The sequence below is a fragment of the Nycticebus coucang genome, chromosome 6 (assembly GCF_027406575.1).
Source record: "Nycticebus coucang isolate mNycCou1 chromosome 6, mNycCou1.pri, whole genome shotgun sequence".
NCBI classification, from domain to species: domain Eukaryota; kingdom Metazoa; phylum Chordata; class Mammalia; order Primates; family Lorisidae; genus Nycticebus; species Nycticebus coucang.
In genome coordinates this window covers 29566435-29706078 of record NC_069785.1, presented here as the reverse complement: position 1 = coordinate 29706078, position 139644 = coordinate 29566435, and the positions used below count along the sequence as shown (strand labels likewise).

General features: G+C 45.6%; 6 protein-coding genes and 5 pseudogenes across 19 annotated transcripts in view; 6 read left to right on the top strand and 5 right to left on the bottom strand.

The window, feature by feature from the left end:
- NFATC4 (nuclear factor of activated T cells 4) overlaps positions 1-4198 on the top strand; it is a 9796-nt gene extending 5598 nt beyond the window's left edge. The window contains exons 5-10 of one of the 2 annotated variants that reach the window (XM_053594374.1): positions 181-353; positions 801-941; positions 1872-1927; positions 2186-2312; positions 2500-3081; positions 3797-4198. In XM_053594374.1, coding sequence (XP_053450349.1) covers positions 181-353; positions 801-941; positions 1872-1927; positions 2186-2312; positions 2500-3081; positions 3797-3864 — 1147 coding nt within the window. In that variant the 3' untranslated portion in view covers positions 3865-4198. The remainder of the gene's footprint in view (positions 1-180; positions 354-800; positions 942-1871; positions 1928-2185; positions 2313-2499; positions 3082-3796) is intronic. The other variant, XM_053594375.1, reaches the window with a different exon arrangement.
- Positions 4199-23570: 19372 nt separating this feature from the next.
- On the top strand, positions 23571-47634 carry NYNRIN (NYN domain and retroviral integrase containing). Its single transcript, XM_053593555.1, has 10 exons — positions 23571-23580; positions 24452-24734; positions 24914-25128; positions 37221-37879; positions 38005-39528; positions 40334-40464; positions 40609-40705; positions 42231-42332; positions 42551-42652; positions 44141-47634. The coding sequence occupies exons 3-10, from the start codon at positions 24931-24933 to the stop codon at positions 46989-46991; spliced, it is 5664 nt and encodes a 1887-aa protein (XP_053449530.1). The 5' UTR covers positions 23571-23580; positions 24452-24734; positions 24914-24930; the 3' UTR covers positions 46992-47634.
- LOC128589414 (uncharacterized) lies at positions 30465-30595 on the top strand (annotated as a pseudogene).
- Positions 31469-32788, top strand: LOC128587446 (GRB2-associated and regulator of MAPK protein 1-like; annotated as a pseudogene).
- Positions 47635-56863: 9229 nt separating the features above from the next.
- Positions 56864-59070, bottom strand: CBLN3 (cerebellin 3 precursor). The gene is made up of 3 exons (XM_053593568.1): positions 58118-59070; positions 57687-57806; positions 56864-57393 (listed from the first exon to the last, which is right to left on the bottom strand). The coding sequence occupies exons 1-3, from the start codon at positions 58415-58417 to the stop codon at positions 57196-57198; spliced, it is 618 nt and encodes a 205-aa protein (XP_053449543.1). The 5' UTR covers positions 58418-59070; the 3' UTR covers positions 56864-57195.
- Positions 59071-59185: 115 nt separating this feature from the next.
- KHNYN (KH and NYN domain containing) lies at positions 59186-66136 on the top strand. 6 transcript variants are annotated; one of them, XM_053593557.1, is made up of 8 exons: positions 59186-59303; positions 60063-60280; positions 60801-61918; positions 62043-62173; positions 62255-62351; positions 64906-65013; positions 65221-65322; positions 65884-66136. In XM_053593557.1, exons 2-8 carry the CDS (start codon positions 60080-60082, stop codon positions 66131-66133), a joined length of 2007 nt encoding a protein of 668 aa, XP_053449532.1. In that variant the 5' UTR covers positions 59186-59303; positions 60063-60079; the 3' UTR covers positions 66134-66136. The 6 variants fall into 6 exon arrangements, 5 of the variants coding, with proteins under 5 accessions (XP_053449532.1, XP_053449533.1, XP_053449535.1 ...); XM_053593558.1 differs by having other exon boundaries at positions 59260-59393; XM_053593560.1 differs by having other exon boundaries at positions 59262-59303; positions 59923-60280.
- A 13-nt stretch (positions 66137-66149) lies between these two features.
- SDR39U1 (short chain dehydrogenase/reductase family 39U member 1) lies at positions 66150-71770 on the bottom strand. Of its 6 annotated transcripts, none has more exons than XM_053593561.1 (6): positions 71719-71764; positions 71311-71417; positions 71153-71235; positions 70679-70800; positions 69805-69948; positions 66156-69525 (listed from the first exon to the last, which is right to left on the bottom strand). In XM_053593561.1, the coding sequence occupies exons 1-6, from the start codon at positions 71732-71734 to the stop codon at positions 69113-69115; spliced, it is 885 nt and encodes a 294-aa protein (XP_053449536.1). In that variant the 5' UTR covers positions 71735-71764; the 3' UTR covers positions 66156-69112. The 6 variants fall into 6 exon arrangements, with proteins under 6 accessions (XP_053449537.1, XP_053449542.1, XP_053449541.1 ...); XM_053593564.1 differs by having other exon boundaries at positions 68502-68755; positions 71719-71770; XM_053593562.1 differs by lacking the exon at positions 69805-69948 and having other exon boundaries at positions 66150-69525; positions 71719-71767.
- A 1833-nt stretch (positions 71771-73603) lies between these two features.
- On the bottom strand, positions 73604-89737 carry LOC128588610 (dnaJ homolog subfamily C member 8-like; annotated as a pseudogene).
- Positions 89738-90565: 828 nt separating this feature from the next.
- On the bottom strand, positions 90566-93894 carry CMA1 (chymase 1). 3 transcript variants are annotated; one of them, XM_053594578.1, is made up of 5 exons: positions 93800-93894; positions 92996-93146; positions 91720-91855; positions 91287-91541; positions 90566-90874 (listed from the first exon to the last, which is right to left on the bottom strand). In XM_053594578.1, the coding sequence occupies exons 1-5, from the start codon at positions 93855-93857 to the stop codon at positions 90731-90733; spliced, it is 744 nt and encodes a 247-aa protein (XP_053450553.1). In that variant the 5' UTR covers positions 93858-93894; the 3' UTR covers positions 90566-90730. The 3 variants fall into 3 exon arrangements, with proteins under 3 accessions (XP_053450553.1, XP_053450554.1, XP_053450555.1); XM_053594579.1 differs by lacking the exon at positions 93800-93894 and adding an exon at positions 93648-93703; XM_053594580.1 differs by lacking the exon at positions 92996-93146 and having other exon boundaries at positions 93800-93864.
- A 1555-nt stretch (positions 93895-95449) lies between these two features.
- Positions 95450-97457, bottom strand: LOC128588609 (60S acidic ribosomal protein P1-like; annotated as a pseudogene).
- A 17021-nt stretch (positions 97458-114478) lies between these two features.
- Positions 114479-114971, top strand: LOC128588905 (60S ribosomal protein L12-like; annotated as a pseudogene).
- The last annotated feature ends 24673 nt before the right edge of the window (positions 114972-139644 follow it).

Genomic DNA, 139644 nt, shown 5'->3' with positions numbered 1-139644 from the left:
TGAAGAGGGTTTTGGGGGCTGGGAGCACCTTGGACAGGCCTCTGGATTAGAAAATAGCCCCCGAGACGTCCTTAGAAGGTCATTCAGGCCTTTGAGTAGAGGATGGGAGTTTCCCTCTTTAGGATGTGTCACCATTCTGGCTTCAGCTAGGAGGGCTTGCCATCCATCCTTTGCCTTCAGCATTGACTGTGCTGGGATCCTGAAGCTTCGGAATTCAGACATTGAGCTTCGGAAGGGTGAGACAGACATCGGGCGAAAAAATACTCGTGTGCGGCTGGTGTTCCGGGTACACGTGCCCCAGGGAGGCGGGAAAGTCGTCTCAGTGCAGACAGCATCAGTGCCCATCGAGTGCTGTGAGCAAAGAGGCCCTGGGCCATCTCTCTGTCTCTTGTGACTCTTTTGTCTGTGTGTGTGCCTGTCTGCCCATTTCCTCTGCATAGTGTCCTGTGTCCTGTATGTCTCGGGTAGCCCTAAGGAGGACCCAGGTCTTATTTCTACCATAGCAAATTACTACCATAATTTGCTCCTGCCAAAGTCTCTGTCCCTGGGTTGGACCAGAGTGACCCAGTACCCTCCCTGCCCCTTGGATGGCTCTGTGCACTTGTTTGGGTAACTCCCTGGCCTATCCTGCTCCAGGAGTGGCTGCTTACAAGGTCCGTGTGACCCTGTGGATACTATTGGTTTACTTGTGTGTCTGCCACTGAAGAGGGCTCCCCAGGACCCTATAAGAGGGTGGGACAGAGGAGGCTGCCCACTCCATGCCTAGTCCAGCCGGGTCTCTTCCTTGCACTGCTCTGCAGCCCAGCGCTCAGCCCAGGAGCTGCCCCAGGTGGAGGCCTATAGCCCTAGTGCCTGCTCTGTGAGAGGAGGGGAGGAACTGGTATTGACTGGCTCCAATTTCCTGCCGGACTCCAAGGTGGTGTTCATTGAGCGGGGCCCTGGTGAGTACCTACTGGGGAGGAGAGGGAAGGCAGGAAAAACTTGGAACTGGCAGGTGAAAGATCTCTGGCACTATCACTCAACTGGCCAATTGAGCTTCAGTTTTCTGTAAAATGAGACAGACTATTTTTCCTATTGTTCTGTCTGCTTCCTGTGGGGAGTTGGGCATAACAGCAATCTAAAATGAGGAGGATGCTAAACAAATGTAAGGTACACACATTCTGTTTATCAAGAGGAGTTTGCTTTGAGATAATTACCCCCATGTAGATATGGCACATGAGGTGACTTACACCCTCATTGCTCCCTCTAGAGCTCCTTCTGCTTATGGGCCTGGAGGCAGAACTGTGATTCAGACAGCCTGTGAGGTGCCCCAAGATGAAGCTGCAGGGGTGGAGGAAGGGAAGACTGAGGGTTCCAGGTGCAGCCATCAATCTGAGACCTTTGCCCTCCCCAAACCCTGTTCACCAAGAACACCAGCCCCTATATTTGAATTTAGTGCCCTGTGACCATGTGAGAGCATCATCAGAGATTCTGGGCCATGAGACATGGGGGTCTCATTGCTGTCCATCCAACTAGGACCCTTTTCCTACCTTTCATCTTTTCTCCCAGCATTATCATGGGAGGTGATATTGGGAGTTAGATGGGGGAGTTCAAGAGTTGCTTCTGTCACTAACTCCCTCTGGTTCCTGGGCTGCTCCTACCATTTCCCTTGGTCTCAGTTTGCTTCCCTGTACCCTGGAAACAGTTTAAAACCCTTCTTCCTCCATTCTATCAAGTAAACATGCAGTGGGCCCCTTTGTGTGCAGACCTTCTAGGGGCCTTCTGAATTTGGCTTTGGCTCTCCAGGAGGGGAAATGACAGGGGGCTTGGGCAGGATCCCTGGAGCTGGGCTGGAGCTGCCTGTCCTCATTTATCCCCCAACCCCCATGCAGATGGAAAGCTGCAGTGGGAGGAGGAGGCCACCGTGAACCGACTGCAGAGCAACGAGGTACCAGTGTCACCTGGGTGGCAGGGGTAGAGAAGTTAGGGGATTCTCAATGGGGTCCCCTTGCCCAGGGGAGTGGACTCCAGAGCCACTATTTTCTGGAGGAGGAAGTCTGGCCACTCTGGAAGCAGTTTCATCTCTGGGGAATGAACTTTGCTCCTAAAATGGAAGAAGTTAGGAGGTTGAGTTTGGGCCTTTGGAAAGGGTGAGCTGAGCCTAGATTCCCAAGATGGGCCTGCCTCATTTTCTGCTCTTTCTCAGGTGACACTGACCCTGACTGTCCCTGAGTACAGCAACAAGCGGGTGTCCCGGCCAGTCCAGGTCTACTTTTATGTCTCCAATGGGCGGAGGAAGCGCAGTCCTACCCAGAGTTTCAAGTTCCTGCCTGGTGCGCTCTAGGATGGTGGGGGTGTAGGGATATGGGGAGCTGAGGTAGGGGCAGAAGCGGGCACTGCCGCCCTTCTCAGAGGCTGAAGCACGGGTGGAACTTAGGAGGAGCTGGTGGTTGGAGGGTTGTACAATGTGGAGACTGCCAGACCTCTCACCAGCGCGCTCTCCTGCTTCCATTTTCCCAGTGATCTGCAAGGAGGAGCCCCTACCGGACTCATCTCTCCGGGGCTTCCCTTCAGCATCAGGGCCCCCCTTTGGCACTGACATGGACTTCTCACCACCCAGGCCCCCCTACCCTTCCTTTCCCCATGAAGACCCTGCTTACGAAGCTCCTTACCTGTCAGAAGGCTTCAGCTATGGCACGCCCCCTTTGTACCCCCAGACGGGGCCCCCACCATCCTACAGACCGGGTCTGCGAATGTTCCCTGAGACTGGGGGTACCACAGGTTGTGCCCGCCCACCTCCAGTCTCCTTTCTTCCCCGCCCCTTCCCCAGTGACCCATATGGAGGACGGGGCTCCTCTTTTCCGCTGGGGCTGTCATTCCCTCCTCCAGCCCCCTTTCGGCCTCCTCTTCCTGCATCCCCACCACTTGAAGGCCCCTTCCCTTCCCAGAGTGCTGCACATTCCCTACCTGCTGAGGGCTACAATGAGGTAGGGCCAGGCTATGGCCCCGGGGAGGGGGCCCCGGAGCAGGACAAATCCAGGGGTGGCTACAGCAGCGGCTTCCGAGACAGTGTCCCTATCCAGGGTATCACGCTGGAGGAAGGTGGGTGTGGGACTGGGGGAGGTGAGTGTGACTGTGTGCAAGAGACTGCTGTGCATGTTTGTTGAGGGTGGAATGTGACTTCCCAGAGATTGGGCATCCTTGGTCTCTCAGGGCCAGTTGTAGGGTTCTGGGAGGCAAGTTCTTGGCCATGTGACCATCTGAATTCAGTTAACTTAATTCTGAAGGGTGCATGGACTCCCTGGCTCAGCCCTTCTCCTGCCTCTGCCCTCTGCTCTAAATCACAAAATCTCAGAGCTAGAACTGCTTCCAAGATCACTCTATCTAGCTCCTTCAATTTGCAAAGCCAGGCACTGAGCTGCAGAGAAAGGCAGTGGCTTGCTGAGGTCCCAGTCAAGCACTCTTCCCCATGCCTCAGCTTTCCCTTAAGCATGGTGCCTGTGGTCAGGACTGATGACGAGGAGCCTTCCCATTTGCCTCTCCTTTCTTCCACTGGCTATACCCACCTCAGCCCTGCTGATACCAGTTGCCCAAACCAAAAGGAAAGGGCTGGGCTGGGGGCCTGGGAGCCCATGTGGATGGAGCTGGGCAAGATTAGGAGCAAGTATCAAGACCTGTTGGGGAAACTGAGGCCCAGTGGAAGCAAAGCCAGTGGAAGAGGAGCCTAAAGACCTCCTAGACTAAGCCCTGTCTGGAATGGATTGGGAGTCCGGGTACCTACCTCTAGCCCAATCTCTCAACTGCCCCTCCTTTGCAGTGAGTGAGATCATTGGCCGAGACCTGAGTGGCTTCCCTGCACCTCCTGGAGAAGACCCTCCTGCCTGAACCGTCGCCTGGCAACCTCAGCCCCAGCGGTCCACTTTCCCTCCTTCCTGGGGTGGTGGCTCCAGAAGCTTGGGGCTAACTCCAGTTCCTCTTTCCCTAGCTTCTGCCTGCCTCCGGGTCTTCCTCCCTGCCCCCACTGAGGTGTGGCCCTAGAGCCTGGTGCTGCCTTGGAGGGCTCGGGGAGGGAGAGTGTGGAGGACAGGGATGCGGGTGGAAGCTGAGGCTGGGTGCCAGAACTGGCTGGAGTGAAGATGTGTCTAGATTGTGTACAGTCTGCAGCAGTGCTGGGAAGCTGCGGCAGGTTGATGGATAATAAACTGCTCACTCACCAGTGCTTCAGGCTCCAGAGCTCTTTGGTGTGGTGGTGGTGGTTGGGGGAACAGCTTACTCCAGCTCTAGCCCACAGAGGCAGAAGGTTGGAAAGAGATGGGGTGTAGCTGGGAAGGTCATGTCTCATGTCTCAAGGAGCATCTCAGGGCAAGGGGCTGGGGAATCTGTTTTTTCAAGTTCCTTTGTCTTGCTACCACCTGGATGATTCTGAGTCATTGCCAAGGTGAGAAAACACTGTTCTAGTTGCTCTCCCTCATTTACAGAGGAAGAATCTGAGATTCAGAGAGGGGAAAGAACTTGCCCAAGGTTACACAACTAATCAACAGCAGGCTGAATGCTGGACTTCTGGGCTCGTATCCTGAGGCTGCACCAGACTCCCTGACCCAAGAGGCCAGGCCCCTAAAGCTCATCTCACTGGAGTGAGGGTAGAGAGGGAGGGGAAGTGGTGTGGGTCCACTATACTCTGGATTCTCCCACCTTTGGGGACTGTGAGGACATTCTGGAAAGATCTGTGCTGCAGAGGTAGACTGCAGATGGCCAAGCAGCCTTCTTGTAGGCTCTGAATGCCACCTGCCCTGGGGCTCAGGGCATGTATGAGTTCCTGGCCTGGCCTGCAAATACACACACTGATGCTGCCTTCTGAGAAGCTGGTATGCCCATCACCACTGGCAGCCCCTGGCTGGAAACCTGGTTTGTCCCTGACCCGATGGTCTGTGAGGCCAGTGGGCTGGCAAAGTCAGACTTTGTTCACCTGGAGCCTGGCACACAGTGGGCACTGAGTATGCAGCTTGAGTTGGCTGGGTCTTGCTGCAGGGCTGCACCTAAAAGACAATTTGGCAACTTGTCTTGCCCAAAGCTGGTGGGGCCTCTATGACCAGTGAGTTCAGACAGTCCTGGCAAGCACCCAGGAGTGCAGGAGTGGGTGTAAGCGAAGCTGACTCCGGATTAGAGAACAAGAGAACCAGGGTGATCCCTGGCCTGTTGCTACTTTGCAATGAAGTTCTTTTATCTTCCTGAATACAAACTGCTTTAAACTAAACTGACATTCAGTGATGGCCCACTGGGCCTTGGCTGCTTTTCAAAGACACCCCCCACCAAGGTCTCTGACAAGGTGAGTTAGCCTCTGTATGAATGAAAGCTGTTGTGATAGGGACTCACTGCCTCTCAGGGAGGACCATTCCATTTTCTGGCAGGGCACTGCTGTTCATTCACTCTTAGACATCTATTGAGCAGCTAGTAAGTGCCAGCCAGTGGGTCTGGGGGAATACTTAGCCTCATGGGCAAAAGCAAGCAATCAGTTCATTACAATTCAACTCACTAAATATTTCTTCTTGTACAGAGGGTACATCAGACCTTGCAGGGGGCGGGTTGGCAGCTACTGAGCAATTTTGATATAGGATGTGGGGAGAATAGAAAGCAGCTCCAGCCAGCTGTAGGGTTGGAGAGAACTTCAGGGGGTGACTTTGAAACTGAGACCCAAAGAATGGCTGGGAATTGACCAGGCTAATAGGGAAGTGCAAGCCAGGCATAGTGACCAGGCAAAGTCCTGGAGGGAGGGGCAAATGAGGAAGGATAACAGATCTCCAGGACCTGGCACACTTGGGGAACTAAGAGAGGTTCTGCTTGAGGGGTGGGGTTAGGAGCTAGAATTGAGGGGTAGGTCTGGAGGGGGAATAGAGGCTGAATTCTGGAGGAGCTTGTAGCCCCACGAGGGCATTTAGAGCTATGCCCGGGTGATGGGCACTTTCCCAGTAGACCATGGGTCTTAAGCAGGGAATGATATAGCAGATTCAGCACAAGGTTCTTCTTCACTTTGAGCTCGTGTCTGCTTCCTTGGGACTGCCCTGAATGGGGTTTCTTCTGCCCATTTGGCCCACACAGTACATTCTTCTCATTAGAATGCCAATCCTTGGGCCTTTGCATGTGGTCATGTGGGGACCCCAGGGTCATTTTCTCTTCCTAGGATTTCTGCAGACATGTAGTTCTCTGAGGTTATAGTTGAGTGAGAGAGAAGAAAGAGGTGAGGTCTCCAGGTGGTGTCAGAAAAGACCTTGGCCAGAGTCTGAAGATTACTTGTGTTTGAATTACTAAGGAAGTTTGGGGTTTCTTTTCTGTTGTTTTGTTGTTGTTTTTTGGTTTCTGTTTTTAATTCAGATTCCCAGGCAACCCCTAATTTACTAAGTTATATTCTGGGGGAAGGCCCAGGAATCTGCATTTTATTTAATTTGTTTTTTTTAGAGACATAGTCTCATTTTATTGCCCTCGGTAGAGTGCCATGGCATCACAGCTCACAGCAACCTCCAACTCCAGGGCTTAAGCGATTGTCTTGCCTCAGCCTCCAGAGTAGCTGGGACTATAGGCACTCACTGGCCTGAATGCCTGGCTATCTTTTTTTGTTGTTGTTGTAGTTTGGCCAGGGCTGGGTTCAAACCTGCCACCCTTGGTATATGGGGCTGGTGTCCTACCCACTGAGCCACAGGCGCCGCCCAGGAAAGTTTAAGACCTAGAGTCATCTGCTAATTATCAGTGTCATTCCTTGCCTTCTTGGACTCTAAAATAGCTTCCAGTCCTCTTCTCTAAATCTTGCCTGGGTTGCCCTGAGTAGAGGGATCACCTGGAAAAATGTATGTGGGGAAGGGAAAGGGCACACACCCTTGTCACATCATAACTCATCTTCCTCCTTACAGGGCCCTGTCCTGCTATTTAGATAATTTGAGGATGATCTCAGTCATAGCCTGGAGCCCCAGTGCAGGACCAGCTGTCCTTGAAACTTACTGAGTTTCCTTCTTCTAGCTGGAACTCTGGGCCTCCAAGACGTTTGAGCAGTGACACATTGTGTGGCTTTCCAATTAGATTTGGGCACCTCTTCGAGTGGGTTCTGTGATACCTTGGAGCCCCCTCCTGGACTCTTCAAAGTTGTCAATGAGACTTCCTGGAAATGCCAGAGGCAAAAGGTGCACAAGGGTTTGGCTGCCTTTGGGGGGAGCTTGTTTTAGTGGCCTCGGTGTTTGATTGTTCCCTTAACCAATTCCCAAAAATGTCCTATAGGGCCCCTGCCCTGTACTAGGCACTGGGAACACAAGCATCACACTGGGACCTTGATCTGGAGAAGCAGACAATCCTATCACTAATAGGAGAGATCTTCTTGCCTGGAGATTGGAGTGAGATGTTTGATCAGCACTGCCAGAGAGAAAGAGAGAAAGAAGGGAGGGAAAGGGAAGAGAAGAAAGGGAGAGAAATGGAGGGGAGATGAGGCAAGAGATGAGGCTAGATTCAGTGATTGGCATGGAAAGGGTCAGTGATGGTGTCCGTATTTCCAGTTTGGGCAGCTGATGCATAGAAGGAGGAAAGCAGTGTCAGCCACAGAGATAGGGAGTGTGAAAGGAGAGAGAGGAATGGAGAGAAGAAGTGAGAGAAGTTGGGGTTGGTTATAGGATGGAGAATTCATTTTTGTTCATACTGAATATGAGTTGCCTTGGGAGTGGCCATGAACTTGTTACAGGTTAGTGATTCTGCAACTACTTTATTTGTTATACTTGTGTTGAACAAATAAGTAAATGAATTGTGGCTAATAGGAGGCACATTTCTCTAAGGGGTGGTGGTGGTTGGTTGGGATAGTATTGGTGGGAAGGCTAGAATGAGCCCTCTGGTTCTGGGTTTGTATAAACTCATTTTCAATTTATATATGTATAAGGGCATCGCTTCTTGGCCTTTTGGCTAAGATCAAGTGTATATGTATAAGGGCTGTCCAGAAAGTACCCAGCCATGTATGTCTCTATTTTTCATGCTGTGTAGCTGGATACTTTTTGGACATTCCTCATGGTGTGCACATCACATCATAGAACATATGTAATAGATCTATATAGATAAATATCTTTACATCTGCATAGAGATCTAGAGATCTCTACAGAGATTTATAATCTATAGTCATCTATATGATAGGTACATGTGGGTGTGTATGCACATATACATACAGAAATAAATATAGATCTGGTATGCATATATGGTTTAGTAGACACTCATGTATTTCCTAGCTTTGTCTGCAAAGAGGACTAAAATAAGTGACACCTCATTATCAACAAGCATATTTAGTGTCCAGGTCTTGGTTTCTAACTGATTTCCAATACCTTGGAAAATGGCTTAATTCTTGAGCTGGGGCAGGAAACATACAAGATGATCTTGGAGCAACTTGCAGTGCCAGAGGGTAAGGAAATGCTGAAAAAGAGGAGGTGGTGTGAGGCAAATCAAAAGGCCACAGGAGCCAACTTGACAGGAGCTCCCAATGGCCAAATCTGAAACAATTTCAATAGTGTATTTAATAATAAATGAGGATATTATTGGATCATAACTCCAAGAATAAAGTAAATCTTTATGAATCCATACCCATATAAATAAATGATTGAGGGAGGCGCCTGTGGCTCAGTGAGTAGGGCGCCGGCCCCATATGCCAAGGGTGGCGGGTTCAAACCCAGCCCCGGCCAAACTGTAACAAAAAAATAGCCGGGCATTGTGGCGGGCGCCTGTAGTCCCAGCTGCTCGGGAGGCTGAGGCAAGAGAATCGCGTAAGCCCAGGAGTTAGAGGTTGCTGTGAGCCGTGTGACGCCATGGCACTCTACCCGAGGGCGGTACAGTGAGACTCTGTCTCTACAAAAAAAAAATAAATAAAATAAATAAATAAATAAATGATTGAATACATAGCTAAATGGGGGGGGGGGCGGCAAATCTTTCTTGCATAAAAATTCTAATTATTAAATGTAGAAGGAATGAAGGAAATAGAAAACCACCATCATATCATCACAATAATTGCTACAAGCAAGATCCACTGATGAATGCTAAAAGCAGCAGATAAAACTTTAAGGAAAAACAGCATATTTGCAAAGTGTTCGGGTAACTGCCCCACATGAATTACAGAATCTTGTTTGTTTGTTTGTTTTTCAGTTTTTGGCCAGGACCAGGTTTGAACCAGCCACCTCTGGTATATGGGGCCGGCACCCTACTCCTTTGAGCCACAGGCACCACCCAATTACAGTGGTAGTTTTTTTTGTGTGTGTGTGTTTTGGCCGGGGCACCCTACTCCTTTGAGCCACAGGCACCACCCAATTACAGTGGTCGTTTTTTTTGTGTGTGTGTGTTTTGGCCGGGGCTGGGTTTGAACCTGCCACCTCCGGCATTTGGGAGCGGCGCCCTACTCCTTGAGCCACAGGTGCCGCCCCATACAGTGGTAGTTTTAACACACTATCACAGTTTCTCTGATACCCCTTCCTCCAGGAGGTGAAGCTTAATTCCTCTTGCCTTTAGTGCCCCGTGGACTTAGTGACTTGCTTTTAACAAATTGAATATGGAAGGGGAGAACAGCAACTTTATAGTAGAGAAGGCTCACAAGCATCACCTTAACCAAGAGGTCAAGGTGAATATCACCAGCAGTAAGGCATGTGGAGATGCTGCAGTGGGGAGGGCACAGCACTTCTGTGTTATTTCCCCCTAAACCCATAACCTCAGTCTATTCATGAGAAAGCACCAAACCCAAATTGAAGAATATTCTACAAAATAGTTACCTATTAATCTTAAAAGAGTGTTGAGATTTTAATTTTTGTTATGTGGAAAAACATGAACATACTTATTATATATTTATGGGAAGTAGGCCGCAGGGGGGAGAGCTGAAGCCCTGGTGAGGCAGGCAACCCGTTCTAAAGCTTTGTGATCTGTGGCTTTTGGAGATAGTTCCTGTGTCTGTGGCACACAGAACTAGGCTAGGGCTCTGTGTCCCTACGGCCATCATAGGCATTCCACTTTGCACTCGGAGTTTTCACTGCACAATAATTCTCCTTGGTTTCTTCCCTTCTCTTCATCCAGGCAGTTGCTTGTCCAGGCTGGAGAATCTGGAGAAGACAGATCTACTTCCTCTCCAGTAGGACCCAGCTCACCCTCAGGTCTTCCTGACTGTGCCTTGGGGTAGATGGTTGCCTCTACCCCAGACTACCCAAGGGGTTATAGCCCTAGAGCCCTAGGAAGGCTACTGCCCCCAGGAGGCAGCAGTAACAAGGTAGAGGGTGGGCTGGGCTGGTGGGAGGATGCTCTGAGACAGTGAGAAGAGCCTCTTAGGAAGGTTAGGAAAAGAAATGTCCCAGTCCCTGTGTGCATTTCACATCTCATGTCCTCTTCTGCACTTTCTCAGACCACTCCTCACAGACCAACTCCTCCTTCTTAGGATCATCAGTCATTTGGCCCTGAGTAATCATGGATGTGCCTTAATTATAATTTTAGGGATCTGTCTTTGTCTTCCCTACTATTAGATTGCAAGGTACAGAAGAGCAGAGGCAGTGTTTATAACTCTCTGTACCTCCTTGTGCTGCCACTGTTGTTATGTGTATTAAGGGGATACTTTATGTATTTTTACTCTAAATTTGCTGCAACCCCAAAGTGGGGGGACTATTAGCAGCAGCAGGAGCAGGGGAGAACACTTGAGTGTTGTCTGCTCAAGGCACCTGACAAGCACTTTACATATTGCCATCTCATTTAATTTTCTCCCAACAATCCTGAGAAGTAGGTACTTTTGTTATTCCCATCTCACAGATCAGGGAACTGAGGCGAAGACAGCTTAGTAATGTCTGGAGTTACATAGCTCACCAGGGACAGAGCTGGGGTTTGTTGTTCAATCTCCTAACTCCAGGTCCAGTGATCTTTTCCAAAATACTGCAGCCAATGTCTCATCACATAGGTGAAATCAGATTAAAAGCAAACATCCAGGGCAGCCTTCAAATGAGATAGCCAGACAGTCCAGAGATTGAACTTCAGACTTGAGATTAAACTTCAAGGTTCTGGGGTTCATGCTGTCAGTTGGATAATGTTTGCTTCTTAAGTAGTAAAATGAATGAGGTTAGACTGGTCCAAACACTGCCTACCATCCCTTCCAGTTCTAACACTCCAGGAGTCAAGGTTACAAAAGGACAGCATGCAGTGGAATCTGTACTATCCTCCTGGGGCGGGGGAGCAAATATAATATAGATTGCACCCCAACCCTGCCTCAAAAAATGAAGAGGAGGAGGGTGGGGTGGCTAACACTTGTAATCCTAGCACTCTGGGAGATTGAGGCAGGTGGATTGCTTGAGTTCAGGAGTTTGAGACTAGCCTGAGCAATAGCAGTTTCTACTAAAAATAGAAAAAATGAGGCCGGTCCATCGCTTGAGCCCAAGAACTTGAAGTTGCTGTGAGCTATAATGCTACAACACTCTAGTCAAGGTGCCAGAGTAAGGCAATGTCTCAAAAAAAGAAGAAGAAGAAGATGAAGAGGGAGCCGGGGATATGAGCTGGTTGTACATAGAACAAGCAGAATTTGTTTTTAGCTTCCACTGGTCCCCTTTCCCTACTCTATTCTTTAGGTTCTTTAAAGATGTTGCCTCACCTCAGAGAGAAGTCTTCTTTGTACCTTTTCCCCATGGTGGCAGAGAGCACAGGAAGAGAGAGGGCCAAGGTTTGTTCTGTCCTGGTACCTGGCCACCCCTGGCTCCTGGCTGTGGAGATGAAACCATAGTACCTACATTCAACTGGGTGTATTGACATGAGTGATGAAACAGATCATGAAAGATATTTTCAGGAAGAGGAGATAATTTTCATTTTTTTTTTTTTTTTTTTTGCTTTTTTAGAGATGGGGTCTCACTCTGGCTCAGGCTGGTCTCAAACTCCTGAGCTCCAACAATCCATCTACTTTAGCCTCCCAAAGTGCTAGGATTACAGGTGTGAGCCACCACTCCCAGCCAGGAGATAATTTTTAACTTCATTTTGTGCTTTTTTTGTTTTTTTTTTTTTCTCCATCCTAAAGAACTGAACACTTCCTAACCTAGTACTCCACTGGACGCTGCCCATAGTCTTGCCTAGTTTGGGAGTTTCCCAATTTGGAGCACATCTGACTACACTTTATTGTCCATCAAGGCTCCTCATTGTTTCTTTGAAGTTGTATTTGGTCGGGATGATCTTCTGTTGTTCTCCCAAGATGTAGCACATTGTCACCATATTCTTGTTGGCTCCATTGTTCATTAGCCACCCCAAATTCCATTTTGTTATTTAATTTGCACTGCTATTTCACTGTTGAGCAAACTTGTTTTTTCATGAGGATTTGTGATGACTATATGTCAATTTGATAGGGCTAAGAGATGCCCAAGATAGCTGGTAAAATATTATTTCTGGGTGTGTCTATAAGGGTGTTTCTAAGAGAGATTAGCATTTGAATTGGTGGACTAAGTGAAGATCTTCCCTCACCAATGTGGGCTGGCCTCATCAAACATGCCAAGGGCCTGAATAGAATTAAAATTTGAAAGAAGGGAAAATTCTCTCTCTCTCTGAACCTAGACATCTATCTTCTCTAGTTCCTCGGACAGCACAGCTTCTGGTTCTCGAGTCTTCGAACTTGGACTAAATTATACCATTGGATTTCTTGGTTCTCCAGCGTGCAGACGGCAGATCGTTTCTCTCTTTCTATTTCTCTCTCCCTGTCTCTCTGCCTTTATCTCTATCTCACTCTATCTCTTTCTTCTACTGTTTCTGTTTCTCTGAAAAACCTGAGTAAAATAAGATTATAGAAACTACAGGGAAAAAGTGGTGTCTGTTGAGATTTAAAAGACATGTAAGGCTCAGCACCTGTAGCTCAGCAGCTAGGGTGCCAGCCACATACACTGAAGCTGGTGGGTTCAAACCCAAGCCAGGCCTGCCAACTAACAATGACAATTATAACTGAAAAAATAGGTGTTGTGGCAGGTGCCTGTAGTCCCAGCTGCTTGGGAGGCTGAGGCAACGGAATCACTTAAGCCCAAGAGTTGGAGGTTGCTGTGAGCTGTGCCACTACTGCACTCTACCCAGGGCGACATAGTGAGACTATCTCACAGAAAAAAAAAAAAAAAAAAAAAAGGAAGGGCAGCGCCTGTGGCTCAATGTTATACCAAGGGTGGCAGGTTCGAACCTGGTCCTGGCCAAACTGCAACAAAAAATAGCTGGGCATTGTGGTGGGCACCTGTAGTCCCAGCTACTCAGGAGGCTAAAGCAAGAGAATCACCTAAGCCCAGGAGTTGGAGGTTGCTGTGAGCTGTGACGCCACAGCACTCTACCCAGGGTGACATAGTGAGATTCTGTCTAAAAAAAATAAAAATTAAATCCAATTTGACCAAAGTACATTACTTAAACATTAATTTTTAATTCAACTTGTTAATATGTTGTTTAGGATATTGCATCTTCATTTATAAGTGAAATATGTTTGTAATTTCCTCTTTATAATAATATATTTTCTCCAATTTTAATATCAAGTGTTTAAAAAAAAAATGGCATGTAAGACAAAGCCAAACCCCTATCCTCAAGAATGCAGCAGCTGTGATAGGCGTCTGTCATAAAGCTACATTTATTTGTTCACAGAAGATTTATTAAGTGCTAGGCAACAGTAGGTACTGGGGATACCAAGATTGATAAGATATGTTTCCTCTCCTCCAGGAGTTCCCACTTAAGAGATTACTAACTGGTGATTTGAGGTGTTCATTTGCTTGGCCTAATTGTTTAATAATTTTGGTCTGTTGTCTATTGCTCTGTAACAAAGCACTCCACTTAGTTGCCTAAAACACAGATGATTTACTTTTCCTCATGATTCCGTGGTTTACCGTGGTGGTTTTTCTGCTGGTCTCACCAGGGCCCACTCACTTGGTTGCTTTCAGTGGGCGGTTTGGCTGGCTGGTTGGTCTTAGACAGTCCCACTCCCATGTCTGAGGCCTCTTCCAGATCAGCTGGAATGGCTGAGATGACTTTGTTTCTCTCCCACCATATGGCCTCTTTCGACATGGGATCTCATCTTCTTTCAATGTATCCTGGGCTCCTTTACATGAAGGGCAGAGCATTCCAAGAGCTTCAAAGTCCCAAGACCCTTGAGGTCTTGGCTCAATGTTGCCAGTGCACCTCCCATTTCATCTTATTGGTCAACACAAGTAATGAGGCTCGGCCACAATGGAGAGGGAGAGAAACGGAATCCATCTCCTTTAGGTGACATTGCAAAGGGTGACATTGCCGAGGGGGATGGGAGGAATTGGTGGCCGTATTTTTCAGTCTACCATAGTTGCTAAACATAAACTTATAATAGATTTCATAAAAATATTAGATTTAGTATTTTTTTCCCTTAAAAATGGGGAGATTGGGCAATAAGCTGCTGGAGCTAAGTAATTGCTGTTCATGCGCTTAGAGCAGATATTCCATCTCTAGCTCATCGTAGTCCCTACCGCTTTTTCAAGATGGGGGAATTGGAATTCTGAGAGCTAGGACTGTAGACATCAGAGCCTATGCCTTCAATCACTACATTTAACTGCTATCACCAAATGAGCTCCATGAATAATTATACTGGAAAACCACTGCTGGAGAGTTGCTGAGAATGCGTGAGCAAGCTCATGTCACAAAGTGCTGCTTTTCTTAACTGAGGGGTCTGGATTCAGAGTTGCATGGGGTGGGGGAGGTGGATGGTTTGGTGGCTGGCAAACCAGGCTGAAGGTCGGGCTGGTAGCCTAGGGAAGGGTAGTGACTGTAGCATTTTAACCAAATAAACCATGGAAGATAAGGACACATTCATGGGTCAAACAAGTAGAAGTGGGGAGTGAACCAATTGTGCGAAGCACTCATCTGAGTGTGTCACCCCACCTCCTTCTTATGAACTTTGTAGGCTCCCTGCTGCTTATACCTGTGAACCTCAGAGTTAATACAGTATATTGTTTCATTAAAAAAAAAATGGGGCTCAAGTGTAAACTATGGACTTCAGTTGTTAACAATCTGTCAGTGTTGGTTCATCCATGTAACCAAAGCATCATACTGGTGCAGGGTGTTGGTAGTGGGGGAGGCTGTGCACATGTGGACACAGGAGGCATAGGGGAAGTCTCAACTTGGCTGTAAACCTAAAACTACTCTAAAATAAATTCTTTATATGCCAAAAAAAGAGTTTCTGAGGTAAGTTTAGAAAACACAGGTAAATAAAGGCAAATTCTTTTTTTTTAGACTATACGAATTACAGGATTATATTTCTTTTATATCATTTAATATAATTGCAATGAAATAATTATGCAATTATTATTCATTCAGCCCCAAACAGATTCCACAAGAGCAGGAACCGTGATCACTGATGTGTCCCCAGCTCCTAGAACAGCTTGGCACGTGGTGGGCACTCAGTACATATTGGCTGAAGGAAGGAAAAAAATCAAATTGCAGGACTTGGGGATGGATTGGATGAGAGAGGTGGTGGGGGGCCTTCGCTTCAGAATGGCTTTGGTTAATCGCACCCTTGCTGGAGACCCCTACTTAGCTCCTCTTTGCCTGTCCTGCTCAGCATGACCTGTGATGGCCTCTGACCTCTGGAGCTCCTCCATTTGACCAGCTTTTCTCCTCAGCCAGCACACTTTAGATCTCCAGCCTCCTGGAAGCTACTTACCCTAAAAGACCCTCCAAGGCAGCCTCAGATGCCCAGCCCCACCACCCACAGAACTTGGAAACTTTGTTGCTCTTGGGTTTTATCATCAATCAACCAAAGGGCAGCAGGGTTTCATGGTGGGTAAACAGGGTAAAGATGGGAGTCACAGGGTCTCTTGTGTCCCTGGGCAGCCAGGGGGTGGATCCTCATGAACTTGACCCCATGCTTGTTCTAGGAAGGGCTGGAAATATGCCAGGGTGGGGATAAGGCAGAAATCAGGGGCAGACTTTCTTTACCAGCTCAAGCCAAGATAAACAGTCATTCTAAAGTCCTATGGATAGTGTTTGTTTCAGAAATGCTCTCAGGAAGACGTGGGAACAACACACTTATGTCAGTTAGAACATTCTTTTTTTTTTTTTTTTTTTTTTGCAGTTTTTGGCCGGGGCTGGGTTTGAACCCACTCCTTTGAGCCACAGGCGCCGCCCAGTTAGAACATTCTTAATAACAGGAGGAAGAATCTTCTCCCTAGGTTTCAGCACATTTGGATATCAACAGGTGTACCTTCTTCCTATTAATATTAAAAAATTATGACAGTACCTGCTTCCTTTAAAATATCTAAAAACAAAAGGCCAGGCGTGGTCCTCATGCCTGTAATCCTAGCACTCTGGGAGGCTGAGGTGGGTGCAGGAGTTTGAGACTAGCCTGAGCAAAGCGAGACTCTGTCCCTACCAAAAATAGAAAAACTAACAGGGTGTTTGTTGTAGCAGGTGCCTGTAGTCTCAGCTGTTGGGGAGGCTGAGACAAAAGTATCGCTTGAGCCCAAGAGTTTGAGGTTGCTGTGAGCTATAATACCACACCACTCTACCCAGGGAGAGAGTGAGACTTAGCACCTGTGGCTCAAAGGAGTAGGCCGCTGACCCATATACTGGAGGTGGCGGGTTCAAAACCAGCCCCGGCCAAAAACAAACAAACAAACAAACAAACACGAAACAAAACAAAACTAAAATAAAATAAAATGTAAAGGACTCTAAAGCAGGAAGTGGGAGTCTTCTCATTTTAGAAACATGCCACCTGTCTGGTCTTGTAGCCTATACCCCTGTGCGCCCCACTCCTCACCCCCTCTTTAGGAATTGCACTATCATCTATTTCATTATTTTACTGGTGGGTGCACCATAATTCTGGAGAAAAATCTAAGCATGCTTAGCATTTAATGTAACAATTCCTGTTCTAGAAATCCGCCCTACAGGGCAGCGCCTGTGGCTCAGTGAGTAGGGCACCGGCCCCATATACCAAGGGTGGTGGGTTTGAACCCGGCCCCGGCCAAACTGCAACAAAAAATAGCCGAGCGTTGTGGCAGGCGCCTATAGTCCCAGCTACTTGGGAGGCTGAGGCAAGAGAATTGCCTAAGCCCAAGAGCTGGAAGTTGCTGTGAGCTGTGACGCCATTGCACTCTACTGAGGGTGACAAAGTGAAACTCTGTCTCTAAAAAAAAAAGGAAATCTGCCCCACAGAAACACCCACACTAGTGTCAAAGACTGTATGTACAGGAATGTCCGTTATGGGATTGTTCGCCAATAGTGAAACCCTGGAGACAATCTGTTAATTTGTTATATAATTACAGACAGACAAGGAGCTAACCACTTAGATGTGAGAAAGTCTGACCTTGCAGACTCTGTAGGGGAAACAAAAGGCCATTATTAAATAGTGGACAGTGTTTTCCACTAATAAAACTTTCCCTTATGAGGGGAAAAACAGGGAGGTATCAGACACCTGTCCTGTCATCTGGACTCCTGAGCTCTGAAGCAAAAGGAAGGGCTTGGAAGTAGCTCTTCTTTCTTTCTTTTTAATTAAAGACAGAAGTTAGCATGATATTCTGCATTTTCCTCCCAACTTTTGGTACAACAAAATAGAAAAACAAAACTAAACTATGTATTTTAAAAACTGATTAAGTACCACAAACACCCTAAAACCCAGAAAAATAACATGGTATTAAAAAGGAAATAACTGCCTGACATGCGGTTTTGTGACTTCTGCTTTGTGTGACATCCCAAGTGAGGTGGCGCGGTGGGAAGTAGGACTTTTTCTGGAAGCCATTTAAGCACAGGCCAGCAAGCACTAACTTAACTCTGCGTGGAAGTTGCTGCAAACCACACGAATACATCCCACTAACCCCACAATGAACATGTCTCCAATTAACCTTCCCTTAGCTAGATGCCCCAAATCCCCAGGGCTGCTCCAACCTTATCTGATTGAGATATGAGGGGACGTGTACCAGAGGGTAAGCTAAAAGAGAAAGTCACAGTGGTCTTAAACAACTGTGGTTGAAATATATTTTGCAAATTTTATAAAAACACAGGACTGTGTGAACATACTGCTGGGGCCCCTCCCCGGCTCCTGGCAGCAGCTTACACAAGAGAGGGGCCCTGAAACTTTGGCTGCCTTAGTGACACTCTGATGATACCTTGTGGTGTGGGTGCTGGACGGTGAATGGGGCAGCTGGCAGCAGGATAGTTCCCTCCAGCTCTCCTTCCTTGTACTTGGCTCCATCAAGTGCACCTTTATATGTCATAGAGATAGCTCCATATTAGGACAAACAGGTGCCTAATTCTACCACTCCCTTTTTAAAATGATAGCATTCCATTGTCTGAACATCCACATTTAGATTATTTCCAATCTATCACAACAAATGGTGCTGTAAAGAATACCTATGCTCAGGGTGGTGCCTGTGGCTCAGTCGGTAAGGCGCCGGCCCCATATACCGAGGGCGATGGGTTCAAACCCGGCCCCGGCTGAACTGCAACCAAAAAATAGCTGGGCGTTGTGGCGGGTGCCTGTAGTCCCAGTTACTCGGGAGGCTGAGGCAAGAGAATCGCTTAAGCCCAGGAGTTGGAGGTTGCTGTGAGCTGTGTGATGCCATGGCACTCTACCGAGGGCCATAAAGTGAGACTCTGTCTCTATAAAAAAAAAAAAAAAAAAAAAAGAATACCTATGCTCAGATGCATTTTTAGAATTTCTGGGAATGTATCTGTAAAATAAATTCTTAGAATAGCCATTGCTGGGTCACAGAGTATTGTTAGTTAAAATTTTGATAGGTATCATCAATTTCCTGTCTTGGAGGTTGTGAGAACCTGAAAGCAGAGTATGAGTAAGAAGAGTGAGCCAGGGGGGCGGTGCCTGTGGCTCAGTCGTTAAGGCGCTGGCCCCATATACCAAGGGTGGTGGGTTCAAACCCGGCCCCGGCCAAACTGCAACCAAAAAATAGCCGGGCGTTGTGGCAGGCGCCTGTAGTCCCAGCTACTTGGGAGGCTGAGGCAAGAGAATCACTTAAGCCCAGGAGTTGGAGGTTGCTGTGAGCTGTGTGAGGCCACGGCACTCTACCGAGGACCATAAAGTGAGACTCTGTCTCTACAAAAGAAAAAAAAAGAGTGAGCCAGACTGTGTGTTAGCAAACATTGCTGATTTTTCCACTCTGTTGGTTAAAAATAGTATCATGCTGTAGTTTGAATTTGCATTTCTCTTATTAAGAGCGAAATGGAGCATGCTTTTATATTTTAAGAACATGTACAGTTCCTTTTTTGTGGACTTTTTACATCCTTTGTCCCTTTTTCTATTTGATTAGTCTTTTTCTTATTGATTTGTAAGAGCTGTTTAAATATTAAGGAAATTAGCCCTTGGTTTGCAGTATAATTGGCAGCTTTTCATTTGTCTATTGACTTACAATGTTTGTGTCCCCATGAGAAAAAGAAAACCCTCTATAGTTATATAGATAAATGTATTAAATAGTTTTACCTTTTTTAAATTTTTTGTTTTTTTTGAGACAGAGTCTCACTTTGTCACCCCCAATAGAGTGCTATAGTGTAGCTCACAGCAACCTCCAACTCTCGGACACAAGCAATTCTCTTGTCTCAGCCTCTTGAATAGCTGGGACTACGGGCACCTGCCACAACACCTGGCTATTTTTAGCCATGTACAGCTTCATCTCTTGCCCCCTGATGGTAACAGCTTCCCACTGATACTAGCCCCAGAGTACCTCATGAGTCTCTTATTGGTTTTTCTTTTCTTTTCTTTTTTTTTTTCCGCAGTTTTTTCCCGGGGCTGGGTTTGAACCCGCCACCTCCAGCATATATGGCCGGCGCCCTACTCCTTTGAGCCACAGGCGCCATCCCTCTTATTGGTTTTTCTTAATTCTGCCCACGTCCACATAAAAGATTCATTCTTTAAACCTCCTTCAGTTTAGCTTCACTTTAGTTTGGGCTGGTCTTGGACCTGTGAGCTCAGGGCAATCCACCCACCTCAGCCTCCCAGAGTGCTAGGATTATAGGTGCCAGCCACTGTGCCCGGCCCTAAATAGTTTTTTTTTTTTTTGAGACAGAGTCTCACTACGTCCCCCTTGGTAGAGTGCTTGGTAGAGTGCTGTAGCGTCATAGCTCACAGCAACCTCCAATTCTTGGGCTTAAGCGATTCTCTTGCATCAGCCTCCCAAGCAGCTAGGACTACAGGCGCCCGCCACAACGCCCGGCTTTTTTTTGTTATAGTTGTCATTGTTGTGTTGTTACAGTTTTTTTTTTTTGTTATAGTTGTCATTGTTATAGTTGTCATTGTTGCCATTTAGCTGGCAACCTCACCCTGGTGTATGTGGCTGGCACTGTTACCACTGTGCTATGGGCACCGAGCCCCCCTAAATAGTTTTTAAATGACTTCTGACATGATGTAGAAAGGCCTGAGTCTCCCACATATAATAATACAAAAATGCTCTCATGGTTTGTTTTAGTAGATTTATGATTTAATTTTTAGTATTCATGTATTTGATCCTTCAAGAATTTGTTTCAGTGTGTGGTGTTAGGTGTATATATATTTTATTTTATCTCAGAAGGCCACCCTATAGTCCCAAGATCATTTACTGAAAAATACATCTTGCTAGGTGCGGTGGCTCACACCTGTAATCCTAGCTCTCTGGGAGGCCAAGGTGGATGGATTGCCTGAGCTCAGGAGTTCAAGACCAGCCTGAGCAAGAGTGAGACCCCGTCTCTAAAAATAGCCAGGTGTTGTGGCAGACACCTATCGTCCCAGCTACTCTGGAGGCTAAGGCAAGAAGATCACTTGAGCCCATGAGTCTGAGGTTGCTATGAGCTATGATGCCATGGCACTCCATCCAGGGTGGCAGAGTGAGACCATGCCTCAAAAAAAAGGAAAGAAAAGAAAAATATATCTTAACTCCTCTGATTGAAAGGTTATCTTTGTCATATACTAAATTTCAGTGTACAGTGGTCTTATTCTAGATTTTATCTGTCCTGTTGAACACTTTATCTCTTCATGTGCAAGTTATTCACAGTAGCTTTAAAATGTTTTGATTTTTGGACCTGTAGCCTTCAGAACTGTGAAAGAATACATTTCTGTTACTTTTTTTTTTTTTTTTGTAGTTTTTGGCCAGGGGTGGGTTTGAACCCGCCACCTCCGGTATATGGGGCTGGCGCCTACTCCTCTGAGCCACAGGCGCCACCCCACATTTCTGTTACTTTAAGCAGCCTAGGAATTGATACAGTGATGGTGCTGGGATTTGAACCCAAATCTTTAAACCTTGTGTTCTGAATGGGATATTTACCTCTGTTCCTAAGACAGTGTCTGTGAGGGAAAGAGGAGAGGAAATTGGTATAATTCCATTTCATTGGGCCTCCCCAGGCTGTGGAAGCTAAGCAGTGAAGGAGCATGCTGAATGTTCTCTCTGCACGCTTCACCCTTCTCCACCCTGCCCTATGCTCAGGAGGCTGACCTCAGAGGCCTGCCTCAACCCAGCAGCTGTGCTCTCTGGCTTCTGGCTGGGGGTAGCCAATGCTAGGTATTAGCAGGAACTGGGACTGCTGGGCTGCGGGCTGTACCGGCCGTGCTCTTCTCCTGGGCCCACTGCTCCATCTTGGGGCCTTTCCTATAGCTCCAGCTCTTGCCCCCTGATGGTAACGGCTTCCCCCTGATACTAGCCCCAGAGTACCTCAGGGGTCTCTTACTGGTTTTTCTTAACCCTGCCCATGTCCCCATAAAAGAGTCATTCTTTCAACTTCCTTTAGTCATCACCTCTGAGAGTACCATGTACCTTCTACTGAGATCCTCACCATGCTGGGGGCCCCCGACATGGAGTGACACTCAGAGGGGTATCTCTGGTTTTCTTGGCTCTTACCTCCACTTGCTCATGTGGAACCACCTAAGTCTTGACCGTTCCATGTGCCTCTGGGAAGGCACTTACGCTCTGATAGGAGCCCTCCGGGAATGAAAGCTGTGCAGGGACTGTAGCAAAGTCAGGAAAGTCTCTTCTGTGTTACTCCAGTACAAAGGTCCCAAAGCAGGGCTGCCTGGGTCCCACTGCTCCTTACCCCATCCTCAAGAACTTGAGTAGGGGGCAGCGCCTATGGCTCAAAGAGTAAGGCACCAGCCCCATATACCAGAGGTGGCAGGTTCAAACCCAGCTCCGGCCAAAAAAAAAAAAAAAGAGCTTGAGTAGGTGTGGATCTGGATCTGGATCTGGATCTGGATTTGAGTGACAGAACTGCCTCTCCCTTGGGAGGCTGGGAGGGATAAGGATCTATTACTCTGTCAAGCTCACAGGGCAGACCCTTTCTTTCATCAAGATGAACTCTCTTCTTGGAGACTTCTTATTCCTCATGCAAACAGGCTCCTGGCAGTGTGTGCACCCCTGTTGCCAGACATGCTTAGACATATCTGATTCTCTGTACACCTGAGTTGGGATTCTTTAATACAAGGTTGAGAAGGTAGATTTGGTCCAGGTTGCAGAATACCTCACACACAAACAAGTTTTAACCTAGTACTAAATTGATGAATGTATTTGAGTTGGAGACTTGGACTGAGAATTATTAAGAGCTTAGATTGTTGCCATCTCAGTGCCCATGTTCCTGCCCTCCCTTTGGTTGAAATATCACCTCGCCAGAGAGGGCCCATCAAGGCACTCTCGATCACCCCGCCTTGTCATATTTACAGTAGAGTATTGATCATTCCCTGAAACCACACTCCTATTCATTTTCTTTCTTTACATTCCATGAGTACAGGGCTGTTTTAGCCAATGCTTTACTCCCAGGGCCTGGCTCATAGTAGATACTCAATAAATACATGTTGAATTTGCTGAATGAGCAAATGAATTTGATCCAAGGAATGAATTTAGATTTGGATGCCCAGAAAGGTCAAGAGACTTAGCAACCTGTTTAAGAGTATACAACTCATTACTGGCAAAACTTAGGAGAAAAACAGGCTATCTAACTGAACCTACTGCATCCAGGAGAGGCAGGAGGCAGGGCAGAGGTCAGCAGGAAGGAAGAGGAGAGAAGGATAGGATCTCTGGGAAGATACGGTGACACACTGGCCAGAACTGAGGTGTAGAAGAAGAGACAAGATGGGGAGGAGGAATCAACATCTAATCTGTGCCAGATGCTTTACCTGTGTGGTCTGATTTACCACCTGTGCTATAGGTATTCCTATCCCCATTTTTGTGAGCTAAGGAAATAGGGGCATAAGAGTTTAAATAAATTGAAAAACCTGATTCCTAAGCTTGACCTTTCATACTCCCCCACATGGCCTCTTCAAAGACAGCATTAAACACAGGAGTCTCCTTTGAAGATGGCCATGTGCTTGGGGTCCAGTCAGTTGGAAGAGGGCAAGAAGAGTTAAATGTTCCTTCATGGGAAGCCAGAGGGAACAGGGGTGTGTGGGGTCACCTTGCCTTGGAGGAGAAAGTGAAGCATAATAAGGCAGAAGCCTCTTTTGATAAAGTGAGAGTAGTTAGTGGTGGAAAGTGTGGAGAAGTGAATGAATATTCAGCCTGAGTCTTCTGCACCCAGTCACTGTAGAGGGCAGGGCTAGGTCAGGCAGGGTGCAACAGAAGGCTTTGGAGCCAGAGGTAAGGCAGGTCCAGGTTTCCTTTTCTGGATTCCAGTCCAGGGAGAATGGTGGCGGTGTGTGATCGGGTGAGTACAGTCCAGACTAAGAGTAGTGTGAGCCCCCACCAAGCTGGGCTTCTTTCCTGCAGTGGGGTGCTCCTGGCCTCTTGCCTACACACAAACTCTACAATGGCCCAGATGTTCCAGGGCAGGCCTCATTTAACATCCACTGCCTTTTGTCCCCACAGGTACACTTATGCCTGTCAGACTGTGGCTGTCAGTTATAGTTTGGAAATCAGGTTATGGAGGTGCAGGACACAGACCTGACCTCCACAGAGCTAGGCTCTGTTCAGTCTGCAGGGCTGTATAAGGTGTTCTTTGTGTTGAGGTTGTCTGCAAGGCCTGGGTGTGGGAGGTGGCGTCCCAGCCCAGGGCTAGTCCCAGGCCACTGGTGCCAATCAGCTGGCTGAGGGTCAAGGGTTGAAGGAGACCTCAGAGGTCATGTTACCCCCCAGACCCTTACTCTTATCCTTCCCCTTACATCTTAACTCAAACTTTCTAAAAAGAGCTTTCCTAAACAACCTAAGCCTGAAAACTCTGGCCGCTGTCCCAGCCCCTCCTGCCCTGGGGGGCTTCAGGAGGGTCTGGGCTGCCAGCCAGCCCCAGGCCGCCCCCATACTTCTGTGGGTGTGTGGGGGTGGGGTGGGGGGTGGGGAGTCAGTGCTGCTACCCTTTCCTTCCGCTTGGTCTCCAGCCCAGAGTTTCCTCAGGCCCCAGCCTCCCCGGGCTCCCCACCCTGCTCTACCTTAACCCTTTCCTTCCAGGGAAGGAGTGGCTGAGGTCTCCGTTCGCTGGGGACGTCTGCGAGGCAGTGAGGCGCTGAGGGAAGAAAGTCCTGTACCAAAACTCAAGAGAGGGCCTCTGAAACTAGTCCTCTGCTCCTTCTTCCTCCCACCAGGGAAAGGGGAACGTGGAAGGAAATTAACTTTGACCCCTGGATGCTGGCTCTGGGCCCAGAACTTGGGTGGAAGGCAAAGGTTTCCAAGACCCTTCCCACCCCCTCTTCCCCCCTCCCTCCGCCTCCCGCGCCCCTTTAAGCTACGCAGCAGACGGAGAAAGAGTTTGTCCTGGAGGGGCTGGGAAGTCTGGGGGCGGAGGGAAGGGCGGCGGGAGCTCGACCGTCCCACCCCTAGCTACAACCCCTGGCTGGAAGAGCTTGTACCGGGAGTCGCCGCCGAAAGGTACCGAGCTCGGAGGAGCAGGGGCCTGATTGGCAGCGGGTGGGTCTGGAGCCTGGAGGAAGGGGATCTTGACGGGGGAGCGCCGCAGGGAAGAGGGGGCGTGGCTTGGGCTCCGCGGCTGGGGGCTGGGGCGCCTCCTGCGCTGGGACCCGGTGACTCTGTCGTCTCCTTCCTTCCAGGGGCGGGCGGGGCAGCCATGCTCCTCTCTGGGGGCGACCCCCCGGCTCAGGAATGGTTCATGGTGCAGACAAAATCGAAGCCTCGGGTGCAGCGACAGCGGCTACAAGTGCAGCGCATCTTCAGGGTCAAGCTGAATGCCTTCCAGAGCCGCCCGGACACCCCCTACTTCTGGCTGCAGCTCGAGGGGCCCCGGGAGAACACGGGCAAAGCCAAGGTAAACAGCCTCTCCCCACCCCCACCCAACCCTACTAGTCAGATTTATCGCTCCCCTGCGCGGGGGTGGGGGGGAGGAGAAGGCAGTCACTAGAGGACCCCCGCTGTCCCCTCCACCCCCTATCCGGCGGTGGCAGGTACTGGGCTTTCCTCCTGCCTCTCTGGAGTTGCTGGCTGGGCTTCTTCCCTTCCCTACCTCCTCTTTCCCTTTGGTTTCTTCTTTCTTTTCTGCCCTACCCCTCTCTTGCTTGTCACCTCTGTCCCTCAAGTTCTCTGAGAGAGCCTCCTCAGTGTGGGTTCCCTCATCAGCCTACTATGGCCAGGGCCACAGCACCCAGCTTTACTTTTCTGTCTGGGGATCAACTTAAGGCCTTGCACTTCTGTGGCCTGCAACACACCTCTTTGTTTTCCACCAAGACTCTGGAAGGCCCAGGTCCTCGGTCTCCTTAAATCCTGGCTGCCCCTTGGAGCCTCTGAGAGTTAGGACAGGAAGGGCCCTTAGGAATGCTTCTAGAGCAATTTTGACATTTTATGGATGAGGCACTGGGGACCAGAGAGGGTAAGGGGGCCACCTGTGTGCTCAGGCTGAGGTAAGGGAGTGAGTGGGGGGATGTAGGACCACCTGCTCCCTGCTGCACACTCTTGATGCCTCAGGCAGCCTCTTGCAGGGAGGGGTGCAGCTGCTCTGGAAGGCACCAGCCCTGGGAGATGGGTGGGGATCTGGGAGGAGGACTGTGGGGTTTCAGATGAAAGGGCCTGCTCTGTGGGGCTGGACAATGGACAGGCCAGGTCATGGCAGGCCTCTCTTATGATGTTCTTCCTGGCTTCTCCCACAAGCTTCTCCACTTGGGCCTCCCATGGTTCCCCTGCCCCTCAAGGCCTACCTCTTCTCTAAGATTCCTTTATCTTATCACTTCCTGGTAGGAAGGCCACAGCTTCCTTCTGCCTCAGACCACCTTGCCCTGAACGCACACACCTTCCACATCTGGGTCTATGCCAATATCATAATCGATCAAGGCCACAGGTGGGAGAGACTTGGTACTCAGGCCCCTGCAGGCAGACTTGAAGTTCCTCACTCAGCCCCTCTGTTGAGCTGTTTCGTCAGTAGTTTTTCCAATTCTGACAGAGGTACTGGGGGAGGGAAGAGGTATCTGCCCAGAGAAAAGATGTGTGTAGGAGCCCCAAGAGTAAGATTCAGAAGCTAGGATGAGGGAGGTTAACAAGAGGAGCCTCGGTGGCTCATGCCTGTTATCCTAGCACTTGGGAGGCCGAGATGGGTGGATTACCCGAGCTCACAGGCTTGAGACCAGCCTGAGCCAGAGCAAGACCCTGTTTCTAAAAAATAGCTGGGCATTGTGGCAGGTGCCTGTAGTCCCAGCTACTTGGGAGGCCAAGGCAGGAGGACCACTTGAACCCAAGAGTTTGAGGTTGCTGTGAGTGAGCTAAGATGCCATGGCACTCTTGGGTAATCAAGTGAGACTCTGTCTCAAACAAACAAACAAACAAACAAAAACAACAAAAAAACAAGAGTAGCCTCTTGGGTTCTCAACCTTGTTACTGTGAAACACAGAAGCTCACCCTTTTATGGGACTGGCACTTTCTGAGATGCTCTGTTCTCCTGCTCCTTGCTTAAATCCTGGATTGCTGCTTCATAGTGCTTCAGGCCACACATCCTCACATCCTAGGCTTTCACTCCAGGCCCTGTTAATGAAACCAGTGGCTCCCCAGTTCCTACTCCTGTCCTCCCATTCCCTTCTGTCTTCCCTTGGGAAAAGCACTATTGAAAGTAGGAACCTAGTGTGAGGGTATTCTGGGTACCTTCCTCCATTATTTCTCAGAATGGGCAGAGAGAAGATTGTTGGTGATTTAGAGTAGGAAAACTGGGAAGGTGGGAAGTACAGGTTTGTCCCTGTGTTTAGGGGCTCTGGGTTTGATGTACTCTCATCAATTTATGGCTGGGCTAGAGTTTGAGATTGAGGTTTGCTACCTTCTAACTGGGTGACCTGGGGCAAATAATTTACCCTCTCTTGAGGCTCTTTCCTCATCTACAAAATAGAATATAGTAATACCTACTTCACGAAGGGGTTGTGAGAGTCAGCTGAAATAATGCATGCTAAACTACTTTTGCAAAATGTGGACAGCTACTAAGCTTAATAATTTAGTTAAATCTATACTTGTTAATAACTACAAGTATAGCTTTGAGCAAGTCCTTTTCTCTTTCTGAGTCTCGGTCACCCTGTTTGTAATATAAAAGGCTTGGATCCAGTGCTCTCTAAAGTCCAGCAGCCTGAAATATAAACATTTGCCAAGTGTAGGGATGTCTTGCGGTTTCCATATGGAGGTGGTGTGGCTGACCCTGGTTCCGGTTGCAGGGACACAGAATTGTGTACTCTGATAATGGCTTACTGTACATAGGCTAGCTGGCAGAGAGGACTCTGGGAGACTTGGAGGTTGCAGGATGAGGCAGGGCTGTGAGTGGGGGTGGCTTGTTTAAGCCTGAGGGGAGGAGAGGTCAAGAAAGATACTGAATCCTCAGGAGAAGGGCCTGGGTGTGTTTGCTACACAGCCTGGTTAATTTTCCAGAACATCTCTGTAAAACTCGAGCACTTTTAAATCGCCTTTTTGTGTGCATGTGGGGGGAATTTAACAAAATACTGAAGACATGTTGTAAATCACATTCCCAGACAACAAAATAAAACCTTTTTGAGGTGAAACCAGCAAGTGGAGAAAAGGGTTTTAATAATGACCAGAAGAGCCCAAGGGCAAGCCCTGCTTAGCCCTTCTGATCTCCTTGGCAATGATGTGAGGATGGGGTGGGTGGCAGAGAGGAGAGCTGACCTGTTGACTTCTCTCTTTTGGGGGGAATGCTGCAAGGAGGTGATGAGGACTGCAAAAGCAGTGGCAGTGTGAGAGGGTGACTTCTGGAGCCTGGTTTCTGGAGCTCCAGGACAGGGTATGGCTTGCTGCCTTCTGGCTTGGCTGTCAGATGGAAGTCTTATCTGTCCTTGGCCTTGCTGTGCTCTAACTGCGAGCAGTACTGTGGGAGTTGGCTATGGTCAGGGGAGTGCTGGAACTGGCTCCCATTGACCTACTGTTAAAATTTCAGGAATTTTGTCAGCCAATGGAGGAGTATTTACAGCCACTGTAGAGGGATTTACACCATAGAAATTGGCAAATGCTACAAAACAGGGCTATCCCTACCATGGCCTAAGAGGAAAACATTCACTAGTATACCTAATTGTGTTATGGGCACCTAATTCTTCTTTCTTCTTAAACTTAAATTTTCTTTTATCAAAGTAATACACTTTTTTTTCTTTTTTTTGTAGAGACAGAGTTTCACTTTATGGCCCTCGGTAGAGTGCTGTGGCATCACACAGCTCACAGCAGCCTCCAGCTCCTGGGCTTAAGCGATTCTCTTGCCTCAGCCTCCCGAGTAGCTGGGACTACAGGTGCCTGCCACAACGCCCAGCTATTTTTTTTTTAATTGCAGTTCAGCCGAGGCCGGGCTTGAACCCGCCACCCTCGGTATATGGGGCCAGCGCCTTTCCGACTGAGCCACAGGTGCCGCCCCTTTTTTTTTTTTTTTTTTGAGACAGAGTCTCACTTGGTTGCCCCTATTAGAGTACTGTGGTGTCATAGCTCACAGCAACCTCAAACTCTCGGGCTCAATCTATTCTCTTGTCTCAGCCTCCCGAGTAGCCCAGACTACAGGTGCTTGCCATAACACCCGGCTATTTTTAGAGACGGGGTCTTGCTCTGGCTCAAGCTAGTCTAGAACCTGTGAGCTCAGGCAATCTACCTGCCTTGGCCTCCCAGAGTTCAAGGATTACAGGCATGAGCCCCCACGCCCGGCCCACTTTATTTATTTATTTTTTGAGACAGAGTCTTACTCTGATGCCTTGGGTAGAGTGCCTTGGCGTCAGAGCTCACAGCAACTTCAAACTCCTGGGCTCAAGGGATTCTCTTACCTCAGCCTCTCAAGTAACTGGGACTACAGGTGCCTGCCACCATGGCTGACTAGTTTTTCTATTTTTGGTAGAGATGGGGGTCTCATTTTTGCTCAGGCTGATCCCGAATTCCTGAGCTCAAGCAATACACCAGCTTCAGCCTTTCAGCATGCTAGGATTACAGACGTGAGCCACCCCACCTGGCCGTAATACACATTTTAAAAGTCCAATAAATCTTAAAAATGTTTGTGGTTCTACCCTTTGTCACAAACAATATTTGCTCTGATATTTACCCAGCTCCAGATTTCTAAAAAAAATGTAGATACTGTTATCTTTTGATTACTTAATTCTAGGTCAGTGGTTCTCAACCTTCCTAATGCCACAAGCCTTTAATACATTTCCTGTGGGTTTCGACCCACAGGTTGAGAATCGCTGTTCTAGATGTTATCTTTTTTACTTTCCGTTTAGTTCCCTTACACTGTCATTTCCTCCTTTTTCCCAAGTTAGTTATATTTCAATTTTCTCTTAAATCTATATTTGGTTCTGCTTCATTATGCCTGTGTATTTAATCATATCTAAGCATTGAAGTGTACTGTGATTTTATTTTCTTTCTTATTTTTTGGTTTCACTGAGATTAAGAACTTGTTTTTCAATTTGCCTATTTTTCTTTTTACCTATTGCTAATTCTTACAACTGCCAATAGTTTCTCGGTAGTTTTCTACAAGGCCAATCTATCAGATTTAGGTGTTCTTTGGGTTCCAAATTTGTTCTTGGAGACATCCCTTTTTCTGTCTGGTCAGTTGCTTTCCAGGCTGGCACAGCTGTCATCCAGAGACTTCAGTTTGCTGTCATTCTTGGCATCCATTGCCTTTTTCCTGTGCTAAATACCTTGCTTCCTGGTCCACATGTTTTTCCCTTCCTTGGGCTGATGGAGCACATCCATCAGTGGTTTTGTCAAGTTAAAAAGATGGTGCAGGGCAGTGCCTATGGCTCAGCGGGTAGGGCGCCGGCCCCATATGCCGAGGGTGGCGGGTTCAAACCCAGCCCCGGCCAAACTGCAACAACAAAAAAATATAGCCGGGCGTTGTGGCGGGTGCCTGTAGTCCCAGCTACTTGGGAGGCTGAATCAAGAGAATCGCCTAAGCCCCAGGATTTGGAGGTTGCTGTGAGCCGTGTGACGCCACGGCACTCTACCGAGGGCGATAAGGTGAGACTCTGTCTCTACAAAAAAAAAAAAAAAAAAAAAAGATGGTGCAAAAGGTTACACTAATGACGACTTTCAATGTGCTCATGTCTTGGGTCATACTCTACATCTGAACTAGTTGCCCTCTGTGATAACAACAGTTGTCCTAAAACACTTCCTGGCTCATAGTCAATAATGATTTGTTGAGTGCTTGCTTTAGCAGTGCATATACTAAAATTGGAATGATACGGAGAAGATTAGCACTTTCATAAGGACTTGTGTCCTTATGGCCCCAGAGCAAGGATGACACGCAAATTCATGAAGCATTCCATATTTTTAGTTTATAACATTACCCTGTGTACTGGGGAATGAACTCCCTCTAATAGGGGTAGATAGAAATCCTTTATGCAAAGACTTTCAAGGAAAAGTCACAACTAAACACAATCTTCAGAAAGATTGGGAAGCTCAATCCATGAGCAAGCTGGGAAAAGGCAAAATGCCATGCCTCATCTGTATGAATCACCAGACCAATGAAAGCATCAGCCTTCCATCCCAGTGCAAGGGCAGATTCAGCACACGAAGTCCCCCGGAGCTTCAGATGCAGGAGGGTGAACACACCATCCTCAGCACTGTGGAGAAAACTAGGCTTCCTGTGAATGTGACTGTTCCGAGTCACCCAGGAACCCGTACAACCTCCACTTTATCCTCGAGGGGCACCACTACAAATTTGTGAACATCCAGACCAAGATGGTGGAGGTTTGCTGCATGCTCCAGAACAACAAGATCCTCCCCATGAACTTTCCTTTGCACTTGACTGTACCCAAGTTCAGCCTCTGAGAACATCTGGTGAAGGGGGAGAGATGGCCTGCAACCCTGGTCCATCACTGGCTGTGTATCTGCTAAGAACAGTTCGATATCGGTGAGTATTCACGGGCTGTCCAGGACATGAAAACTGACTGGAATGAGGACTGCAAGAGTCCCAAGAAGGGCAGTGCTCTGGTCACAACCACATGCCCCACTCCCTCAGCTACGCTCACCAGTCCTTTCACCGGCTGTGTCTGTGTGTATAGCAACAATCTCCCCGGCAACAGTGAGGTTAACCTGGCTTCAAGGACCTGAGAGGAGAGTGGCTTCTTTTCTTTCTGACATCCTGCCCTATCAGAACTTGATAGTGGGAGTGACTCCCTATAGTGGGAGTGACTACTTTTTCCCCAAAGCTAGTGAAGAATCAGCAGGTATCCCAGGGAAGTCAGAACTTTCTTTGTTTTTGAGACAGAGCCTCAAGCTGTCACCCTGGTAGAGTGCTGTGGCATCTCAGCTCACAGCAACCTCCAGTTCCTGGGCTCAAGCGATTCTCCTGCCTCTGCCTCCCAAGTAACTGGGACTATAGGCGCCCGCCACAACGCCTGGCTATTTTTTGGTTGCAGCCATCATTGTTTGGTGGGCCCAGGCTGGATTCGAACCCCCCAGCTCAGGTGTATGTGGCTGGAGCCTTAGCCGCTTGAGCCACAGGCGTTGAGCCAGAAGGCAGAACTTTCTTTTTTGCAGTTTTTGGTTGGGGCTTGAACCCACCATCTCCAGCATACGAGGCCGGCACCCTACTCTGTTGAGCCACAGGTGCCGCCCAAGAAGTCAGAACTTTCTTAAGAAGAGCTGTGGCTGGAGGAAGGCAAGCCCAGCCACCAGCCTCTCACTCGCTCCCTGAGTGAGATGTATAGACGTGATCGGTTTAGAGGTTCTGTCCGGTCCAAATGTGCAACTTCTCTTCTTTCTGTCCCTGGGATTCTTGGAGCAGCAGTGACGTCTTCAGTTACTGTCCTACCTCCATCTCCAGTGCCTCCCAAATCTGAAGCCATCAGGGAAGAATGCCGGCTCCTGAATGCCCCACCTGTTCCACCCCAAAGCGCAAAGCCTTTGTCTACCAGTCACTCCATCCCTCCTTGCATAGATAGTCAAGCCAGCCCTGGCAACAGACTCTCTCCCAGCCCTACCTTGTCCTACTGTTCTTCAGGGCTGCACAACATGGTTGCTAAAAGTCACACAAGTCCTTATGAAAGTGTTCCTGTTTCCTGCTATCCACGTAACCAAATTAAAACTGATTCTGTGGACCTGAAATCCCCATTTGGAAGTCCTTCTGCTGAAGCGCTGGCAGGGCTGAAAGTCCTCCCGGCTCTCCTGGCCTAACCTCGGGAGCATCAGAGGGCAGGACCAGGACTGACTTCCTGCTGGATCCAAGCAGGAGTTACAGTTATCCCAGACAAAAGACACCAGGTGTACCAAAGAGCAATTGCCCAGCACCTTTTTTTTTTTTTTTTTGATGGCTCTGAGCTCTTGGTGAGCACTCCAGCTCAGTCACTGTAGAATTCAGTAGCAACATCTCTGGTTGTTCCAAGTCAGCCAGCTACTCTCTAGAGAGCCTTCCTCCAGAAATGTGAAGGCGTTATTCCATTGGCACCTTGCTTTTGAGAAGTCTGAAGCTCTTCTGGTCTCTGGTTCTTTGTAATGTTTTTTCTCCCTGGAAGTTTGTAGCTTTGCCCAATGCTCTGAGGTTTCCCCTGGAAGTTTGTAGCTTTGCCCAATGCTCTGAGGTTTCCCCGAGAGCCCCTTTGCATGGGTCTGGATCTGCTGTCGTCCACTGCCAGGTGCTCTCGGTCTCAGTGGGCCTTTCTACCTGGCCCTTTATGTTCTTCTGATCCAGGAAATTGGGGGGAGCTATTTTATCCTGTGCTTTTTCTCCTGGAACTCTTATTCAGATGGTGAATTTTCTGAAAAGTCTCTACTTTTCTTATTTTTTTCTTCCTATTTTCCAGCTATGACTTTTTGCTCTGCGTTCTGAAGATATTTTCAACTCTATCTTCCAAACTTTTCTTGTGTCTTTCATTTCTGCCATCATATGTTTAATGTCTAAAGGTCACTTATAAAACTTTTTTTTTTTTGCAGTTTTTGGCCGGGGCTGGGTTTGAACCTGCCACCTCTGGCATATGGGGCTGGCACCCTACTCCTTTGAGCCACAGGTGCCACCCCGACAGTAAACTTTTTGAAGTTTTCTTCTCCCTGCGTGGTTTTCTTCTTTCAGGTTGCCTTTTTGGTCTCTATGCTTTACATTACAAGTTCTTTTCATATGCCTTGCATGATTAAGAAAGAAAGACAAAGGCTGGGCAAGATGGCTCATGCCTGTAATCCTAGCACTCTGGGAGGCCAATGCGGGTGGATTGCCAGAGCTCACTAGTTCAAGACCAGCCTGAGCCACAGTGAGACTTCATCTCTAAAAATAGCTGGGTGTTGTAGCAGGTGCCTGTAGTCTCAGCTACTTGAGAGGCTGAGGCAAGAGAATCGCTTAAGCCCAAGAGTTTAAGGTTGCTGTGAGCTGTGATGCTACAGCACTCTACTGAGGGCAACAAAGTGAGACTCTGTCTCAAAAAAAAAAAAAAAAAAGTGAGAGGTTGCAGCAATAGCCCCTGGCCACAAGGGCCCAAAGGCTGGCCAGGGGTCCAGGCCTTCCAGGGCCTACCGGCTAAAGCACCCTGGCCTACCCGGTGCCTGGTCTCCTGGGCTGGTTAATCATTCCCATTTTTCTCCTCTTGGGAAAAAAGATGATTGGGAGCTGAGGCTGTGGACAAAACTTGTTGATTTTTCAATTGTCCAGAGATTTAGGGGGTCCTGTCTGTTAAGGAGTACATGTCATCACCTTTAGGTCTTTGCTCCTGGGCTGGCCAGATTTTCTAGATTGTATTCCTCCGTTCCACACCCTAAAGGGTCTGGCTGTTAGAGCGGGAAGAATGAGTTTCTCTCCATTCAGCTTTCATAACTTGGCCCTCCACTCTTCCTCCATGTTTTTTGTATGATACTTACACTCACAAGTATCAACTTCTAATCCTAAGACCCGTTTTTCACTCCCTAGAGAATAAACCTTCAGAAGGCAGGAAGGTACTTAGCCAGCCTGTGAGGGGTGTGTGTGTGTGTGTGTGTGTGTGTGTGTTGAAGGTGGTTGGGCCCTTGGGTGTTACTCAAAGAACTTGGCCTTTTTTTCCTGTTCTCCTTCGCTCCCAATTCCAGACTTTCTTGTTGTCATTTTCTGAGCCTTTTGAATATTCTGTAGTGTAAATGGGGTAGCTCTGGAAAGTAAACAGTGAGTGATAACTGATGTAGGAGAAAGGAGCCTCCTGAGTCAGGTGTTAAGTAATAAGGTACCTTGACAAGTACAGAACAGTATAAGAATACTTGGTGTTAATGTGCTTATTTAATTTAAAAGTTGACAAAGGACCTGTGGGACATTGGTAATATATTTTTACCAATACACTCCTCTTTCTTTGTGCCTTTTACTGTTCATCTGTGTCATTTATCTATCTAGTTGTTCCTGCCTCTTCTTTACTTTTTCTCCTCTTGGGAAAAAATGTTTGGGTGGCCCTCAGACAGAAAAGTTTTTCCAGGTATTTTCAGGACTGTAAATGCCTGTTGTTTCCTTATTCTCTGCCACTCTATGGTATAGACAGCATCATAGTTAAAACCTAGGACTCTGCAGTCAGAATGTCTGAGTATCCAGCCTACTTTCTGTGTGATCTTGGACATGTGGCCTTGCTCATCTAACATGGCGATAATATGTGATTTCCTTATAGGGGTGAAGGAGAAATGACAAAGTGTGTCCCTGGCACATAACCTCTCAATAAATATTAATTTTGATTTATTCTTTTAAATATTCTCTCAGTTCCTACATATCTTTTAATTAAAAATTTTAAAGTTAATCAAGCAACTGTTTTAATCATTTGATGAACTGAAAATAAATATTCTAAGCTCTTTACAGAAACAAAAAGAAAACCACTGATAATCTTCTTCCCTGGCACATCTCTTCTTTCTTTTTTGAGATGAGGTCTCCCTCTGTCATCCAAGCTGGAGTGCCTTGACTGCAGCCTAGAACTCCAGTGCACCTGGGCTCAAGTCATCCTAGCTTCCCAAGTAGCTGGGACTATAGGCGTGGGCCACTATGCATGGCTAATTTTAAAAGTTTTTGTAGAGACATGGAGGGTCTCGCTTTGTTGTCCAGGCTCATTTTTATATATTGTTTTCATGTCATTGGAATGTGATGTGGGGTGCGTGTGGTGGGGAGTACTTGTTAACGTCTGTGAGAGTTAACCTGGTCAGAGTCACCCTGGCTGGGGATTGGGGAGACCAGCTCAAGTTTGGGTAGGAGGGATTGGGTGGGGATGTCCATTGGGTTTGCGCTGGTTTGGGACTGAATAAAAGGAGTTAGAGCTGGGTATATTGCAGGGCCAGTTAGGAAGGGTTGTAGGTCTGTGGCCTAGGCCAGGTGGCAAGAGGTAAGCACAGGCCCATGCAGGGAAGGGTGGCTGTTAGGGATCCAAAGGAGAGTTTTTGTTCTATAATGGAACTGTCAGGGGAAAGCAAGAAGAGGGATGACTATTAAGACATGGGATGGGGCGGTGCCTGTGGCTCAAAGGGGTAGGACGCCGGCACCATATGCCGGAGGTGGCGGGTTCAAACCCAGCCCCGGCCAAAAACTGCAAAAAAAAAAAAAAAAAAAAAAAAGGGCTGTGGGCTCAGTGCCTATAGCTCAGCGGCTAGGGCGCCAGCCACATACACCAGAGCTGGCGGGTTTGAATCCAGCCCGGGCCTGCCAAACAACAGTGACAACTACAACAAAAAAAGAGCCGGGTGTTGTGGTGGGCACCTGTAGTCCCAGCTACTTGGGAGGCTGAGGCAAGATAATTGCTTAAGCCCAAGAGTTTGAGGTTGCTGTGAGCTGTGATGCCATGGCACTCTACCAAGGGCAACATAGTGAGACTCTGTGTCCACACTTGATCTTAGCCAAAAGGCTGAGAAGCAATCAGACTCTGTCTCAAAAAAAAAAAGACATGGGATGTGGAGGGACATGGGGGCATATGCAGTCCACATGGCTTGGCTGATTAAGAGGGAGCACTCACAGGGCCATGCTGGTGAAACTTGGGCATAGAGTACAGGAACCCAAATCTCTCCCATCCCTGCCACTGCCAAAGAATGTGAGTGTGAGGCCTGTGAACTTGAGGTCTTGTTCTGCCCAGACAGGCAGAGGCCTTCCCTCTGGTTTGCCATTGTGTGTATCTGTGGGGTTCCCCTGGACACTGGCCCAGTGGCTTATCTCCTCTGTCCCCTCTGGGCAACAGGTACAGGTTGTGCTAGAGACCTTCTGGAGGGGCATTAAGCCAGAATCCCACAGGATTACTGTTCAGTCAGCCAGAAGAGGTGCAAAAAGCTCTGGTTTCAGGCTCAGACAGACGTGAGCTGTGAGCTGTTGTCCTGGCCCAGTCATCCTCTAGCTCTGTGCCCCTGGGCAAGTGGCATAGCTCCTACTGAGCCGCAGAATGGGAACAGGCAGTGCCAGGAGTCATCCTAAGTGCTTCCTGTGTGTCGACCCACTGAAGCTTCACATGACCTAATGAGGCACAAACTGTTATCATTCCCATTTTGCAGATGAAGAGATGCAAGCATGGGGTGGGGTGTGATAACTGGGCCCAAGTGACATGAACTCCTGGGTACTCAGTAGTGTGCTGCCACTTCCCACTGGCTGTTGCACCACTCACAGTGCAGGAGCAGGTCTGCACCGCAGAAGTAGCAGTAGTTTAACCTGAGTTTTTAGGTGATGAGACTGAGAAGGTGATACAGTGCCCACAATTAACCTAATTGTCTGTGGTCAAGCTGGAGCTAGAACCAGGTCTCTGGACTCCAAGCCTGAGTCATTTCCCTCCTTTCTCCCAGGCCCTTCTCATTCTGTCAGTGTTCCTTGGAAAGAAATGGGTGTGTAAGGGGTAGGACCAGGGAGAGAGCAGCTGGGCAGGGGGGTGGGGGTGGCACACTGGGCTCACGGGAGGGCACAAACTTAGTGAGGGGCTGGCCTTCTGGGTGGGTGGGCAGAGCCAGAGGCAGGCCCCTAAAGGGCTGGCTTCTCTGCGTTCTCTCTGCTGTGCCCAGGAGTACCTGAAGGGCCTGTGTAGCCCAGAGACATGGAAGGAGGTTCGCTACCCACCGATCCTGCACTGTGCCTTCCTTGGGGCCCAGGGCCTCTTCCTGGACTGCCTCTGCTGGAGCACCCTGGCCTACCTGGTGCCTGGCCCCCCTGGCTCCCTGATGGTGGGTGGGCTGACTGAGTCTTTCATCATGACCCAGAACTGGCTGGAGGAGCTGGTGGGGCGTCTGCGCTGGGGCCCTGCCCCTCTGCTCACCCCCCGGGGAATCTGGGAGGCCGAGGTGACCCGGGCCTTTGGGGCCCTGGTCTGGATCCGTGGTGACCAGTATGCAGGAGACCTGCTGCAGCTGCCCCCAGCAGTCCAGGAGCTACTGCTGAGCCTGGTGCGAGATGCTGCAGGCAAGGAGGACATCATTGAGTGGCTCAGTCACTTTGGCATCTCTGACACCCACTCCGACCCGGAGGTCCTGATCTGTCCTCCCCAGCAGCAGAAGGAAGGCCCAGCCATGGTGTCCATGGGAGAGAGTCCTGGGCCCTTCCTAGAGATGGGGACCCTCCAGAACGGGGGCCCAGAAAAGTCAAAGAAATTAACCAGCTTGGGAGCCAGCACATCCCTGATCCCAGCCCAGAGTACACAGCAGGAGGCAGCAAGCCAGCTGGTATGGTAAGTTCTGGACAATGAGTCTAGCTTCTCTGACCCTACCCTTGCTCCCCAACCCAGGGGCAAGAGTTGTAGTTTGGGACCAAACTGGTCTTCCCATCTTTTCAACAAACTTGGGCTTCCTCCAGGGTCAGTTCCAACAACCAGAATGATATGGACAGCACTCAAGAGGAAGGGCCAGCGCAAGCCACCAGCAACCAGGACTCTGGGAACCACACACAAGCCTTGTTGCAGCAAAGGCAGATCCAGAGAGTAGAAGATAAGCTCCCCTTCCAGACTCCAGTGTCAGCCCTGGGTGTGTGCCCCCCCTGGAAGGCCTGGACCCCTGGGCCAGCCTTTGGGCCCTTATGGCCAGGGGCTATTGCTGCAACCTTCTGGAGGATCAACGAGCTGCATTCTCTGCACCTGGCCTGGCTTCTGTCCCAGGCGTGCTTCAGTTTCCCCTTCTGGCAGAGACCTCTGGGCCCCATTCAGCTGAAGCTGCCAGGGCAGAATCCTTTGCCCTTAAATCTGGAGTGGAAGCAGAAGGAGCTGGCTCCTCTGCCCAGTGCGGGAAGCCCAGCTTGTGGACCTGATCGGGTGCTGGGAGGAGAGGCAGCCCTGCAGAATTGCCCGACTAGGTCAGAGTCCCCCTCAAAAGTCATGAGTTTATTGGTGGTCCCAGGGGGCTCAGATGTAAAGGACAAAGTTAGCCCAGGACTTCCTCAGATAGGGCCACCCTTGACCTCTACACCACAGCTACAAGCTGGAGGTGAGCCTGGGGATCAAGGAAGTATGCAGACAGATTGTAAGGAACTGAAAGAGAGACCCTGTCCAGAGCCTCCCGTGGGGCAAGGGAGACCCATGACAGCTCACTCAGTACCTGAAGCCCAAGCAGTGCCTGAAACTCTCAAAGTGCCTGTTGCTGCAACAGTGTCCAAAGCTGAAAACCCACACACAACTCAGGAGCTGCCTGCAGCTCGCAAAGTGCCTACAGCCCTGATGATGCTGGCAGTGCATACAGAGCCCTTGGCTCCCAAAGTGCCTTCGGCTCCAACGAAGCCAGCAGCTCAAGTGGTGCCCACAGCACAAAAAGTAGCTGTGGGTCAACTGGCATCAGGAGATCAAGGGGTGCCGAGGACACCAAAAACTCCCACAGCTCAGAAGATGCCTGCAGCCAAAACACCCAAAGCTCAAACTGGACCTCCAGCTAAAACAGGGTCTACAGCTCCCAAAGCACCTGCAGCTCCCAAAGCGTCTGCAACCCCTAAAGCCTCCAGAGCTCCCAAAACACCTGCAGCTCAGAAGAGGTCCACAGAGGCAGGGGCAACCTTGGATGCAGCCAAACTGCTAAGTGAGGTCCAGCCCTCATCAAGGGGTAGTGCCTCCTTCCCAAAGGGCCCCGGGGAGGCTGGAGGAAGGCAGGGTCCCCAGGCCAGCAACACCTTGGCCCTCAGCAGTAAACACCAGTTCCAGATGGAAGGGCTTCTGGGGGCTCCTTGGGAGGGGGCCCCGAGGCAATTGCCTCGCCACCCACAGGTGAACAGCACAGTGACCAGCTTTCAGAGGTACCATGAGGCCTTGAATACACCCTTCGAGCTGAACCTGTCTGGAGAACCTGGAGACCTGGGATTGCGGCGAGTGGTCATTGATGGCAGCAGTGTGGCCATGGTGTGAGTAGCCATGGGCACAGGGTGGGGTGGGGGTGCTGGGGAGCTGGGGCAGGGTGTCCCTGGGTGATGGGATGTGGGTATCCTTTCTTGACCTCATGTGGGTCACATGGGGAATACATAGGAGGGAAGTGGCCATGTTGAGTGCCAGGGCAGCTTTCTGTTTTCCCGTTTGACAGATGTAGAAACAGACCTAGAGGTGAGGAATCTTACCCAGGTTCCTGAACGAGAAGGGGGCCCAGCTGGCCTTTGGATTCAGATCTGTCTATTGCCAGGGCCTGTGATCTTCCCCAGCCAGCTTGTAAGCTTTTAGCCCGTACATCAAAGCCCAGCACAGACCCCCTAAGGGAAATGGAGCTTCTGTATGAAGCTTTCTCTGTCTACGCTGGCGCTTAGAGACTGCCCTGGCTGCCATGTGAATGTGGGTGTTAGCATGACTACACGCAAACTGCTTACTCTGCCATGTGATGGTTATCTGTGCTGAGCACACTCCCAGCACACAGTAAGTGGTCAGTGAATTTTTGTCTGCTTTAATCTCAAAACTGAGCTCTTTGAGTGTGGGGTCTGCCTTCCTCCTCTTGTCCTCAGTGCCCCTACACATGTGTGTACACGCACACACACAGATGCAATGTCTGGCAGTGCCGTATACCCAGAAGGTGCTCTCAGAATGTCTGAGGACGGAGGGAAGGGAGAAGGGGATTGCTGGTGTCTTGGTGCTGAAGCTGGTTCTGGCATTGCCTGTTTGCTGTCCCAGGCTGGCTGGGGATGAGGTGGGGAGTTGGGCCATTCCTTTCTCACATTTCCACAGGCACGGCCTCCAGCACTTCTTCTCCTGCCGAGGCATTGCCATGGCTGTGCAGTTTTTCTGGAACCGGGGACACCGAGAAGTCACTGTGTTTGTACCCACCTGGCAGCTGAAGAAGAACCGGAGGGTGAGAGGTGAGGTGCCTGCTGCCTGCCCTGCCCCTGCAGGGTCACTAGGTGTTCTCCCAGCCTTGCTGACCTGACCCTCTGCCAACCCACCGTGGCCTTTTCCACTTAGCCCTTCCTCTGACCATCTCTGTCATCTACCTTTCACCACAGAGAGCCACTTCCTGACAAAGCTACACTCACTTAAGATGCTTTCAATCACCCCCTCCCAGCTGGAGAATGGCAAGAAGATCACCACCTATGATTACAGGTGTGCAGGGTGTAGCCTCCTTTCGCAGGGCAGGAAGGTGTGCTGGGCCTGTGTGTCAAGTGCAGTCCTGCCCCATCTCCTCTGGAGAAATGGAGGCCAACATGTTGCGGGGGCAGGGTCTTGTCAGCAAGGGTGGGACGGGACATGGGACCTCCTTGGGGAGTGGGAAGGATACGAGTAAGGAGAGAACTCAAGTTTGGCTTTACTGAAGGCCCAGGGTTGTTGCTGATTTTGGGACTCTGGAGCTCCATTTCCCTTAGTTAACAGATTGTCTTTCCCCGTGGCCTGTTGGCTGACACCACTGCTTTGAATTCGAGCAGCACAGGTGACTTCTGATGCTTCGAGTGAGTGTATCCTAGGGTTCTGGGTACCAGTTGGGGCTGAAGCTCATGTCTCCAGGAACTGCTTAAGTCTTTTCTGTCTGCGAAGCCCCAGCACTGGGGGGAGCTATGTGTGTGGCTGTGTGTAGACACAGTCCTTCACAGGGCTCCAAAAATGGAGAGGCCTGCTCCACCGAGACCCCAAATGTCTGCCTGTCAGTCTTAAGCACCCACTCCCACGAGCGGCTGCAGGACTGGTGTGCACACAGAAGCCTATGACTGCCTTCAGGCAGGGAAGGCCCTATCATAGTCACTGGTCCTGGGCTGGAGCTGATGCCTGGCAGACAGAAGTCTTAAATAACTTGTTTAGGCAACTCAATGCTGGGAAGAGAGAAGTTCTGTTTTTCTCACTTTCCCCAAGACCTGACACTCACCCAGCCTTCAGGCCTGGGAAGGGCTGGACAAGGAAGCTCAGGCATCCCTCCTTGTAGATTAATTAAAGTGCCTCTAAATTCAGGCCTGGGTTTGTGGGGAAATGGCTTTTCTGCAGAGCTCCCTCTGCTGGTCACTTGTGAAATAGCATGCTTGGGGTAGCCCAAATGGGAATCTTGAAGGAATACTGAAAAGTAGGTAGCCTTTGCTTTCTCTTCTGGTCACAGCCCTCTTTAGAGAAGAGGTCATCCTTGGAAAAATGGATTTGTTTATTCAGGTATGTGTTTTGTATATGTTAGCACATATTTATATGTATGTATGTCTTGGCATGTATATGAATGCTGTGCATTGGTGAAGAATGGGGTACTTGTGTGTATGCTGTGTGGCAGGCACTGAACTAGACAGTTACATGCATTACCTCATTCAGTTTAATCTGCATAGCAATACAGGGTAGGTATTTCATCTCTGCTTTGCAAGATGGAAAAACTGAGGCAGTAGATATGCAAGTGTGAATGTGGATGAGTGTGTGGGTTTGTGTGTGTGTGTACCCATGTATATAATAGGGGTGTGTGCATCTGAGTTCGCCTTCTCAGGGGGCCATCAGTGATGACTGCACAGAGGAAGGGATGGGCTCTGGGATCCTGGATCTCTGACTAGGAAGGGCAGTGTTTTTGTCTGGGACACTTCAGGGGAAGCTGCAAGTTCATTTTCCCAGGGGATTCAGGAAGTAAGGGACTGATTACTGGTCTTAGTGACTGCCCCTCTTTCCACAGGTTCATGGTAAAGCTGGCAGAGGAGACAGATGGAATCATTGTGACCAATGAGCAGATTCACATCCTGATGAATAATTCCAAGAAACTGCTGGTCAAAGATCGGTAAGGCAGCTTCCCAGAGGCTTGAGCCATTCCTGCCCCTTGGATGTTGGGCAGCCCTGGCAGGGGGACGGTTGGGGCAGGGAGAGGGGCCTTGGAGCAGTGCTTACCAGCACCTGCCAGGAGATGTGGGGCTCAGACCCTGCAGAGACATTAGGTGGCCATGGGCATGGGAGGGTGCAGAGCTCTCTCTGACTGTGCCACTTCTCTCCTGGGTCCAGCCTGCTGCCCTTCACCTTTGCGGGAAATCTCTTCATGGTGCCAGATGACCCCTTGGGCCGTGATGGCCCCACCTTAGATGAGTTTCTGAAGAAGCCAAACAGGTAATAGGTCAGGCCTCTCAGGCCCTTCTGGTACTGACTAGAAACTCCCCCTTAGTGTTGGCCAACACTTGTCTAGTGCTTAATAATGAATAGGGAGTGATTTGGCTTTTTGATGTCTTTTTTTTCTTTGAGACAGGATCTTACTGTGTTGCCCCAGGCTAGAGTGCTGTGGCATCAGCCTAGCTCACAGCAAACTCCTGGGTTCAGGTGCTTCTCCTGCCTTAGCTTCCCAAGTAGCAAGGATTATAGGCGGCTACTATGATGCCTGGCTAATTTTTCTGTTTTTAGTAGAGACAGGGTCTTGCTTTTGCTCAGTATAGTCTGGAACTCCTGAGCTCAAGGGATCCTCCTGCCTTGGCCTCCTTAAGTACTAGGATTATAAGGTGCCAGCCACCACACCTGGCCCACTTTTTGATGTCTATACTTCTACCATGTTTATGCATCCTTGAAGCACTTACAGTAGGGTTTTGCAGTTTTAGCATTTTATACACCTGCTTTAGTACTATATGTATTCTTCCACAACTGAGATTTGGGCTCAACATTTTACTAGTTTTTTTTCAGATTGTGCCACACTAATTTATGTATCTCACTTTAATGGCCAGGTAGTATTCCATTATAGGAGGACCCCACAGATTTATCTGTTCTCTTGTTGAGGGCTATTTGGCTGTTTACATTTTATGTTTTTGGTGCCTATGCTGCAGTGAATGGCCTTATTCTTGCTTTCTTGTATCCCAGGGGCATTGTATCCAGAGTCTACACCAAGGCTTCTCATGTATATAACAAAGCATGGCTTTCTATGCTTGTTATCTCATTTGAGCCTCACAACTTGAGTTAGACATAAATGACCACTATCCTCATTTTATTGTTGAAGAATCTAAGGTGCAAGTGATTTTTCCAAGGTCATGTTGCTGGTATTATCAGAACTGGTTTGCAGTGACTCAGATCCTCTGGTCCCTGCAGCCTGTGAGCCACCTTGCTGCCAACCCGTTAGTCCCCTGGGCCCAATAAGGCACCTTGTCCAAGTCCTTCTGGGCAGGGCACTGCTTCTTGGGCCGGGTCCCCCGAGTCTCATCTTACCAGTTTGGAAAAAATCATGTGGATAAGGTTTGTCTGCCACATCCTCTCAAGTCCCTTGTCAGGCTTTCCTTCCCTTTGTTGACCTCCCTCTGGCGTGCTCATCTTGGGGTCAGGATGGGAGTTACCAGTCATCTCTCATAAAGTGTAGGCTAAGACTGCCTTAAGTGTTACTGTGTCAGTGAGTTTTGATTTGATGAACCTCCAGGGCACAGGTGATGATCTAGTACTTAGAGTGACGCATATAGGAAATGGGGAAGCCTTGTGGCCCAGCCCAGCTGAGCCCATGCCTTGCAGCAGGTGGACACTTGGAGTGGGTAAGCTCGTGGGGAGGGATTTCCACAGATGAAACTTTCCCCTGGGATGACATGTTGTGGTGGGCCTGCCCCTGCCTTCTTTCCTCTTCTTTCCTAGGTTGGACACTGACATTGATAACTTCTTGAAGGTGTGGAAGACCCTTCCTCCCAGTTCAGCCAGGGTCTCTGAGTTGACTGACGATGCTGCTGACCCGGGGCCCATGGAGAGTCCACAGAAGTTGGAAGAAATCAGGGAGAAGGAGGAGAGGCAGGATGAGGAGCAGAGAGAGGGTCAGGAGAAGCTAAAGCCAGCTGAGGAGGATGACCTTGACTCTTCCCTGGCGTCGGTGTTTGGAGTAGAGTGCCCTTCCCTTTCAGAGGAGATCCTCCGGTGCCTGAGCCTGCATGATCCCCCCGACGGGGCCCTGGACATCGACCTCCTGCCGGGGGTGGCTTCTCCCTACCTGGGTATCCCCTGGGATGGGAAGGCTCCTTGCCAGCAGATTCTGGCCCACCTGGCCCAGCTAACTGTCCCCAGCAACTTCACTGCACTCTCCTTCTTTATGGGGTTCATGGACTCCCACCGAGAGGTCATCCCCGACTATGAAGGACTCGTGGGCCCCCTGCACAGTCTCCTCAAGCAGAAGCCAGACTGGAAGTGGGACCGGGAGCATGAGAAGGCCTTCCTGGCGTTGAAGCGGGCCCTGGTGTCCACCCTCTGCCTGACGGCCCCCAACCCTCAGCTGCCCTTCCTCCTGGAGGTGACAGTGAGCCAGGTGGCCCTAACGGCCATTCTCCACCAGGAACACTCAGGGAGGAAGCACCCCATAGCCTATACCTCAAAGCCTCTCCTTCCTGATGAGGAGAGCGAGGGCCCCCAGTCGGGTGGAGACAGCCCCTACGCCGTGGCCTGGGCCCTCAAGCATTTTTCCCGCTGTATTGGAGATGCCCCGGTGGTCCTGGACCTTTCCTATGCTTCCCGAACCACTGTGGACCCAGAGGCGCGGGAGGGCCGCAGAGTTTCCAAAGCTTGGTTGATCCGTTGGTCCCTCTTGGTACAGGACAAAGGCAAGAGGGCCCTGGAGTTGACCCTTCTCCAGGGCCTGCTGGGGGAAAACCGGCTGCTGACGCCTGCTTCCTCAATGCCTCGTTTCTTCCAGGTTCTGCCCCCGTTTTCTGACCTGTCCACTTTTGTCTGTATCCACATGTCAGGCTATTGCTTCTACCGTGAGGATGAGTGGTGTGCCGGCTTTGGTCTCTATGTCCTGTCTCCCACCAGCCCCCCGGTCTCCCTTGCCTTCTCTTGCTCCCCTTACACGCCAACATACGCTCACCTGGCAGCTGTGGCCTGTGGCCTAGAGCGCTTTGGCCAGTCCCAGCTTCCAGTGGTTTTCCTCACCCACTGCAACTGGATCTTCAGCCTCCTCTGGGAGCTCCTGCCCCTCTGGAGGGCTCGGGGCTTCCTCTCCTCTGATGGGGCACCCCTGCCGCACCCAAGCCTGCTCTCCTATATCATATCTCTCACCTCCGGCCTCTCATCCCTCCCATTTATCTATCGGACCTCCTACCGGGGCTCTCTCTTTGCTGTGACAGTGGATACCCTGGCCAAGCAGGGTGCCCAGGGGGGTGGGCAGTGGTGGAGTTTGCCGAAGGACGCGCCGGTCCCTGTGGTGACTCCCCATGCTGTGGGCAAGAGGCCCAACTTGCTGGCCTTGCAGCTGAGTGACAGCACCCTGGCTGACATCATTGCCAAGTTGCAGGCTGGGCAGAAATTGCCCGGCTCCTCACCCTTCAGTTCTGCCTTTAACTCACTCAGCCTCGACAAGGAGAGTGGTCTGCTCATGTTCAAGGGAGATAAGAAGCCCAGGGTCTGGGTAGTCCCGAGGCAACTCCGGAGAGATCTGATTTTCTGTGTGCATGACATCCCCTTGGGGGCCCACCAGAGGCCCGAGGAGACCTACAAGAAGCTGCGGTTGCTCGGGTGGTGGCCTGGGATGCAGGAGCACGTGAGGGATTACTGCCGGAGCTGCTTGTTCTGCATTCCCCGCAATCTCACAGGCAGCGAGGTGAAGATTATCGAGTCCCCGTGGCCCCTTAGGTCCACTGCCCCTTGGTCAAACCTGCAGATTGAGGTGGTGGGCCCAGTCACCGTAAGTGAGGAGGGCCACAAGCATGTGCTGATTGTGGCTGACCCCAACACCAGGTGGGTGGAGGCGTTCCCGCTGAAGCCCTACACGCACACGGCCGTGGCCCAGGTGCTGCTTCAGCATGTGTTTGCAAGGTGGGGTGTTCCCATCAGGCTGGAGGCGGCCCAGGGCCCCCAGTTTGCCCGGCATGTCCTGGTGAGCTGTGGGCTGGCTCTGGGAGCGCAGGTGGCCTCCCTGAGTAGAGAGCTCCAGTTCCCCTGCCTGACGAGCTCAGAGGCCTACTGGGAATTCAAGAGGGCCCTCAAGGAGTTCATTTTCCTGCATGGCAAGAGGTGGGCCTCCTCCCTGCCCTTGCTGCACCTGGCCTTCAGGGCCTCCTCCTCTGAGCCCTCGCCATTCCGGGTCCTAACGGGGGTCGAGGTGAGGCTGGCCGAGCCCCTGTGGTGGGAGATGAGCAGCGCAAACATTGAAGGGCTCAAGATGGACGTCTTCCTGCTACAGCTGGTCGGAGAGCTGCTGGAGCTCCACTGGAGAGTGGCCGAGAAGGCGGGTGAGAAGGCCGAGAACAGGCGTTTCAAGCGGGAAAGCCAGGAGAAGGAATGGAACGTGGGGGACCAGGTCCTCTTGCTGTCCCTTCCCAGGAATGGTAGCAGTGCCAAATGGGTGGGTCCCTTCTATATCGGGGACCGGCTGAGCTTGTCTCTCTATCGGGTATGGGGTTTCCCGACTCCAGAGAAGCTGGGCTGCATCTATCCTAGCAGTCTGATGAAGGCCTTTGCCAAGAGTGGCACACCGTTGTCCTTCAAGGTCTTGGAGCAGTGAGCAGGAGCAGTGGGGGAGCCCCTGCCCCAGGGGTCCTGGGTTTCTGCTGCTAGGCCTCTCTCTGCCCCACAGTGCTCTCAGCCCCTTGGGGGCCCTTAGTTGTGCCTTTTTTAGAGAAGATGCTTCATAAAGCTTTGCCGAATTGCCTTGAACTAGGGACCAGTGTCCCTATGGAAATATCCCTAGTGAGGGGTACTTGGAGAATTTGCCAAAGGCTGTCAGATATGGCTCCCTGGCAGTTCTATACTGAGCAGTAGGAAGTCCTCCTACTAAGGTAGGCCAGGCTCAGTCTCTTCCCCAAGTGCCCTTTCCCCGGCCACACACATGCAGGTGTGCGATGGTCACCCCCTGCCCCAAATCTTACTGTCTTAACCAGAGACTGTGGCTCTGGACCTCAGAATTAGAACCTCTCCCACACAGAAACCTCAAATGCAGGCCCCTTCCTCCAAACTGTTCATCTGGGGACCCTTTGCTCCTACAGTTGTCACAGCTGACACACATTCATGCAGGCTGGGAGGGAGGCAGCTGGCTCCTTAGCCTCATGGTCAGCTCTCTTAAGCCAGGCACAGCCTGCTCAGCTGTCAAGGAGGGGCTGGACATCCTCATGGGACGTGAGGGCGGTGGCTTGGAGTGGGAAGATGGTCAGCCATGAGTCACCCGCTTGTCAGCCCCGGGGAGGGAAAGTGGGGAACGAGCTGCCTACCTCAGTTTGACTCCAGCCAATGGAGACAAGTCCTATCCCCTGTTTTAATTGTGTTGACCTCACAGGAATCAAGGATCTTGATGCCGGTGTGGCATCTCTACCTGAAGAGCTGCTTCTACTAGACCCAGGGGCCCTGGCCTCTGTTTTAGGGGGGAGGGCATCTGCAATTAGAGCCCGGCACAGGGTTCTACCTCTCACCCCTGATCCCCAAACCCACAGCCCTCTGCCCCTTCCACCTCCATCCCAGACCCTACAGAGTGTGTGATTGCTTTGTCTGGATCCCCCACCTCCACCCCCCTGGACCTCCTATGTAGAGCAAAAGCCGGATCCCTTACAGCCATTCTCTGCTGTGTGAGTGAGTGTCTCAGGTTGTGTGCTTGTGCTCACCCCACTGCATTGCTGCTGCTGCTGCAGAACACTTGGACCCAGGGTGAAGGCCGCCCTGTGTCCCTGGCTGGGCTTCTGTGTAGCTTCAGGTCTCCAGAAGCTGAGCCAGTCTCCTGGCCCAGCTCAGGTTGCTGGAGCACTTGGCCTTGCAGAGTGCCAGAGACAAACTTGCCATTGAGTCCAACTTGCTTGTTTCACAGCAGAGGACAGAGGCCCACAGAGGGAAAGTGTACAAAGTCACAAAGTCACAAGGCTAGTTTGTGGTTGAGCTGTGACCAGGAATAAGCTTCCTGATTGCCAGGTCACCAAGAAAGGTGTTGTGGCAATAGGTTCAAGCTAGGGAATTCTTGGAAATCCTACACCCACATTCCTTCCAACTCCCTATTTCTCAAATCTTCCAAACAACTATCTGGATGTTGCCCTTAAGCCATTTCCAGCTGCTAACCCTGTCTCTGACAGGGAGATTGGGTGGAGCTGAGAAACTGAAATACAAGCTGTGGAGTTGGTGGCAGCTCCTCTTTCCTCTTCCCCCTGGCCCTTCTCTTCCTCATCCTCCACCCCTCACCCCTCACCCCTAAGTGGTATGAACCTCGCTCTCCCTCCCTGGTGCTATACGCATTCCTTCTGTTCACTACATTTATGGTCTTATACCCTCCTTTTAAGTGAATGTTTTCCATTTGATTTGTCAATAAATGAATCAAACTGGAGCCAATGTCCAGTTCTTTTTCAAGCTTCAGACTCAATTATGGGAGGGATGAGGGTGGGGGCCATTGTGGGGTATGGTTGCTATTTGTTTCCCAAATGGACTAACAGGTGTTTTTTTTTCGTTTTGCTTCATTTTTTGAGACAGAGTCTCACTTCGTCACCCTTGGTAGAGTGCTGTAGCATCACAGTTCACAGCAACCTCACAAACTCTTGGGCTGGAGTGATCTCACCTCAGCCTCCCAAGTAGCTGGGACTATAGCTGCCACAATGTCTGACTATTTTTAGAGACAGGGTCTCACTCTCACTCTGAAGAGCTCAGGCTGATCTTGAACTCCTGAGCTCATACCATCCACCCACCTTGGCCTTCCAAAGTGCTAGGATTACAGATGTGAGCCACCCTCCCAGCTAGACTTTCAGGCTTTAAGGCCCAGTAGTACATGTCAAGATTGTCTGGCCTGAGCTCTTCTTTTTTATTTATTTATTTTTTTATTAAATCATAACTGTATACATTGATATGATCATGGGGCATCATACACTCGCTTCATAGACCATTTGACACATTTTTATCACAGTGGTTAACATAGCCTTTCCGGCATTATCTCAGTTAGGAGCTCAGGGTGCAGAGAGTGATATGTTTAAGGCGCCCCACAGCAGGTTCATTGCCGAGCTGGAAGAAAAGCCCTGGCTGGTTCCATTCACGTCTTGGAAAGTGGGCAGGGTGTGAATGAAAATGAATAATGTCTGGCTCCAGACAGCGATGTGAGTGCTGTGCCAGCTTAGTTTTCTTGGAAACACAATAGACCTGGTTTGGATACTGACTCTATCTTTGCTACCTACGCAGACTGTTTCCTGAGGCCTCAGTTTCTCCATCTGTAAAATGTACAACAAAAATTCCTAAGGTATGGGACAGTCAAAGGATTACATGAAATAATCTGTATAAAGAGGCTAGTGTGGTGCTGGGAGTGGGGTAAGCATTATAACATGCTAGCTGACATTACTCTTCTTCCGGCCTCGGAAACTCTTGTTGTTATCCCTCCACAGGCTTGGAGACCCTGACTCCGGCCAAGCTTCCTGACTTTATGCTGCTGCTTTTTGCTGCCTTTCTCACCTGCCCAGACTTCTGCTGGGCTTTGGCAGGGAGTATGGGGTGGCAGGAGGGAATCTGAGAACTTTCCAGCTCATGTGCATATACCACCATTCATTCGGTCTGTATGGAGCACCTCCTATGTGCCACACTCTGCCTAGGTGTGGGACAGCTAACAGGTGATGTGAATGATGTATCTACCCCCTTTGCATCCCACAGTCAGGCGAGGGAGACAGACATTTCCACAAACAGGTACAGTCCAAGGTGATAAGAAAAACAGTGTAGCCCAGGAGCCTGGGATGCAGGGGCTTTGGTTTCAACTCATATGTCACTTGAAAGGTCATTCCCTGAGCCCCTTCACCAAAAGTAATATATATGCTCTCAGTATAGGTTTAGTGAGTGAAAGGTTTAGAAATCTAAAGTGGAAGGCTGATCAGAAAGGTGGTGTGCCAAAATCCTTTTATATTCTACCCTAGATAATTTTAAGCAATAACCAGACTTTATCCAGGCTGTCTTCTGAGCCCTCTGATGGTAAGATTTTCTTCTTTACTGTTGAACAATCTACAAAGTCTGAGCAGAGATTTGAGATTCCTTCTATTTTTGGAGGGGTTTGTCCACCGTCTTGCACTGTGGACATTGTAGACTACCCGTTACTGCGTCTCTTGTTTACACCCACCACAATTTTTCCTTCTCACTTGGGGCTCTGGCAGGTGGCTTCCCCAAGTCTGGAACAGAGAAATTACAAAGTAGCCAGTACACAGACATCCCCATGACATAATGCAAACTAAGAAGACAGGGAGCATTGTGTACTCTATGCTGTCCATAGGTGAAAACTTATATAAACTATCTGGTGAGGTTGGGACTTAAGCCTTCCCATACACTGTCCAAGAACGATTTACTAAGTCTGTGCTCAGACTGGAAGACAGCAGCACTGTAACAGGTTAATGGCTGCCATAAAACAAAACAATCACCCTACTTGCTTTTTAAAGATTGTCCAAGAGTCCTTGGGACATGCACAAGTTTTAACTTGTTTCACTGATTTATACGGTAACAGTAATTTACCGTATAAATTGAGTGCTTTCTGTGCTTTATATTGAGTGCTTTCTGTGTCAGGCACTGTTCTAAGTGGCTACCAACTCTATGGGGTAGATACAATTAACATCTCCATTTTGCAGGGGAAGAAGATCCATGCAGCCTCTGAGAGGTCGAGTTTGAACGCTGACTCCTGGGCCCACTATCTTGACGGTGCCTCTCAAATTTTTTTTTTTTTTGAGACAAAAATCTCAAGCTGTCATCCTGGGTAGAGTGCTGTGACAATCACAGCTCTCAGCAACCTCAAACTCTTGGGCTCAAGTGATTCTCTTGCCTTAGTTTTTTTATATTTAGTAGAGACGGGGTCTTGCTCCTGCTCAGGCTGGTCTCAAACCTGTGAACTCAAGGAATCCACTCTCCTCGGCCTCCCAGAGTGCTAGGATTATAGACGTGAGCCACCATGCCTGGCCTCTGCCTCTCAATTTGTTGTTAGAATTCCTATCCCTGCCCCCAATCTATGGCTTCTCTTTTATGAATGCATTATGTAGTATCACTTAAGATTTCTCCATTTTAGTTTTGCCCAGATTAAGATGATTCACAAACTAAAACCGATTTACCCGCCTGTAGTCCCAGCTACTCGGGAGGCTGAGGCAAGAGAATCTCTTAAGCCCAGGAGTTGGAGGTTGCTGTGAGCTGTGTGAGGCCACGGCACTCTACCGAGGGCAATAAAGTGAGACTCTGTCTCTACAAAAAAAAAAAAAAACCGATTTACCCCCTTTGGGCCAAAAAATGATTCTCTTGGTTCTGATAAGTTTTGGCTCATGTGTCATACTCTCTTTCCCCAGGGAGTGCCATTTTCCCTTAGCTGGTTCTATCTCTTAGGTCTCTACATTCTTGTAGATGAAAAATGAAGCAGTGGAGAGCATAGGAGCTGGACTGTGAAGGACCTCACAGACCACGTTTAACACATTCACTATCATGTCAATTTTATTTACCTTTGCCTAGTTTCGAGCCTGGGGCCTTGTGGAGCATATATAACTCACAAGTCTCTTGACCTATCTTGATCTAATAAGATGCTGTGGCCCCACGGAAAAAGATTTTTTTCTAGCATGAGAGTCAATAAAACATGGATTTCAGTCTTATGGCCATTGGGACCCCTAGGGGCTTCAGGAGTTCACTTAGATAACTCAGTAGGGCAACCCTAGTGTGGAGAATGTTTTGAGCCAGGAAAAACTCGAACCTGTGAGCTCAAGGAATCCACTCTCCTCGGCCTCCCAGAGTGCTAGGATTATAGGCGTGAGCCACCATGCCCAGCCTCTGCCTCTCAATTAGGAGGCTTTTATAGAAATCAAGCAGAGAGAGTGGTAGTTTGAGCCAGAGTAGGTGGAAAGAAGGCAATGGATGGAACCAATGGGTGTGGGCGACTGAATACAGGGGAAGGAAGAATTAATGATAATGATTATTTGGTTTGGGCAATAGGGAAGCTCCATTTATAGACATAGAAAACAAGGGAAGGAGAACAGATTTAGGGAGGAAAGACTGTAATTTCAGGTTTTAGCATGTTAACGTCAAGGTGGAATAGTCAATGTATGAGATCTTGGATAGAAAGAAAAATGTAAAGGCTGTCAGTACATGGACAGACACTTGTGCTTTGGAGGGTGTGTTAGTACCGAGGAAATTCTAGGGTGGAACCTGGAAAAAAGCCATCATTTCAGAGGGACAGTGGTAGAGTGTCTTGAAAAAGCAGTGGAGAGGTGGGCAGAGAGGGAAATCAGGGCACACACGGAGGGTGTGCTAACAGGGGTAATGTCAGGGAGAGTCTGAGTAGCAGGAGGGTTAGGAGGCAGCATCTGTCAACTCCAGTAATAGGGAAGTTGGAGCGATGGGTGAAGGCAGTTTAGGTGGAGCAGTGGAGGCAGCAGTTCACTGGTGATAAAGAGCTGAGCACCTGAGACATTCCTTCTAAGACTCCCAAAGTTAGCACGGTGAGGTGAACTAGCTGCACTGGCATATAGAGCTAAGGGTAACTGTATCTACAAATACTTCCATACTTATGGGTTTTGTTTTTTTCTTTTAGATTTAAGAGACTTGAGCTCTTAAACTTTAACCGCTGAAGGGAAGGAGTGAGTAGTGAGGTCAGTAAAAGACAAGAGTATGTTTGGAGAAAGTGGAATCCACGGCTGGTGGATGAAGACGGTTGCTAAGATACCCTTTTAAGGTGTGCTCCCAAAGATGCACTGGGTCTTATTTTCAGGGGACGTCTCATCTTTCCTGTAAGTAGGTCTTATTTTCAGAGGATGTCTCATTTTCGGGGAAACAGGGTAGCTGCTTTGACTGGAGGAGGAAAAGGCAGAGATGGGGAGGGAGGTGAGTTTGTGGGTGTGGTGGTGGGAAGGTTTCTGTTGTCAGTGAGGTAAAAGTTTGCTGCTGACAGTGGGGGCAGGGTTGGTGGGGGAAAAGGTTGAAGGGGAGAGCAGAAGGCTGCAGCTGGATCTTGGGGAGGATGAAGAAAGAAGCTTGCAAAGAAAACCAGGGGAGAAGCACTTGGAATATTGAGGACCAAGTGTGGCTCAGGCCATGAATTTATATCTGCAGTGAATCCTGTATTAACCACGGAACTTTTCTCTGTAGTAATCAGCTGCCAGGGCGTGGGCACAGGGAAAGTGAACAGTTGGATTCTATTCTTAGGATCTTTAAAGCCTGAGGAGCTTTTTGTACCTCAAGAGAAACACTTACCATCACGTATGTTTATTTATTGTTTAATTACTTGCTTCAGAAACCTACTTAAGCAAACATTTTTCTAAATTTTTAAACACTTTATAACCAACAAATCAAAATCTAAACATTCTACAGTTAAATTATTTAAACATTGATTACAAACTTAATCAAATTCTCCTAAATAGCTGAATCAAATCACCAGTCTAATATGTTAGCTTCTCTAGAAGCTTCATTTTGGTAAAGCGCATGTATCATTAGAAGGATCATAAAATTTATGACACCTGCACTTAAACCCCTTATAAAAAGGAGTTTCTAGACCCAAGAAATGGACATTATCTCAGGTCAGACCATTATTTTTCAAGATAATATCTCTGTGCAGATCAAGTTTTGGATTATTAAATAATGAATTCTTGGTTGGGACCAGGGAATTGTTTACCTTCTAAAATGATTAAAACCTAAGCTGGTATTTGCCTTGTATGTCATGGAAATCGTTTAAGCCCATATTTATTCCATGCATTTTGTGTATTATAACTGGATGCCTTTTCTCAGTCCACATTATGTCATCTTTAAGTTAGACTATGATAGGCACATATCCTGAAGACGTCCATGTCTTAATCCCTGGAACCTGTGAACGTTATGTTACATGGAAGAAGGAAGTTTACATATGCAATTCAGGACACAGACTGTAAAATAAGTAATCTCAAACCTCTAGACTCAAGTGATCTTCCTGCCTCAGCCCCCAGAGTAGCTGAGACGACAGGGGACCACCATGATGCCTGCTAATTTTTCTATTTTTAGTTGAGATGGGGGTCTTACTTTTGTTCAGGCTGATCTCGAACTCCTGAGCTCAAACAATCCTCCTGCCTCAGCCTCCCAGAGTGCTAGGATTATAAGCATGAGCCACTGCACCCCACCTATGTGACTTTTTTCTCATGATGTGTCATAATAGATTCCCAGAGTTTTAAAATTCACATGTTCCAATTAACTATATTATTTACCTTTTGATGATAAAATTGTTAAAGCATGTCAAGTGGGCTCCTCTTCAAATTGGTCCTTTGTCTTTTCAGCTTTACACTGTACATTTAAGAAATATCTTTTCTTTTTGAGACAGTCTCAGTTTGTCGCCCTCAGTAGAGTGCTGTGGCATCTTTGCTCACAGCAACCTCCAACTTTTGTATTCAAGCGATTCTCTTGTCTCAGCCTCCCAAGCAGCTGGGACTACAGGCACCCGCCACAATGCCTGGCTATTTTTAGAGATGAGGGTTTCATTTTTGCTCAGGTTGGTCTTGAACTCCTGAGCTCAGTTGATCCACCTACCTCAGCCTCCCAAAGTGCTAGGATTATAGGAGTGAGCCACTGTGCCTGGCCTGTCTTTGCTTTTCATCATTAACAACATGTTTTAGGCTTAGAGTTATTTACAGCATACATGCAAGTATTATCCAAGGAACCCCAGGTTTTTTTTTTTTTAATGGTGACTAATATTTGGGGCAAAGATCCTGATACTAAGAATGCATATCAAATTGTTCTGATGTTTCTATGCTATGTTGGTGACAAAATCTGAAAAAAAAATGTGTCTTTTTCAAGATTACATTTTGCTCTGTTGCCCAGGCTAGAGTGCATAGGCATCATAATAGCTCACTGTAACTTCAAACTCCTGGATTCAAATGATCTGCCTGTTTCAGCCTCTTAAGTAGCTGGGACTACAAGTGCCCACCACTTGGCTAATTTTTCTTTCTTTCTTTCAAGAAATGGGGGCCTTGCTGGGTGGCGCCTGTGGCTCAAGGAGTAGGGCGCTGGCCCCATATACCAGGGGTGGCAGTTTCAAACCTGGCCCTGGCCAAAACTGCAAAAATAAAAAAAAAAAAAAAAGAAAAGAAAAAGAAAAGAAATTGGGGGTCTTGCTATATTGCTCAGGCTGGTCTTGAACTCTTGGCCTCAAATGATCCTCCCACTTTGGCCTTCCAAAGTGCTTAGGGTACAGATGTGAGCCAATGTGCCTACCCCTTTTTTTTTTTTTTGAGACAGAGCCTCAAGCTGTCACCCTGGGTAGAGTGCTGTGGCATCACAGCTCACAGCAACCTCAAACTCCTGGGCTTAAGCGATTCTCTTGCCTCAGCTTCCCAAGTAGCTGGGACCATAGGTGCCTGCCACAAAGCCCGGCTATTTTTTGGTTGCAATTGTCATTGTTGTTTGGCAGATCTAGGCTGGATTTGAACCTGCCAGCTCTGGTGTATGTGGCTGGTGCCTTAGCCGCTTGAGCCACAGGCGCCGATTCTTTTTTTTTTTTTTTTTAATCATAAATTCACATTGGTACTTCCTATTAAACTGAACATTACTATATCTTTTTAATTTCTCTGTAATGTATACTTTTATACATATTTTATCTATAAATACCTGCTTCTATCCTATAAGCCTTGATCCAAACTCTAATGGCATTTTGTCTCTTTAGTAGTGTCTCATCGACTGTCATTCTCTACCTACCTTATTGACAGATTCATCTGTGCTGGGCCAATGGGACAGTACCATACCAATGAGAGACAGAGACAGTTTATGATACCCGGGAGAGCAGTTGAAGTGGTAAATCACAGAATCCCAGATTATAGGAAGCTTATGAAGGAGAATAGACAGCATGATCAGGAGAAAGAAGGGAGATGGTGGAATAGGCTGGGACAGGTACAGTGTAAGTAACTGGGTGAGAGAGCTGGGAGGAAGGAGGTGGCAGAGTGTGGAGTGATAGCAGTTCAGTCTTCCAAGGTGAAGCAGTTGCAGGAAGTGGCTAAGCAAGAAGGTGCATGGTCATTGATGTGTTCCATGGTCCCCATGTCACCTTCTACCCCCACCTCCAGCTCTATACACCCTCTCTCAGCGCTGCTCTCAGCTAGAGCAAACAACACACACCCAAGTCTCGGATGGGGAGGTAAGGGTCAGAGTCCATCTGGGACCTCACGCCGAGGTATGGCCAAGGTCCCTCCCTGCCGGCTGTCCCCATACACATCCAGAATATTGACCATGTTCAGGCTAGGCACATCCCCCCCTTCCTGTCTTACCAGCCCTTCCCACACTTCCGCTTGGTGGCTGAGCCTCCTGCTCTGCCCCATATGGTGTTGGTTCAGTTTCTGATGGTGTTGGCAGAGATCTGGAGATCTGCGATGCTGGCACTCCTCACAGGAAGAAGCCTGCAGGTATGCTGAGGCTAGTCCATCTGGGCCCATCTGGGGGCCTGTCAGGCTCACCTGTGCCACCTGTCCCCAAATAGCACTGAGCAGGAAGCTGGGGTGGGGGACAGGAGGAACAGGGATTGCAAAGTGGTGCAGGCCTCCCTATCTGCCAAACCTTGCCTTGATGAAGCAAGGTGGCTGGGAAGGCAACTATGGGTGGGTGGGAAGGGCCAGGTCCAGAAATGCCACAGCTTTACTACTCTTCTCTACTATTAACCTTGGGCGTTCGGCCCAGGGTCTCATGCAAGGAAGTGGGATACAGGAAGCTGAAGGGAGCTTCTCTCTTGCCCCGAAGATGCTATTTCTGGGGCAGGAGAGGGCAGAAGGCAGTGGTCAGAGGTTAGATTCCCTGAGCCCTCAGAGAGGGAAGATGAGGAAGCCAGAGAAGCTTGAGTATTTCCAGCCACCCAGCAGATTCCCTCGACGCAGGCGAAGGGACACCCTGTCTCCGGGGTCCAAGGGCAGTAACACAGAGCTGGTGGCTGCCTCCCGGGTCACATCAGGGTCATTGGCAAAGGCTGAGATGACAGGCCACGTGTTCAGCATCAGGCTCACCTGGGAGAGGAGCCCAGTCAGTATGCATGTCCCAGCCCCTAGCTCAGGACCCTCACTTTCCCAAGGGGTTGCTCTGGGGAATCTGGGGCTTAATGGACTTTCCTGGGAGGCCTGAGAGGTGGCCAGCATTGACTCTGACCCTTCTCTATACTCTCTGCTAGGCAGGTCTGTTTTTCCCCTGCTCCTGGCCCCCAGGACCTAGATCAATGGAGAGTCTGCCCAGGGATCAGCTGGGCTCCAACTATTCCCCCTCCTCTCTCCTGAGCTGGGATGGGTCCCAGGGCTCAGATCACCTGGACAGTTTGGCGGTTGTACACCTTCACCACGTGGAATCGGAAGCTGTAGACACCCCGGACTGGGGCCACGAAGGAGCCTGAGGCCCGGTCAAAGCCACCACCTTCATTTACCAGAACCTGGGGGAAGCAGATCCTGTTGAATAGGGCTAGGGGAGCCTGTGGCCGGGATACCACTGGGACTGGGGACAGGGGCAGCGAGTAACGAGCAGAAGGGATGGCAAGTGGTATTGAAGAGGAATATATGGATTCAAAAGAAACCTGAGGGTGTGTGTGTATGTGAGTGGGGTCGAGGAGCAACTGGCCAGGTTGGGGAAAGGTGTAGGCAGCTGTTTTCTTAAAGTCTGAAGACAGCAAAATGGGTTTGGATAGTGGGTTCCAGGTCCTTGCAGGGTCCTTCTAGATACCCTGGACAGGGGTAGGGGGATTACCTGGTCGAAGTAGATGGCCCCACTGGTGCCATTGCCCGTCTCCCCTGCTGGCTCATGGTGGTGGCTTCGGACTGCAGCAAATGCCACTCTTCCTGGGGGTGCCTCTCCCAGGGCTGCTCCCCCAGGCCCTCCTGCGGCAGCTCTGCCAGGCTCACAGACCACCAAGCACTCACCCTCCAGCAGGATGGGTTCTGACCCCTCCTGAGCCCACCCTGACCCCAAGGCCAGAAGCACCAGGACCAAGGGCAGCCTGGGGCTGGGTAGGAGACCTGGTATCCAGAGCGGTTTTGCTCCCAACATGGCTGAGTGGCTCTGCAACCCTCAAGTCCTCTCCGTTTCTGCTCCTCTCTTCTCTTTCCTCAACTCTCCCCAAGGTCACTCTGCTCCTCAGCCCTCTCTAGGTCCACCCCTCCCCCCAGTACCCTCTCTCCATACCTCTCTGGGTCCCACCGCTCTGCCTGCCTCCCACTCAGTTACTCCCGTGGTCACTGCAGTTCCTCCTCCTTGGCAGAGTGTGAAGTGATAGCAGTTGGGCTTTGGGAGGGAGAGGAGAGATGAAGCCGCCCTACAGGAAGGCTACATCCAGGGCGGCCGTCTGGATAGGACAGCACTGAAGGTTGGAACTGGGGGATGAGAACATGGGTGTGAAGGGTGAGAATGTGTGCTTTGTGCCGGGGGAGAGCCCTCCTCCTCATTCCTCCCCTCTTTACTGACCCCCCCCCAAATCAACCGCCCTTCTCAGCGGCATCTTTCCATTTGTTAGAAAAAAGGGGTGTCCTTGTCTTTTTTCCTCCACGATTGTTTTGGTGGGAAGTGCTTGGGACATGAGCACCACTGTCTGGTGACCCTGGGCCAGTCATGTTCCTTCTTTGGTCTTCCGCATCTTTATCTGAGGAGACCAACTTTCAATGAGTGGTTCCTCTTTCCCGGGAAACAGCTGAGCAGGGCGCGGGACAGCCCCGAGAGACGGGGAGATAAACGTGGAACTGGCGGGGAAGGGCGCGGGGTCTGGCCGCCGGGTGGCGGCGCGGACCGTCGGGCACGCGAGGAAGGAGCGAGCGCGCAGCAGGGCCCCGGGCCTGGCCCCGTGCAGGCCCAGCCCCGGGAGGAGCCCGCTGACTCCGCCCCAGGCCAGGAAGTGACTCAAAAAACATTTTGAGATGTGGAGAAGAGAGGTCCCCGTTGGGTGAGAAACCCGGGAAAGCCCGCCCAAATTCGGGCACCCTTGCCCTTGTCCCTTGGGGAGGAGGCGCGGGCGAAGCTGGGGGCCCAGCAGGTACCGAGAGGAGCCGGCGCAACCTGGCAACCGGGGGTGGCTGCCCTGGCGGAAGGCGCGCCCCTCCCCCACGCCCGGAGTGGGGGGCAGGGGGCGGCGGTGGGAGCGGCCGGGCCACGGGCGGCTGTGGGCGGGCCTGGGCCCTGGGTGGGGCTCGCGGCGGGACCCAGGGGGACTGCGGACGGCTGGGGGAGGGGGGGAGTGGCTAGAACCTTGAAAATGGCAGACAAGGGGCCCCAGAGGACAGCCCAATGCAAGACCCTGGTGAGAATTTATCTTTTAAGAGGCCGTCTAGGATTCGGAGGTTGGAAAATACCTAGGAGACGGACACTTTCGTCACCTGTCCTCTCCCTTTGGCCTCCAGACCGAACTGGAACACCCTCCACCCACTTCCTGCTTACGGCTGTGGTCATTTTTCCAAAGGCCAAACTCCCATCCTAGATAGACCCCCTTGTTTACTTATGACTTCCTCTCGGGAGAGAAGGTCTGCCTCCCAATAATCTTGACATATTTCCTCTTTACCCACCAGATGAACTCAATTGCATGTTACCTCCCTGGGTTGTTTACAAAAACTGAAACTAGGTGCAACCTGTTGGTAGCTGGTGTAGGCCGGGACTCCAGGATTTGGATTGAGGGGACAGTGAGGCTCTGAGCGGCCTTCTCTTCCAGGGCTGGGGGAAGTAGCCATGCCTACCTGGGAGGCTGGCTGCCTGTCCCCAGACCGCTTTGCGGTGTCCGCTGAGGCTGAGGATAAGGTGCAGCAGCATCAACTGCATGTGGAGCGCATCTTCCGCGTGGGCGTGACCATCCTCCCGAAGGACTGTCCACAGAACCCTCACATCTGGCTGCAGCTGGAGGGCCCCAAAGAAAATGCCAGCAGAGCCAAGGTGACCACCTCTACGGTGCTTCCAGGGAACAAGGACTCCTGCCTCAGAAGGCAGAAGAAGGAAGGGGCTGGGGAGAATCTGCATTTCTTGGTTGTCTCACAGGCAGCCAGAATGCACCTGAGATTTGAAGGACTTCCCACCTCTACCTTTTTTTGGAGTTTTGGCCTAATTTCTGCAGTGATGGCACAGGTTCTGCCAGAATTTTGGAATAAATCACTCAGTGCTGTTTGGGAAAGTAGAGATAATATCTCCCCCCACCCAAGGCTCCACCAAAGAGTTCACTGCTGGGTGGGAGGCTGGGCTAAGTTTGGGAGTCAGGCCAGGGTTTTAATATGGCTCCACCACCAACCAGCTTTGTAATGAGTCTCAATTGCCTTATCTATAAAATGGGAAAAACAGCAGTTTCCACATGAATATTCCAGGCATCCTGGAATTTGGGGGAAGAACAATGAGCCTGCAGGGGATGGTCAAGCCACTTAGGATTCCAGCACTTTCCTTTTTGTGACCTTTTCCCTGACAGGAGTACCTGAAGGGTCTTTGTGGCCCGGAGCTGCAGGATGAAATCCACTATCCTCCCAAGCTGCACTGTGTCTTCCTGGGAGCTCGGGGCTTCTTCCTTGACTGTCTGGCTTGGAGCACGTCAGCCCACCTGGTGCCAGGAGTGCCTGGCTCATTGATGATCAGTGGCCTTGCTGAGGCATTTGTCATGGCTCAGAGCCGGGTGGAGGAGCTTGTGGAAAGGCTGAGCTGGGATTTTCAGTTGGGGCCGTCCCTGGGAGCCTCTCAGTCTGCTGGGGTACTGAGGGAATTTTCTACCCTACTGCAGTCCTGGGAAGATGCCCACAGAGAGGCCCTGCTGCAGCTGCCTTCGGCTGTCCAGGAGGAGTTGTTGAGTCTGGTGCGGGAGGTGTCCAGGGAGCAGGGGCTGCAAGTACTTCCCTCTTGGGAGGGGAGGAGCCCAGGTATGCTGGGTGCTCAGTGTCAGGAAGTCAGAACTTCCCTGAGTGAAGGCAGGGAGTCCTTGGACACTGGATCTATGGGGCAGGGAGATTCAAGGGCAGTGAAGAGAGACAGTTATGCTGTGAAGGAGGAAGGGAAACAGAGCAGGCCCAGGGAGATGGATTTGGGATGGAAGGATCTGCCTAGGGAAGAGGCCTGGGAGAAAGAGGTGGCTTTCAGGCCACAGTTAGTGGGTGAAGAGGCAAGAGTGTTAGAGCCCCTGAAAGGGAAGGCCCTGGGAAAGGAGAGGGTGCCCCAGGAAAGAGGAGGTGTCTGTGTCCAGGGTCAGCCTCCTGGTGCTCATGGCCCCTGTCAAAGGGCAGCTCAACCCCGGGGAGCCTCTCTCCTCCAGCGGCTGCACAACGGGCAAGCCTCGCCTCCAAGAGTGCCTAGCCCTCCACCTGCACCGGAACCCCCATGGCACTGTGGAGACAGGGCAGACAGGGCAGACAAGCAGCAGGCCGGGGCTCGAGGTCGGGGGTCTCCATGGAAACGAGGCACCCGGGGCAGCAACTTAGTGACTGGCACACAGCGTTTCCAGGAGGCACTACAGGATCCTTTCACCCTTTGCCTTGCCAACGTGCCTGGCCAGCCAGATCTTCGCCATATTGTCATTGACGGCAGCAACGTAGCCATGGTGTGAGTACCCGGTGGGGCTAAGGGTCCTAGGGAGGACCATGGGGACATGTGCCGAGGGGCCAGCACTGCAGCCAGGCTGTGAGGCCTTCTCTTGGGCCCCCAGAGTGACCCTTTCCCGCTGCAGGCATGGCCTCCAGCACTACTTCTCCAGCCGGGGCATTGCTATTGCTGTGCAGTACTTCTGGGACCGTGGCCACCGTGACATAACTGTCTTTGTGCCTCAGTGGCGCTTCAGTAAGGATTCCAAGGTCAGAGGTGAGTTGCGCCTGGTCTTTTCTGTCCTGGGGTAGGCTCTGTCTCCACCCTGAAGAGAACCCTGTTGTGTTCTTTTTCTAGAGAGTCACTTCCTACAAAAGCTATACTCCCTCAGCCTGCTTTCCCTCACCCCCTCACGAGTCATGGATGGCAAGAGGATTTCCTCTTATGATGACAGGTACTGGCTTCTCTCCTGGCCCCAGGCTTAATATTCAAGGGACCTAGTAGGAGACTGAGGGAGAGAGAAATGCTCCTGACTGTTCTGCTATCTCTAAGCCTCAGTAGTAGGAAAGAGGCCATTTGTTTGCCTGTGTGCCCTTATGACTGGGTAGGTAAACCTGCCCTACGGGTGAGATGAGACAGACCGTAGACAACTGTGTTTGCACATTCACTATTCAATCTTTACTCATCAAACTAAATGATGCCTCTTTTATCTAGTGCCTTATTATTTAGAAAATACTGGATTAATGGAAGAATGGGAAAGGAGGTGACATAAATAATTGATAGTTGCCTTCTTATAACCTGACTTTCCAAACATGTCAAGGAACTCAAATTCTGATAAAACCACAGTAAACATTCAGAATTACAAGTAAAATGAAGAAACACAATCCAAGAATAATAGTACTATAAAAAACATAGTATAGTAGAAAGATCACTGGACTTAGAATTAGAACATCTGAATTTGAGCCCCAAAGTTGTAGTACTCATTGACTTTGACTGTGGCTATTTCTCTTCATGAATTAACCTCTTTGTAGCAGAGTCATCCTCCATTCATTCACCTCCCCTTGTCAATATCTAAAGAAGATAAGGTATGGGCCTGCCTCACGCAAGGTGCTAGGCTGAAGTACAGTGACAGTCCCGCTTAACTTTGCGTGGCCCCGTCAAGTGTGGCAGAGGGCATTGTCTCCATTCTGCAGATGTGCAGACAGATTAAGAGTGGATAACTGTCTTTGGAAAAGACAAATTAGATCTCAAAGATGCCAGATGGCTTGAATGAAAAACACAGGGCACACTTCTGCCACAGCATGCTTATGTGGTATGGGGAGATGGTCAGATTTTTAAAGCTAATTAACCAACAAGCTGATTAACCTATTTCTTTTAGAATAATTTTTTAAAAAAGAAATTTTACAATTTCTTTATTCTTTAGGACATTATTCAGCTCTTAAAAGTTAGTTTCTAGAACACAGTAATTTTATGCTTTGTCTTTTCAGATACCTTTTACACCTTAAGTAAATGGTGTTCTACAAAAAGGCAGTTTGCTTTTGCCCAATGTTATTCTGTTTTATGTCTAGATTTCACAGATTACCAAGATAAGGAACCATGTTTCCATACCAGCATTGAAACAGCATTGAGACTGAGGATGAGTCAGTCTTAATGAATTTTAAAGGCATATGTATCTGGGCAGTTGGGTAGGACCTGGTGGGCAGATAACACAATACAAATTGGGAATTTTGCCCAGTAGCAGTGAATAAGCACAGTGGTGCTAGTACAGGTCTATTGAATGAAGGCTGCTAAATAACATACAATATAACATGATAAAAGTAAAATCTGCTTGACCAGAAAAGAACCTTTTGTTTACCATATGTATGTGATACACATTTATATGGCATTTCCTGAATTTATTTCCCAAACTATGCCACACTATCTTTCAAATCCAACTGCCCACTTAGCAGTAGGTACAGGAGGAGGTGGGAACACTGGAAACCAGACCTGATTTTTTTTTTTTTAATTTGCTTTTGATTTCTTCAGCAAAGGACCTGGTTCTTAACTTCAAAGAAAAAAAGAAACTATAAATCAAACATTACAAGACCTCAGAGGGAAGGGAATCACTCTCTTGCTGCTGTTTTATGGGAAGGAAGAGATTTGTGATGATTCTTTTATCGAGAAGGATGTGGGATGGCTTGGGTTCCTTGTTTCTAAAGCTTTAAGAAAAAAAAACAAAACTATACATCACCTCATGAGTTCCGCCCCAGTCCTGTGAAATCAGAATTACTAAAGTAGTAACCAGGCTTCTATTTTTTTCCAAAGTTCCCTTGGTGAGTCTGTTCATTAGCAAGGTTTGAGAAGCACCTTCCAGATGGAGGGAATAGTTTGAGAAACATGGAAGTCAGACAGCACAGGGCATATTTGGAGAGCCAGGGTTTTTGGCTGGAGAGAGAAGGCTGGAAGGGTGGCTTGAAGCTGGGTTCCCAAGGGCCTCAGCTACCAGGGCTGGGCCTGTGGACTTTCTTCAGCAGATACAGGGCAAGTGTGGAAGTTTTGGGTAGAGAAGAGCATGCTTTCTTGGGGGAGGGAAGGAGAGGATGGAGGGTGACAAATGATTAGAGGGAAACCCCCTTGTCGGGAGGCTGTGCAGATATTCATTACTAAGGTGGTAATGGTGGGACTGGAAAGGAAGGGAACAGAGTGGAAGGCTTTTCAGAGGAAGAACATGTTGGACTTGTAAGGAACTGGTGGGGCAGGGTGGAAGATAGAGCCAGATCTTACTGTCTGTCAGTAACAGTGTTGAGTGAAGATTGTGGTGAGTAGAAGAGATGCTATTGGAAGACCACCTTGCATTGCCTTTGTTTTCTTTGTAACCCATGGCACCTGTGTCTAGTCAGTCACCTGTACCTGGGGCAAGATGAGGGCGAGGCAGATGTTCATCGCCAGAAGTGGGTCATGGGAGTCAGTAACACTTTGGGGTCAGAGTTTTGGAGAATCCCAGAATGGTTGCTGTGGTTTTGGTACAGGTTCATGGTGAAGCTGGCTGAAGAGACTGATGGGATCATTGTCTCCAATGACCAGTTTCGGGACCTGGCAGAGGAGTCTGAGAAGTGGATGGCAATCATCAGAGAGCGGTGAGGGAGCCCTTCCCTGAAAATAGGGCCCGGACTCAGACCTTTCTCTAAAACCAGCTCTGCCCTGTCTACCGGTGAGAACTCTGGGAAGGAGCTTGAAGTTGCCTCGAAGGATGGTAGCCAGCAGCTTCTGGTGGTGTTGATCTCAGCCTAGTGGGAGGTGGGTGAGTGCCCTGCTTTGACCACACACTGTCTTTCCACATCTAGCTTGCTGCCCTTTACGTTTGTGGGAAACCTCTTCATGGTCCCTGATGACCCGTTGGGGCGACATGGCCCCACTCTGGATGAGTTCCTAAAGAAGCCAGCAAGGTAACGCCCTAGACTATAACAGGCATCCCCTAGCCCTGGCCCTCTCTCTGCAGGCCTGTAGACTTGAGTAGAAGTGTGACCTCAATTTAGGCCAGCTTAATTCTTCATCACAGAATGTTGAGTAGGCATTAGGTTGAGTTGCCTTGGGGTCTCCTTTAAAAGCTTTCCAGGGAATCCTGGAACAGAACCTCTGCACTAGGAGGGAAACACCTGCTTCCTGTTTCCTTTAATCTGTGTTTTTGGTGGTTTTATTTGGAAGGTGGTTGCTTGTATGGATAGCCAGTTGTATTCAGTACACCTTCTGCTGGACCATTAAGTAAGTGATAAATTTAGGACTAGAACTAGTTTACAGTAGTGGCAGGGTTCACCTTCCTGGTTTCAAAGGTACTGTCCATCTTCCCTTCATATGTGGGTTGATGCTGCCACTCAGTGGTCAGCTTTGGGAACTTCAAGATTGCTTCCCCAGAGCCAGGGATAGGCAAGACAGGAGCCAGGAGGCCCCCTGAGGTCTAATTTCCCTCCAGGATGCTCATCATTGTTTTTTGTTCTGTTTCTTTTCAGGACACAGCAGTCTTCTAAGGCTCAGAAAACTTCCAAGGGCTTCGCAGAACATGCTAAACAGCAGCAGGGGAGAGAAGAGGAAAAAGGCAGTGGTGGCATTCGGAAGACCCGGGAGACAGAACGGCTCCGGCGCCAGCTGCTGGAGGTGTTTTGGGGTCAGGATCACAAAGTAGACTTCATCCTGCAGAGGGAGCCATATTGCCGGGACATTAACCAACTATCTGAGGCCCTGCTCAGTCTCAACTTCTGAGCTTCACCTGCCTCCTGGCTGGAGCCCCATCAACTCCAGCCTCTCCCAGCTCAGCCCCTGCTGTGAGAGTCTCTCTGCTGCTCAGATTCTGACCCAAACTCACTCTGAGTTGGTACTTTGGGTAAGGAAGTACCAAGGAAGAGCATTTGAGTGTGAAGAATGCTTTTTCCTGGGGCACTTTGAGTATAGGTCCATAAAGTGACCTGATATCAAGTCAGGACCTCAGCCAGCTCTCCAGAGGTTCTGCTCAGTCTTAACTTCTCAACTTTGTCTTAGTATAGGTTTCTTTAGGGACTGGGGTTGCTGAAAAGGGTAAGTCTGGGAACGGGCTGAATTTGGGAGGAGAGTAGGATGGAAGAGAGGTGGCAGGAAGCTAAGCCTTTCCTCCTCCTGGTGCTCCTCTGGCTGTTCAGAAAACAGGATGCTTCCCAGGGCTGGCTAGGCTCCTGGGAGAGTGGAGGGAATGCTGAGCCCTGGTAGGGCTACAGTGTCATGTGGGCTGGATTGCAGGAGGGTAGCCGTGAGCTGGTAAAGAAGGCAGAGGGAGACTTGGCTTTTGGTCTTAGTTGCGCTTGTCTGTGACCCTGATTGAGCTGCTTGGCCTTTACTTCTGTCTACAAATCAGGGGTAAAAATTCGTTTTGGGAGGAGAAATGAGAACATGCAGGAAAGCTTCCTGGAGAAAAGGTACTTGGACCAAGTCTTAGGTGGTTGCCTGTGGCTATACAGGCTCCCTAACTCAAACCTCAGAGATGTGGGTCCTGTCTCCAGGGCCCACACCTAGATTTTAACACTGTGTCCTCAGTATAACATGCCCTTTAATGGCTGCATCCTTTTTGGGTAACCTCCCAAATCTACATTTAGAAAACAAATTAGGGGTAATTGCTTTACCAAAATACTCTCAGGGTTCCTGTAAATGGCAGCTCTTCTGTTGCATTCAGGTGTGTTTACAGACTAACAAATGTATCACAAAGTCTCTGGTTAGTTGCACTTGCTGAGCAGTCACCAAATTATTTGAAGCTGTGCTCTGTGATTGACAATGTTAATGTGCTCTCAACATTTTTGCTACAGAAGACATATGTTGCATAAAGCAAGGTGCACTTCTGCTTTGTGTGTATATGGCGATGGGAGGGCTTATAGAGGTTGAACCAAGTGGTTTTAGATCAGTGGTTCTCAACCTTCCTAAAGTGGTGGCCCTTTGATACAGTTCCTGTGGGTCGCAACCCATAGGTCGAGAACCGCTGTTTTAGATAATCCAATCTGGAAAATGAAAACTACAGTCATCGTTGGAAGGCATGTGACTGGCCACCAGACCAATTCTGCTATCACATCATGAGATGCTTTCTCCACCCTGATTCCTATAGGCATGGCCCTGTGTCTGCTTGATTCCTGTACCTAGGAATTTACTGCCTCCAAGGTAGCATATTGCCTATGTGGACAGTATTAATAATCAGTTCTTCCTTTAGTGCAGCCAAAATATGCTTTTATATCACTTTTACCTTTGAGGTCAGTTATTCCACCAGGAAAAATACAGAGCCAGTCATCTCCCTCAAGACTAATATGAGGTAAAGAAAGCAGAACAGGTGCCTTTGGGTTTTGTTCTATCTTGGCCCTGCAGGGAGTCCTGGGACAGGATCCTTTTCAGGCTCTGACTTCTGCCTTCCTAAGTGGCATGGAGTTGAATTGTGCATAAGGAGCAGAATGACAATGGAGAGGGTCCCTGGGTCCTAGTGTCTTCACCTCTGCCCCTGTTGGTGATTTGTACCACTAGACTGTATTGACCTGGGATGGAGGCAGCTGTGTTGGAGATAGCCTGGTTAGGGAATAACAATGACTCAGAAACACAGTCCCCTGAGAAGAAAGAAGGTTGGTCAATATGGCCTGAACTGGGGTTAGGAGAACTACTTCTGGTCAATGTATGACAGATAATCACAACTTACTGTTGACTTTTTTTCCCTGATAGGGTTTATAGTTCTGGATTGCCCTTTTCACTTTCAGTGATGAAGGATGTGCAGTAGGCCAGAGCTATCTTCTCCCCTTCTGTGCTAAAGGCTCTGGTCAACTGAAGTGGCTATATGGCCCTGTGTCTGCTTGAAGTCCTGTAGTAAGATGAGAGGCAAGTCCGAGGCTTCTTATAACAGGGATGTTGGCTTTGTCCTGCTGCAGCTTGAAAAACTGGGACCACTGAATACCATGTGATTGCTTTATTGATTTACTGCCATTTGGTGACACAGACTAAAGGATGACTTACACCTGGGCCTCATCTCTTCCTCTGCTGGCATTCTAATGGCACCCTGTGACAGGCATGCAGGGATATTACAGACCCCACTAGAAATGGATCATTTTCTCTTGTCTTTTTAAAGTTTTAATTATTGTGGGTATATAATAGATACATCTTTATAGGGTACATGTGATGTTTTGATACATACACACAATGTGAATCTCTTAATCATTACCTTTATCATGACCTCATACCCCGTATTTGTGACCAGCTCTTTTGGCAACAGAGAGACCAAGAAGGGAAGATGGTGAGTAGATAGGTTGCCCATTACAACTTTCAAAATCCTATGTAGGGGAAAGAATCGTCTAGGGTGACATTCCTTGAAATTAATTCCAGGAGAATCTACATCAAAGAGATTAGCTGAGGTTAGTGAGATCATTCATCTTTATTGCTTAAGCTGCAGAGCATTCTCTACACAGTATAAAGGTGAAGCAGGGCAGCAATGGACAGCAAGCCTGGAAATCCTTTTACAAGAAGTCAAAGAGGTTAAAGCCCCAACCTGAAGAGATTATGGCCTTGAGACTGGACAGTCTCAGCTAAGTAAGATGGAACAACAAAACAATGGGAAGGAGGAATCCCCAAGAATGAGATGGCTTCAGATCTCACACACACAGGAGTAGCTGAGCCTATCTACAGTGTCTAACCAAGAAGCTTCTGTTGAGCGACAGGACTCAGGCCCTTTGCCATGTGCTTCCTTACCTAGGCTATGACTTCCTTCAAGGCAGCCCCTAACTCTGGAAAGGAATACTGGTAGCCTGTGGCCAGTGTCCGCCGTGGGATCACCTTCTGGCCTTCCAGCAACATGATGGCACGCTCTCGCCCAAAGACAGCTTGTACCACAGTACTAGGAACAGGGAGGAAGGCTGGGCGGCCCAAGGCAGCACCCAAGGCTTGGGCAAATGCAGCATTTGTAGTGGTGGAGGCTGGAGCCACTCCATTCAGGACCCCCTGCACGTGGTTTGCTTCAAGGGCATAGGTCAGAATTCCTGCCAGGTCTCTGATGTGAATCCAGGGGAAGAATTGGTGGCCTGTGCCGATGGGGCCCCCTAGGCCCAGGCGGAAGGGGAGCAGCATGTGGCCAATGGCACCACCCCCACGGCCCAGCACAACCCCTAGAGCAGGCAAGAGAGATGGTACAGAGAGGCTCCTGAGTCTTCAAGCAGCCCTACTCCCACTTTCTCAGATTCCCCTCTCCACCCGCTGATTCAGCTAAGTGGAAGGGTATGGGTCAGATATGGCTTTCTTTGGGACTTCTATTCTCCTGTCTGTAGGTTGGCCAGAAGAGTGGCATCCTCTTACACTCTGTAGGTTCAGCTCCCCTGATCCTGCCACTCCCCCAACCCAGAGAAGATGTTCTAACACCTCCTGGTACCCAGGCCCCTGGTTCTCACCGGAGCGCACCACCACCTGCCGTGTAGAATCTCCAGGAAGCCTGGCTGCAGCTTCCCATTTGGTTACAAGTTTGGAGAAAAAGTCAAAATCCCCTCCTGAGCTGTCTTCATCATATTCTGCTGTCAGGCTGGGCTGGTAGTAAGCTGCCGGGAGAATAGCAGGCATTTGTCCTGGTGTTCTTGGTTCTGCCTGGCTCTTTGCAGTGGAAGCTCTCTCGTTGGCCTCACCCTCTTTACATCTCCCCGTGTGAAGACAGAACCATGAATATTTTCCCCTTGAGCTCCATAACCTGATCTGTTCCTTTGGCTGCAGGGCTAAACTTAAAGGCTGCTGGAGTGTAGTGGTTAAAAACAGGAACTTGGGTGCCAGGCTGCCTGAGTTTTAATCTTAGCTCTGCCATTTATTAACCCAGTGACTTTAGGCAGATTACATAATCTCTCTGTATGGAAATTCACATTTTGGTAATGGGAATAATAGCACCTACCTCATAGGGTTGTTGTGAGGATTAAACGATGTGATATAAAGTACTTCAAAAAGTGACCAGTGTGCACATAATTGTTTGCAATTATGTGGTCCTAAAGGTGACATAGAACAATCAGGAACTCTATTCCCAAAGAACTGCAGTGTGAGAAGCAAGGAACTTGGGAGTAGATGGATTTTTCCCTGGCACGAGGAGCAGTGGTGCCACTGCTCCCTCTTTCTCTTAGGGTCTCCATTTCTCAGTGAAAGTGTCCAAACGTTAGGAGAAACATGCATGGCTCAAGGGCCTGGGAAGTTATTATGTCTGGAAAAGACCAGTGTTCTGGGGTGAGGGCCTGAGCTATCCTCTCACTGGGCACCCCCACCCTCCCCCTGGCTAATCTGGGGGCATACCTACACCTGTGACTAAGATCCAGGCCCGGGGGGGATGTGGGGCCTTGGTGATGGCTTTAGCTAGCATTTGGGTGGTCTCCAGGCGGCTGCTGAGAACCTCTTTTTGGAAGGCTTCATTCCACCTACAGTACATGGAAAAAATTACCACAAATACATCCATGCACATATCCCTCCCTCTCTCCTTGGGGACTGTTCCATACCCATTCCTAGTAAAACCCTGAACTGTGTCTCAAGACAAACAGTACATGTCTCCTGTAGAGGGAATGGTATGTCCCGAGTTGTATGGGAGGACTTCTGTCAACTGGCTGACCAGGGAGAGGCAAATGGGGGTGCAGCGGGCAGAATGAGTAGTCTGGGATATTGACTTAGTTTTCAATGGACACCTCCATTATCCAATTGCTTGCAAGTTCTTGTCGGAGTCCGACCCTCTCTCGCTCTGCTCTGGAGGATACCAACTTTAGGGCCCGGACTGACCTTCGGAGAGGGTTGAGGATGTTCTCCCCGGCCAGGTTGACTGCGGCATCACAGCTAGGCAGACCCGACAGAGCGAGCTCATCCTGTCAGAAAAAGCACAGGGTGTCCCCTGCCAGCCCTGCGCCGCCTCCCACCAGGCCTCCAGAGGACAGACATACCCACGTGATCCGGCCCGGCGCAGGCTGTCGGGAGACCAGTGTCACTTCGTGGCCCTTGGCTTTTAGCAGCTGGGTTAGGGCTGTCCCAATGAAGCCCGTCCCACCACCTGATCGGAAAACACAAATTGTTTATGTTCCCGGAAGGCGGGGAGGGGCGCGCTTTCAGTTCCCGCTCGTCACCCTCTGCTCGGCTGCCATCCCATCTGACGTCAGACTTCCGCCCTCCTCCTCTTTCCCTCCCGGAGAAGCAGAGGTGACACAGGTCACAGGAGTTAGGGAGGTTCGGCTTCTCGGGATAGGAGGTCAAGGCCAGGCTGCCTGAGCAGGAGACAGTGTCCTCCTGGCAACGGCATACCAGCCCTCAAAGTCAGGCTAAACTCGCCCCCAACTCTCTCAGCGCTCCCTCACCCACGAGCACTCGCATAGCGGCCAGGACCTAACGCGCATGCGCTAGCCTTAAAGCGCGCCCCACCTCCCGCGCGATTGGGACGTCTCTGAGCATGCGTATTCTGGGAAGCGTGCTCTTATTGGGGGCCGACAGGTTGAGACTGGACGTACCTAGCCCTGAGACTTAGAAGGATTAATAGCCATATAATACAGCGGTTCTCAACCTGTGGGTTGCGACCTCTTTTTAACAATGAAAATACATCGCGGCATTAGGAAGGTTGAGAACCACTGATTCTAAGGCTATGTATTTTTTTTTCTTAGTATAAAAATTTATTATACATAAAGAGTATTACCACTAATGAACGCAGACTAGGATACCTTGGTATTGAATGGAAGATGGCTAGTTCTTTGGAAAGTGGACAGGTTTAGGTGGTTTCGGCCACTTTGGTCAGACAGAAGGGCACATGCGAAACACTGCGGCACCAGGCACCAAGTGACTGCTCTGTGGGCCGTGCTGCCTTCCCTGCCTGATCTGGGGCTTTCAAAGAATGTCACACCCAGAAGAAAGCAACTAAATTGAAGGGGCTAAGGTGGCTCAGGCTTGATTCTGAAATCATGGTTTTGGGGGTGGGATGGGGGTCTCGGTTCCCCAAACCCAATTGACCTGATTTGATTGCTCTGCTAAGCTAGAATGTTTAACCGAGGCAAAGTAAAAATAAATGGAAACTGAAAATAAAACTGGAACAGCACAGGCAGTGTGGATAGCAAGCAAAAGTAACCCATAAAAGTTTCAGGGTAACAGATTTTATTTAAGAAGGACAAAGAAAGTTTAAAGCACTTTCAAATAGAGTTGGAAGTGAGTTCCTCTCCTGGAAGTGAAAAGGTGGGAGAGTCCCAGAGGCAAAGGCCTGCAGGGATATACCTACTCTCTCCCTTTGAAATTGGTTGCAAGTCTTTCCTTGGCCTCTCTGGTTCCAGGCCTTATTGTATCGTCCTTTTCTATTGGTCTTTGATTGTCTCTTTCTATTGGTCGTTGGTTACCTAGGTTACTCCAGACCCACATTTTTTTTTTTTTTTATTTTTTTTTATTTTTGGCCGGGGCTGGGCTTGAACCCGCCACCTCCGGCATATGGGACCGGCGCCCTACCCGTTGAGCCACAGGCGCCGCCCACATTTTTTTTTTTTTGTAGAGACAGAGTCTCACTTTATGGCCCTCGGTAGAGTGCCGTGGCCTCACACAGCTCACAGCAACCTCCAACTCCTGGGCTTAAGCGATTCTCTTGCCTCAGTCTCCCGAGTAGCTGGGACTACAGGCGCCCACCACAACGCCCGGCTATTTTTTGGTTGCAGTTTGGCCGGGGCTGGGTTTGAACCCACCACCCTTGGTATATGGGGCCGGTGCCTTACCGACTGAGCCACAGGCGCCGCCCCCAGACCCACATTCTTAAGGGTTCTCCAGACTTCCTGGCTCCGCAGGCCAGGCTTTCTTCCCAACCCCACTTGAGGCACCTTTTTTAGTGTCCCTTCTCAAGGGCAACACCATCTGAAGCAATGTGTTTAATTAGATGGTTTCTACAAACTATACACGAAGATTCTAACCATCACAATTCAGTGAGGTACAAAACATCAATTTTCTGGCTGTGGGAAGAGAAAGCAACACCCATGGTGGCACCTTCCAATCTGCTTATTCTAGGGGCAGAGGTGAGGGGAAGGTCTTTTTTAAACTAAGGCCCTCATTTCAATGTACAAAAGAATTACTGTGATCAATATTACATTGTATTGAAAACAAACTGAATTAAAAAGCAAATACTACTCTATACTGGGGAGAAGTAGGAGGAAAGAATGAGACTTTAAAGCAGGAAGGAAGACAGCTGGGGGAAGGTTCTGTGGCTGTGACCCTGGACGGTCACTCACACTTCTCCGGTTTTACTTTCTGTGGCTTCCAATTTTTCTTCTCTTTCTTCTCCTTTCTATTTGTTTGGAAGTGTCACCAGCTGTCCACATGACCATCTTGTCTTTCCACAACGTTTTTTTGCCATTCTTTCTCATTTGGCTTTTTCTTGAGCTTCATTCTATTCTTCCCTTTGTTGTTTTCCTTTCACATATCTCTTTGCTTTCTTTCTCTTTCCTTTTAAATTCCAGCTCAGCAAAGAGTTTCATGGTTTGTTTATATACTGCTGTTTGAAGAACTCAGAATCCTCCTCCTCTACAATTGTAGGTTTTCCTTCCTTTCTTTTTGTTTCTCTTTTGCAGTGCGTCCCACATATTCTTTTCCTGCCCGAGTTACATCTGGAGCCCTCTTCTGTTCCTGATCCAGTAGCAACTTGTAAGCTTTGTCCGCAGCTTCAAAATCTTTTTGCGCTCTGTCAGCATCATCTTGATTTTTGTCAGGATGCACCACTGTGGATAACTGCCTAGGTCTCTTTTTTATTTCCTGATCTGTAACTTCAGGATCTATCTGAAGAACTTCAAATGGTTTCAAATTGAAGAGGAACAGGGGGAGGGAGTCAATCTTTCAACTTGATTTTTGGATGTTAGAACCGGGTCTCTCTTCTCTATTTGTTGAAACCTCACTGTATAAAAGGCCCTAAATGCTGGGCGGCACCTGTGGCTCAGTGGGTAGGGCGCTAGCCCCATATACCGAGGCTGGCGGGTTCAAACCTGACCCCGGCCAAACTGCAACAAAAAAATAGCAGGGCGTTGTGGTGGGCGCCTGTAGTCCCAGCTACTTGGGAAGCTGAGGCAAGAGAATAGCCTAAGCCCAGGAATTGAAGGTTGCTGTGAGCTGTGACGCCACAGCACTCTATCGAGGGTGACAAAGTGAGACTCTATCTCTACAAAAAAGAAAAAAAGGTCCTAAATGCTTCCTCTGCGCAGCCACCGCAGCCCGAAATCTCCCGAAGCAGCCATGAGGCCAGCTATCATGTGACCCTTCTCTATAAGCTGCATATTTCACTGGGAAGGGGCACTAGACCCAAGGGCAGAGGAGAGGAGGAGGGAAGGTGTTAGAGCAGAAAACCAAACCAACAAAACCTTTGACCTCAAACCTAAGCTACCAAACTCACAGAATTCTGTTCATTTAAATTGGTGGCTCAGTAATCCAAGAGAATCCATCCACCAGTTTGATGGCTTTTTTCCCCCCTAGTAGCCTTGTCTTCTCCTTGTTCCCACTGGTTCCCTCCTATCAGCATTTCAATGTTACAAAGTTCCCCTCATCTTACAATAGCTCTTCTCTAGCTCTCTTTTTCCTCCAGCTAATGTTCTCTTTCTCTTCACTTTCATAGCTTCTTGAAAGTGGGGTTTCCATTTTCTGTTTCCCAATTTATTCCCATCTGGTTTTTTGCCTTTCTCCTTCATTGCCCCTCTCTCCAAGAACATAAATTTCCCTTGTGTCACCCAATCTAAGGCCTGATTTTCAGTCATTTTTTTTTGACCTCTCAGTATCACTGGGCACTTGCCGACTTCCTTTTTCCTTTGGAAATGCTTGGTCTCCTGGCCTCAGTGAACGGTGTGCTATCCTCCAGGTCTTTTTCCTGGCAGTTTTCAGTCTCTGATGCTTGCTATGCCTCTTCTAAAATCTTAGGGTTAAGCTGGATCCTAGGACCTTATTTTCTTTTGTTTTTTTGAGACAGAGTCTCACTTTGTCATCCTTGGTAGAGTGCCATGGCATGATAGCTCACAGCAACCTCAAACTTTTTGAGCTCAAACAATTCTCTTGCCTCAGCCCTGAGTAGCTGGGACTACAAGGCCCCCCCCCCACACACACAACACCTGCCTGGCTATTTATTTTTATTTTTATTTTTATTTAGAGATGGGGTCTTGCTTTTGCTCAGGCTGGTCTTAAATTCCTGAGCTCAAGCTATCTGCCTACCTCACTGTCCCAGAGTGCTGGGATTATAGGTGTGAGCTTTTGTGCCAGGCTCCTAAGACCTTCTCTTCTATGCTTTCTTTCAAGCCTCTACACTTTGAATTCAGTTACCATTTTTACAGAAGCCTTCCCAAATGTCCTATGCATCTCAGATTTCTCCTGTAAGAAATCAGATGTTTGAAACCCTCTGCTTTGACTTACTGAATATCTTTAGACCCATCTACTTATCTCTGCCACCACAACCCTCATAGAAATTATTCTTTCTTGTCTACATTTCTGCAACAGTCTTTTGCTTTTTCATGTTTCTCTTCTCTAAACAACTCCACATGTTGCAGGCTGAGTGATCTTTGAAAAACACATTGGCGGGAACACTATAATGGCCTATGTATTAAAAAACTCCCAGTACAAAATTCCTGGATATGCTGGATAAAATTTGACGCACCTCCATTTAAATATATTGCCAAGGTAGCTAGAACGATAAAGGAAATCTCCTTTATTTATCATTCAAAAAAAAGTATGCCTTGGTTCTGAGGCTATCAGAAATTCTTTTCTTGGCCAAATTTTAGCCAGGCTTCTGAAACTTTTCCTCGCTAGGCCCATCTGTATACTTCTCAAATGTGTTCAAATCCAGTTATAGAAAAAAGGCCTGGTAAGTCAGTTTAGCTAGAAGCCCCCAACCTTGTTATCTGATCACCCTGCATGTCTGATTAGCTATCTCATCATCCATCATTCCCCAGTTGATATCTGATCACTCTGGCCTATCTTAAGCAAGAATCCTGTCAGGTGGAGTTAGCCCTACCAAATCCCCCTTACCCCATTCTTGGGTCCTAAAACCTTCTTCTCTTCCTACTCTACATGTGTGGGTTGAGTCCATAGGGAAAAAGTAAGCTTTCAAAAGCCCACCTAGTATCAACCAGTGTTACTGGGAAACTTTTTTTTAAATTTCAGAGACTGTCATAAGGGTGCACACATTTTGGTTACATAATTTGTTTTTGTACAATTCAGGTCAAAGTTATAAGTGTGCCCTTCACCCTGAATGTATGCATTGTACCCATTATAGGAAACTTATTTTTATAGGCTTTGCTCTTGGCTAGGATTGGTTGTAAGAAATTTAGTCTTCTCTGAGAAGTTATATTATTTTTCTGCCTTCTTGCAGTTTGGATTAGAGTTTGGATTAATTGTCACCTGTGTGGCCTAGGGAGCTCTAACCTAAGAATTAAAGTCTCAGATAGAATACCCAAATTGTCCCTCACTTTCATTTTAAAGGATCTCAATAGATAAAATCCTGCCAAGCATGAACACAGAATCTAAAATTATAAAACACACAAGGAAAACAAACTCCTCTGAGGAGGAGTCAACAGAGACAGCAAACAGCAGTTAGACAATCAAGGATTTCAAATGTTGGGACTTTGAGACATAGACTGTAAAATTACCAAGTTTAAGATGTTTAAGAAAGAGGACCAGGCAGGGTGGCTCATGCCTATAATTCCAGCACTCTGGGAGGCTGAGGTGGGAGGATTGCTTGAGGTCAGGACTTTGAGACCAGCCTGAGCAAGAGTGAGAGCCCTATCTCTACTGAAAATAGAAAAGTTAGCTGGGAGTTGTGACTGATGCCTATAGTCCCAAATACTCAGGACGCCAAAGCAGGATTATTGCTTGAGCGTAGGAGTTTGAGGTTGTTGTGAGCTAGTTTGAGGCCATGGCACTCTAACCCTGGTGACAGAGTGAGATTCTGTTTCTTAAAAAAAAAAAAAAAAAATGTTTAAGAAAGAGGAGAAATGAAAAACATGAGAAAGGGACAAGATACTATTGAAAAAAATCTCAGGCACAGTGCCTGTAGCTCAGCAACTAGGGCGCCAGCCACATACACTACAGCTGGCTAGTTCGAACCCAGCCCAGGCCTGCCAAACAACAATGATAACTACAACCAAAAAAAAGGAAAAAAAGTCTCAGCAGAATTGACAACCAATATGAACTTAGAAAAATGGAAAATATAATGATTAAAGTTTTATAATTTAGTGTAATATTACGGAATAGGCATTGGTTAAGAGAGGATTATTGTTATTATTATTATTATTGCAGTTTCTGGCCAGGGCTGGGTTTGAACTTGCCACCTCGGACATATGGGGCTGGCGCCCTACTCCTTTGAGCCACAGGATTATTAAGAGAGGATTATTATTAGATTATGAAGAAATTACCCAGAATGCAGCAGAGAGAGGGAAAAAAGGTAGAAAATGTAATAAAGAGGGTATGAGACAAGGAAACTAAAGTAAGAAATTATGACTCGTCTATTTGGTTTCTCAGAAGAGAGGAGTCAGATACTAGGATAGAAAAATATTTGGTGAAGTAATAGCTGATTGTTTTCTCAAATTAATAAAAGATACATATACTCAGATTCAGTAAGCAAAATGAGTTTCAAGTAGGATAAATAAAAAGAAGTCCATACTTAGTTCTATCATAGTAAAACCACAGAAACAAAGACAGAGAAGAGATATTGAATGCAGTCAGAAAGAAGAGATAGGCTATCTATAAAGAAATAACAATTAGATGGGCAATTGACACCTAAATGCAACAATATAATCCAGTGGAATAACATGAGGGTAAAGAGAAGATAGTTGCCAAACCAGAATTGTACACCAACAAACCATTCAAGAATGAAGGCAAAATAAGGCTACTTTTATTATTGTTGTTAATATTATTATTACTTTTTGGAGACAGAGTCTCACTTTGTTGCCCTTGGTAGAGTGCTGTGGTGTTATAGCTCACAGCAACCTCAGACTGTGGGGCTCAAGGGATCCTCTTGCCTCAGCCTCTCGAGTAGCTGCGATCACAGGCACCCACCACAATGCCCAGTAGTTTTAGAGATGAGGTCTTGCTCTTGCTTGGGCTGAAAAAAGCAAACACTGAGAGCATTTACTACCATCAGATTTATAAACTTTTTCAGGAAAAAAATAAAATGATTTCAAAAGAAAAACGTCAGACACGAGGAAGTCGTAATCAAAGGTGACCATATAAGGCAACAATAGTTTAATTTGTGAGTAAGAATTAAGAGAATGAAAATACTAGTCACCAATAATAGGTAATATGAAAAAGTATGTGACTAGAGTTAAATCGCTGTGAAAAGGATAACAATACTGAATAATATTCAACTTTGTGTAATATATATTTAAAAAGTTAAGGTTAACTATTACACATTAAAAATAAGGTGTGCAGGCCAGGCCCAGTGGCTCATGCCTATAATCCTAGAACTCTGGGAAGCCAAGGTGGGTGGATTGCTTGAACTCAGGAGTTCGAGACCAGCCTGAGCAAGAGTGAGGCTCCGTCTCTAAAAAAAGTAGCTGGGTGTTGTGGCCAGCACCTATAGTTCCAGATACTGGGAAGGCCGAGACAAAAGAATTGCTTGAACCCAAGAGTTTGAGGATGCTGTGAGCTGTGATGCGACAGCACTCTACTAAGGGTGACAAAGTGAGACTCTAAAAAAAAAAAAAAAGACAATAGAAATCAGTAGCCATAATGAATTCAAATGGAGTAAGAAATTGGATTAACTAGATGTACTGGAATTACACATTTCAACAGGGTTAAATAAAAAAGGTAGTTGCATGGCTCGGTGCCTGTAGCTCAGTGGTTAATGCACCAGCCACATACACCGAGGTTGGTGGGTTTGAACCCAGCCTGGCCTGCTAAACAACGACAAGTGCAACAACAATAACAAAAACAACAAAAATAGCCGGGCCTTGTGGTGGGCACCTGTAGTCCCAGTTACTTGGGAGGCTGAGGCAAGAGAATCGCTTGAACCCACGAGTTTGAGGTTGCTGTGAGCTGTGACGCCACAGCACTCCACCGAGGGTGACAAAGTGAGGCTCTGTCTCAAAAAAACAAAAAGGAAGTTGCAGAACAGTACTTACAACTGGGCATTATTTATTCAAAGATTAAAAATATGCAAAATCATACTATTTTTGTTGAAGGGTTAAATACATATGTAAAGTAAAAAGAAATGCATGGGAACGCTAAGGAGAAAAGTCAGGATAGCATTTACCAGTGGTGGTGTGGGGGGTAAAGTGGGATTGTGATCTGACGGGAGTACCCAGGAGATTTCAACTTCTTATTTCTTAGGCTAGGACTCAGTGTTTTTCAACCTTTTTTAAATCTCACATCACACTTGAACCTATAATTAAACTTCCGCTGCACACTTAAATTATGTTGGTCAAAAAAAAAAAAAAGAGTAAAGAAATAGAATATACTTGCTGTGCTTTGAACTTCTTTTGCAAATAATTTAATTAATGATCTTTAAAAATTTTCATGGCATAGCAGTTGAAAATCAGTGGGCTCAGATGGGTACATGGGTATTTATTTGATTTTTCTTTGTATTTTTGTTATTTTTATAGTCCTCCGCATCTCTTTGTATTTTTGTATAGTTGAAATATTTCATAATAAATAAAAATGTGTAGTGGATTTAAAATTTATATTCATATTGCAGATGTGCAGAAACATAACTTTATTTCCTGCCATTGAATACAACTGACTCATGAACATTTCTCCTGGGTAGTGGAATCAATTCAAATTCTCCCAAAGATAATTACAATTTCTATGAGGCTGGACAATAAAAATTTTCAAACTTGCTCTAGAAAAAGTGCTACATATATCATTGCTGAATATCACTGCAGTCACCTTAGAGATATTCTCCCTGGGAAACTATGCACCCATGTTAGCGCCTAGTCCACCCCTCAAAGCAATTCTGGTACTCTTTTTCTGGAATGGCCAGCAGAGCTGTGTCCTACAAGGTTGGACAATTAAGTTCTTGAACTCATCCTAGAAAAAAATGCTATAGACCTCATTGCTAAATATTACTCTGATGGTCAAGGGGACTACTTCGAGGATGACCGTAATGATATTCAGCAATGTGGTATATAGCACTTTTTCTAGGATGCGTTCACAAATGTAGTTGTCTGACCTCAGAGTTTAAAACTTCTCGTATATTCAGTTTTCTCTGGGTAAATTCCTAGTCTTTCTGAGTGCCTTGTTCCTCTTCTCCGTTCCTTCTCCCAGCTAGACACTTGGGTGTAGCAGGCCATTTGGTCAGGCCCTGTCATCGAGTCCTCAATGCCTGCTTGGATGGATCTCATCTCATTTGGCCTTTAGAGGTTGCTTGCTGAGATTGGTGAGAGCACAGCTGGTCAGGCTAGGCCTTTGGGCTTAGTATTTTGCCCTCTGCATCTGATACCCATGGTTCTTTCCTTGATCTCAGTATTCCTCACTGTCCCCTGGAGAATGAAGAAACAGTTGGCTTGCCTTCTGGCTAACAGCATGAAATGCATAGGCTGTGATGAATGTCCCCTCACACTCATCTCTTGGTTACTTCCCCCTGTCATTACTGTCCAGACACCTTTCTGTGGTCTAGCACTTAGTTACATGTTGCTGTTGACAAATTATCTCAAACTTGGTGGTTAGAAACAACATATAATCTCATATAGTCTTGTGAGTTAGAAATTTGGGAGCAGCTTAGCCAGGCAGGTACGGCTCAGGGTCTCTCATGAGGTTATAGTGAAGATATCAGCTAGGGCTGCAATCATCTGAAGACTTAACTGGGGCCAGGGGCTCCTCTTTCAAGAAAGCTCTCTCACATGTTGGTGACAGGTGGCTTCATTTTTTTTTCTGATTGCTTCTTGCCATGTAGACCTCTCTTCAGGGCTGCTTGAGTGTCCTTATGACATGGCAGCTGGCTTTCCTGGAGCAAGTAATTTAAGAGAGTGAGAATGAGGAGGAGGCCTCGATGCCTTTAATGACCAACATACAGTCACTTTGAACACAGTCTGTTTGTTAGAAGTGAACCACTTAGTCCAAGGAGAGAGAAATTTAGCTCTAACTTTTGAAGGGAAGAGGGTCAAATAATTTGTGGGTATGTTTTAAATCTACCGCAAGTTCTATGTTGCATTTTAGGACTTCTCTGAGATGCTTGTAGTCTCGCAGCTGTGCCTGGGGTTTATGGCACAATCCTTGTTTTCAGAAGTCCCCACTAGCTCTCTGGGTTTTTGAGCATCTCTTCCTAACTCCCTAGCTGGGTCCCCTTCTCAGAAAACGTAGGCAGCACTTGTAATCTATTTTTTCCCTCTCTCTATCTCTTCTAGTTCCTTTTCCAAGCCAAGGAAAGCTGTTTACAGGGCAACTACTCTGATGTCTGATCCTGTTTCTTTCCTCCTCTTGATTTATAGAAAGAATTCCATGCTCAATCTTTACTCAACAAAACCTTTCTCTTGCAAATGAACCTCTCACTTTCCAGGCTATTATTTAGATATGGAGTAAAAGAACTTGATTTTGACAGTCAAAGCTAAGGCTTGTCTTATTTGTTCCCTCACGCTGCAGAAAGAAAAGGGAATAGTGAGAAGGGAAGCTGCACTGGGTGACGTCTAAAACATACTGACTTCAGGCACGGCTAGATCTGGGTGCTCTAATAACGTCACTAGGAATCCACATCGTTCTAAATCTCAGCTCTTCTTTTTTACAGACTGATTTCATTTTCTAAAACATTTCCCCTTTCAGGTCGAGGATGGATGCTTGGCTTCAATTTCTAATAGAGCCACTATCTCTCATAACTCCAGCAAAAATGTCAGAATTGACTGTCCTTGGACTGATTTGGGTCATGTGTCATCTCTGCATCAACCATGATGGCCAAGTATGCGGTGTTCTGATTTGCCAGGTCTGAGTCATGTGGCCACTGCTGTGCCAGTGGTGAGGTGGGCTCCCTTCTCACTGTCCTCCACTGTGGAAACCCAGCTGGGGTTCTGAGGTGTCCCTCCTCCCCTCTGTGGCCTCACCCTAGTATTGATGATGCCCACTGCAATGCCCATCTATTTTTAGTAGAGACAGGTTTCATTCTTGCTAAGCCTGGTCTTGAACGCTTGAGCTCAAGTGATCCCCCCACCTTGGCCTCCCAGAGTGCTGGGATCACAGGTGTGAGACACTGCACCAGGCTTCAAAGTATAATTTTATTATTCAAGATTGGTTGGATTAAACAATGAAGCATGAGTATAAAAAAGTGGAGGCATTCTGTCCTGTAGATCACCTGACCTCTCCAAAAAGACTGAGTAAAAATGAGAGTAGAGAAGCTATTAATTCAATCCAAACAGCACCACTTGAGAAAAAAATTGGTGGAAATGTCTTATTATGATAAAAATTAAAGGTGACATTTTTAAGATTTAGGGATATGGAAGTAGTCTTGGAATATAGACCAGACTAGATGTTAGTTGTAATTCAGTAATAGCTTTTATGCCCAGTTAAATTTAACATTCTTTTTTTTTTTTTTTTAGAGACAGAGTCTCACTTCGTTGCCTTCGGTAGAGTGCAGTGGCATCACACAGCTCAGAGCAACCTCCAACTCCTGGGCATAGGCGATTCTCTTGCTTCAGCCTCCCGAGCAGCTGGGACTACAGGCGCCCGCCACAACGCCCAGCTATTTTTTTGTTACAGTTCAGCCAGGGCTGGGTTTGAACCCGCCACCCTCGGTATATGGGACTGGTGTCCTACTCCTTGAGCCATAGGCACTGCCCTAAATTTAATATTCTTGGAGGAGGAGAGAGATAACTGAGGTAAAACAAGAAATTTATTTAATGAAACATTGAAAGATAGAATATTAAAAGTCAACGACCTATAAGAACCCTGTAAATTTATAGACATTGTGGATGTTCAAGAAATAACAATCTCTGGATCAATGTTTCCAGGCATCTAAAAAGTTTTCCTTTATGATCAGCCAGCATAAACAAAAAAGATGCTACAGGTAAAAAAAAAAAAAAAAATATATATATATATATATACACACACACACACATATATATGAACCTTTTAAAAATTGGGTAAAAATTAACAGGTTGAGGACAAAAAGAGAAGTCACTGAAAATCCAGAGTTAAATGTTAACTAGAAATTAGGTAAATAAAGATAATTAGAGGGGCCAGGCGCTATGGCTCATACCTGTAATCCTAGCATTCTGGGAGGCTGAGGTGGGTGGATTGCTTGAGCTCAGGAGTTTGAGACCAGCATGAGCAAGAATGAGACCCCTGTCTCTGCTAAAAATAGAAAAAAAATTAGCCAGGTGTGGTGGCAGAGCCCTGTAGTCCCAGCTACTTGGGAGCCTGAGGCAGGAGGATCACTTGAGCCTAAGAGTCTGAGGTTGCTGTGAGTTATGATGATGCCATGGCACTCTATTCAGGGCAACAGAGTGAGAGTCCGTCTAGAAAAGAAAATTATTAGAAGGACTGAAGAACACAAACAAACAAAAACGAAATTTTTTTTTTGAGACAGAGTCTCACTCTGCTGCCCTGGGTAAAGTGCCATGGAGTCATTGTAGCTCAGAGCAGCCTCATGCCTCTGGGCTCAGGTGATCCTCTTGCCTCACCCTTCTGTGTAGCTGGGACTACAGGCATGTGCCACCATGTCCAGCTAGTTTTTCTATTTTTAGTAGATGCAAGGTTTCTCTTGCTCAGGCTGGTCTCAAACTCCTGAGAGCAAGCAAACCACCTAACGCGGCCTCCCAGGGTGCTAGGATTACAGGAGTTAGCTACTGCACCCAGCCACAAATCAAACTTTTAATTGCAGTGTAAGTGTAGTGAGCTATCACAAAGTGAACACACACCTGCAACCCCTACCCTAGTTAGGAAATAGGACATCACTAGCCCTTCAGAAGTGTCCCCCTACCCCCCATCATTTGCCTCTTCCTAATTATTACCACCTCCATCTTGACTCTTAACACCATACATTAGTTTTGTCTGTTTCTAAACTTTATATAAGTAGACAGACACGGTAGGTCTTCTTTTAAGTCTAGTTTTTTCTTTCCTCAACATTATGTTTTTGATCTTCATTTATGCAATTGAACATAAATTAAAACTGTTTATTTTTATTTATTTATTTTTTTTAGAGACAGAGTCTCACTTTGTTGCTCTCAGTAGAGAGTTGTGGCATCATAGCTCACAGCAACCTCCAGCTCTTGGGCTTAGGCGATTCTCTTGCTTCAGCCTCCTAAGTAGCTGCGACTACAGGCGCCTGCCACAACGCCCAGCTATTTTTTTGTTGCAGTTTGGCTGGAGGTGGTATATGGGGCTGGCACCCTACTTCACTGAGCCACAGGCACGGCCCTAAAAACAGTTTAATTTTTGACACTGGGTAGTGTCCTGTTGTATGATTACACCACAGTCTTTATTCATTGTACTGTTGAAGGACTTTTGGGCTGTACCTATACATAGTGTGTTTATGAACATTCTTGTTCATGTTTTATGATGCAGAGATTTCTTTTGGTGTATTTCTAAGTGTGGAACTGATGTCACAGGATATGTACATTTCAGTTTCTCATCTGATAACTGGAGTCAATTGGTGCTCCCTCTAGTGGTGCATGAGCATTCCTGCTGCTTTCCTTGGAAATATTTCATGTCAATCTTTCTGATTTTAACCATTCTAGTGAGTGCGTAGTGTTTTTAATGTGTATTTTCCTGGTTACTTAGGAGGTTGGGTACCCTTCTCATGTTTTCTGGCCATTTGGTTATCTTATTTTGTTAATTTTCTGTTCAAGTCTCCTCTTTGTGTTTCTATAGAGATGTCTGATTTTTATTATTTTATTATTGATAGATAGGCATAGTTTATAAGTTCTGCATGTGAGCACTTTCTGCTTTTGCTTTTTCATTTTTCATTCTCATTGTCTTTTGATGAATAGAAGTCCTTACAATTTATTAAATTATTTTTCCTTCAAGGTGGTGGTTCTCAAGGAAGGGGTGATTTTGCTTTGCCAGGTAGGTTATCAGATAAAATACAGGACACCCAAATAAGTATGAATACAGGAAACTCAACGAGACAATGAAAAAAATTTTAATGTAAGTGTTTCTCGGGTGATATTTGGCACATACTTTTTTATTTTTATATACAGAAGGTGCCAAATATATGCATATATATATAGACATTTTAAGAAAGGAGAAAACTGTATTGAAATTGTAATATTCAAGTCATGTTTGACTTCTGCAATTACAAGAGGTACTCAACATGACTTTATTCATCTTTTACTATTGGTATATATTTAGCATTACACTTTTAATACAGTTTTTTTCCTTTCTATAATTTTTTTGGTACCCTCTCTCTGTGTATTTGTTTCTTATTGTTTATTTGAGATTCAAATTTAGCTGGTTATCTTTTTAATTTTTTCCCCCTAAATTTGGTAATATCCCTAGTATCCTTAGGGGACATTTGACAATGTTTTGGAGACATTTTTGGTTGTCATAACTTGGGGGGTGGTGGGGAATCTGCTGGCATCTAGTGGGTAGAGCAGTGGTCCCCAATCTTTTTGGCACCAGGGACCAGTTTTATGGAAAACAATTTTTCCATGGACAGCTGGGGTGGGGTGGGTTGGGGGGGTGAGTGGTTTTTGGGGTGGGGAGAACAGGATGTGGTAATGTTCTGGCTGCTTCCTAACAGGCTATAGACCAGCACCGGTCAGCTGCATGGGGTTTGGAGACGGCAGAGTAGAGGGCAGGGATACTGTTAAATGTTCTACAATTCACAGGACCTCTCCCCTCAACAACAATTTATCTAGTTCACAATGTCAATAGCATGAGAGGTTGAGAAGTTTGCTTTAAGGTCAGTGCTTTTTTGTGTACCTTGAAAAAATCTTTTTTTTTTTTTTATTGTTAAATCATAGCTGTGTACATTAGTGTAATCAAGGGGTACAATGTGCTGGTTTCATATACAATCTGAAATATTCTCATCAAACTGTTCAACATAGCCTTCGTGGCATTTTCTTAGTTATTGTATGTAGACATTTGTATTCTGCATTTAGTAAGTTTCGCCTGTATCCATTCTAAGATGCACCGTATGTGTGGACCTACCCATTACCCTCCCTCCCCCCCAACTTCTTCCCTTCCTTTCTCTCCCTTCCCCTCCCTTGGCTCTTTCCCCATATTCTTGTGCTATAGTTGGGTTATAGACTTCATATGAAAGCTATAAATTAGCTTCATAGTAGGGCTGAGTACATTGGATACTTTTTCTTTCATTCTTGAGATACTTTGCTAAGAAGAATATGTTCCAGCTCCATCCATGTAAACATGAAAGAGGTAAAGTCTCCATCTGTCTTTAAGGCTGCATAATATTCCATGGTATACATGTACCACAATTTGATAGTCCATTTGTGGGTCGATGGGCACTTGGGCTTCTTCCATAACTTAGCGATTATGAATTGGGCTGCAATAAACATTCTGGTACAGATGTCTTTGTTATATTGTGATTTTTGGTCTTCTGGGTATGTACCTAGTAAAGGAATTATAGGATCGAATGGTAGGTCTATTTTTAGATCTCTAAGTATTCTCCAAACATCCTTCCAAAAGGAATGTATGAGTGTTCTTTCCCACCAGCAGTGTAGAAGTGTGCCCTTTTCTCCACATCCACGCCAACATCTCTGGTTTTGGGATTTTGTTATGTGGGCTACTCTTACTTGGGTTAGGTGATATCTCAAAGTAGTTTTGATTTGCATTTCTCTGATAATTAAGGATGATGAGCTTTTTTTCATGTGTCTATAGATCATGCGTCTGTCTTCTTTAGAGAAGTTTCTCTTCAAGTCCGTGTGTACCTTGAAGAAATCTTTTTAAATTCCAAGGTAATAAAGATATTTTCCTATTGCATCACCTGAAAGTTTTATTGTTTTATCTTTCACATTTGAATCACCTGGAATTAATTTTCATGTATCTGTGAGATAGGGGTCAAATTTCATTTTTCCTCCTGGGTGGTCACTCGACCCAGTCGTATTTATTCAAATGGCTGTCCTTTGTCACTTCTCTGCAGTTCCTCTTTTGCCGTAAACCAAGTGTCTGTGGATAAATGTGTCTATTTCTGAACTCTCTTCTGTTCCATTGCTCTAATTGATTGCTTTTGCATCAACACCACACTATCCTAATTAGTCATTTTAAATAAATCTTGGTGGGATATCTTAGACTGAATTTCCCTAGAAAGAGACCCTGCTGCAAAGATTTGAATGCAAGTTGTTTATTGGTGAAGTGACTCCTGAAAGCATTAACGGGAGAGAGAAGCAGTGAAACACAGAAGGAAAGAAGGAAAGAAAATCAAGTGTGTGGGTTCACTGTTCTCCAGAATCGCTGGCCTTCTGACAAAGTATGGTGGACCTAAAAAAAAAAAAAAAAAAAAAAATCAAATGAGTTTTAATGAACGAATCACCTCGGTGGGCAAGTGGGGCTTTATCTCACCTGTGACTTTTGGGAGATGGTGCAGGATGTGCCTCAGTGTTGTCTCAACACAAAGGTGACGAAACTGGATTATTTATCCACCAATTCTCATCTATTATGGTTGAGGCCACTTCAGGATCATTAACTCCTTAACATTTTTGGTCTGCCCTCTGCACTGGCTGAGTGTGCTTCTGTAGCCAGAGAGAGCTTTTAGGGAGAGAGTTGTGGATAATCTGAATAAGAAGCCTCTCTGGAGGCTCATTTGGTGAGCAGAGATGGTCCTTTGGCAGGACACCAACAGTATCAGCTACGTTCCCCCTCTGGAGATGGTCTATACAACACCCTGCAGTAAGTTCTTTTCATCTTGTCAGTGATTCTTCAGGGTGGTTACCATTTATAATAAAACAGTCTGATACAGGGAGGTGTATTTGTCAGGGCCTTCCAGAGAAACAGAACCAATAGGATAGAGATTATATTTTGAGAGAGAAGGAGTGAGAGGGAGAGAGGAGGGAGAATGAGCAGAGAGGTAGGAGAGAGAGGAGAGGGAGAGCGAGACTGTGCCAGCTCAGATCCTGTGCACACGAGCCCTCAAAGGTGCTGAATGTTGTGGGTCTCTTTGGTAAAGGATTGGAAGAATATCTCCTGAAGATCAGATCGAGTGTAATGGCAGGACCTGAGGTTATCTGTTGTCTGAGATGCCATGGGGTGAGAAACTAGTGAAAGTATTTAGTGCGGAGGGGGCAACACACAAGGCAGGAGAGATGTCACAGGTTTGTTCTCCCGAAACCACTGGCAAAGCTTTGACGAGTGTCACTCCGCATTTCGTGGCATGGATGAATGTTCCTTCTTTGTGATGAGAACATCACCGTTCCTAGGAGCTGGGGCTTGGTGGCATTTATTACTGAGTACTCAAAAGACACCTTTCTGGATCCTGAAGCCACTTGGATGCCCTTGGTGGCCTCTGTCATCTAGGGACCCTCTTCAGGGGTTGGGTTTCAAAAAGTAGCATTTCTTGGTCAGGCACAGAGGCTCACACCTGTAAGTCTAGCACTGTGGGGGCCTGAGGCAGGTGGATCACCTGAGATCAGGAGTTTCAGACCAGCCTGAGCAAGAGTTAGACCCTGTCTCTATCAAAAATAGAAAAACTAGCGGGGTATTGTGGCAGGCACCTGTAGTTCCAGCTACACCGGAGGCTGAGGCAAAAGCATCGCTTGAACCTGAGGGTTTGAGGTTGCTGTGAGCCATGGTGATGCCATGGCACTCTACCCAGGGTGACACTGTGAAACTCTGTCTCAAAAAAAAAAAAAAAAAAAGAAAAAAGTAGCATTTTTTATCTCCCACATGGAAGTGAGTCACAACAGTGTGGTACTTGGCCTGCTACCTTTCTGGTAGCAAAGCTACTTTAGTGTGGGCTTGAGAATATTTGCGGATCAGGGATATGACTTCCCCCCTCTTCTGTCCATAAAGGGGAACCATGAGGAAGCTTCTTGGATAGAATGGGGTGTGGACTTTCAACCAAAGACATGAAGAGAGGTCAGGCCAAAGGACTCTGAGAAAGTTCTCTCAGGGACCAGGCTCACAGAGGGAAAAGGTCCTGCCTGGTCATTCTCCACTTACCCCTCCAGGCCTGCTCTCCACCCTATGCTGGGGCCCATGTTTGTGGGCTGCTTCAGAAGCCGCCCTGTCCTTTTTGCAGTTGGCTTCGGCCAGTGGGAGCACAGCAGGAGTTGGGGGTAGGGGGAGAGGGCAGGAATGGAATTGATTCACACAGTCTCTCCCTGCCAGACCACCCTTTGGCTGTGTGTCCTTCCTCTACCATAACCCACAGCTCCTGTTGATACAGGACAGGTGGCGCCCCAGCCATCTCACTGGAGGACCTGCCTCCTCCACCTTGGTGGTGTTGGTGCGGTGGCAGCTGGCAGAGGAACCAGCAGGCTGGAAAGTAGGCAAGGGCGGGGAGCCTCGCATCCCTACCGAAGGCTCCAATAGCCTAGAGTTTGGGCTTTCTTCTGGTTTGGGAGAAGCCGTTGTGCATGGATGTTGATCATGCAGACTTGTGATGCTGCCTGTCCTGTAATCTGCTACTGTGATCTGTTTTGTAGCAACGAGTGAGTGAGAGGCAATCTTTCCTGTAGCTCAGATGAAAGCTTCATAGATGGCAGATCTTCTCTTATCAAAGTGGATCTTGAGGAGCTCCCTGTGTGGCACCAACTGCCTTTTTTCTATCAGATATCTAAACCAGGGGTGTTCAACCCAGGGTGAGCTTGCCCTCTGTCACCCTTCCCCGCCTCGCCCCACCTGGGGATGTGAAGCAATGCCTGGAGATATTTTGAACATCACAGAACATGGGGTGTTTCTATTGGCATCTAGTAGAAAGAGGCCAGGGATCCTCTTGACATCATACAACTTGTTTGCCATTCAAAATGTTCTTAGTGATTCTGAATATTACTAAAGATCAGTCAGAATTGATATAGAGTTGATGATTAAGGGAAGGAAGGATCTGATTTATTTTCTTTTTTAAGCTAGAAATAGGGATCCTGAGGCCTGCAGCCTTCTCTCTTCTTTCTTTCTCTAGTTTTTCTGCTTTATCTCTTTTCTGTCTTTGTGTGTGTATGTCTGTTTCTCTGTCTCTGTCTCTCTTATACACACAGAAGCACATGCGTGTACACACACACGCACGCACACACACACACACACACACACACACTCCTTCCAAATCTTATAGGTGCTTGGGCTGGGAATCAGGTTACTACGTTAGGAAGAAAAGAATACCAGGTAGTCAGCACATGCTTGTGACTGCATGCTGGGTCTTTATTGAGAGTTCTATGACCTATAGAAACCTGGTGGAGCCTCAGAGATGTGGCCAGGGAAGGAGAGGCAGGCTGGAATGAATGGCACACAGAAACTCTTCTGCTTGGGTCCAACTCCAGATAGCCTCTTTTACTGGCCCAGGCTCCAGGGTTAATTTGACCTCAGGATTGTGTTGATCCAGGGCCGGTAATGAGAGATCCGGGTGAAGACAGCAGGGGGCTTTGCGTCATGCCGTCCATAGGACACAATGCCCTGGGCCACTCCAGCACACAGAAGAGGGCCCCCAGAGTCTCCCTGGGGGCAGAGAGAACACAAGGTGACCCAGGGAAGTCCTGCTCTCCTGCCCTTGGGTCCCAGCTCAGGGTCACAGTCAGACCCAGGAGTACTGGCTTCTCAGGTGACTCATCTGACTAGACCAGGTATACATCTGGGGCAGCCTCTCCACCTTCTTCAAGTCACCCCATCCACCCTGCACAGCAGATGGGAATGAATGGGCCACTGTCCTGGGCCATGGGAGGATGGACAATTCCAGTTTTCTCAGTCCTGTAATCTCAAACCCTGATGCTGGCTGACAAGACCCCATCTCTTTCCAGAAGAGTTCTGGTCCCTGAAGAGTGACCAAAATGTGTGGGGATGTCTAAAGTGGACCCTGTTTTCTGTCTCCTGTAGAGTGATTTGTGGAGAAGAACCCTGGTTGAAGGCTCACCTTAAATGCGGAGTTGATCTTCTTGGGATTGCCCACGCACAGCTGGAGTTCGTGCTTGAAATCTGTGTAGTGGCTGCAGGCCTCAGGGTCCATGAGTCTCTGCTTCACCTCTTGCAGAGTGTCTGAGCCTGGCTTTGTGACACCTGTTCTTCCCCAGCCAACCACCCGGCACATTCTCCCAGGTGGGACAAAGTAGAACTGGGGTGGGAGGGGGAGTGTGCCCACGGCCAGGGTCAAGTTGGCTTTCTCCTTCAACTGTGAAGGGAATGAGGGCTGTTAGTCTAATAAATGGACCCTGAGGCCATAGGGGTTGGAGGACAGAGGAGCAAACTGCTTCACGTTAGAGCAAGTGCTACCAAAACTTCAGTGCAGCACTGATCTGGAGAAGAAGCTTAGGAGAACAAAAAGTAGACAGGGGTAACAAAGATGTCACCTTCAGTAACATGATGTCGTGGTGCAAAATAAAGCCATCATATTTTGGATGAGGGAATTGCTTTACAACCTCAAGCTCCTGCCACGTGTCTTCTTTCTCTTTTATGTTATGCATTCCAAGGGTGACCTTTATAGACCTGTCGTGAGGAAGAAGGAAGAACAAGGAGAAGCGATGATGGCTTGGGGTTTGTCCCAGGATGTACCCATTCTGAGAAAAGGGGACTGGAGCCTCTCACTGGACTACCCATCTCCCCTTTCTTGGGCTGCTGTGGCATTTAGGGACTCAGATTTGCTCAGGGAAGAGTTTTTTCAGGGAACAGACATGATTTCCAGGAGTCTCTAGAATTAGTGAGGAATGAGCAGCCTACAGAGGATCCAGGGGACGGGGTTCACTTCCTAAATCAGGGAGCCCAGCCCTTGACGTGGAGGTATCAGAGGCATGGGGGAAATGTGTGGGGATGTCTGGAGTGAACCCTGTTCTCTGTACCCCATAGAAACGATGAGTTCAGGAACCTATAAGGCCAATGTTCTTGATGAGGCTTAGAAAAAGTGGCCTTGAGAACTGGATGGGGCCTTGAAAAGTGAGTCACATGAAGACATGATTGTAAGAGGGACTTTATCTAAAAAATGTAATCAGTTTCTTGTACCTTCAACGAATCCCCAACAATTAAAAAAAAATGGAAAAAAAAAGAAAAGAAAAGTGAGTCACATGTCTTATGTGTTGGGGAAGGGTGAGTGGGGGAACTTTAGTGGGGTACTTTATCAGGGCCTCCTTTTCCTCTGAAAGGGAGCTGAGCTACCATGACTGAGGCTCATGGCACCCATTCAGTCACGAGAGCAATTTGTTTTTTGAGACAGAGTCTCATGTTGTTGCCCTCGGTAGAGTGCCATGGCATCATAGCTCACTGCAACTTGAAACTCTTGGGCTCAAGTGATCCTCTTCCCTCAGCCTCCTGAGTAGCTGGTACTATAGGTACTCAGCACAATACTTGGCTATTTTTTAGAGACCAGGTGTCACTTTAACTCAGGTTGGTCTCAAACTCCTGAGCTCAGGCAATCCACCTGCCTTGGCCTTCCAGAGTACTAGGATTACAGGTGTGAGCCACTGTGCCTGGCCATTCAGTCATAAGAGGAATTATTTTAAACCCAAACCTTGCCTCTTGGGAAAGCTGATGTGGGCCCAGGATGTCATCTTCAGGTCCCAATGCAGGTGTATCCCTGGTTGCTACGCTGATTATTTGTCTCCCATTTGGGGATAAAAGGACCTGTTGTCTCACCTTCCTGCACAGTGAGCAGCTGTGAGCACAAAGTCCCGTCTTATCAGAAAACCACCACAAGCTGCCAGCGCACCATGGCGAGTGACAATTTGCAGGTAGGCCATATAGGGGCGGGAGTGTGGCTTGCACTCTGTGCCCCCGATGATCTCCCCTGGAACAGAGAACCCCGGGGTTTGAAGGCAGGCACTGGTTCTCTCTCTCGAGAATGAGCAAGTTGGGTTAAGCTGAGAGAGGCTTCCCTTGAATCTCATCCTCACTTTTAATTCTGCTCATCTTCCGTTCATGTTTCTTATATCTGCTTTCCCCACCCATAATCTCCCACAGCAATTCACATTCCTTCATCGTGGCACAACAGCCCTACCCCTGCCTTGATTGCCCTTCAGACAGTCTTCACTCAGATTCCTCCCACCCCTAGCCTGCCCTGGCCTACCGTCTTCTGTCTCCGTGTAGCACAAGCTGTCCAGCTTTCTGGCTTGCTTTCCCCATACCCAGTGAGTGGAGCCACAGAAGGACAAAATCACAAGGCAGTCTGTAGCCCTGAAGCTCAGAAGTTTAAGAGAACATGCCCATTTTCCTGGCGATATCCCTTTTCTTCCCATTTGCTCTGGGCTTTTGCCCAATCAGTGTAGGATTCCTTGCTCCTGGGACCTACCATAGGCTGCAAAGAAGGAGTGGAAACTTCAGTTTGGGACTCTTGAAGACAGATCCTGGGGCTCTGTTTAAGAGTTAGCTATTTTCAGACAAGGCATCTTTGTTTTAAGAGCTGATCCTGAAGACTACAGAGGCAAGGACCCCAGTACTCACCAGCCTCAGCTCTGGGGCACAGGATAAAGAGCAGCAGGAAGAGAGGAAGCAGATGCATCTTTCCAGGAAGGCTGCCTGGGTAGGTGCTGGTTTTACTTTCCAGTCTTGGGTTTTATAACCCCCAGTAGACTCTGGAGGGGCTGGGCTTGTAACCACAGGAACTGTGTGGTAATATTTTCTTCTCTCACTCTAACTTGGGTATTTTTCTCATCAGAGATTCCCCCACAATCCCCCTCTGGTTTGCTAGAGTGGAAGTTGAGACCCAAACTCTCAAGTTCTAGCTCCCAGAATGAGCCCTCAATCATGGAGCCTTTTCTGGGTGGGAGGTGGGAAATGTGGGGACCATGTGTCTTCCAATTAGGAAAGCTAATTAAAGGCCCATAAGAAACATGGATTGGGGTGAGTCTTTTTTTTTGAGACAGAGTCTCAAGCTGTCACCCTGGGTAGAGTGCTGTGGTGTCAGAGCTCACAGTAACCTCAAACTCTTGGGTTTAGCGATTCTCTTGCCTCAGCCTCCCAAGTAGCTGGGACTACAGGCTCCTGCCACAACACCCAGCTATTTTTTGGTTGCAGTTGTCATTGTTGTTTGGCAGGTGCTGGGCTGGATTTGGTGGGCCTATTGTTTGGCAGCTCCAGTGTATGTGGCTGGTGCCCTGGTCGCTGAGCTACAGGCGCTGAGCTGGGAGAGTCTTTAGGCATTCAGAAGCATGAATACTTTCATGGCTATGACCCTGGGAAATGCATTTCACAAAATGACCCGATGCACGTACAAAATGTATGTATGAGGACATAAACACACACATACACGCATGCAAACGAATCAAAAGTTTCAGGAAACAATATTTATTCAAATCATGTGCAATGCTCCCTGTTAGTTTCCATTCCATTCCATTCCATTCCATTCCATTCCATTCCATTCCATGTTAAAACCCAAGCAATACCCTACTCAATGGATAACACCCACAGTTTGAAAAACATTGATCTGGATCTCTCTTCCTCTGACACAAATGTTCATTGGCAGAAGAGAGATCCAAGCAGGGTAGATGTGGGAAGGGAACACACCCTAGGGCAGGACTTTATACACATGATGACAAGAGCAAATGGGACTGGAATTAGCATTTTCTGAGAGTTTATGCATATCATTTATTGTCACAAATATTAGTATTATATAATAATATAATACTATATTATACTAATACTTAGTATAATAAAGTATTATAATAATAAAGGTTTTGCTCTTTTTATATCAGCCTTGGGAAATGCCATTATTGTCACTTTTGAGATGCAGACGGACACCTTAACATGATCACAACCCCATAGCTCATAACTGCCAGAACTGGATTTCATGCATATGTCTGTGGCTTTCTCTGGATTTGGAGAAGGGAGCCCAGGAAAGACCTGGCCAACATGATGGAATATCATTTCTTTTGGAGATTTTTAAGGCATTTATTTCAGAGATGGAATTGTGCAGGGGATAAAATCCTTTTCCACATCGTTCCACTATGCCCTTACTCTCAGCTTGGGCCTGTGACTGGGATGATCTATTCCTTAGTATATATACTGGCTGGGTTTCTGTTGCTTTTAACTTAATTTCCTAAGTTCTATTTCTGGCTATGACTCTCTCTACAACAAGACTTTTTTTTTTTTAAGAGTTCAACTTTTTATTGAACATGTTATAAAAGGGATTTACTTAAAAAGACCAAAGCCCATGTCATCATCAGATTCCTCAGCCTCTTCTCTCTTTGCTTCCACTTTCTTCTCCTCAGCTGGAGCAGTAGCAGTGGAGCGGGCAGGACCTCTGGCACCAGCTGCTTGAGCAGGTCCACCAGCCCCTACACTGCAGACGAGGCTCCCAATGTTGATATTGGCCAGGGCCTTTGCAAACAACCCAGGCCAAAAAGGTTCAACATTTACACCAGCCACTTAATGAGGCATTGATCTTATCTTCTGGGATGGTCACCTCAACGTCATGCAGAATAAAGTCTGAGTAGATACAGGTGAACTTGGAGACAGAGGCCAGAGCGTGGGCGAGTATTGGGAAGGCACCATCAGGCACAGTGCTAGTTGCAAAATGAAGTGAGGGCCTTACTCCAACATGGACTTAGTTCCTCAGAAGAACCCAGCACCTTGGCAGCAGCTAAGGAGAATAAGACATTTATAGTACGTTCTTATTATTTACATCTGGGAATCTCAGGAGTCCCTGTGCTACTTTCTTCCCTCTTTAGCATTAACAGGTAAAAATACAGATTGCCCAGTTAAATTTGTATTTCAGACGAACAAATAATTTTTTAGTGTACTCTCAAATAAAGAATGAGACATACTTATAGTAAAAAAATTGTTTTTATCTGAAATTAGAATTTAACTGGGAGTCCTGTTTTTTTTTTTTTTTTGCAGCTTTTGGCCGGGGCTGGGTTTGAACCCACCACCTCTAGCATACGGGGCTGGCGCCCTACTCCTTTGAGCCACAGGCACCACCCAGAGTCCTGTATTTTTATTTGCTAGAGTCAGCAACCTTACTCCTGGCTTTCTACCACTGGCAGAATAGAGGAGACCCTGGAGATGGAGGATCTTATCCTGTGGCCCTGCACCTGTTAGACCAAAAAGCAGAGAATCCTTTATACAAGTGAAGGGGTTCAATTTTTTATTCATGGGATAAGGAATTGACAAGTAGGAAGTCTAGGGTTAGTATGAGATAGTTCCACAGCTTCAAGGTTCAAATCCATTGAGACTTAAGTTCTGTTTCAGCTGCCTGGATGAGGGTAAGGAAATGGAATAGGTACAGCTCCAGGAAGGGGACCAATTCAGAGAAGATGATGGCACCATCTGCTCACATTGTCTTCCTTGCTTTGTCAAATGTGTTTGTGTACAAGGTCTTTTAAGAGCTTTCCTTTTTCTCTCTCTTCTGCTATTTTGCAGGTAGTATGTTGGTAGTGAACTTTACTGTGTATAGTCTGCAGTTTTTAAGTTGGGGATCTACAGAATATCACGTTGGGAGTGTGACTAAACTAGAGGTGGAATGAAATCATCTACAGCTGGGCGGCGCCTGTGGCTCAGTGAGCAGGGCGCCGGCCCCATATACCGAGGGTGGCAGGTTCAAACCCCGCCCCGGCCAAACTGCAACAACAACAACAAAAAAATAGCTGGGCGTTGTGGCGGGCGCCTGTAGTCCCAGCTACTCGGGAGGCTGAGGCAGGAGAATCGCCTAAGCCCAGGAGTTGGAGGTTGCTGTGAGCTGTGTGACGCCACGGCACTCTACCAAGGGCGAAAAAGTGAAACTCTGTCTCTACAAAAAAAAAAAAAAAACAAAAACAAATCATCTACAGCTACAGGACTAGGAGCTGAAAGCAGTGCCTGATGAGGCTGGGTTATTTCAGTTCTGGGGAGTCAAGCCTCATTTCCTTTTGTTTACGAGATAGTGAGAATTATGTTCAAGGGAGAATTTTTGTTTTTAGGAAGTTTAAGTATGGGGAAAGAGTGCGTATTGATGCTCAGAAGCCAAATGATGGATTGTGGTGGACAGTTGTCATATATGTCATTCCTTAATGTCTTTTGAGCACTGGTCCTGTATTAGAGGAATTCCCAATTAAAGTTCTTGCCTTCCTATGGTAGAATCCACAAACTGCTGCTCAAGTTTCTCTTGTGTCCAGGGCCGGGTCATGTGACCCAGTCTGTGTCAATCAGATGAACAGGTGTAAAATTTGATGTAGAAGAGAGTGACAGGAAATTAAAAGTATCATGTGGAATTAATTTTTCTGGTGAGAATGAATGGCAGAAGGGTCTGGCTTTGTGGGAAGAATTGAGAGTGATTCAGATGTGTTGTGCTTCCTGCAGTATCTGGGCTAAACAAGGGGCAGTGCTGACCGTCATATGGCATAGCTCAGCCATGACTTCTGTCTAGGGAGCCTGTGGACATAATGTCACAGCATTTTAGGAAGCAGCTGTTGACTATACATAAGAACACATTTACTAATAATCAGTTGTAACAATATGAATATGTCGTCTTGAGGGGGGGTAAGTGATTTCCAGATTGCTGGGGATACTCAAGTACAGGTTGGATAGGGTCTTGTTTAAGATTCACAGTTAATGGGAAAGAAAGGCTGGAACTGAAATGTAATTTCTGGCATTTTAATGGTGACAGTGACTCCTTAGCCACTATAATGCCTAAGGATCACCCTTTCTCTGATTTCCTGAAACATGTATTATTTGTGCCATTATTCATTTTGAAGTTTGAGGCATGAAGTCCTTTGCAGTTGGACGGGGCAAGGTCAAATCCTGGTTCTGCCACTTCACCATCCATCTGACCTTCAGAAAGTTTCTTAAGTTCTTGGCCTTAGTAACTGCATCCATGAAGTATAAAGAATGACACATAATTTTGATAAGGCTGATGGGGTGGATAGCACGTAGGGGCAAACTTTGCAAGACTAATGAGATAGGTGGTATTGGTAGCATGTGTCAACAGCCACAGGGTAAGAACAACCCTCCAGGGCTCCTTGAAGTTTTTTCCCCCCTCAATGGTGTTTTGGGCCAACCGTATTTGGGGGAAGGGCAGAGAGAGCAAATCAGCACCATGGATGGCTCCAAGTCCTTCAGGTGTTTCTGGTGGCCCAAGCTGGACTATTCAGAGAGAATAAGTTGAGATCACGGGTGGGTGTGGAGAGTGGAAATGCAGGTCAAGACTGGGAATCTGCAGGTCAGATGGACAGGGAGAGACATACAAACAATTTTGTATAATGATTGTGTGTGAATAGGGATTGCTCTTAGGAGACTCCTCTCCCTCCATCTTTCTTCTTAAACTTGTTCTTTTTCACAATTCCGTGCATTCCTCCTAGTGATCTTGAATTCCACTAAAGGTGGCTAAGTCAATACTCCACATTTGTTTAATGATTGTGGCAAGCAAGGGGCACTGGCTTCCCAGGGAATGGGCCAGTGAGTGGCAGAAATGCTAGTCACATAAACAAGCCCTGTCTGTGTCTTTATTGGGATTCTGGGGACACAAGTAGTGAGGAACTCCTTTATCTGAGGGCATCCCTAAAGGCTAATGCTATGGACAGGTATTCTATATAATTGGGCTGGAGGAAGGGACTGCTCACAGTTTTTAGGGCTTCTCTCTAGTTGTGGTCCATGTTAGTTTTTCTTTTCTTTTTTCTTTCTTTCTTTTTTTATTTTTATTTTTTGAGACAGAGTCTCATTGTATTGCCCTCGATAGAGTGCCATAGCGTCACAGCTCACAGCAACCTCCAACTCTAGGGCTTTAAGTGATTCTCTTGCCTCAGCCTCCAAAGTAGCTAGGACTATAGGTGCCTGCCACAATGCCCAGCTATTTTCTTTTTTTGGTAGTTGTCATTGTTGTTTGGCAGGCCGGGGCGTGTTTGAACCCACCAGCTCTGGTGTATGTGGCTGGTGCCCTAGCTGCTGAGCTACAGGAACCAAGCCAGTTTTTTTACAGGGAAATTATAACATACATACTTAAGAGTGAAGACATATTTTAGTTTAATCAATACTTACAAACCAAACATCTATCACCCACATCAGGAAATAGAACACTGTCAATATTCTTCTTATTTAGAAATAAAAGAATAAACTTATGTTAGTAATTTTCTTGCTTTTTTGGCTCAGCACCTGTAGCTCTGCAGCTAGGGTGCCAGCCACATATACCAGAGCTGGTGGGTTTGAACCCAGCCTGGGCCTGCCAAACAACAATGACAACTACAACCAAAAAATAGCGTTGTGGTGGGTGCCTGTAGTCCCAGCTACTTGGGAGGCTGAGACAAGAGAATCTCTTAAGCCCAAGAGTTTGAGGTTGCTGTGAGTTGTGAAGCCAAGGCACTCTACCGAGGGCGGCATAGTGAGACTCTGTCTCAAAAAAAAAAAAAAAAAATTCTTGCTTTTCTTTTTATTTTATTTATTTATTTATTTAGAGTCTCACTTTGTCACCCTTGTAGAGTGCCATGGCATCATAGCTCACAGCAATCTCAAACTCTTGGGCTCAAGTGATTCTCGTGCCTCAGCCTCCCAAGTAGCTAGGATTATAAGCACCCACCACAATGCCTGGGTAGTTTTAGAGATGAGGCCTCACTCTGGCTCAGGCTGGTTTTGGACCTGAGAGCTCAGGCAATCTACCCACTTGGCCCTCCCAGAGTGCTAGGATAACAGGCTTGAGCCACCGTGCCATTGCTTTTCTTTTTACTCTCACCAGCTGTGATGAATCCTTATTTTTGCTTTTTTAAAACATGGTAAGCCTCAAGTCTCAAACTTTGGAAGGGTAGTGAGAGAATGAAGCATTTCCAGAGGCAGACCCAGGATAGTCACCAAAACTATGGGAGAAGGGAGGAATGGGCTGTTTTAGGAAGTGGGGCCCTAGAAGAGAATTTGTACCTGAGGTCATATTTTATAGGAGATGGAACATTCTTATACTAGGGAGCCTGGAAGGCAGAGTGGCCAGGCATTTTGAGAAGGCTTTTTGGACGTATACTGGGGAGAACTAATAACCAACAGCCACATTATGATATAGCTGACTGGGTGGCCCTATAAGTGGAATGGGCCTAGACTGGAGATGTAAAGAGTATTCATATCCAGAGGGGGTGGAGCAAGATGGCAGCCGAGTAACAGCTTCCTTGCATCTGGGCACCGTGAGTCTGGGGATATAGGACTCCAGGCATCTCTGGCTGGTGGGATCTGCCTAGCATCACCCCTGAGAGGATACAGGGAGTCAGCGAGAGACTTCTGGACCCCAAGAGGAGGACTAAAACAGTGGAAAACCGGCAAGTGGTCGCGTGTGTTCAATCCGCCTAAACCCGCCCGCAACTGTAAGTTCAGTAGCAGCGAGACTGCAAACCAGAAAGGCCTTACCTGTGAACTGTTTTGGTGTCTTTGGACTTGGCACTCAGCTGAACTGCCTTGGGGAGAGCCTGAGCGGGAGTGCGGAGAACTCTGGCCTTTGTCTAGGGCCCCAGTCTGAGCCGCTGAGCCAGACGGAGCTAATAGAGTTTGGCTCTGGGTCACAGGCAGACATTGTGAGCGATCTGCCCTGGCAAGCTCCGCCCTCAGGGTCGCAGAGCTGGAATTGGGTGGGAGCTGGTAACCCAGCGACCAAGTAGCCTAAGGGTGGGGTCTGAGCCGCCTTGCAGCCCTAACCCTCGGGGGCAGAGGGAGACCAGTTTTGACACACAGGGTAAGTGGATAGCCACTTCAGCAGTGATTCCAGCAACAAGCACTTCCCTGAGAAAGCTTCTGCTCAGTAAGTGAACAAGTTCAAAGTGCCTTTTAAGTGGGCTGAAGAGAGATTTAGGGTGTCTACCTGCTGGGGTTCGAGAAACTAGCAGCCTCCAGTCGTATCAGAACTGTGATTAACATCTCATACCCCAGAAGACCACGTGTTGCCCAGACAATATTCAATTCCATATACATACTGCTTTGTTTTTGGTTGCGTGTGTGTTTTTTTTTGTTTGTTTGTTTGGTTTTTTTTTTTGGTTTGGTTGTTTTTTTTGTTTATTTTGACGTTCTAGATTGTTGTTTTGTTTTTTAAGTTCAACCTTTTCCATACAGATCCTTTTTCTTTCTCAATTTTTCTACTTTAATTATAATTTCCCATTGCTGCCTATTTCAATAATCAGAACTTCATTTTTGTTAGTGTTTCTACCACTATTATTTGGTTTTTCCAGCCAATTTTATCCCGTAAAGTTTTCTGTTTGCTTGTTTTGGTTTGATTTATAGCATTTTTGTCTTTCCTCTCTACTTGGTGGAGGTGGGGTTCTGTGTCTGATCAGGTTAGCAAAGAGCTGCTGACCTCAAGGGAACCACCCCACTTGGCACCCCCAGAAGGTGTTTTTTTTTTTTTTTTTAAGGTTGTATCAAAGTACCCTACTGTACACCTATATTGCTCTGTCTCCCTCTTTCTGTGCCTCTCTTCTTTTTGTCAATATTCCTTTCACCCAACCACTCTCCTTTCTCTATTTTTCTTTTTTTCATTTTTTTTTTTTTTTCTTATCACTCGGTCCTCATTTCTTTCATCGCTTTTTTGCTCTTAAACCTTCTCACCCTTCTGGTCCTGTAACCCTTAGTCCACAGGCACAAGAACTTAAAGAGCAAGAGGAATTGAAAGGAAAACTAGGGCAAGTAAACAGATAAAAGAAATCACCCATGAGGAAGAATCAGCAGAAAACTCCAGGCAACATGAAGAACCAGTCCAGAACTACCCCGCCAAGGGACCATGAGGTAGCTGCTGCAGAGGATTCCACCTATACAGAAATGTTAGGAATGACAGAAAGGGAATTTAGAATACACATGTTGAAAACAATGAAGGAAATGATGGAAACAATGAAGGAAACTGTTAATAAAGTGGAAAATAACCAAAAGGAAATTCAAAAACAGAATCAAATAAGAGATGAACGATATGAAGAATATAAAAAGGATATAGCAGAGCTGAAGGAAATGAAACAGTCAATCAGGGAACTTAAAGATGCAATGGAAAGTATCAGCAACAGGTTAGACCATGCAGAAGAAAGAATTTCAGAGGTAGAAGACAAAGTTTTTGAGATAACTCAGATAGTAAAAGAGGCAGAAAAGAAGAGAGAGAAAGCAGAACGTTCACTGTCAGAATTATGGGACTTTATGAAGCGTTCCAACATACGAGTTATAGGAATTCCAGAAGGGGAAGAAGAATGCCCCAGAGGAATGGAAGCCATACTAGAGAATATTATAAAAGAAAATTTCCCAAATATCACCAAAGATTCCGACACACTGCTTTCAGAGGGATATCGGACCCCAGGTCGCCTCAACTCTAACCGAGCTTCTCCAAGACACATTGTGATGAACCTGTCCAAAGTCAAGACCAAAGAAAAGATTCTGCAAGCTGCCAGGAGTAAGCGCCAGTTGACCTACAGGGGCAAATCCATCAGAGTGACCGCAGACTTCTCTAATGAAACTTTCCAAGCAAGAAGACAATGGTCATCTACCTTTAATCTACTTAAACAGAACAATTTTCAGCCCAGAATTCTGTACCCTGCTAAGCTAAGCTTCAAAATTGACGGAGAAATCAAATCATTTACGGATATACAAACATTGAGGAAATTCGCCACAACAAGACCAGCTCTACAGGAAATACTTCAACCTGTTCTGCACACTGACCACCACAATGGATCAGCAGCAAAGTAAGAACTCAGAAATTAAAGGACAGAACCTAACCTCCACACTGATGCAAAAGATAAAACTAAGCAATGGACTCTCACAAAATAAGACGAATAGAATACTACCACACTTGTCAATTATCTCAATAAATGTTAATGGCTTGAATTCCCCACTGAAGAGACATAGATTGGTTGACTGGATTAAAAAACACAAGCCATCCATTTGCTGTCTGCAAGAAACACACCTGGCTTCAAAAGACAAATTAAAGCTCCGAGTCAAGGGTTGGAAGACAATTTTTCAGGCAAATGGAATTCAGAAGAAAAGAGGAGTTGCAATCTTATTTTCAGACACATGTGGATTTAAAGCAACTAAAGTCAAAAAAGACAAAGATGGTCACTTTATATTGGTCAAGGGAAAAATACAACAAGAAGACATTTCAATTCTAAATATTTATGCACCCAATTTAAATGCTCCCAGATTCTTGAAGCAGACCTTACTCAGTCTGAGCAATATGATATCTGATAATACCATCATAACAGGGGACTTTAACACTCCTCTTACAGAGCTGGACAGATCCTCTAAACAGAAATTAAACAAGGATATAAGAGACTTAAATGAGACTCTAGAACAACTGTGCTTGATAGACGCATATAGAACACTCCACCCCAAAGATAAAGAATATACATTCTTCTCATCACCCCATGGAACATTCTCCAAAATTGATCATATCCTGGGACACAAAACAAATATCAACAGAATCAAAAGAATTGAAATTTTACCTTGTATCTTCTCAGACCATAAGGCACTAAAGGTGGAACTCAACTCTAACAAAAATGCTCGACCCCACCCAAAGGCATGGAAACTAAACAATCTTCTGTTGAATAACAGATGGGTGCAGGAAGAAATAAAACAGGAAATCATTAACTTCCTTGAGCATAACAACAATGAAGACACAAGCTACCAAAACCTGTGGGATACTGCAAAAGCAGTTTTGAGAGGAAAATTCATCGCTTTAGATGCCTACATTCGAAAAACTGAAAGAGAGCACATCAACAATCTCACAAGAGATCTTATGGAATTGGAAAAAGAAGAACAATCTAAGCCTAAACTCAGTAGAAGAAAAGAAATATCCAAAATCAAATCAGAGATCAATGAAATTGAAAACAAAAGAATCATTCAGAAAATTAATGAAACAAGGAGTTGGTTTTTTGAAAAAATAAATAAAATAGATAAACCATTGGCCAGACTAACGAGGAATAGAAAAGTAAAATCTCTAGTAACCTCAATCAGAAATGATAAAGGGGAAATAACAACTGATCCCACAGAGATACAAGAGATCATCTCTGAATACTACCAGAAACTCTATGCCCAGAAATTTGACAATGTGAAAGAAATGGATCAATATTTGGAATCACACCCTCTCCCTAGACTCAGCCAGGAAGAAATAGAGCTCCTGAACAGACCAATTTCAAGCACTGAGATCAAAGAAACAATAAAAAAGCTTCCAACCAAAAAATGCCCTGGTCCAGATGGCTTCACTCCAGAATTCTATCAAACCTTCAAGGAAGAGCTTATTCCTGTACTGCAGAAATTATTCCAGAAAATTGAGGAAGAAGGAATCTTCCCCAACACATTCTATGAAGCAAACATCACCCTGATACCAAAACCAGGAAAAGACCCAAACAAAAAGGAGAATTTCAGACCAATCTCACTCATGAACATAGACGCAAAAATTCTCAACAAAATCCTAGCCAATAGATTACAGCTTATCATCAAAAAAGTCATTCATCATGATCAAGTAGGCTTCATCCCAGGGATGCAAGGCTGGTTTAACATACGCAAGTCTATAAACGTTATCCACCATATTAACAGAGGCAAAAATAAAGATCACATGATCCTCTCAATAGATGCAGAAAAAGCATTTGATAAAATCCAGCATCCTTTTCTAATTAGAACTCTGAAGAGTATAGGCATAGGTGGCACATTTCTAAAACTGATTGAAGCTATCTATGACAAACCCACAGCCAATATTTTACTGAATGGAGTAAAACTGAAAGCTTTTCCTCTTAGAACTGGAACCAGACAAGGTTGTCCTCTGTCACCTTTACTATTCAACATAGTGCTCGAAGTTCTAGCCAATGCAATTAGGCAAGACAAGGAAATAAAGGGAATCCAAATGGGAGCAGAGGAGGTCAAATTCTCCCTCTTTGCTGACGACATGATCTTATACTTAGAGAACCCCAAAGACTCAACCACAAGACTCCTAGAAGTCATCAAAAAATACAGTAATGTTTCAGGATATAAAATCAATGTCCACAAGTCAGTAGCCTTTGTGTACACCAATAACAGTCAAGATGAGAAGCTAATTAAGGACACAACTCCCTTCACCATAGTCTCAAAGAAAATCAAATACCTAGGAATATACCTAACGAAGGAGGTGAAGGACCTGTATAAAGAAAACTATGAAATCCTCAGAAAGGAAATAGCAGAGGATATTAACAAATGGAAGAACATACCATGCTCATGGATGGGAAGAATCAACATTGTTAAAATGTCCATACTTCCCAAAGCAATCTACCTATTCAATGCCATTCCTATCAAAATATCAACATCATACTTTCAAGATTTGGAAAAAATGATTCTGCGTTTTGTATGGAACTGGAAAAAACCCCGTATAGCTAAGGCAGTTCTCTGTAATAAAAATAAAGCTGGGGGCATCAGCATACCAGATTTTAGTCTGTACTACAAAGCCATAGTGCTCAAGACAGCATGGTACTGGCACAAAAACAGAGACATAGACACTTGGAATCGAATGGAAAACCAAGAAATGAAACTAACATCTTACAACCACCTAATCTTTGATAAACCAAACAAGAACATACCTTGGGGGAAAGACTCCCTATTCAATAAATGGTGTTGGGAGAACTGGATGTCTACATGTAAAAGACTGAAACTGGACCCACACCTTTCCCCACTCACAAAAATTAATTCAAGATGGATAAAGGACTTAAACTTAAGGCATGAAACAATAAAAACCCTCCAAGAAAGCATAGGAAAAACACTGGAAGATATTGGCCTGGGGAAAGACTTCATGAAGAAGACTGCCATGGCAATTGCAACAACAACAAAAATAAACAAATGGGACTTCATTAAACTGAAAAGCTTCTGTACAGCTAAGGAGACAATAACCAAAGCAAAGAGACAACCTACACAATGGGAAAGGATATTTGCATATTTTCAATCAGACAAAAGCTTGATAACTAGGATCTATAGAGAACTCAAATTAATCCACATGAAAAAAGCCAACAATCCCTTATATCAATGGGCAAGAGACATGAATAGAACTTTCTCTAAAGACGACAGACGAATGGCTAACAAACACATGAAAAAATGTTCATCATCTCTATATATTAGAGAAATGCAAATCAAAACAACCCTGAGATATCATCTAACCCCAGTGAGAATGGCCCACATCACAAAATCTCAAAACTGCAGATGCTGGCGTGGATGTGGAGAGAAGGGAACACTTTTACACTGCTGGTGGGACTGCAAGCTAGTACAACCTTTCTGGAAGGAAGTATGGAGAATCCTCAAAGCACTCAAGCTAGACCTCCCATTTGATCCTGCAATCCCATTACTGGGCATCTACCCAGAAGGAAAGAAATCCTTTTATCATAAGGACACTTGTACTAGACTGTTTATTGCAGCTCAATTTACAGTCGCCAAAATGTGGAAACAGCCTAAATGCCCACCAACCCAGGAATGGATTAACAAGCTGTGGTATATGTATACCATGGAATACTATTCAGCCATTAAAAAAAATGGAGACTTTACATCCTTTGTATTAACCTGGATGGACGTGGAAGATATTATTCTTAGTAAAGCATCACAAGAATGGAGAAGCATGAATCCTATGTACTCAATTTTGATATGAGGACAATTAATGACAATTATGGTTATGGGGGGGTGAAACAGAAAGAGGGAAGGAGGGAGGTGGGTGGGGCCTTGGTGTATGTCACACTTTATGGGGGCAAGACATGATTGCAAGAGGGACTTTACCTAACAATTGCAATCAGTGTAACCTGGCTTATTGTACCCTCAATGAATCCCCAACAATAAAAAAAAAAAAAAAAAAAAAAAAAAAAAGACATTAAAAAAAAAAAAAAAAAGAGTATTCATATCCAAAATGAGAGGTGTGGGTCTCTACCTGGCCTGGTCCAGCCATATCTGGGAATCTGTTTATGAACTTTCCTTCATCACTGCAGTTCTTGGCATTTTTCTCTTCCTGTGAACACCTATTTGTGCTGTCTGGGCTATTTCTTTGAACATTCAAGGCATAAAGAAATGAAGAGCACAAGGTATTTGAACTTTACAAATACATAAGCCTGTGTTTGAAGCCAGGCTTTCCTATTTGCTGTCTTTGTTTCAATGAGCTCAGTTTTCTCATTTGTACAATGACAGTAGACAATTGAGAAAAACTCCAAATTTTATTTAAAAACCATCATGTAACAATACTGAATTTCTTTTTGGTATACAGTTCTAAGAATTTTAACACACATATAGAGTCATGTAACTGCCACCACTTTTGGGATAGTCGATTTCATCACTTCTCAGGCTCCCTTATACCATCTTTTATAGTGACACCTCTCCACCCTCAATTTCTGGCAACCACTGATCTTTTACCCATTACTATAGGTTTGTCATTTTGGGAATATCATATAAATTAAATCATGCAGTGCTTAACTTTTTGAAGCTATTTTCTTTCACTCAACATAATGCCTTTGAGGTTCATCCACACTGTTGCCTGTATCAACAATTTGTTCATGAGTAGCTATCTTAATCTTTCCTGGCTGCTAGGGAAAAATACCTTAGACTGGGCAATCTATAAATGACAGAACTTTGTTATAGTTCTAGAGGCTGGGAAGTCCAATATCAGATCTGATGTCTGGTCCAATATCAGGCACCATAGATGGCACCTTTTTGGTGTGACCTCACATGACAGAAGGGACAAGCAAGCTCCCTTAGGCCTTTTCATAAGAACACAATCCCTTCGTGAGGGCTCCCGCCTCATTACTTCATCACCTCCTAAAGATCCTTCCTCCTAGTACTACTGCACTGCAAATAGGTTTCAACACATGGGCTTTGGAGCGGGACCCAAACATTCAGACCATGGCAGTAGTATTCCACTGTATACTTGTGCCCTAGGTCCCCCCCACCCTTTTATTCACATTGTGTTTCAAGATTTTGGTACTTATGAAGAGAGCTGCATAGCAAAGTGTGTATAGGTTTTTGTGAAAACTTAAGTTTTCTTTTCTGTAAAGTCAACATCCAGGGGTAGGATTTTGGGTGTGTTTAATTTTATAAGAAACTGCCAAATTACTTTTTTTTTTTTGCAGTTTTTGGCCGTGGCGGGGTTTGAACCCACCACCTCCAGTATATGGGGCTGGCACCCTACTCCTTTGAGCCACAGGTACCACCCTTCTAAATTACTTTTTAAGTGATGGTTCTATTTTGCATTTCCACCAGCACTGTATGAGAGTTCTATTTGGATTACATCCATGTAAACCCTTGGTATTATCAGTATTTTTATTTTAGTCATTTACATAGGTCTGTAGGGGTATTTCACTGTAGTTTCAATTCAAATTTTTCTAATGGTTAATTAAGCTAGCCATGTGTTAGCATCTTTTTTGTGCCCGTTTGCCATCTTTAAGTCCTTTTTTGGTGTTGTGTCTATTTGTGTCCTTTTCCTATACTTTAGTTGGGTTTTTGTTTTATTACTATTGAGTTTTGTTAGTATTTTATATATTTTGAGTCATTTGCCAGATATGTGCTTTGCAAATATTTTCTTTTAGTCTGTCACTTGTCTTTTCTTTCTCTGTTGTCTTTCACAGTGCAAAGTTATTTTTTTTTTTTTCTTTTTTTTTTATTGTTGGGGATTCATTGAGGGTACAATAAGCCAGTTACACTGATTGCAATTGTTAGGTGTTGCAAAGTTATTTTTTATATTATATTATTTTTTTTTAGAGACAGAGTCTCACTTTTTTATGCAGCTCTCTTCATAAGTCTCAAAACATTATTTCATTCTTCATTTTTTTAAATGGCTGAGCAGTATTCCATGTTGGTGGATACTTAGGTTGATTCCACGTCTTTGATAATTGTGAATAGTGTTGCAATAATCATGTGAGTGCAGGTTTCTTTGGTATAATGATTTCTTTTCATTTGGGTAAATACCCAGCAGTGGGATTGTTGGATTGAATGGTAGACGTACTTTTAGTTCTTTGAGGAATCTCCATGCTGTTTTCCATGGAGGTTGTACGAATTTAAAGTCTTACCAACAGGGTGTAAGTGTTTTCTTTTCTCTGCATCCTTGCTGGCATCTGTTATTTTAAAGCATTTTGATAACAGTCATCCTGAATGGTGAAAGATGATATCTCATGTGGTTTTAACTTGAATTTCTCCGATGATTAGTGATATTCAGCTTTTTTTCATATGCATGTTGGCCAATTTTATGTCTTCTTTTGAAAAGTGTCTTCATATCCTCTACCCACTTAATGGGATTGTTATTATTTTTTTGCTTTTGTTGTTGAGTTGTTTGAGTTCTTATAAATTCTAAGTATTAGTGCCCTGTCAGATACATAATTTTCAAATATATATACAATTGTGCAGGTTTTCTGTTCACTCTGTTGATTATTTCTTTGATTATGCAGAAACTTTGTAGTTAAGTCACTATTGTCTATATTTGTTTATGCTTTTGAAGTCTTAGTTGTGAATTCTTTGCTTAGACCAATATTCGGAGGAAATTTCCCTAGGTTTTCTTCTAATATTTTTATAGTTCCAGGTCTTGCATTCAATTCTTTTATCCATCTTGCATTGATTTTTGCATGGTGAGAGATAGGTTTCCAGTTTCATTCTTCTGCATATGACAGTCCAATTTTCCCAGCACCAATGATTGAAATGAGTGTCTTCTCCCCATTGTATGTTTTTGCCAACTTTGCTAAAGATCAGTTGGCTATAGATACATGGCTTTATTTCTGGGTTCTCTATTTTGTTCCACTGATTCATGTGTCTATTTTTATCAGTACCACACTGTTTTGGTTGCTATAATTTGAGGCCAGGTAATGTGATGCCTCCAGCTTTGTTCTTTTTGCTTAGGATTTCTTTTGGTATTCAGGCTCTTTTTTGGTTCTCTTAGAGTTTTAGAGTTTTTTTCTGAATTCTGTGAACATGACATTAGAATGAATTTTAGAGTTTTTTTCTGAATTCTGTGAACATGACACTAGTATTTTGATAGTGATTGTATTGAATCTGTAGATTGCTTTAGGCAGTATGGTTAATATTTTAACAATATTAATTTTTCTGATCCATGAGCATGCGTTTTATTTTTTCCATTTGTTTGAGGACATCTACAAATTTTTTCATCAGTGTTTTATAGTTTTCCTTGTAGAGATTGTTCACTTCTGTGGTTTAATATATTTCTAGGTAGTTTTTGGTAGCTATTATAAATGTGATCGCCTCTTTATTTGGTTCTCAGCTTGATCATTATTTGTGTATAGAAATGCTATCGATTTTCTTTCTTTTTTTTTATTAAATCATAGCTGTGTACATTAATGCAATCATGGGGCACCATGTACTGGTTTTATATACTAGGATATGTCCCTTAGTACACTGTGAGTGTACTGAGCCCAGCTCTGATGCTGGTGGCTGTGGCTTCAGTGTGTTGCAGGTCACTGGAGGAGGAAGTTTTGAAGAACTGACCTAACTCAGTTATCGCTCTCCTGGAGGAGCTGGACACACTCTGTTGTTTCTGACAGTTAAATCTGGGGGTCTCTGAGGTAGTCCTGGGGTCAGGCTCATACTGATGCTCTTGGAGTCCCTTCTTCTGGGCTAGAATGGCCCTGCCTTATGCACAGAAATCCCTGATCTTTTCCTCCTGTTGTGACAGACCCATACCAAGCACTTCCGAGGGCAGAGGCTTCTCTGGTTGCAGACATGGTATTGCAGGGTGATGGTGGTGGGGCAGGTAGGACACAGGGGTCAGCAGCCCAGGCTTGGGGCCATCTCTGGACACAGTCATGGGAAGGTAGCTATGGGGCGTCTGTGCCCTGAATAGCAGTGGCTGAGGCATGGGTTTTATGGAAGGAGGAGAAAGAGCAGCAGTAGGATGAGGAAGAAGAAAACTAACCAGTGCCGCCGTTACTCAGAGTGTTAGATCTTCTGATCAGATGCAAATATTTTCTTGAGTAATCCATAATCCCACATCATGTACTGGGAATGTGGTATGAGCTAAGGTTACTAATCTGATGAGAAGGAAGCCCAATGTGATTCTTCATTCAAGCTGGACAGGAGGACCTGGGTGAGGGGAGCACACCTGCTCCGGGGCAGTGAGCACAGAGAGTGGAGTTGCACACACATGCTGGAGTCTGCATCTTTATTGAGGTTTATTGGGGCAGTCATCAGAGGCTTGTTTGCTTCTGAGAGACTCCCTGGCTTGGGCTAGGACCAGGCTCCTGGGGCACCCAGAGGCTAGTCAGGCAGTGCTCAGGCTTTGGGACTTTCCCTCAGGCTGGCCAGGCTTCTGGGGCTCTTTTCCCTGTAGAACTTTATGGATCCAAGGCACATATGGGGAGATGTAAATGAAGTCCGCAGGAAGCTCAGCATTAGAACATCCGTGAGACACAATACCTCGGGCCACCCCAGCATCCCCAGGAATCCCCTGTGGGTTAGAGAAAGTATAACATGAGCAAATGTCATTGTCCTTTCCTACCCTCACCTCTCCTGGACCTATCAGCACCCGGCTAGCCCCCCAACGCCCAGAGTCAAGCCAGGATCCCTGGCTCCTGGTGGAGTCATACCTTAGAGTTGATGCCTTGTTTTCCTCTCTGGCGCAGACCCACAACTCATGGTCCTGTTTCCCTCCACCTCCTTCTTTCTCTTCTGGAGCCCTGTGTGGCAGACTGGGTTGGGAAGTTTGGATGCAGGACTTGGGTATGGGAAGAGGGAACTTAGGAGGATGATAGTTCCCACAGCCCTAGAAATCCATGAACACAGACACTAGTCACTGTCGTAGACAACTTTTAACCCCTCTCTGACCCCTCAGGAGGACACAGTCTCTCTGTGTGGGGAGGAGGTGTAAGTGTGTAATTCCTTGTATGCTAATCTGGTCTTCTTGCAATTGCCCACGCAGATTTCAAGTTTATGATTGTAAAATAGAAAGCGGTTGTTGTAGGCCTTTTCATCCATGAGTGTCAGCTTCACTTCTCTCAGAGTGTTCGATGATGGCTGGGTCACTGCTGTTTTTCCCCAGCAGGCCACCAGTCACATTCTCCCAGGTTGAATAAACATAGATGCAGTGGGCAAGGGAACTGTGCCTACAGCATAGGTCAGCCTGGCCTCGGTTTGTAGCTGTGAGGAGAGGAAGGGTCAATGGACTGCCAGTCCCAGGGAAGGGGGAATGTGGGTGTAGAGGCTGCCTGGGACAAGGCTGAGAGTTTCTCCCCAAGGGATGGTGATGCCACTGTGTGGGAGGGTGAATCCCAAGGAGATGGGTGGGAAGAGACAGCATGAGAAAGACACAGGCCAGGAGAAGTGCTAGGGAAGGGGGAATTGAGAAGGGCCAGAAAGATAATGGAACCTTCAGTAACATGACGCCATTGAGATGGGTTAAAAAGTTATAATTTGGGTGAACAGATGGTTCTGCCGCTTCAATCTTCTGCCATGTGGATTCTTTCTGTTTCACATCATGGACTCCCAGAGTGACAATAATGTTTCTGTGGAGAGAGAAAGAGAGGCAGGGGAAGGTTGCTGGTCTCCCAGGAAGGGCCTATTCTGAGCACAGGGATGTCAGCCCCTCCTCTTCCCAAGTCCAAGGCCAGCTGAGGGACTCAGATCATGCTCAGGACTGAGTTTCTCCCAGGCATTATAGTTGTTGTAGGAGGGGCAAGGGCTTGGTAGAGAGGTGGGACTGATGGTGGCCTTAGGACAAAAGGGACAGCATTGGGCTGCCTGGATCTGGGCTGCCTTGTCTAAAGCCTTGACTTCTGGAGAGGGAGATGGTAAGGGAAATGGCCCAGTTCTTGCAAACACACATGACCGACCATCTAGAGATAAGCAGAGCAGAAGAACCTCTCTTCAGGCTACTTCAAAGTTGTATGTAACTCTGGTTCCTACAGTTCCTCACATGAAAGATAGAAGTCAAAACTTTCTTACCTTCCTTTACAATGAGCAGCTGTCATCACAAATTTTTGACTTATGATAAATCTACGACAGCTGGAAAAATAACCCCTGTTGATTTCCAAATGAGCCATGTAGGGATTGGAATGTGATTTATCCTCAGTGTTACCAACCATCTCCTCTGAGACGGAGAACCCCAGGTCCCTATTGCAGGCTGATAGAGCTTCCCATGAGAGCACTGGGTGAGGAAGGTGCGATCAACGCTGGGGCGTCCCTTTGAGCCTCATCCTTACCTCCCATGTAGCTCAGCCCCTCCATGCATCCTTACCATGGATTTCCCTACCCCATTCACCCTCTCAGTCCTCATCTTATCTTTCACAACGCAATAACCAGTCTTGATTCAGAGTTGTTATTTCATTTGGGCATTTTATCATGTCCTCATCCTACTTCCTCAACAAAGTGGGGAGGGCCATGAATCAGAATCATAGGTATTTTGAGGAAAGCATGTTTAGGGGCTCTTCCAAAGTTGGTGTTCTGATTCTTTCTCTGAGAGTTCTTGTCCTTGGGAAAATGTCATCAACTGTATGAAAGCGTATGATGCTTCCAGGTTGAGATTTCCCTTAGGAACACTTGTAAAGGGCTCCTGCAGGGTTTTCTATGACCCAGGGTTTAGGGTTTTCTATGACTCAGGTCTGTTTGGAATGGGACCTAAGGGCCTGTGAGACAGGAAGTTACAGCCTAGACCCACCAGCTCCAGATTGAGGAGGCAAGAGAAAGACCAGCAAAAGGAGTAGGGCCTGCCTTTCCCCAGGGATGCTGCCCATGCTGCCTGTGGTAGTTGCTTCTGTCACCCCTCTCTGCCCCTGCTTTTGTAACTTTAGTAGTAGAAGAAAGAGGAGGGCTGGAAACCACATAAACCCCCTTGTCACATTTTTGTCTGTTACTCTGGCCTGGCTATCTCCCTCATCAGACGTTCTCATGACTTCCTCCGCTCTGCTGGCATTGAAACGGTGGTCAGATGCCAAGAGTCCTGGGATGAAGCTGGCAGTCTTTTCAAGCAGAAGCAGTTCTCTAGAAGCAGATTAGTAATACAACCAGAGGGAGAAGTTTTAGGTGCTTTGCTTAAACTAGAACCAGGATCAGGAAACTTGTCTTAAGTGTCCAGATAGAGAATATTTTCAACCCTGTGGCAACTGTTCAACTCTGCCTTTGTAGCACAAAAGCAACCAAAGAGAATATGGAAAAAAAATGCATGTGAATGTGTTTCTATAAAACTTTATTTACAAAAACAGGTAGGGGCTTTTGGTTTTTGGCTCAGAGGAGGACAAGGTGCAACTTTGGTTGTCTTGACTCCAGGTTCATCTGACACTAGCCGTGTCCACCATGCTTTAAAAGTTCGACTCCAATGAGATCTAGGTCACCTACTTTAGATGTACTGGTGGCAAAGTTGGTGTCATGTCCACCCTGGCCCCCCAAACCCTTTGGGTTTGTCTCCAGGAAAGGTTGGTGATGATATCACCAAGGAAACTGGTGACTGGAAGGGTCTGAGGACTACTGTGAAACTAACTATCAAGAACAGACAGGCCCAGATTGAAATGGTACCTTCTGCCTCTGCCCTCATCATCAAAGCCCTCGAGGAACTACCAAGAGACAGAAAGAAACAGAAAAACATCAAACACAACAGAAATATCACTTTTGATGTGATGGTCTACATTGCCAGACAGATGCGGCATAGATTTTAGCCAGAGAACTCTCTGGAACCATTAAAGAGATACTGGGGATGGCCCAGATGGTGGGCTGCAATGACAATGGCCACCACCTTAAGGACATCACAGATGCCATTACCAGTGGTGCCATTGAATGCCCAGCTAGTTAAAATGTACAATGAAAAATGGTTCAATAAAGGATCATTTGACACCCCTCAAAACAAACAAACAAACAAACACCTCCCAAACAGGTAGGGAGCTGATTTGGTCTGCAGGTCATAGTTTGCCAATCCCTGGTCTAGAACATCCGATCTTCTTTCAGTTCAAATAATCAATAGAAGAGTAGGATGTGGCAGCAAGAAAAGAAGGAACATGAGAACTATTTGATGAATATCCACAATATGTTTGGCACTGATAGGTCTTCACATGTATCTTCTCACTTGATCTTCATAATGGTCCTTTCGAGTAAACGTCATACAAAATTATGGAGCACTCTGTGGATATGCAGAATGTCACGTGGCAGCAAGAGCCACAGTTTAATCTGTCAGGTCCTGAAACTCAGACTTTTTCTATTCCACTACTCTGACTAAGAAGGGATGTTGGATGAAGGATTTAGTTCCATGAATGGAGAAACAAAGGGGATGTATCAAGAACATTTGTGTTTTCTGAGGATGTGGGGCTTTCTACCTACACATTGAGAGTCATACTTGATTTGACAATAAAGTGGTATGTGCCTCGGCCATTACTTGAAGTGTTACTCTGGACTCTTGTACGTGCCACTGAGGAAGGAAAAAACTTCTCAATAATGTGCCATTGATTACAAGATTTGTTTCTATTGCAAAGAGATTAAAATGTGAAATATTGAGTATTTCATAATGAATGACATATTTCTGGTGTATTTTACCTCATTTACCTTCACATCAACCCTGGAGTATTATTATTTTCATTTTACAGATGAAGAAATTGAGGCACGGCGAATTTGAATCCCATAAAATTCTGTATTCCATAAATATCAGAGCTAGGTGTTGATCTATATCTGTTTGATTCTAATCACACCATTTTTTCTTATATGACCCTTCTTTCCTGGACTGTAAAAACAAAATAAAACAAAACAAAACAAACAACAATAAGGATCTAGAGAGGATTTCTTTACCAGTTCCCATATTTTATAAAGTGCAATTCTTATAATCATTCCTTTCTTTTACCACTCAGAACGATTTTGCTTCTTTGACTGAACCCTAATTTATAGATAGGTTGGCACTGGAATTGGAACTAGAGGAACCTAAACTTAGTTTGTGAAATGGCTTTGGTTGTTGGTATTGGTTCTCTAGTCTAATATATTTAAGTTTTTTAATGATTCCTTTGTAAGTGGTGAAAAGTATTAGTTTTAAGTCGTGAGTGATCACTTATGGGAATGCAATAGCAAGCCCATTACTTAAATTATCACTGGCGAATATCTGTAATCAAAGACAAGGCTTTGTGTGGTCAAGTATTTGCTGCCATAGAACATATCAGTGTAAATAAGGAATATAACAGGGTTAGTGAATCACCTTTCTGTGCACTAAAAAACTCAGAAGGAAATGATTATCCTTGGGCATTAAATTTCAAACTTATATTTAAGAAAGAGTCTAGACATCTTCTATGACTGCCTTAAAAGGAGCTCCTATCTCACATAACCTCATGTCTGAGATTTCTGAAAACCCAACCGAAGTCTAATCCTCTGGGGGGCTTCCAACACATTTTGCATTACACAACTGGCAGGATCTCTTATATAAAATTAAGCCATTGGTTGGGAGGAAATAAAACTCTGAAAATTGGGATGGGAATATATTTGGGCAGATTCTGATTCTACATAATGTTATCACATGTGTGTCCACGTGCGCATGTAACGGTCCAGGTGTAGAGCAGCTTTATTACTGCCAGGATCCTTGTGCTGCCCCTTTATAATCACACACTTCCCTCTCCTGCTGTGGTCCTCCACCCCATCCCTAATCTCTCTTCAGTAATCTCTTCTCTATACCGTTGCCATTTTAAGAATATTATATAAATACATGTAGATCTGTATTTTGTATGTAACTTTTTGCAACCATTTTATAAATATTTAAAAATTCAATGTCTGATGTTTAATTTCATATACAGATATACAATTGAAATGTATATATTGACTCTGTAATGTAGAACCTTGCTAAGTCCACTGATTACGTTTAGTAGCTCTTTTGTACATTCCTGGGGATTTTCCACTTTATTCACTTGTGAATAAAGACAGTATTACTTTTTTCTTTCTAATTTATATACTTTTCATTTCTTCTGGATTTACGGGGCTTCCTTAGTTCTGCAGTACAGTGTGGAATAGGAGAATAACATTCTTGCTTTATTCCCAAATTCACAGGAGAGCAATTAGTCTTTTACCACTAAGTACATGTTTGGTATAGAGTCCCTTTATCAGTTTGAAGAAGTTCCTTTTTTTTTTTTTTTTATTTGAGACAGAGTCTCAAGCTGTCACCCTGGGTAGAGTGCCATGGTGTCACAGCTCACACCAACCTCAAACTCCTGGGCTTAAGCGATCCTCTTGCTTCAGCCTTCCAATAGCTGGGACTACAGGTGCCCGCCACAATGCCCGGCTATTTTTTGGTTATAGTTGTCATTGTTGTTTGGCAGGCCCGGGCTGGATTCGAACCCAAACCCACCAGATCCGGTGTATGTGGCTGGCGCCCTAGCTGCTTGAGCTACAGGTGCCAAGCCCGAAGAAGTTCCTTTCTATTCCTTGATTCGTGAGAGCTTTTATCATGAGTGATGTTGAGTTTCATTATAGACTTTTCCTGTATTGATGAAAGTGATCATATAGTTTTCCATTTTTAGTTTGTTAATATGGCAAATTATACTGATTTGACTTTAGAATATTTAATTTTGCATCTATTCTTGTGGTAGGGAGCCTCTGATTTGGCCCTCTATGATCCCTGCGTCCTGGTACTCAGGCTTCTGGGTCATCTCCTTCCTTGAGTGTGGGCTAGACTTCCAATCAATAGAATATTGTGGAAGTGATAGGATGATACTTTCAAGATTAGGTTACAAAAAGAATCTGGCTTCCCTCCTGAGGTCTTTATGTCTTTCTTCTTCTCTCTCATTCTTCTGCACTGGGAGGAGTGAGCGGGCATATATAAGCCTGTGGAAGGGCCCATATGGTGTGGCGATGAACTGCTGCCCTGGTACCACAGCCCATAGGGAACTGAAGCCAGCCTGTGTGGAATGAAAGCTTGTCAACTGCACTAGTGATCCTCACCTCTAGCCAGTTGAGGGTCTCACTCATTAGAGGGAAGTTGACCATGTATAGTATGTTTAGTAGGAGGCTGATAGATGGTGAGAAGCACTGGAACTGCCAGAAAAGAAAGGGAGAGACCAGGCACGGAGGCTTAGAAAGAGACACTTGGTGAATGACTTCAAATTTTATAAGAAATGCTGTATAAGAGAGGGAATAGTCTTGTCTCTAGGGGCTCAAAAGACAGAACTAAGGGTAGAAAGCACAGGGAAATGGTTTTTGCTCCACATGTTGATAGTTACTTTAGAATGTAATAAATTAGACAAGGGCAATCATGTTTAAGAAGAGTCCTGATTTATTCTTTGTATTTCCTAGAGGGACTAACGCATAGGGGTAGGGGAAAGGCAGTGAGGCCTGACTTCGACGGTTCTATCCATGTTGGGGTTTGTACAGCTTCCTCAGCCATTACAGGATGCAATGAACATTCCCTTTTTAGAAATCCCTGGTTGTGTCTATATAATTTTTTTTTTTTTTTTTTTTTTTTTTTTAGACAAAGTCTCACTCTTTCACCCTAGGTAAAGTGTAGTGGTGTCATCATAGTTCACTATAACCTCAAACTCCTGGCTCAAGTGATCCTCTTGCCTTAGCTTCCTGAGTAGTTGGGATTATAGGAGTGTGCCATTGATGCCCTGCTAATTTTTCTATTTTTAGTACAGATGGGGGTCTTACTCTTGCTTAGGCTGGTCTTGAACTCCTCAGCTTGAGTGGTCCCCTCATCTTGGCCTTCCAGAGTGCAAGGATTACAGGGCTGAGCCACCACACCCAGTCTATATATTCATTTTGAGACTTAAGCTGAATATAAGATACATTTATTACCTATGCTTTTTTTTTTTTTTTTGCAGTTTTTGGCTGGGGCTGGGTTTGAACCCGCCACCTCTGGCATATGGGGCCGGCGCCCTACTCCTTGGAGCCACAGGCGCTGCCCTACCTATGCTTTTTTGATGTAGAAAGAATGCTGCCCCAGGAAGATTAATTTTTCCAAGGATAGGGACTGGATAATTTATTTCTTCTGTACTTTAGCTTGTATCCATTTGTGGTTCTTTTATACTTAGCTTTAATTTGAAAGTTTACTTTGCTTCTGATCTTCCCTGTAGTTTAGCCCCTAGACGTAGGACTTCTGGTTTCTTCTTTATGCCTGAGGACATTCTCTCTTTCTCTCTTGTTCTTTTTCTTAAATTGTGATGGGGTTTGAAGAGGTCAGTGAACAAAGTAGCCATGGGAGTAGAAGGTTGGGGGAGGTAGAGTCCTATGTTTCTGGGGTGAGAGATGATGGGGAGCATTTCTTGTTTTTCTTTCTTGCTTCCATTGTAGATTTGTTGTAGACATGGAAACGGTTGGCTTTCTGTTTTCCCCCATTTTGTCTCATCTCCTTTCACCTCTATCTCCATTTATTCAGTATTCATATGAGGCAATCCTCAAGCCATCCTTTCCCCATAGTTTTGGGTAAAGTTCCTTATGGTTGGGATGCTTCTCTCATAAACCTTGTGATGCTGTCAGTCCTTCTATCAGCTCTCAGCATCAGCCAGGCCAGTAACGAACAATTCTCTGCATCTTAGAATCAGATTTATCAATGGCTATCTTCTTATATCTGGTGGACTTTGGAAGAGGCCTGTAATGGCACAAACTGTCATTTTCATGTGCCTTGTTTGATTTGTGGTCACTGCCAGGAATGGAATCACTTCTGAGCCAGTGTGGCAGGACTCAGAGGGCTCAGCCTCAAGCTACCTTTTATGCTCTCTCCATCTGTGGTCTCAATAGGGTGGGTATTCATTTAATTGAGGGGTGTATTCAGGACTCTTCATTTAGCCCCCCAGGACCGGAAAACAATGTTTCCCAGATAATGATTCTTTCTTTTAGTTGCTCCTTATTCCTGCAGTTCCCTATCTCTTAGCACAACTATTTAGGAAAAACTTCTTCTTTCCCTAGGTGCTATTCCTGATTGATACAATTGTGATCATCTTAATCCCTCCACTATGATGTCATAGTGGAGAGATTAAGCTCCAAGATCTCTTGTGAAGGACCAATCTCTCTGTGCTTGTAAGGGAAATGTCACAAGAAGAGGGCAGTAAATTTCCCAGGACAAATATCTCTGAGTTAAGTAAGGGCAATGATCTCATCATCAAGGCTTGAGAAAGGTTATACCTCTTTCCTCCTTTCCTTTGTCCTTTCTTCTCTCCCTCCCTCCATTTTTTTCTCACTCTCTCTTTCTCTCTTTTCTTTCTTGACAGAGTCTCACTCTGTTGCCCTGGGTAGAGTGCCATGGAGTCATCATAGCTCACAGCAACCTCAAACTCTTGGGTTCAAGAGATTCTCTTGCCTCAGCCTCCCAAACAACTGGGACTACAGGCACCTGCCACAAGGTCTGGCTAGTTTTTCCTTTTTTGGTAGAGATGGGGTATTGCTCTTGCTCAGGCTGGTCTCCAATTCTTGAGGAGTAAGATTTCAGCAGAGATCAACCCCAAAGAAACTTTGAGTTCTGTGTCAAAGTATAGGTGGGGGTTTTGTTTCTCCCTCCCTCACACCTCGGAAAGTCAGCAGGATCTTAATTTGCTGGAGAACACTTCTACACTCATAAGGCCAAAAGTTGCTGCCACTAGCGAACTGGGAGCTTCTTGAAAACAAAGCAACAGACTTCCAGCCCTCTTGGCACCTGTAGTCCAAGCTACTCAGGAGGCTGAGGCAAGAGAATTGCTTAAGCCCAGGAGTTTGCGGTTGCTGTGAGCTGTGATGCCATGGCACTCTATCCAGGGTGACAGCTTGAGACTCTGTTTCAAAAAAGAAATATGGGATTTTGGTTTCAGGGAGGTGGAGCAAGATGGCAGCCGAGTAACAGCTTCCTTGCATCTGGGCACCGTGAGTCTGGGGAGATAGGACTCCAGGCATCTCTGGCTGGTGGGATCTGCCTATCATCACCCCTGAGAGGATACAGGGAGTCAGCGAGAGACTTCTGGACCCCAAGAGGAGGACTAAAACAGTGGAAAACCGGCAAGTGGTCGCGTGTGTTCAATCCGTCTAAACCCGCCCGCAACTGTAAGTTCAGTAGCAGCGAGACTGCAAACCAGAAAGGCCTTACCTGTGAACTGTTTTGGTGTCTTTGGACTTGGCACTCAGCTGAACTGCCTTGGGGAGAGCCTGAGTGGGAGTGCGGAGAACTTTGGCCTTTGTCTAGGGCCCCAGTCTGAGCCGCTGAGCCAGACGGAGCTAATAGTATTTGGCTCTGGGTCACAGGCAGACATTGTGAGCGATCTGCCCCGGCAAGCTCCGCCCTCAGGGTCGCAGAGCTGGAATTGGGTGGGAGCTGGTAACCCAGCGACCAAGTAGCCTAAGGGCGGGGTCTGAGCCGCCTTGCAGCCCTAACCCTTGGGGGCAGAGGGAGACCAGTTTTGACACACAGGGTAAGTGGATAGCCACTTCAGCAGTGATTCCAGCGACAAGCACTTCCCTGAGAAAGCTTCTGCTCAGTAAGTGAACAAGTTCAAAGTGCCTTTTAAGTGGGCAGAAGAGAGATTTAGGGTGTCTACCTGCTGGGGTTTGAGAAAGTAGCAGCCTCCAGTTGTATCAGAACTGTGATTAACATCTCATACCCCAGAAGACCACGTGTTGCCCAGACAATATTCAACAACATATATATACTGCTTTGTTTTTGGTTGTGTTTTTTTTTTTTTTTTTTTGGTTTGGTTGTTTTTTCTGTTTATCTTGATGTTGTGGATTGTTGTTTTGTTTTTTAAGCTCAACCGTTTCCATACAGATCCTTTTTCTTTCTCAATTTTTCTAGTTTAATTATAATTTCCCATTGCTGCCTATTTCAATAATTAGAACTTCATTTTTGTTAGTGTTTCTACCGCTATTATTTGGTTTTTCCAGCCAATTTTATCCCGTAAAGTTTTCTGTTTGCTTGTTTTGGTTTGATTTATAGCATTTTTGTCTTTCCTCTCTACTTTGTGGAGGTGGGGTACTGTGTCTGATCAGGTTAGCAAAGAGCTGCTGACCTCAAGGGAACCACCCAACTGGGCACTCCCAGAAGGTGTTTTTTTTTTTTTAAGGTTGTATCAAAGTACCCTACTGTACACCTATATTGCTCTGTCTCCCTCTTTCTGTGCCTCTCTTCTTTTTGTCAATATTCCTTTTACCCACCCCCTCTCCTTTCTCTATTTTTCTTTTTTTTTTCCTTATCACTCGGTCCTCCTTTCTTTCATCCCTTTTTTGCTCTTAAACCTTCTCACCCTTCTGGTCCTGTAACCCTTAGTCCACAGGCACGAGAACTTAAAGAGCAAGAGGAAGTGAAAGGAAAATTAGGGCAAGGAAACAGATAAAAGAAATCACCCATGAGGAAGAATCAGCAGAAAACTCCAGGCAACATGAAGAACCAGTCCAGAACAACCCCGCCAAGGGACCATGAGGTAGCTACTGCAGAGGATTCCACCTATACAGAAATGTTAGGAATGACAGAAAGGGAATTTAGAATACACACGTTGAAAACAATGTAAGAAATGATGGAAACAATGAAGGAAACTGCTAATAAAGTGGAAAATAACCAAAAGGAAATCCAAAAACAGAATCAAATCAGAGATGAACGATATGAAGAATATAAAAAGGATATAGCAGAGCTGAAGGAAATGAAACAGTCAATCAGGGAACTTAAAGATGCAATGGAAAGTATCAGCAACAGGTTAGACCATGCAGAAGAAAGAATTTCAGAGGTAGAAGACAAAGTTTTTGAGATAACTCAGATAGTAAAAGAGGCAGAAAAGAAGAGAGAGAAAGCAGAACGTTCACTGTCAGAATTATGGGACTTTATGAAGCGTTCCAACATACGAGTTATAGGAATTCCAGAAGGGGAAGAAGAATGCACCAGAGGAATGGAAGCCATACTAGAGAATATTATAAAAGAAAATTTCCCAAATATCACCAAAGATTCTGACACACTGCTTTCAGAGGGCTATTGGACCCCAGGTTGCCTCAACTCTAACCGAGCTTCTCCAAGACACACTGTGATGAACCTGTCCAAAGTCAAGACAAAAGAAAAGATTCTGCAAGCTGCCAGGAGTAAGCACCAGTTGACCTACAGGGGCAAATCCATCAGAGTGACCACAGACTTCTCTAATGAAACTTTCCAAGCAAGGAGACAATGGTCATCTACCTTTAATCTACTTAAACAGAACAATTTCCAGCCCAGAATTCTGTACCCTGCTAAGCTAAGCTTCAAAATTGATGGAGAAATCAAATCATTTACGGATATACAAACATTGAGGAAATTCGCCACAACAAGACCAGCTCTACAGGAAATACTTCAACCTGTTCTGCACACTGACCACCACAATGGATCAGCAGCAAAGTAAGAACTCAGAAATTAAAGGACAGAACCAAACCTCCACACTGATGCAAAAGACAAAACTAAGCAATGGACTCTCACAAAATAAGATGAATAGAATACTACCACACTTATCAATTATCTCAATAAATGTTAATGGCTTGAATTCCCCACTGAAGAGACATAGATTGGTTGACTGGATTAAAAAACACAAGCCATCCATTTGCTGTCTGCAAGAAACACACCTGGCTTCAAAAGACAAATTAAAGCTCCGAGTCAAGGGTTGGAAGACAATTTTTCAGGCAAATGGAATTCAGAAGAAAAGAGGAGTTGCAATCATTTTCAGATACATGTGGATTTAAAGCAACTAAAGTCAAAAAAGACAAAGATGGTCACTTTATATTGGTCAAGGGAAAAATACAACAAGAAGACATTTCAATTCTAAATATCTATGCACCCAATTTAAATGCTCCCAGATTCTTGAAACAGACCTTACTCAGTCTGAGCAATATGATATCTGATAATACCATAAAAACAGGGGACCTTAACACTCCTCTTACAGAGCTGGACAGATCCTCTAAACAGAAATTAAACAAGGATATAAGAGACTTAACTGAGACCCTAGAACAACTGTGCTTGATAGACGCATATAGAACACTCCATCCCAAAGATAAAGAATATACATTCTTCTCATCACCCCATGGAACATTCTCCAAAATTGATCATATCCTGGGACACAAAACAAATATCAACAGAATCAAAAGAATTGAAATTTTACCTTGTATCTTCTCAGACCATAAGGCACTAAAGGTGGAACTCAACTCTAACAAAAATGCTCGACCCCACCCAAATTCATGGAAATTAAACAATCTTCTGTTGAATAACAGATGGGTGCAGGAAGAAATAAAACAGGAAATCATTAACTTCCTTGAGCATAACAACAATGAAGACACAAGCTACCAAAACCTGTGGGATACTGCAAAAGCAGTTTTGAGAGGAAAATTCATCGCTTTAGATGCCTACATTCGAAAAACAGAAAGAGAGCACATCAACAATCTCACAAGAGATCTTGTGGAATTGGAAAAAGAAGAACAATCTAAGCCTAAACTCAGTAGAAGAAAAGAAATATCCAAAATCAAATCAGAGATCAATGAAATTGAAAACAAAAGAATCATTCAGAAAATTAATGAAACAAGGAGTTGGTTTTTTGAAAAAATAAATAAAATAGATAAACCATTGGCCAGACTAACGCGGAATAGAAAAGTAAAATCTCTAGTAACCTCAATCAGAAATGATAAAGGGGAAATAACAACTGATCCCACAGAGATACAAGACATCATCTCTGAATACTACCAGAAACTCTATGCCCAGAAATTTGACAATGTGAAAGAAATGGATCAATATTTGGAATCACACCCTCTCCCTAGACTCAGCCAGGAAGAAATAGAGCTCCTGAACAGACCAATTTCAAGCACTGAGATCAGAGAAACAATAAAAAAGCTTCCAACCAAAAAATGCTCTGGTCCAGATGGCTTCACTCCAGAATTCTATCAAACCTTCAAGGAAGAGCTTATTCCGGTACTGCAGAAATTATTCCAAAAAATTGAGGAAGAAGGAATCTTCCCCAACACATTCTATGAAGCAAACATCACCCTGATACCAAAACCAGGAAAAGACCCAAACAAAAAGGAGAATTTCAGACCAATTTCACTCATGAACATAGACGCAAAAATCCTCAACAAAATCCTAGCCAATAGATTACAGCTTATCATCAAAAAAGTCATTCATCATGATCAAGTAGGCTTCATCCCAGGGATGCAAGGCTGGTTTAACATACGCAAGTCCATAAACGTTATCCACCATATTAACAGAGGCAAAAATAAAGATCACATGATCCTCTCAATAGATGCAGAAAAAGCATTTGATAAAATCCAGCATCCTTTTCTAATTAGAACACTGAAGAGTATAGGCATAGGTAGCACATTTCTTTCTTTTTTTTTTTTTTTGGCCGGGGCTGGGTTTGAACCCGCCACCTCCGGCATATGGGACCGGCGCCCTACCCGCTGAGCCACAGGCGCCGCCCATAGGTGGCACATTTCTAAAACTGATTGAAGCTATCTATGACAAACCCACAGCCAATATTTTACTGAATGGAGTAAAACTGAAAGCTTTTCCTCTTACAACTGGAACCAGACAAGGTTGTCCTCTGTCACCTTTACTATTCAACGTAGTGCTGGAAGTTCTAGCCAATACAATTAGGCAAGACAAGGAAATAAAGGGAATCCAAATGGGAGCAGAGGAGGTCAAACTCTCCCTCTTTGCTGATGACATGATCTTATACTTAGAGAACCCCAAAGACTCAACCACAAGACTCCTAGAAGTCATCAAAAAATACAGTAATGTTTCAGGATATAAAATCAATGTCCACAAGTCAGTAGCCTTTGTATATACCAATAACAGTCAAGATGAGAAGCTAATTAAGGGCACAACTCCCTTCACCATAGTTTCAAAGAAAATGAAATACCTAGGAATATACCTAACGAAGGAGGTGAAGGACCTCTATAAAGAAAACTGTGAAATCCTCAGAAAGGAAATAGCAGAGGATATTAACAAATGGAAGAACATACCATGCTCATGGATGGGAAGAATCAACATTGTTAAAATGTCTATACTTCCCAAAGCAATCTACCTATTCAATGCCATTCCTATCAAAATACCAACATCGTACTTTCAAGATTTGGAAAAAATGATTCTGCGTTTTGTATGGAACCAGAAAAAACCCCGTATAGCTAAGGCAGTTCTTAGTAACAAAAATAAAGCTGGGGGCATCAGCATACCAGATTTTAGTCTGTACTACAAAGCCATAGTGCTCAAGACAGCATGGTACTGGCACAAAGACAGAGACATAGACACTTGGAATCGAATTGAAAACCAAGAAATGAAACTAACATTTTACAACCACCTAATCTTTGATAAACCAATAAGAACATACGTTGGGGGAAAGACTCCCTATTCAATAAATGGTGTTGGGAGAACTGGATGTCTACATGTAAAAGACTGAAACTGGACCCACACCTTTCCCCACTCACAAAAATTGATTCAAGATGGATAAAGGACTTAAATTTAAGGCATGAAACAATAAAAATCCTCCAAGAAAGCATAGGAAAAACACTGGAAGATATTGGCCTGGGGAAAGACTTCATGAAGAAGACTGCCATGGCAATTGCAACAACTACAAAAATAAACAAATGGGACTTCATTAAACTGAAAAGCTTCTGTACAGCTAAGGAGGCAATAACCAAAGCAAAGAGACAACCTACACAATAGGAAAGGATATTTGCATATTTTCAATCAGACAAAAGCTTGATAACTAGGATCTATAGAGAACTCAAATTAATCCACATGAAAAAAGCCAACAATCCCTTATATCAATGGGCAAGAGACATGAATAGAACTTTCTCTAAAGACGACAGACGAATGGCTAACAAACACATGAAAAAATGTTCATCATCTCTATATATTAGAGAAATGCAAATCAAAACAACCCTGAGATATCATCTAACCCCAGTGAGAATGGCCCACATCACAAAATCTCAAAACTGCAGATGCTGGCGTGGATGTGGAGAGAAGGGAACACTTTTACACTGCTGGTGGGACTGCAAACTAGTACAACCTTTCTGGAAGGAAGTATGGAGAAACCTCAAAGCACTTAAGCTAGACCTCCCATTTGATCCTGCAATCCCATTACTGGGCATCTACCCAGAAGGAAAGAAATCCTTTCATCATAAGGACACTTGTACTAGACTGTTTATTGCAGCTCAATTTACAATTGCCAAAATGTGGAAACAGCCTAAATGCCCACCAACCCAGGAATGGATTAACAAGCTGTGGTATATGTATACCATGGAATACTATTCAGCCATTAAAAAAAATGGAGACTTTACATCCTTCGTATTAACCTGGATGGAAGTGGAAGACATTATTCTTAGTAAAGCATCACAAGAATGGAGAAGCATGAATCCTAAGTACTCAATTTTGATATGAGGACAATTAATGACAATTATGGTTATGGGGGGGGGAAACAGAAAGAGGGAAGGAGGGAGGTGGGTGGGGCCTTGGTGTGTGTCACACTTTATGGGGGCAAGACATGACTGCAAGAGGGACTTTACCTAACAATTGCAATCAGTGTAACTGGCTTATTGTACCCTCAATGAATCCTCAACAATAAAAAAAAAAAAAAAGAAATATGGGATTTTGTAAAATAGCTAAATATAAGAATCATAGGAACTCTGAGGGTGAAGAAAGAAAAAGCATGCAGCCTGGAAAGCCTATGTAATCAAGGAAAAATTCCCTGGTAGAGAATTAGACATCCAGATACAAGAACTTCAATGAACATCTGAGAAATTTATTACAAAGAGGCAATATGTCTTGACTATATAGCCAAGACATATAGTCATCTGTTGTCTAAAGTCAACACAAAGAAGGAATTCTTGTGAACCATTAGGTGAAAATGCCAGTAATGTACAAAGGAAAACCCATCAGTCTAACTGCTGAATTCTTACCAGAGACCTTACAAGCCAGAAGGGATTGGGGTCCTATCTTCAGTCATCTGAAACAGAATAACCACCAACCTAGAATTTTGTATCTGGCAAAACTAGGTTTCATACATGAAAGGGAAAAGATAAAACTTTTTGGGAGGGGAGATGGGAGGTTTGATAGAGGGAGGGTGAAAAGTGGAACCACACCTATGGAGCATATTGCAAGGGTACGAGTCAAATCTGTCAAGTGTAGAACATAAATGTCTTAACACAATAATTAAGTAAACGAGGCGAAAGCTATGTTGATTGGTTTGATGTAACCATGTCAGAGTGTATAAAAAAATCAACACATTGTACCCCACATATGCATAAATGTATTCATGATCTATGTGTATATGACTTAATAAAAAAAACTTAAAAAAAAACTTTTTAAGACAAGCAAACACTGAGGGAACTTGTCATAAACAAACCTGTCCTGGAGGGAATATTCAGAACTGCATTAAACATAGATCAGCACAAAAGACACCCACCAGTGTAAAATCACCCAAAAGCTAAAGCTCACAGGTCATGTAAAATAATAGTATGGGATGAAAAACAAGGCAATAAGGTACTACCTAACATGGTGAATGGAACAGCATCACACATACCAATTCTGTCACTCAACAGTTGAATGCCCCACTCAAAAAACATAGGCTTCTGAGTAAATAAAAAAACACATTAGAAGATGTTAGAAGACATCTAAAAAAACACATTAGAAGAACATCTAATATATTAGATCTAATATATTAGAAGAACATCTAATATATTGAATCTCACACAGATTCAAGGTGAAGGTATGAAAAAAATAATCCATGCAAACAGGAACCGAAAGAGAGCAGGTGAAGCCATCCTTGTATCAGATAAAATTGGCCTTAAATCAACACTGTAAAAAAAAAAGGACAAACTGGTTGTTATATAATAGTAAAGAGAACAATGCAACAAGAAGATGTAACAGTAACAATGCTAAATAGATATGGACTTACCGCAGGAGCTCCCAGATTCATAAAACAAATTCCATTACATCTGAGCAAAGAAATAAATGGTAGCATTGTAATTGCTGGGTAATTCAATGCCCACTGACAAAAATGGACAGATAATCCAAGTAGAAAATAAGTAAAGAACATTGGTCTTAATCTGTACACTAGAACAAATTGACCTAATAGACATTCTTAGAACATTCTACCCCCAAACTATTGAATATACATTCTTCTCATCAGCACATGGGACATCCCCCAATATTGATCATATCTTAGGCCACAAAACATGTCTCAAAAATTATTTTAAATAGAAATCATACCATGTATCTTCTCACACTATAGTGGAATAAAACTAGAAATCAATTCCAAAAGAAATACTCATGTTTACAGAAAGTCATGGAAATTAAATAACCTGCTGCAAAAAGATTATTGAGCCAATAATGAAATTAGATGAAAATCAAAAGATTACACAAGCTGGGTCGGCACCTGTGGCTCAAGTGGCTAAGGCGCCAGCCACATACACCTGAGCTGGCGGGTTCGAATCCAGCCTGGGCCTGCCAAACAACAATGACGGCTGCAACCAAAACAATAGCCGGGCATTGTGGTAGGTGCCTATAGTCACAGCTACTTGGGAAGTGGAGGCAGAAGAATGACTTAAGCCCAGGAGTTTGAGGTTGCTGTGAGCTGTGATGCCACAGCACTCTACCCAGGGCAACAGCTTGAGGCTCTGTCTCAAAAACAAAACAAAACAAAACAAAAGAAAAAAGAAGATTACGTAAACTGAATGACAAAGGGGACATAAACTGTCAAAATCTATGGGATTTGGCAAAAGCAGACCTAACGGGAAAATTCATAATCTTAAATAGGTACATCAGAAAGACAGAAAGATCACATTTTAACAATGAAATATCACATCTTTTTTTTTTTTTTTTTGTAGAGACAGAGTCTCACTTTATGGCCCTTGGTAGAGTGCCGTGGCCTCACACAGCTCACAGCAACCTCCAACTCCTGGGCTTAAGCGATTCTCTTGCCTCAGCCTCCCAAGTAGCTGGGACTACAGGCGCCCGCCACAACGCCCGGCTATTTTTTGGTTGCAGTTTGGCCGGGGCTGGGTTTGAACCTGCCACCCTCGGTATATGGGGCCGGCGCCTTACCGATTGAGCCACAGGTGCTGCCTGAAATATCACATCTTAAAGAACTAGAAGAGAAAGAACAAACCAAACCCAAAGCTAGCAGAAGAAAACAGATAATAAAGGTCAGAGCAGAACTAAATGAAATGGAAAACAAACACACAAAGGATCAATGTAACAAAAAGTTGGTTCTTAAAAAGATAAACAAAATTGATAGACCTCTTGCTGGACAGAATAGAAGAATAGAAGAAGGACGCAAATAACCTCAAGCAGAAATGAAAAAGGAGATATTACAACTGATACCACTGAAATACAAAGTATCATTTGTGAATACTATGAGGATCTCTATGAACAAGAAACACAACCTCCCAAGACTTAATCAGGAAGAAGAAATAGAACTCCTGAACAGATCAATAACAAGCAGTGAGATCGAAGCAATAAAAATCTAACAACAACAACAACAAAGTCCTGGACCAGACAGGTTCACAACCTATAAAGAACTGGTATCTATCCTACAGAAACAATTCCATTATATGGAGTAGGAAGAAATCCTCTGTAACACATTCTATGAAGTCACTGTGGTTCCAAAGCCAGAAAAGAACACAACAAAAAAAGAAGAAAACCACAGACCAAGGTGATTTGAAGCCACTAGCCCTGGTGCACGTGGCCAGCGCCCTAACCACTGAGTTATGGGCGTCCATCCAGCAATTTTTTTAAATTCCCCATATGATTTCAATGTGCAGCTACCATTGAGAATTGCTATTCTAGCAGAAATTTACTCATATTTTTATCTTAGAAAACTCACACGCATAGTGACCAACTGGTAGAGATGTAATATGCAGCACCTGACGAGTGTGTCACTTCCCAACATAAAACCCTATACTGTCACTGGGGAAGTGAACAATAATCCCTGCATAGAATGAAGAAGCAAAAAACTAAACCAAGATTAATTAAAGAGAAAATCCTGGTTAATTTTGTTAAGACAGACAAAGACTTTTTGAACATCTTGGATTTCTTTTTTATAAAATTAAAATAAACAGAGAATTGGGAGAAGTGGTCCTGAAAGCTGTGAGTTAGGGAGTGGAAGAAGAACCAACCAGAAATCAAAATAAAACAAAGGAAAACACTTCATATCAATATATGCCTAAAGAGTGTAGAGGCCAGTGTTTTCTAACTGTCGATGGAATTCCTGACGGGTGGTTCCTATTTGTGTAAGGTGGAATAAGGAAGGTAGCGATACAGTATGCAGTTGCCATGGTACCCATGTTCCAATTAACAAAATAAGTAGTCATTATTTTACTTTGAAAGATATTTTGGAGCACTTATTTTCATTCCAAAGATGCATCTCATGCACTGTTGACAACAGCATCCCGAGGAATGAAATAGATGGGTGATCTACTAACGTCCTACTGGCACACAGAAACAAAATTATTCTAGATCTAGAGGCAGAAATACAGGCTGAGGCACCATGATATGGTTTTTTTTTTTTATTGTTGGGGATTCATTGAGGGTACAATAAGCCAGGTTACACTGATTGCAATTGTTAGGTAAAGTCCCTCTTGCAATCATGTCTTGCCCCCATAAAGTGTGACACACACCAAGGCCCCACCCACCTCCCTCCTTCCCTCTTTCTGTCCCCCCCCCATAACCATAGTTGTCATTAATTGTCCTCATATCAAAATTGAGTACATAGGATTCATGCTTCTCCATTCTTGTGATGCTTTACTAAGAATAATGTCTTCCACTTCCATCCAGGTTAATACGAAGGATGTAAAGTCTCCATTTTTTTTTAATGGCTGAATCATGATATGGTTTTACTTTCTGTCTTTACCTCTAAATCAGTTAAGAGACTGAGATCTTCTCAGTTGAGGAGACAGGTGTCTTCAAGGGTACAGGTATAATCTGTAAATTTTCTTCAAGCTGACCACAGAAGAGACTGTGGCCAGACAAAAAGAGAAAACCCTTTCTCTGGTTGTTAAATGCAGGCTCTGAACTGATGCTCGTCTTAACTGCTACCATACTCCCCTGGTCAGAGTGAAAACTAATGGAGGTCAGGAGATCGATTACTTTCCTATTGTTGCTGTAACAAGCCACCACAAACATAGTGACTTAAAACAACACACATTTATTATCTTACAGTTCCAGAGCTAAGAAGTCCAAAATCAGTCTTAATAAGCTAAAATCACAGTGTCAGCAGGGCTATGCTCCTTTTGGAAACTCTATGGAGGAATCCATTTCTTTATATTTTCCAGTTCATAGAGGCTATCTGTATTTCTTGGCTCATGGCTCCTTCCATCTTCAAAGCCAGTAATCATGTCACTCTGGCTTCTGCTTCCATCCTCACACCTTCTTCTTTGAGTCTGACTCTTCTACCTCCCTCTTACAAAGACTCTTTGGATTGGGCCCACCTGGAAAATCCAGGATACTCTTCCCATCTGAATATGTTTAACTTATTTATATCTGCAAAGATCCTTTTGCCACATAAAGCAACATATTCACAGGTTCTTGGGGTCAAAATGTGGACCTCTTCACCGGGCCATTATTTAGTCTCCCCCAGGTGTCCATCTCATATCAACCCAGTGGCAGTACAGAGCCATTCAGTGGTTGTTGTCTAGTGTTAACAGATTTAGCAAATAAAAATATAAGATTCCAGTCAAATTTGAAGTTCAGATAAACAACAAATATATATATTTTTGTATGTCCTATGTAATATTTCACTTACTTGGGATATACTTATACTAACCAAGTTATTGTTTATCTGAGTTTCAAATTTACTTATTTATTTATTTATTTATTTTTTATTTTTTTTTTATTGTTGAGGATTCATTGAGGGTACAATAAGCCAGGTTACACTGATTGCAATTCTTAGGTAAAGTCCCTCTTGCAATCATGTCTTGCCCCCATAAAGTGTGACACACACTAAGGCCCCACGCCCCTCCCTCCGTCCCTCTTTCTGCTTCCCCCCCCCTAACCTTAATTGTCATTAATTATCCTCATATCAAAATTGAGTACATAGGATTCATGCTTCTCCATTCTTGTGATGCTTTACTAAGAATAATGTCTTCCACTTCCATCCAGGTTAATACGAAGGATGTAAAGTCTCCATTTTTTTTAATAGCTGAATAGTATTCCATGGTATACATATACCACAGCTTGTTAATCCATTCCTGGGTTGGTGGGCATTTAGGCTGTTTCCACATTTTGGTGATTATAAATTGAGCTGCAATAAACAGTCTAGTACAAGTGTCCTTATGATAAAAGGATTTTTTTTTTTTTTATTGTTGGGGATTCATTGAGGATACAATAAGCCAGTTACACTGATTGCAATTGTTAGGTAAAGTCCCTCTTGCAATCATGTCTTGCCCCCATAAAGTGTGACACACACTAAGGCCCCACCCTCCTCCCTCCATCCCTCTTTCTGCTTCCCCCCCATAAACTTAATTGTCATTAATTGTCCTCATATCAAGATTGAGTACATAGGATTCATGCTTCTCCATTCTTGTGATGCTTTACTAAGAATAATGTCTTCCACTTCCATCCAGGTTAATACGAAGGATGTAAAGTCTCCATTTTTTTTAATAGCTGAATAGTATTCCATGGTATACATATACCACAGCTTGTTAATCCATTCCTGGGTTGGTGGGCATTTAGGCTGTTTCCACATTTTGGCAATTGTAAATTGAGCTGCAATAAACAATCTAGTACAAGTGTCCTTATGATAAAAGGATTTTTTTCCTTCTGGGTAGATGCCCAGTAATGGGATTGCAGGATCAAATGGGAGGTCTAGCTTGAGTGCTTTGAGGTTTCTCCATACTTCCTTCCAAAAAGGTTGTACTAGTTTGCAGTCCCACCAGCAGTGTAAAAGTGTTCCCTTCTCTCCACATCCACGCCAGCATCTGCAGTTTTGAGATTTTGTGATGTGGGCCATTCTCACTGGGGTTAGATGATATCTCAGGGTTGTTTTGATTTGCATTTCTCTAATATATAGAGATGATGAACATTTTTTCATGTGTTTGTTAGCCATTCGTCTGTCGTCTTTAGAGAAAGTTCTATTCATGTCTCTTGCCCATTGATATAAGGGATTGTTGGCTTTTTTCATGTGGATTAATTTGAGTTCTCTATAGATCCTAGTTATCAAGCTTTTGTCTGATTGAAAATATGCAAATATCCTTTCCCATTGTGTAGGTTGTCTCTTTGCTTTGGTTATTGTGTCCTTAGCTGTACAGAAGCTTTTCAGTTTAATGAAGTCCCATTTGTTTATTTTTGTAGTTGTTGCAATTGCCATGGCAGTCTTCTTAATGAAGTCTTTCCCCAGGCCAATATCTTCCAGTGTTTTTCCTATGCTTTCTTGGAGGATTTTTATTATTTCATGCCTTAAATTTAAGTCCTTTATCCATCTTGTATCAATTTTTGTGAGTGGATAAAGGTGTGGGTCCAGTTTTAGTCTTTTACATGTAGACATCCAGTTCTCCCAACACCATTTATTGAATAGGGAGTCTTTCCCCCAACGTATGTTCTTGTTTGGTTTATCGAAGATTAGGTGGTTGTAAGATGTTAGTTTCATTTCTTGGTTTTCAATTTGATTCCAAGTGTCTATGTCTCTGTTTTTGTGCCAGTACCATGCTGTCTTGAGCACTATGGCTTTGTAGTACAGACTAAAATCTGGTATGCTGATGCCCCCAGCTTTATTTTTGTTACTAAGAACTGCCTTAGCTATATGGGGTTTTTTCCAGTTCCATACAAAACGCAGAATCATTTTTTCCAAATCTTGAAAGTACGATGTTGGTATTTTGATAGGAATGGCATTGAATAGGTAGATTGCTTTGGGAAGTATAGACATTTTAACAATGTTGATTCTTCCCATCCATGAGCATGGTATGTTCTTCCATTTGTTAATATCCTCTGCTATTTCCTTTCTGAGGAGTTCATAGTTTTCTTTATAGAGTTCCTTCACCTCCTTCATTAGGTATATTCCTAGGTATTTCATTTTCTTTGAGACTATGGTGAAGGGAGTTGTGTCCTTAATTAGCTTCTCATCTTGACTGTTATTGGTGTATACAAAGGCTACTGACTTGTGGACATTGATTTTATATCCTGAAACATTACTGTATTTTTTTTTTTTTTTTTTTATTGTTGGGGATTCATTGAGGGTACAATAAGCCAGTTACACTGATTGCAATTGTTAGGTAAAGTCCCTCTTGCAATCATGTCTTGCCCCCATAAAGTGTGACACACACTAAGGCCCCACCCTCCTCCCTCCATCCCTCTTACTGCTTCCCCCCCCCATAAACTTAATTGTCATTAATTGTCCTCATATCAAGATTGAGTATATAGGATTCATGCTTCTCCATTCTTGTGATGCTTTACTAAGAATAATGTCTTCCACTTCCATCCAGGTTAATACGAAGGATGTAAAGTCTCCATTTTTTTTAATAGCTGAATAGTATTCCATGGTATACATATACCACAGCTTGTTAATCCATTCCTGGGTTGGTGGGCATTTAGGCTGTTTCCACATTTTGGCAATGGTAAATTGAGCTGCAATAAACAGTCTAGAACAAGTGTCCTTATGATAAAAGGATTTTTTTCCTTCTGGGTAGATGCCCAGTAATGGGATTGCAGGATCAAATGGGAGGTCTAGCTTGAGTGCTTTGAGGTTTCTCCATACTTCCTTCCAGAAAGGTTGTACTAGTTTGCAGTCCCACCAGCAGTGTAAAAGTGTTCCCTTCTCTCCACATCCACGCCAGCATCTGCAGTTTTGAGATTTTGTGATGTGGGCCATTCTCACTGGGGTTAGATGATATCTCAGGGTTGTTTTGATTTGCATTTCTCTAATATATAGAGATGATGAACATTTTTTCATGTGTTTGTTAGCCATTCGTCTGTCGTCTTTAGAGAAAGTTCTATTCATGTCTCTTGCCCATTGATATAAGGGATTGTTGGCTTTTTTCATGTGGATTAATTTGAGTTCTCTATAGATCCTGGTTATCAAGCTTTTGTCTGATTGAAAATATGCAAATATCCTTTCCCATTGTGTAGGTTGTCTCTTTGCTTTGGTTATTGTGTCCTTAGCTGTACAGAAGCTTTTCAGTTTAATGAAGTCTCATTTGTTTATTTTTGTTGTTGTTGCAATTGCCATGGCAGTCTTCTTCATGAGTCTTCCCCCAGGCCAGTCTCTTCCAGTGTTTTTCCTATGCTTTCTTGGAGGATTTTTATTGTTTCATGCCTTAAATTTAAGTCCTTTATCCATTTTGAATCAATTTTTGTGAGTGGGGAAAGGTGTGGGTCCAGTTTCAGTCTTTTACATGTAGACATCCAGTTCTCCCAACACCATTTATTGAATAGGGAGTCTTTCCCCCAAGGTAAGTTCTTGTTTGGTTTATCAAAGATTAGGTGGTTGTAAGATGTTAGTTTCATTTCTTGGTTTTCAATTCGATTCCAAGTGTCTATGTCTCTGTTTTTGTGCCAGTACCATGCTGTCTTGAGCACTATGGCTTTGTAGTACAGACTAAAATCTGGTATGCTGATGCCCCCAGCTTTATTTTTGTTACTAAGAACTGCCTTAGCTATTCGGGGATTTTTCCGGTTCCATACAAAACGCAGAATCATTTTTTCCAAATCTTGAAAGTACGATGTAGGTACTTTGATAGGAATGGCATTGAATAGGTAGATTGCTTTGGGAAGTATAGACATTTTAACAATGTTGATTCTTCCAATCCATGAACATGGTATGTTCTTCCATTTGTTAATATCCTCTGCTATTTCCTTTCTGAGGAGTTCATAGTTTTCTTTATAGAGGTCCTTCACCTCCTTCGTTAGGTATATTCCTAGGTATTTCATTTTCTTTGAAACTATGGTGAAGGGAGTTGTGTCCTTAATTAGCTTCTCATCTTGACTGTTATTGGTGTACACAAAGGCTACTGACTTGTGGACATTGATTTTATATCCTGAAACATTACTGTATTTTTCGATGACTTCTCTGAGTCTTGTGGTTGAGTCTTTGGGGTTCTCTAAGTATAAGATCATGTCATCAGCAAAGAGGGAGAGTTTGACCTCCTCTGCTCCCATTTGGATTCCCTTTATTTCCTTTTTTGCCTAATTGTATTGGCTAGAACTTCCAGCACTACGTTGAATAGTAAAGGTGACAGAGGACAACCTTGTCTGGTTCCAGTTCTAAGAGGAAAAGCTTTGAGTTTTACTCCATTCAGTAAAATATTGGCTGTGGGTTTGTCATAGATAGCTTCAATCAGTTTTAGAAGTGTGCCACCTATGCCTATACTCTTCAGTGTTCTAATTAGAAAAGGATGCTGGATTTTATCAAATGCTTTTTCTGCATCTATTGAGAGGATCATGTGATCTTTATTTTTGCCTCTGTTAATATGGTGGATAACGTTTATGGACTTGCGTATGTTAAACCAGCCTTGCATCCCTGGGATGAAGCCTACTTGATCATGATGAATGACTTTTTTGATGATAAGCTGTAATCTATTGGCTAGGATTTTGTTGAGAATTTTTCCATCTATATTCATGAGTGAGATTGGTCTGAAATTCTCCTTTTTGTTTGGGTCTTTTCCTGGTTTTGGTATCAGGGTGATGTTTGCTTCATAGAATGTGTTGGGGAAGATTCCTTCTTCCTCAGTTTTTTGGAATAATTTCTGCAGTACAGGAATAAGCTCTTCCTTGAAGTTTTGATAGAATTCTGGAGTGAAGCCATCTGGACCAGGGCATTTTTTAGTTGGAAGCTTTTTTATTGTTTCTTTGATCTCAGTGCTTGAAATTGGTCTGTTCAGGAGGTCTATTTCATCCTGGCTAAGTCTAGGGAGAGGGTGTGATTCCAAATATTGATCCATTTCTTTCACATTGTCAAATTTCTGGGCATAGAGTTTCTGGTAGTATTCAGAGATGATCTCTTGTATCTCTGTGGGATCAGTTGTTATTTCCCCTTTATCGTTTCTGATTGAGGTTATTAGAGATTTTACTTTTCTATTTCTAGTTAGTCTGGCCAATGGTTTATCTATTTTATTTATTTTTTCAAAAAACCAACTCCTTGTTTCATTAATTTTCTGAATGATTCTTTCGTTTTCAATTTCATTGATCTCTGATTTGATTTTGGATATTTCTTTTCTTCTACTGAGTTTAGGCTTAGATTGTTCTTCTTTTTCCAATTCCATAAGATCTCTTGTGAGATTGTTGATGTGCTCTCTTTCTGTTTTTCGAATGTAGGCATCTAAAGTGATGAATTTTCCTCTCAAAACTGCTTTTGCAGTATCCCACAGGTTTTGGTAGCTTGTGTCTTCATTGTTGTTATGCTCAAGGAAGTTAATGATTTCCTGTTTTATTTCTTCCTTCACCCATGTTATTCAACAGAAGATTGTTTAGTTTCCATGCCTTTGGGTGGGGTCGAGCATTTTTGTTAGAGTTGAGTTCCACCTTTAGTGCCTTATGGTCTGAAAAGATACAAGGTAAAATTTCAATTCTTTTGATTCTGTTGATACTTGTTTTGTGTCCCAGGATATGATCAATTTTGGAGAATGTTCCATGGGGTGATGAGAAGAATGTATATTCTTTATCTTTGGGGTGGAGTGTTCTATATGCGTCTATCAAGCATAGATGTTCTAGGGTCTCATTTAAATCTCTTACATCTTTGTTTAATTTCTGTTTAGAGGATCTGTCCAGCTCTGTAAGAGGAGTGTTAAAGTCCCCTGTTATGATGGTATTATCAGATATCATATTGCTCAGACTGAGTAAGGTCTGTTTCAAGAATCTGGGAGCATTTAAATTGGGTGCATAAATATTTAAAATTGAAATGTCTTCTTGTTGTAGTTTTCCCTTGACCAATATAAAGTGACCATCTTTGTCTTTTTTGACTTTAGTTGCTTTAAATCCACATGTATCTGAAAATAAGATTGCAACTCCTCTTTTCTTCTGAATTCCATTTGCCTGAAAAATTGTCTTCCAACCCTTGACTCGGAGCTTTAATTTGTCTTTTGAAGCCAGGTGTGTTTCTTGCAGACAGCAAATGGATGGCTTGTGTTTTTTAATCCAGTCAGCCAATCTATGTCTCTTCAGTGGGGAATTCAAGCCATTAACATTTATTGAGATAATTGATAAGTGTGGTAGTATTCTATTCGTCTTATTTTGTGAGAGTCCATTGCTTAGTTTTGTCTTTTGCATCAGTGTGGAGGTTAGGTTCTGTCCTTTGATTTCTGAGTTCTTACTTTGCTGCTGATCCATTGTGGTGGTCAGTGTGCAGAACAGGTTGAAGTATTTCCTGTAGAGCTGGTCTTGTTGTGGCGAATTTCCTCAATGTTTGTATATCCGTAAATCATTTGATTTCTCCGTCAATTTTGAAGCTTAGCTTAGCAGGGTACAGAATTCTGGGCTGAAAATTGTTCTGTTTAAGTAGATTAAAGGTAGATGACCATTGTCTTCTTGCTTGGAAAGTTTCATTAGAGAAGTCTGTGGTCACTCTGATGGATTTGCCCCGGTAGGTCAACTGGCGCTTACTCCTGGCAGCTTGCAGAATCTTTTC

What these genes read in the sequence shown, in the direction of transcription:
- NYNRIN (XM_053593555.1), top strand. Translation starts at nt 24,931, where the DNA reads ATGCTCCTCTCTGGGGGCGACCCCCCGGCTCAGGAATGGTTCATGGTG. An exon ending in AGAACACGGGCAAAGCCAAG is followed by an intron (nt 25,129 to 37,220) that starts GTAAACAGCCTC and finishes TGCTGTGCCCAG; the next exon opens with GAGTACCTGAAGGGCCTGTG. An exon ending in GGCAGCAGTGTGGCCATGGT is followed by an intron (nt 39,529 to 40,333) that starts GTGAGTAGCCAT and finishes ACATTTCCACAG; the next exon opens with GCACGGCCTCCAGCACTTCT.
- CBLN3 (XM_053593568.1), bottom strand. Translation starts at nt 58,417, where the DNA reads ATGTTGGGAGCAAAACCGCTCTGGATACCAGGTCTCCTACCCAGCCCC. An exon ending in GGGCCATCTACTTCGACCAG is followed by an intron (nt 57,807 to 58,117) that starts GTAATCCCCCTA and finishes TGCTTCCCCCAG; the next exon opens with GTTCTGGTAAATGAAGGTGG. An exon ending in ACAACCGCCAAACTGTCCAG is followed by an intron (nt 57,394 to 57,686) that starts GTGATCTGAGCC and finishes CTCCTCTCCCAG; the next exon opens with GTGAGCCTGATGCTGAACAC.
- KHNYN (XM_053593556.1), top strand. An exon ending in GGCAGCAACGTAGCCATGGT is followed by an intron (nt 61,919 to 62,042) that starts GTGAGTACCCGG and finishes TTCCCGCTGCAG; the next exon opens with GCATGGCCTCCAGCACTACT. An exon ending in ATTTCCTCTTATGATGACAG is followed by an intron (nt 62,352 to 64,905) that starts GTACTGGCTTCT and finishes GTTTTGGTACAG; the next exon opens with GTTCATGGTGAAGCTGGCTG.
- SDR39U1 (XM_053593561.1), bottom strand. An exon ending in CGCCGGGCCGGATCACGTGG is followed by an intron (nt 71,236 to 71,310) that starts GTATGTCTGTCC and finishes TTTTTCTGACAG; the next exon opens with GATGAGCTCGCTCTGTCGGG. An exon ending in GCAGGTGGTGGTGCGCTCCG is followed by an intron (nt 69,526 to 69,804) that starts GTGAGAACCAGG and finishes TGCCTGCTCTAG; the next exon opens with GGGTTGTGCTGGGCCGTGGG.
- CMA1 (XM_053594578.1), bottom strand. Translation starts at nt 93,857, where the DNA reads ATGCATCTGCTTCCTCTCTTCCTGCTGCTCTTTATCCTGTGCCCCAGA. An exon ending in GCTGCTCACTGTGCAGGAAG is followed by an intron (nt 91,856 to 92,995) that starts GTGAGACAACAG and finishes TCCTCACGACAG; the next exon opens with GTCTATAAAGGTCACCCTTG. An exon ending in ACGACATCATGTTACTGAAG is followed by an intron (nt 91,542 to 91,719) that starts GTGACATCTTTG and finishes TTCCCTTCACAG; the next exon opens with TTGAAGGAGAAAGCCAACTT.